General features: G+C 39.8%; 5 protein-coding genes and 2 long non-coding RNA genes across 7 annotated transcripts; 5 read left to right on the top strand and 2 right to left on the bottom strand.

The window, feature by feature from the left end:
* Nucleotides 1-44,291: 44,291 nt before the first annotated feature.
* On the top strand, nt 44,292-69,955 carry LOC104085787 (uncharacterized). The gene is made up of 13 exons (XM_009589910.4): nt 44,292-47,339; nt 48,119-48,243; nt 48,426-48,525; nt 48,691-48,823; nt 48,915-48,978; nt 49,570-50,329; nt 51,392-51,721; nt 54,442-54,948; nt 55,035-55,107; nt 55,206-55,291; nt 64,589-64,708; nt 65,784-65,854; nt 69,574-69,955. The coding sequence occupies exons 1-13, from the start codon at nt 44,751-44,753 to the stop codon at nt 69,632-69,634; spliced, it is 5,019 nt and encodes a 1,672-aa protein (XP_009588205.1). The 5' UTR covers nt 44,292-44,750; the 3' UTR covers nt 69,635-69,955.
* Nucleotides 55,298-61,126, top strand: LOC138907099 (uncharacterized). The gene is made up of 2 exons (XR_011414808.1): nt 55,298-56,567; nt 57,163-61,126. It is a non-coding gene; the product is annotated as an uncharacterized lncRNA (long non-coding RNA).
* A 979-nt stretch (nt 69,956-70,934) lies between the features above and the next one.
* On the top strand, nt 70,935-87,093 carry LOC104085786 (CLP protease regulatory subunit CLPX1, mitochondrial). The gene is made up of 15 exons (XM_009589909.4): nt 70,935-71,774; nt 71,969-72,030; nt 72,224-72,324; nt 72,902-72,981; nt 76,146-76,196; nt 76,726-76,800; nt 76,906-76,983; nt 77,899-77,955; nt 78,488-78,558; nt 78,652-78,751; nt 79,593-79,697; nt 79,908-79,970; nt 80,159-80,281; nt 85,838-85,993; nt 86,926-87,093. Exons 1-15 carry the CDS (start codon nt 71,247-71,249, stop codon nt 86,992-86,994), a joined length of 1,719 nt encoding a protein of 572 aa, XP_009588204.1. The 5' UTR covers nt 70,935-71,246; the 3' UTR covers nt 86,995-87,093.
* Nucleotides 80,290-85,723, top strand: LOC138907098 (uncharacterized). Its single transcript, XR_011414807.1, has 2 exons — nt 80,290-84,546; nt 84,690-85,723. It is a non-coding gene; the product is annotated as an uncharacterized lncRNA (long non-coding RNA).
* Nucleotides 87,094-90,924: 3,831 nt separating the features above from the next.
* On the top strand, nt 90,925-95,712 carry LOC104085785 (E3 ubiquitin-protein ligase SINAT3-like). The gene is made up of 3 exons (XM_009589908.4): nt 90,925-91,368; nt 94,035-94,421; nt 95,136-95,712. The coding sequence occupies exons 1-3, from the start codon at nt 91,186-91,188 to the stop codon at nt 95,496-95,498; spliced, it is 933 nt and encodes a 310-aa protein (XP_009588203.1). The 5' UTR covers nt 90,925-91,185; the 3' UTR covers nt 95,499-95,712.
* A 571-nt stretch (nt 95,713-96,283) lies between these two features.
* LOC104085784 (pentatricopeptide repeat-containing protein At3g49240, mitochondrial) lies at nt 96,284-98,662 on the bottom strand. Its single transcript, XM_009589907.4, has one exon. It carries the CDS (start codon nt 98,503-98,505, stop codon nt 96,532-96,534), a length of 1,974 nt encoding a protein of 657 aa, XP_009588202.1. The 5' UTR covers nt 98,506-98,662; the 3' UTR covers nt 96,284-96,531.
* A 1,477-nt stretch (nt 98,663-100,139) lies between these two features.
* On the bottom strand, nt 100,140-105,863 carry LOC138908157 (uncharacterized). Its single transcript, XM_070198803.1, has 9 exons — nt 105,545-105,863; nt 104,729-105,448; nt 104,395-104,680; nt 104,043-104,184; nt 103,666-103,737; nt 103,239-103,538; nt 102,012-102,380; nt 100,248-100,339; nt 100,140-100,173 (listed from the first exon to the last, which is right to left on the bottom strand). Exons 1-9 carry the CDS (start codon nt 105,861-105,863, stop codon nt 100,140-100,142), a joined length of 2,334 nt encoding a protein of 777 aa, XP_070054904.1.
* Between the last annotated feature and the right edge of the window lie 38,316 nt (nt 105,864-144,179).

Genomic DNA, 144,179 nt, shown 5'->3' with positions numbered 1-144,179 from the left:
TTATCTCTCCTATAGCCACATGTATCACTCTGCCCTGACAATATCAATAGCCACCCTTATCGCTCCTATGGCCACCCTCATCACTCCTATAATAGCCTCTATTATCGCTACGTATAATAGCCACCCTTATCTCTCCTCCCAGACAACATCCCAACACACATCACAACAGTGAAATGCCACCCTTATGTCCGTATATTATCGATAGTGGAATTCCATCCTTATGTCCGCATAATAATAACCCAAATCACACAACAATTCACACAGAATATTATCACAACATAATCAACCCATATTACAAATTGCCCATAGGCCACAACCTTTCCAAAGGAACAACGAAATCAAATAATTTCATAACAAATAGCCCAAGGTTTCACACAATATATATGAAATCTCAAAATAACAACAGGGATGGAAAGTAACTCAATATAGAACAACGTCTTCTTTAATCAAATTCTTTTAGGTAAATAGATTAATGCCTCCTTTTTAAATTTTTTTAATTCTTTGCAGATAAAAAATCCATAATGAATTATTCCCATGAAATGTCAACTCAACAAAACACAGAATTCACATAAAAATCAAAGTGGTAATCACACCAAATTATCATATAAAACAAATTCGACAAAGAAGGAATGAGGCATGACAAATAAAGGATATAATTAGTGCCAACAATTTCCAATTTAATACATAAAAATACCTAAAACTTAAAACCAATAGAATTTGTACATATAAGCACGAGTACATACTCATCACCTCGCGTACACGGCTTTCACATTACACAAATGGCACATACGATTCAATGCCTAAGGAATAATTCTTCCACTCAAGGTTAGGCAAGATACTTACCTTTACGAAGTTAGCCATATTCCAAAATAGCCTTGTTGTGTGAAATGACCCCCGTACGGCTCAAATCTAGCCAAATTAATTACATAACTTCACTAAAATTCATCAAAAATAATTCTGGATATGTCACGCCCCAACCTCGGGGAGCGCAACCGGCGCTCAACCGAATGAACCTGGTCGAGCGAGCCTATTAGACCTTCCCTACTCGACTCATTCATGATCCGAAAAGAGGACGCGTTACCATCTGCTAAATAGGGGAGAGATCAGATATACATGCGTAAACGTTGCTAGTCCATTTTTCATTATATATATTATGCCATAGTTAAGTTTTCAAAATACAACTTAGTCCAGTGACCACTCCGATACCCATACACGACCCACATAAACGTCTACGGAGCCTCTAATGATACAAAAGACCAACATGACAATGCCGGCAACAAGGCCCCGGCTATACCTCAAAATGTGAAAACTTCTACAAAAGAAGGACTACATGACCCCAGGAGGAAATGGGGCTCACCAAGACTGCTATGATGAGTGTGAGGGAGAGCACCACTATCTGCGATCGGCACTATCTGCGATGGAACCACCTACATCCATTCAAAGATGTAGCGCCACCGGCAAAAGGGATGTTAGTACTGTCGAATAGTACTAGTATGTAAGGCAAACACCAATCTTAGTAGAATGAACAGTGAAACAAAGAGAAGGCAGTCATAATAATCAATAAGTACTTCACAGAAATACAAAGAAACACCAAGTAAGGATCACATAGTTTCCAATTCAATTTTTCCATCTTTTTAGGTTAATAATCTTTAGTGCCGAAGCCACAACTCACAATGCCACCATGTTTTTTACACGGAGTCCGGTCTCGGCCCGACCGGCTAAGCCATCTCAAGTGAGACATATCCATATCCACAATGTAAATCAATAATTCCAACACAAATGCCACCATGTGTACAGCATGGCGTCCGATCTCGGCCCGATCGGCTAAGCCATCTCACTTGACACATAACCTCTTTCAATTGTTCACTCAATTCACATTTCTTTCCCATTTTTTGTTACATGGCACAAACAGCCTCAAGTCTTTCCCTTTTTATCCATTCAAATAACATCATCATTCATGTCGATAAGTACCATCACATAAGTATTGCACATATAAGGGAAGGAACTTAGAAAATCATAATAACGTTCTCAAGTAGCATGAGGACATGGTAAACATCTAAAACAATTAGGGAACATGAATCTTTCAACCCCACACACTAAGGCAAACAATTCTAGTATGATCAAGTCGGAACTTACACCAATTATTCGGACACCAGGAGTTCGATTCTAAGAAGAATAGAGTTAGCCATGCATACCTCAATTGCGCTTCTTTAGACTCTACAATTATCCGGAACCCTTAGCAACCACAATCTATTTTAGTAATATACAAATTGAACCCAGAATTAGGAAAATATTCATTGTTCTAGCTCACTTTTTCCCCACTCTTTATCACACATGCATGCAAGATAAACCACCCTCATACCCATGAAGTATCACACTAGTACCCCATTATAGGTATGTTTGAAATTAAAAGCTGGGGTGATGAAGTCTTACCTTTTTGGATGAAGAATTTGATGTTCTACTTGAATATTTCCAAAGCTTTAAGTGATGATTGAAGATCAATTTGATGAAAACTTAGGCCCTCCCTCTTGAACCCTATCTCTCTCACTCTAGAAATATCAGAAAATGAGCTCAAAATAGACTAAAGGGGTGTTTTAACGGAATGGGGGTCGGGTTTTAAATTAAGAAAAAGGGTTCCCCAATACAGGTCTGCGGTCGCATATGCAGGAATCTATCTTGGCACCACGAAACCCCGAGTTTTTGATTAAAATTTTTACGGGTCCTTATAGGATAATAAAATGTCAACTTTAAATTTAAGACTAAAAAGTCAACACAAAAGTCAACGCATGGCTCGCATCTCAGAACCCGACAGAATTTTCACGAAATACGAACACCCATTCTGATACGAGTTACCAAACCAAAATTATCCAATTCCGACAACAATTCGACCTCCAAATCTTTATTTTGTATTTTTAGAAGATTTCACATTTTTTTCTCAATTTCTTCAATTAAATTCGAAATTAATATAATCACTTTCGGATATAGAACACTTACCCAAGACAAACTTGTGAAAACTCCCACCAGAATCGCTCAAACCCGAGCTCCAAAAATCCAAAACGAAATGAAGAAATGGCCAAGTTCGATCCCTTATGTTTTTGTCCAGTTTCGTGCCTACGGTCTCACTTTTGCGAGAAAACACTCGCTCATGTGGAAGTCCACTGCCAGAGGCCCTCGCACCTGCGGACACTGGCTCCACTTCTGCACAAATGCAGGTGCGTCCAGTGTTGCGCTTTTGCGCCTTCCTTGTCCATTTTTGCGATCATGCAGGTGCAGAAAATTCTTCGCACATGCGACCATTGCCTAGACCTGCCCATTTCGCTTCTTCTCACTTTTGCCAAGTCGCTTATAGGACCAAGCTTCCGCATAAGAGATCGCACCAGCAGCAAAAAAATTTAGCAGCTTCAACAAGGCACCAAACAATCTGAACCCCATCCGAAACTCATCCGAGCCACTCGAGACCTTGTCCAAATATACAATAAGTCTCGTAACATAACACGGACCTACTCAAGGTCTCAAATTACATCAAACAACACTGAAATTACAAGTCGCGATGCCTCGAATCGAATTATGAGTTTTCAAACTTTCCAATTTACAAAACTTGTGCCGAAACGTATCAAATTAATCTGTACTGACTTCAAGTTTTGCACACAAGTCATAAATGAAGTAATGGAGCTATCCCAATTTCCGGAATCAAAATCTGAACCCATTATCAATTAAGTCAACCCTCGGTCAAACTTATAAATATTTCAAATTCAACTTTCCAATTTTCGCCAAAATGTACTGAATTATCCTACGGACTTCCAAATCAAAATTCGAACATACGCCTAAGTCCGAAATCACCATATGAAGCTATTGAGATCATCAAAACTCCATTCTAGAGTCGTTTGCACAAAAATCAAACTCCGGCCAATGCTTTTCGCTTAAGCTTCAAAAATAAGAATTGTTCTTCCAATTTAATCCCAAATCATCCGAAAACCAAACTCGGCCACACACGCAAGTCATAATACGCATTACGAAGCTTCTCGGGACCTTAAGTTACTGAATAGAACGTTAATTCTCAAAATGACAAGTCGGGTCGTTACATTCTCCCCCTCTTAAACATATGTTCGTCCTCGAACGTGCCATGAATCTTTCTGAGGATATCAAATTACAGAGTGTATTCTTCATACATATACTCGCGGGTGATTCTACGTCACCGCAAATTAACATAGCTCGACAACACTGACTCAATTTGGCGATTATTTCTCCTGTCTACATTTGTAAACCATAGAACCAAATTTCTTATACTCCCATCATTTTCAAAGACCTGATTTCCATATCAACACACGGTATCAACCTCAACCAGCTGTAACAACTCATGCCTATACTCGCACGGCACAATCACATAACGTAACACATCAAACATAGGCCCATAATAATAACTTTGTCCCCAATAGCTGCCCATAGTCAATTATAGCATCGATAATTAACCTCATATCAGTTTAAGCCTTGTTTCAAACCTTCACAATATTGACAACGATGTAAGAAACATAAAAACCTTGTAATTATTCACCCAAATCGTCGAGTCACATTTTTAACGCCACTTGGGCACATACCTCGTAAGCTAAATCACAATAAACACAACATAAATATGACTAACATGCACAGATAAACACACAAAAGAACTATCAAATAAGTCTAACAGACATAACTCCCTATCAGTACTATAGTAAAAATTAATTTCACAAGGGAGAATTAAAACACATGAATTTACCACAAGGATCTCATCCTGATATAACTTCCACCGTAGCAAGTAGACCGGTTTTAACATATTAAATCACACGGAACACGAGGATCCTATCCTCACCTCTAGATCACAAGTACTATGAACATTGTGCCAACTGAAACATTCCATTTCTTTTTCTTATTTTAATAAATTTTGATTAAAAAAAAATTCACAACACATAATGAACTCCTATACCGGTAGGGCATCAAATTCACAAATTTTAACAAACTATCCTAAATTTACATCAAAACCCACTGTAGTGAGAAACAAAGTCACTTTTAGCCTCATATATCTCAATAATGTATAAAACAGAAATGATAGACACAGGCTAACGCCATCGAATCTCCCAACAGGGATAAACACATGAGTGGAGTACAAAATCACAAACTCATCATATATGGAGCATGATAGGAGGTCGTCTCGATAATCGAAATTGAATAAAGATAAGAATAGTGCTCCTCTATTACAAATCAAATTCATACATTTAATGACACCATCTGGTGCAACGGCCTCAGCCATACCATAGAAATTTATCAACGAGCTGGGCCTCCCCCTCTAGGGCACCTCTACCCCCCTGTCCTCCACCCCTAACTGGTTGTGCCGGTGGAGTATTAACTGGAACGGAGCCTGTAGTCTGAGTGCTCTGATGAAATCAGCCTCTCCAAAGTCTGGGACAATCTCTCATGATGTTCCTCGTATCACGACACTCATAACAACCCCTCTGCGGGCGCAGTTGCTCATACTAAGTCTGTGCCGAATAACTGGAATAACCACTGTAAGAATCCTGGGCCGGTGGTGCACTAAAAGTACTAACTGGAGCATCACGAGTATTATGAATTACGGACCTAGTTGACCGACTGCTCGAGCCTCCGCCATAATGGTTCATAGATGAAGAATATAATCCACTAAATCCTCCAGAACTTCGAGACATTTTGACCTCCATAGACTCAATTTCCTCATCTCGAACACGTTCTAACATCCTGACGATCTCCACTACTAGCTGAAATGGAGTATCAGTCTGCAACTCTCGATCCATACATAGTTTAAGATCATAATCGAGACCCTCAATAAATTTGCGAACTCGTTCTCTAACTGTAGGAATCAAAATAGGTGCATGACGAGCTAACTCACTGAACCTGTTGGCATATTCTGACACTGTCATGTTACCCTGACGTAACCATTCAAACTATATGCGATACGCATCCCGGAGAGTCTGGGGAACAAACTCTTTCAAAAATATTTTCGAAAATTGAGCCCAAGTGGTCCCCCAATCCGTGAAATATTTGGTGCAACAGAGATCAAACCCGCCAAAGTTAATATACCAAACATGTTCAGGAACTGTACTGAAGTCTACTACAGTTCGGGAGTAACAACATGTGCCTCCAGTGCCTGTCCCCCAACCGGAGCTACTGACAGCTCCTCAATTGTTGCTCTGACATGTCCTCTAGCTGCGACATACGCCCTTCCTCGGCCTCTACCTCGGCCCCGTCCTCTCACGACTCTAGCATGGATCGTGAGTGTCTGCTCAGCTGACCCGGTAGCGCGTGTCCTCACCATCTGTGAGAGAATAGAGATACAAAGGCTCAAACTCCAAAAATGAACAAATTATGCACGACATGAATGAAAGAAGTGGAATTTTTCCTAATTATTCTGTAGCCTCTCGAAGATAAGTATATACATCTCTGTACCGAGACTCGTTCATGACTTGTAGAACCTATGAACCTAGAGCTTTGATACCAACTTATCACAACCCAAAATCCCACCACATGCGTCGTAATGGCACTTAGTCTCTAAGACTAGGTAAGATGATTACAATTATAATTCAAGCCATTTTTTTACTTTTTATTTTAAACAGTAATAATACAAGTGTCGAAACCAAAAGCGGAAACCATTTTAACAACCTCCCAAGATTGGTAATACTGAGTCACGAACTCTAACTGAATACATGGAATGATCTCAAGGATCGAAATACAGTATTGTTCGAATAATAACGGACACTATAATAAAATGAAAGACTCCAAGGGACTACGGCGATCAAGCAGCTCTACCTTGAATTCTTGCGATCAACAAGCTAACTGCGCTCGAGTCTGATATCTCTAATACCTGGCTCTGCACAAAAATATGCAAAAGTTTAGTATGAATACACCACAGTCAGTACCCAATACGTATAAAGACTAACCTCGGTGGAGTAGTGATGAGGTACAGTCAAGACAGACACTAGTCAAATAACTTGTGCAATATAGCAGTATACAATAATAATGGAAAACAAATACCTGTGATAGCAACAAGAATCAACCAGTGACATAAACAGCAAGACAATAAGGAAACCATAAATATTGTTCAACCAAATAAGGAACAGAAGTACAGCCAATTAAACAAGTCCTTAAAATACAATTCTTACAAATATAAATTTTTTAATATATGTCTTTCACAAAAATGTCACTCTATGGTACCTCATCTCAACATCACAAAATACGGATCTCAACTCACTTTCATATTTTCACGGCACCTCGTGCCCATATTTAATTTCACAATGCACGGACAGTTCACATGCTAATTTCACAAACCGTGTATATTCACGATGCCTTGTGCCCATATTTCATATCACATATGCACGTACAGTTCGCGTGCCAATATCACAATCATTATACATTCATGGCACCTCGTGTCCACATTTCATCTCACATCTACACGGACAGTTCACGTGCTAATAACGAATCATTATATCCCCACGACACCTCGTGCCCACAATTTCAACACAAATTAGATAATTATCAAGTTTAATGAAACAACAAGATAAGTTGCATAAAAATAAACATAAGGAAAATCACAACATCACATGAAAATCACCAACACAATAACCCCATGTCATTGCATATTATCCCTGATAATTTCCGCCCTTATCTCTCCTATAGCCACCTGCATCACTCCGCCCTGACAATATCAATAGCCACCCTTATCGCTCTTATAGCCACCCTTATCGCTCACATAGCCACCCTTATCACTCATATAATAGCCTCCCTTATCGCTCTGTATAATAGCCACCCTTATCTCTTCTACCAGACAATATCTTAACACACATAAAAATATTGAAATTCCACCCATATGTCTGCATATTATCGATAGTGGAATGCCTCCCTTATGCCTGTATTGTAACGATCCGACCGGTCGTTTTGAGATTTAGCACATGGTTCAGAGGTTTGAGGCCTTGAGTAGCTTCACTTCAGGTATTATGACTGGTACGTGTGGTTGGAATTAATTTCGGGAAAGTTCACAGTTGAATTGGAAAGAAAATTCTAAATTCGGAAGCTTTAAGTTGGAAATATTTACTAAGGTTTGACTTTTGAGTAAACAAACTCGAAATCGGGATTTGAAGGTTTCAATAGGTTCGTATGATGATTTTGGACTTGGGTGTATGTTCGGGTTGAGTATCGGATCACCTGGGAGCATTTCGGCTCTTATTATGCAATGTTGGAATTTTTAAGGTTTAAGAATTTCGTGGTTGTATAAGAATTTTTAAGGTTTAAGAATTTATTAGGCAACACAAGGTAAGTGACTCCCACGTATTACAAGTTAAATACATGGTTGTATAACGATTTAAACATGGAAAATTAGTATAAATTGTGGGGAGTTGGTAGAAAACCTAGAATTTGGTATTTTTAGATTTTGACCATGAAATTTGACGTGGAATTTAGAATAAATTATATATTTGAGTTCATAATGTTATGGGTAATATTTATCTTCGAAAATTTTCAGAATTCGGGCATGTGGGCTCGAGGGTTGATTTTGTAGACGACTCGAGCGAAGTTGGGAATTATTATGAATTGAATTATTATGAGCATTAAACTATATTTTGATTGGTTTGCACCTTGCTTGACTAGTTTTGGATCGACGGGCATCGATTTGAGGTGGTGGAGTGGCGTTGGATCTGATTAAGGAATTTCGGAGCGAGGTAAGTCTCTTGTCTAACTCTGTGAGGGGGAATTTACCCCTAGGTGATGTGTTTGTTATATGCTACTTGTTGTGGGGGCTACATACACACAAGGTGACAAGAGTTCGTACGTACCTAGATTCATGTTATGTCCGGGTAGATTTAGGTTTCCACCATGCTATAACTGTACTATTTGAATTGTCTTTTGCCTATTAAATTCCTTTATTTTACATTGAGACTTGATACTAGACTTGTGTAGAGTGATTGACTTGCTATTGTAGAGATTCGACAGGCTTCATGATTAGCCGCAAAATAATTGTACTTTGCGTTTGAATTTCTCCCGCGTTATGTGTTCTTATCTAAAGGTTTCCCTTAAATATTTATAACTCACACGTCTATTCGTGAGTGGGGTCAAGGAACCTTCAAAGCTTCTTATTCTAATGGGATCGGGTTGTTCGCCTCGGAAGGATAGATACATCTATGGTTCGTGCCGTTTGACCCTCGACAGTGCGCCCATTATGATGGATCGGGTCGTACGCCTCGACAGGATTATGTACCACACTCTCATTAGAGCGGGCCATTCGCCTAGACAATAAAATAGATGTATCTATGGTTCGGCAAATGTTACGATGGATCGGGATATATGCCTCGGCATTTCTATGAAATACTCTTAGGAAATCGTGCGCAATAATTGGCAAAGAAACAACATATCTGTGAGCTTCCCCTAATTGAATTGTGACGACCTATATGGTAAGGTCCATATTATATATACTCCAGTTGAGGAGGTAACTACTAGATGAGAACTTGAGATATCTTTGAGAAAAGATTGTACCACGTACTTACACCTGTTATTTTTATTTATTTACTCTGATTCACATATGTTTACTTCTACTGTATTTGTCTTATTGGACCACTAGTAAGTATTGATGTCGACCCCTCGTCACTACTTCTCTGGGTTAGGCTAGATATTTACCGAGTACGCGTTGATTTACGTACTCATGCTACACTTGCTGCACTTTTTGTGCAGGTACATATATGTATGATGGTCTTTTAGGGGCAACGGCACGGCTATTGCGAGGACTTTACCTTGAGTTGCATTCCATGTTACGCTTCACAACTTATAGAGTCTCCATCAGAGTTATTTATTTTTTTCGGTCTAATTTGCGTTCAAGACAGATGTTGTATTTTATTATATTTCCTAGTTGATGTTGATGCACTTGTGACACCGGGTTTTGGGGGTTCCTACTGTTGTTTGTCATTGTAGATCACGTAGTTATTAATATTTTCCCCCTGTATATTCCATTTTATACTATTTAAATAAAGGAAATTATGATTTCAAAGTAATAAAATGAGTAATTAAATTGATCAATCATTGTTGGCTTGCCTGGCGGTGACATGAGGCGCCATCACGGCCTACCGTGGATTTTGGGTTGTGACAGCTTGGTATCAGATTCCTAGGTTCACTTGGGTCTCACGAGTCATGAGCAAGTCTAGTAGAGTCTTGTGGATCGGTACGGAGACGTCTGTACTTATCTTCGAGAGGCTACAAGGTTGTTAGAAGCACTTCCCTTCTTGATTTCCTCATCGTGCGGTTTGATTCCATTGAGGCTTGTGCCTTTATTTCCTTCCTACTCAATCTTATGCGACGCGAAGCGCTTGTTATCAGTTGGGCATCGAGGAGTTATAGTGGTACTGCAGATGTGGTGTAGAATGTTTTTCCAAACGTGTTCGGGCAGGCTATTATCGTCTCCTTGTGGAAGGATGTTCTTTTGTTCCAGCTCAGTATCTGTATTTTCTACGGTTTTGAGAATGTGCACGGATTGCTATGATGTCTTTGCATTGTTATCACACAATGTTGGTGTAATGGTAAGGTGCTTGGTTATGTGTCGAGGTAATGAATGGCTTGAAAAGAGTATTTCTCAGCGCATGATTTAGAGGTTCATCATTTAATTCCACCAAAAGAAGGGCAATCGGACTATGGATGTTCAGGATTTGGTTGATGGAGTAACGAGGCTTGATATTTTTTAGCGTGGTGGAATTTTCATTGTGATGCGGTGTCATCGTCCTTGTTTGAATGCATTAAGGTTTGCCAGTGTTATAGTCTTCTTTGATTTTTTCCTTCGAAGCAGGGTGTTGTGAAATGGTGCCTAAGACGCGGTTGTCATAGATAGCAGTGTGTAGCTGTTCCGAATCAAATTGGTGATATAATATTGATGGATAGAGAAAGATGATCTTCCAGGAGGTTTAGAGTGGGTAGCAATTCATTAGTTCAGGTGCTACAGATAGGGATTTGATTTGAGCAACAGTTGGGCGGCAAAGTATGAGGGAGGACATGGCGGGAGGTGTTTCTTGGTAGTTGTAGTATTAGCAGGTAAAGTATAAAAAGCAGAGGTTGAGAAGTTGCTTAAAGGATATGGTTTAACCGAAGTAAGAGTGGCAGATTAGCATATGGATTATATGGTAGGATAGCCGCGTCACATGAGAAAGTTTTGGGAATCGTGATGGAAGGTGATTTGGTCTACATATTTTATTAGGAATGATGGTTATTATACGAAGAATACTACTTGCTACCCGGTAAGAGGTAGAATATGTGATTGTGACTGATGATTCAAAATTTTCATGAAAAGCTTAACAAGAGACTTCGAGAAATTTGGCGGGTTAATGGTACGGGATAATGGTAAATGAGAAGGAGGAATCGTTGTGGGCTCTACATTATTTGATGGTAGCTTAAAGCTAAGTGGGGGAGCCCCACCGTCTACGAGTGGATCGCGTGGTTATCTGCTTGTGCGGTTTCTGGTTATCGATGTGTTGATGGATTATTAATGACTAAAAAAAAAGAAAAAGGAACCATCAGGGGTAATTCATCAATGACTTGATGAAGGTGTGATATACTTTGCCTTATCTATTGAGGTGCAAGTTTCGAAAAGACCCAGAGTTTATGCTTCTTATGGATGTAATGTACAAGGAAAAGAATTCAGTTGGCTGCCACTTTGAGGGGGTGTTCATGTGCTAGCAGATCGTTGAAGTTTGGTTATATTCGGGATCAGGTCAGAGTGGGTGACTCTCAACAACGATCCTAGTGGGTTCCAGAATTAAATTCTAGTGCCTGAGTATTCCGAGCATGTTGTGTGGTTAAGGATCGAGTTTTCATAGTGGATTACAAATGGGACTTGGAATGTTCTACGTTACCATCGGGTATGCAGTGCCGTATTGAAGGAAGGGAAGATATAGCTTCGGATTTGTGGAAGGTCTTGCAGAATGGGTGTACCAGTTGAAGATGTTATTATGTGCGTAAGGAGGTATGGGATGATTCATGGATATTGAGATGATGTGGTCTCGCGATTCGGGTCACTTGGGATGAGTGCGGTTGAGTTCGTTATGTTGTGAATGGAGCTATTATAATTCTAAGTCAGGACAAGGGTAAATTTAAAGAAGTTGGGTCGATTAGTAATGGTTGAGTTGGCATGATTGCGGCAACGATCAGTTCCTTCGACGTGTGAAGTTATACATGTGGTGGTGGTTGTATGTGCGGGCTTGACAGCCACCATAACTTGGTTGAATTAGGAGGTAACTGATCCAAATGGCCTTGTTGTGTAAACGGATTCCAGAAGAGTCATGACGGTCTAGATCATGACTTGAGGTTTGTATTTTCTGCGGTTTGGGAATTCAGTTGTGTGTTGCATGGGCTCTTTGGAAATGAGCTAAGTGAAAGGTTTCTAGCCAATGAAGTGTTATTCTACTGGTAATTCAGGGGTTATGATGAATTTGAGTATTCTCGCGTAGCGGCATGATAAGTGCAGTGAGCAGCATAGGAATTTGAAGGTTGGGGAACTTCAGTGTTGACAAGAATATCATGAGCTCGGATGAGCCGGGAAGAATTTGATGTTCTGAGTAAGCTGACATTATCCTAGTGTCACCTGGGAATGGTATTATGTGGAAGGAGCATTGTGTATTGATTTGCGGATTCTTGATCTGCTTTACAGAATTTGTACAGTTGGTGGTACAGATGTGCGGACTTGGCTACCTGGGCAAAAGGTCATGGGAGCGTACACCACGAGGAAATTGTATGAGTGTGACATGCTAGTAACTTGATTGTTAAAGATCAAAAGCAAGTACGAAGATTTTTGGTACTATCGTTAATGTGAGAGCTTATGCCTGGAAGGCGCTCTATTCCTTTGGTTGTGAACTGTGAGGATTGTGCCAGATTGACATGGCTTGATTAATCGCACATGTATTGAGGTCACGTCATATGAGCATGATGGCTCTCGAGATACATGTCAATTATCGCACCTTAGTCGTGCTTCGGTTTCATGGCGTATTGCGCTATCCGTCTCTCTAGAGTTGTATTTGTTTGCACTTGGCATACTTGTAGCCGATATTCAGTATTCCATAGGTAGAAGAATTATGGCTTGATGGGTATGTCCTTATTTATTGTTATAAGTAGATCAGGTGGCACGCCTCCATGGGTACGTCATTTGGATCGGGTTGCACGCCGCAACGGTATCATATTTCGATCGGGTTGCACACCGCAATAGTGTTATGTTGAATATGGTTCCCTATATCTATTCATGTATATTTTGTTTCTCATCCTCTGAGAAAGGTTCATAACATCTGTTCGACCATTTTATTCGTTGCGTGGGCTGGGTAATTCTTTTCCAACGTTCGTTCCTCCTTATGTGTCATATTCTAGTTGTAGCTTGTCGGCGCATTCAATGGCGTCATATGAGATCTGATTCAGTGTTTGAGGTGGCTTATTATCTGGGAAGCTTGTACTAGGTGAGACGAGATTATTGGACCTGAAATTTGTGCAATCAGATTTATACAAGGTACATTAAAGTAAAAATAGATTATTCATTTCAGAATGACGTAATGGTTCTTTTCAGGAGGAGAGACTCCATGAATTATTGATTCGGCAAATGGTTATGAGTTTCTATGCATCTCTTTCGCCATGGCAGTATTGCGAGAATTGGAACAGGGCTTATAAGTGTTATGAGGTGTATTACGGGCATCCGATTCGTGAAATTGCAACTATTGTGGTTGGAGGATGTTATTATGGGCAAACAACTTATGTGGTGCATGGTGTGATTTCAGCATCGGTGCATGATCACATTTTGGTGCAGTGTGTAGGGATTGATGTGGTGTTCGTATGTTAGAATGAGTCCTCGTGGAGAATTTCGGATATTGGAATTTGGTTCTAAGTCTTGTTACAAAGGTTATAGGGAGGATCTTCAGTCTAGCTCGATCTAATGTGCTCACATGGTTTGTGGTGGCACGGGTAGGTGCACGAGGTGCTAAACAACGATTTTGGTCAGCTCCAGAATAGTTCTTAATGTTCGAGGACAAATGTATGTTTAAGTGGGGGAGAATGTAATGACCAGACAAGTCATTTTGAGATCTAGCGCGGCGTTAACAGTTTGAGGCCTTGAGTAGCTTCACTTCAGGTATAATGACTGGTACGTGTGGTCGAAATTAATTTCGAGAAAGTTCGAAGTTGAATTGGAAAGAAAACTCTAAATTCGGAAGCTTTAAGTTGGAAAAATTGACTAGGTTTGACTTTTGAGTAAACGACCTCGTAATCGGGAGTTGAAGGCTCCAATAGGTTTGTATAATGATTTTGGACTTGGGCGTATGTTCGTGTTGAGTACCGGATCACCCGGGAGCATTTCGGCGCTTATTATGCATTGTTGGCATTTTGAAGGTTTAAGAATTTCTTAAGTTTGGTTTGAGGTGGACTTTGGTGTTGGCGATGTCTGATTGGGATTCCGAGCCTTGGAATAGGTTCGCATTGTGATTTATGACTTGTCCGCAAATTTTGGCGTCATTCCAAAATATTATGATATAGTTCGGACGTGTTCGTTGATGTTTAAAGGTTTGGAAGCTTAAAGAAAGGATTTGATCGTCGAACTATAGTTTTGATGTTGTTTGGCATGATTTGAGGCCTTGACTAAGTTCTATGTGTTTTGGGACGCGTTGGTATAATTGGTTAAGGTCCCGAGGGCCTCGGGTGGATTCCGGATGGTTAACGGGTCGATTATTGGACTTACGAAAAAACTGGAAAACTTCTGTTGCTAGTACGATCACTTTTGCGGAAGCCTGGTCGCATAAGCGAGGTGGGATTCGCAGAAGCATCCAGGCGTGAGTGGGGTTGGGGTCGCAGAAGCGGGCAGGTGGACCGTAGAAGCGGAGTCGCCCTGCGGCGGATCGATCGCAGAAGCGAAAAATGTGAGGGAGGGCTGCTTCGCAGAAGAGAGTCTGCAAAAGTGGACCTTTTGTCCATAGAAGCGAGGGAAGCTACAGAAGTAAGGAGGAGCATCGCATCTGCGGAGCCGCAGAAGAGGTTAATGGACCGCAGATGCGAAAGGTCGTTGGGCAGTGAGGTTTTTATAAAACGGGATTTTGACAATTTCCTTTCATTTTCACTTGGTTGGGGCGATTTTGGAGAGCTTCAAGGGGGAGATTTTCATCAAGCAACACAAGGTAAGTGACTCCTACCTATTACAAGTTAAATACATGGTTGTATAAGGATTTAAACATGGAAAATTAGTATAAATTGTGGGGTTTTGATAAAAAACCTAGAATTTGGTATTTTTAGATTTTGAGCATGAAATTGGGCGTGGAATTGAGAATAAATTATATATTTGAGTTCGTAATGTTCTGGGTAATGCTTATCTTTGAAAATTTTCGGAATTCAGGCACATGGGCCCGAGGGTTGATTTTATAGACGACTTGAGTGGGGTTGAAAATTATTATGAATTGAATTATTATGAGCATTGAAGTATATTTTGATTGGTTTGCACCTTGTTTGACTAGTTTTGGATCGACGGGCATCGGTTTGAGGTGGTAGAGTGGCGCTGGAGCCAGTTATGAAATTTCGGAGAGAGGTAAGACTCCTCTCTAACTCTGTGAGAGGTCAACTACCCCTAGGTGATGTGTTTGTTATGTGCTACTTGTTGCTGGGGCTACGTACGCACAAGGTGACGAGAGTCCATACATAGCTAGATTCATGTTATGTCCGAGTAGACTTAGGTTCCCGCCATGCTATAACTGTACTATTTGAGTTGTCTTTTGCCTATTAAATTCCTTTATTTTACGTTGCGACTTGAGACTAGACTTGAGTAGAGTGATGGACTTGCTATTGTGGAGATTCAATTGGCTTAATGATTAACCGTGAAATAATTGTACTTCTCTTTCGAATTTCTCCTGCGTTATGCATTCTTATCGAAAGGTTTCCCTTAAAAAATTTATAACTCACACGTCTTTTCATCAATGGGGTCAGGGACCCGTCAAAGCTTCTTATTCATATGGGATCGGGTCGTTTGCCTTATAGTATAGATACATCTATGGTTTGTACCATTCGACCTCGGCAGGATTATGTACCACACTCTAATGAGAGCGGGTTGTTCGCCTCGGCAATAAAATGGATTTATCTATGGTTTGGAAAATGTTATGATGGATCGGGCCGTACACCTTGGTATTTCTATGAAATACTCTTATGAAATCGTGCGCAATAATTGGCAAGGAGCCAACATATCTGTGAGCTTCCCCTTATTGAACTGTGACGAGCTATATGGTAAGGTCCATATTATATATATACTCTGATTGAGAAGGTAACTACTAGATGAGAGCTTGAGATATCCTTGAGAAGAGAGTTGTTCCACGTATTTACACCTATTATTTCCGTTTATTTACTCTAATTCACATCTGTTTACTTCTACTGTATCTGTTTTATTGGACCACTAGTAAGTGTCGATGTCGACTACTTGTCACTACCTCTCTAGGGTTAGGCTAGATACTTACTGGGTACGTATTGATTTACGTACTCATGCTACACTTGTTGCACTTTTGTGCAGGTACATATATGTTTGATGGTCTTTTGGGCGTAACGGCACTATTGCGGGGACTTTACCGTGAGTTGCATTCCATGTTACGCTCCGCAGCCTACAGAGTCTCCATCAGAGTTATTTATATTCTAATTTGCATTATAGACGGATGTTGTATTTTATTATATTTCCTAGTTGATGCTCATGCACTTGTGACACTGGGTTTTGGGTTCCTACTATTATTTTTCATTGTAGATCACATAGATATTAACATTTTTCCCTGTATATTCCATTTTATATTATTTAAGTAATGGAAATTATGATTTCAAAGTAATAAAATGAGTAATTAAATTGATCAATCATTGTTGGCTTGCCTGGCGGCGATGTTAGGCGCTATCACGACCTACCGTGGATTTTGGGTCGTGACACGCATAATAATAACCCAAATCACACAACAATTCACACAGAATATTATCGCAACATAATCAACTCATATTACAAATTGCCCATAGGCCACAACCTTTGCAATGGAACAACAAAATCAAATAATTCCACAACAAATAGCCCAAGGCTCCACGCAACGTATATGAAATCTCAAAACAACAACAAGGATGAAAAAGTAACTCACCATAGAACAACGCCTTCTTTAATCAAATTCTTTTGGGTAAATAGACTAATGCCTCCTTTTTAAATTTTTAGTTAATTATTTGCAGGTGAAAAATCCATAATGAATTATTCCCATGAAATATCAACTCAACGAAACACAGAATTCACATAAATATCAAAGTGGCAATCACACCAAATTATCATATAAAATAAATTCAACAAACAAGGAATGAGGCATGACAAATAAAGGATTTAATAAATTCTAACAATTTCCAATTTAATACATAAAAATGACTAAGACTTTAAACCAATAGAATTTCTATATATAAACCCGAGTACGTACTCGTCACCTCGCGTACACGGCTTTCACATTACACAAATGGCACATACGACTCAATGCTTAAGTGATAATTCCCCCACTCAAGGTTAGGCAAGATACATAACTTTATGAAGTTAGACCATATTCCAAAATAGTCTTCTTGTGTGAAATGACCTCCGGACGGCTCAAATTCAAATGGCCTTCTAGCCAAATTAATTACATAACTTCACTAAAATTCATCGTAAACAATTACGAATAATAAAACATCGACTTTAAATTTAAGACTGAAAAGTTAACTCGAAAGTCAATGTGGGCCAGCATATCGGAACCCGGCATAATTTTCACGAAATCTGAACACCCATTTCGATACGAGTTACCATATCAAAATTATCAAATTCCGACAACAATTCGACCTCCAAATCTTCATTTTGTATTTTCGAAAGATTTCACAATTTCTCTCAATGTCTTCAATTAAATTCGAAATAAATGACGAATATAACCACGAATTTACAAAAATATAATCACTTTCGGATATAGAACACTTACCCAAGACAATCTTGTAAAATATCCCTCCAAAATCGCCCAAAATCAAGCTCGAAAAATCCATAACGAAATGAAGAAATGGCCAAGTTCGATCCCTTATGTTTCTATCTAGTTTCGCGCCTTCGGACATATTTTTTGCACTTGCGGTCTCACTTTTGAGAGACAAAACTCACTCATGTGGAATTCCATTGCCAGAGGACATTGGCTTCGCTTTTATGCAAGTGCAGGTGCGGCCAGTGTTGCGCTTTTGCGCTGCCTCTTCGCTTCTGCATCTTCCTTATCCGCTTTTGCGATCATGCAAGTGCGGGAATCCTTCCCACCTGTGACCACTGCCCAGACCTTCCCATTTCACTTCTGCAGAGTCACTTATGCGATTAAGGTTCCGTAGAAGCGATCGCACCAGCAACAAAAAATTCCAGCAGCTTCAACAAGGCGCCAAACGATCTGAACCTCGTCTGAAACTCATCCGAGCCACTCAAGACCTCGTCCGAATATACCAACAATTCCCGTAACATAACACGAACCTACTCGAGGTCTCAAATTACATCAAACAATGCTGAAATTACAAGTTGTGCCTCGAATCGAATTATGAGTTTTCAAACTTTCCAATTTACAAAACTCGTGTCGAAACGTATCAAATTAATCAGGACTGACTTCAAATTTTACACATAAGTCATAAATGACGTAATGGAGCTATCCCAATTTCCGGAATCGAAATCCGAACTCGTTATCGATAAAGTCAACCCTCAGTCAAACTTATAAATATTTCAAAACTTCAACTTTCCAATTTTCGCCAAAATGCACTGAATTGTCCTACAGACTTCCAAATCCAAATTCGGACATATTCCTAAGTGCGGAATCATCATACAAAGCTATTGAAATCATCAAAACTATATTCCGGAGTCGTTTGCACAAATAATCAAATTCCGATCAACTCTTTTTGCTTAAGCTTCAAAACTAAGAATTGGTCTTTTAATTTAATCATGAATCATCCGAAAACCAAACTTGACCACACACGCAAGTCATAATATACATGACAAAGTTGTTAGGGACCTTAAGTCACTGAACGGGACGTTAATTCTCAAAACAACAAGTCGGATCGTTACATGAAGTTCTACAACAATCAATGTATGTTGCTTTGTCTATTCCACAACAGATGATTGACCTGTCTTTCCCATTTTCTTTTTTATAACTCATTTCTTAAGGAATACTTGTATTTGGGAGGGTCAAGTAAAATAAAGTGTGTCAGTTACAAACAAATGAATAATTTTCAATAGTTGATGCATGTTGTTCCCTCCTACAAACATAAAAAATTCATAATGCAAGCAAAACCAGTTGCGCACATTATGGAGGCTATGCAAACAATATGATGCTAAAAATAAAGAGAAATCAAGAGCAACTGCCTTGGGGATATAAAATAATTAGGGAGTACAACCGAACGTTGAATCCAAGTGTAGGTTCTGGGTGGCAACAGGTACAGTTTTGGAAATTTTGATCTCTTAACAAAAAACCGACGCCAACCTTCATAAAATTAGTTAGTTCCATCTTGGAAATAGAACTGCCCTACACTACCAACGAAATTCAACATTAACATAGGGGAGAATTTCAGCAGTTCAGCAACTCTAAAGTGCATGCAGGTCATATAGTGCAATTTTTCTACAGTCTCATCAGTTCACAAGTTGCTTCAAAACTGCAGATTTTCACCTGCTCAGCTATTGGCTTAAGACTGCAGCTCCCAATAGATAACACAAGAACAAACAGATAGGAATCATTTGTAATAGCTATATAGATTTTCAAGACTGCAAATCAACAATAATTGGACGAAATCTGAAAAACTTCTGGACAATTTAGTCAAAGAGTGGTAGTTTCAAACTGTGCAAAACTGGACAGATCAGTAGTTAACACAAAGAACCAAATTGAACTAATGAAACTATCAATTATCAAGCTGCAAATTTCATTAAAACTGGGCAGAACATCTAAAACAATACTGGACAAAACTGCAATTGTGCACAACTGAGCTGTCGAGGCAAGTGCAGCTTTTAAACTCTTCAATTCAATCCACAAGTGTTATCTCAATATCTTTCTAGAAAACTAGAAATCAGTAACTACTTTGGAACCCTGCTAACAACCTGAAATTTTTGCTCAAATTCTCTTTAGAAAGAAAGTTAAACATAGCAGAATTATTGCTCAAAAGTGCAGAATTTTCAGTTGTGCAGAATTCCTCCCAAATACTACAAGTTCATCTCAAAAAGTCTCACAGGGTTCAGCTCAAAGATCAGAAATCAGTTGTCAAAAATGATGATCACAACATAAGCAGAAATCTAAGTAGACAGTAGTTACTCAACTGAGAAGATTTTGTTGTTAAGTTGTAATCTAGTATAACTGAAGTAAGCAAACACCTGATTTAGTTAGTTCCATCATGGAAATGGAACAGCCCTGCACTACCAACGAAGTTCAACAATAACATTAACATATAGAAGAATAATAGATCGCAATTGTATTCTTATGGAATCATCGACAGTAAAAGAACTCAATTCCAGTATATTAACAGGAAGATACACTTGTAATGAATTTACTGTAAAACAAAGAGGTATACACCTGTTTCATTGACCAGCAATTAAAAATTCAAAAGCTCACATTCATTAAAAGCTACAGATTTGGCTAAAGGTGTAGCCTTCATATTACTGCTGAAATTGTTATTTGTCAAATTTAAGACAAAAAATTTTGCTATGCAAACAAAATAAAGTGGATTATGAATAATTTACAGGACATTTCAGAAATATACTACTAGAAATTCCACTACAACTGACTTTCTATACTACTACACTACTGCTCATTCGGCCAAGAAGTTTCATTTTCACTATCATAGTCATCACCGACTTTTTTCTGGTGGCGTTTCATAACCAGCATTTCTTTTTCACTCTCCATGTGCCCAAAGATTTGCTGCAAGTTTTTTTCTGAAGTTTGATATGTCCTCAGCTTGGAATTTCTCCACATCTTTTCTCAACATCAACAACTCAACATACTTGATTAGGAATGCACCACAATCTATCCTAAATAATTTTTAAGACAAGGAGTCAATTAAATAATATATTCAATAAATAAATCTAAAGTACATATAAATTATATAGCAAATGACAACACTTATGATTCAGTTTGTTTCAATGATCTTTTCCACTGAATATCAAATTTATTGAATGCATTTCCAAAAGACTTATGTTTTTTCTCAAACTTTGAGAACTTTAGCAAGTGGGGGATCAAGCGCGCATACATTTCAACGTGTTTCAATCCATCCTCATATAGTTCACCATATATGGAATCGTACACATCAATCTTTTTCTCACTTAAGTTCAATACCCCCAAAACAAAATATGTCACGTCATCATTATCTTCTAAAGGTAGTCGACATGGAAAAAGGATTTCATCAACCTCTCTCCAAGCAATTCCACATCTGCGATTGTCACCCCACACATATGGTATGAGAAACAATTGATTATCACCACACCAAAACTCATTTGAAGCATCTTCATTGAAATTCATATACACAAGTAGCATATAGTTGTCAAAAACTATATCTATAGTTGTGCAACGAAATGGATGGACGCAAGGGTGGTAGTATTCCTTCTTCCTTAAATAATACAAGGCAATGTCAATATGCTTTGTAAAAAAGCAACAAAAAAAAAAAGAATTCCATCAGTCAAAAGTAATTAAAAAATAATAAATTAAGAAGAAAGAAAAGAAATGCCTTGTAAATTATCAAACCTTATCATCAAGTATATAGCTACTATCTGAAAGCCCAAGGAAGAACATTTTGCTACTGAGTTTTTGATGGTACAATTTATATGGATTCTTTCTCACACCATTATCCTCAACATAAATATCAGTTTGTCACCTGAACAATTAAAATATTATCAAAGTTAGAAATCTTATAAGTTAGCCCTCAACTCCTAATTAGCAGTGCAAAAGTTTAAAAATTAAGGACAGGTAGTCCTGACCTTAGAGTTACAAGTTCAAAAGTTAAGGACACTTAGTCCTAAACTTAGAGTTGGAAGCTCAAAACTTTAGGAAACTTAGCCCTTACTTTAGGACACTTAGTCCTGAACGTAGAGTTACAATCTGAGAAAGCAAGGACACTTAGTCCTAAATTTAGAGTTGTAAACTCAAAAGTTTAGGACACTTAGTCCTAAACTTAGAGTTGGAAGCTCAAAACTGTAGGATACTGAGTCCTGAACTTAGAGCTACAAGCTGAGAAACCAAGGACACTTAGTCCTGAACTTAGAGTTGAAAACTCAAAAATTTAGGAAACTTAGTCCTAAACTTAAAATTGGAAGTTCAAAAATTAAGGAAAGGTAGTCCTGACATTAGAGTTACAAATTCAAAAATTAAGGACACTTAGTCCTGAATTTAAAGTTGAAAACCCAAAAGTTTAGGACACTTAATCCAGAACTTAGAGTTGGAAGCTTAATATTTGAGACACTTAGTCCTGAATTTAAAATTAGAAGTTCAAGTGTCACGACCCAAATTCCATAATAGGTCGTGATGGCGCCCAACTTTGTTGCTGGGCAAGCCAACACGTGAAACTCCTCTAAATTATTTATTTTAAATTATTAAAATCAGGAGTTTTATTAAATAAATAAAAAAATCTAGAACTCATAGAAACTTGTGCTTTTATTTACCAAATTTTCGAATATAAATAAATCATAAAGTGAAGAGATCATAATAATGTGAACTACAATAATGAACATCTACTAGAAACCCCCAAAATTCGGTGTCACAAGTGCATGAACATCTACTATGAAGTACCATAACAATACAAAATATGTCTTAAATGTAAAATAGACAGGATAACAATAAGGAACATGAAGGAGACTCCATATGCTGTGTATCGTGACATGGGATGCAACTCACCATAAAGTCCCTGCAATAGTTGCGCCTTTGCGCCCAACGACCACCAGAAATATATACATGCACAATAAGTATATAAGTGTAGCATGAGTATGTAAATCAACACGTACCCAGTAAGTATCTAGCCTAACCCCGGAGAAGTAGTGACGAGGGGTCGACATCGACACTTACTAGTGGTCCAATAAATCAAGTACAGTAAAAGTAGACAAGTATAAAGTGTGATCATTAAACAGTAAAAACAAATATATGTACATGATACGGTCCTTATTTGAACAGTAAACACGAATTCCTCAAATGGAGTACATAATATGGTCCCAACCAGATAGATCATTATATATCAAGTAAGAAAAACTCACGAGTACGTTGGCTTCTTGTCAAATATTATGCATGATTCTGTCGTGGCGAGTGGCCTGATCCAATAAGAGTATTTCAGGAAATTGTCAAGGCGAACGGACCGATCTCATAAGAATATGTACATCATGTTACCGAGGCAAACGACCGGATCCCATAAGAGTGTGATACATGATACTGCCGAGGCGAACGATCTGATCCCATAAGAGTGTGTTACAATATACTGCCAAGGCGAATGGCCCGAACCCATAAGAGTGTGTTACAATATCCTGCCGAAGCGAACGACTCGATCCCATAAGAGTGTTGCTCAGGCGTTCAGCTCAATCCCATTAGAATGTGAAGCTTTTGCGGGTCTTTGACCCACTCATGAATATACGTGTGAGTTATGAGATTCAAGAAAACTTTCGATGAATATGCACAATGCAGGAGAAATCCGTAAGAGAAGTACAATTTCTACGGCCAAACAAGTAGCTCGTCAAATATCTAAAATAGTAAGTCCCATTACTCTACGCGAGTCTAGTCTCAGGTCATAATGCGAATTAAAGCAACTAAAAATGCAAGAATAACTCAAATAGTATAATTAAAGCATGTAGTGAGTCTAAGTCCACCCGAACGAAATCAAGAATTCTAGAATTCGCACCAACACTCGTTACCCCCTCATAATCACGAGACTTGCCTCACTCTGAAATCCGATAAACGGCTCCAACACCTTTCGAACACCTCAAACCGATGCCAAACAATCCGAAACTAATCAAACAACGTGCAAACCAATCAAAATATACTCCAATACTTGTAATTTAACAATTAGAAATAAATTCTCAACTCCTCAAGAAAAGTCAACAAAGTCAACCCCCACGCTTACGCGTCCAAATTCTAAAAATTATCAAAAATAATTATTACACATAACATAAATATTATATTCCGAATCAAGGATTTACCATGTCATAACTTTGGGGCTCAAAACCTCAATTTCTACAATCCTAATATGGATAAAAATGATAACCAACAAACATAATCATGGAAAGCTATCAAACTAAAGGTCATATATTTACCCCTTGTTGAGACGAGAACAATGCCGCAAAACTCACCTCAAACGGAGCTCTAGAACTCAAGATATGCTCAAAATACTAAATGCTCGGTCTGTCCATTTAAAATCTTGTGGGGGGGGCATAAAATCTGAAAAACCGAATTCCGAACCGAATTAATTTGGTATTTCGGTTTCGGTTTTTTCGGTATATTTCGGTACATAAATTGCGGTATTTCGATAGTTCGGTACGGTATACGGTATTGAATTTTCCATATTTCGGTATGCCAAAATATTTTAGTCCAAGCCCAACTTTATTTATATTTTTCAGCCCAATAAGCCTAAGCCCATACCCCAAAACCCCTAATTCCCTAATCCCTTAGAGGCTTAGAGGCAGACTTACGGGCAGTACATGCACTTAGCCTCCTACCCCCTTTTCCTTTCTATTTTCTAACCTAGACTTCTCTCAAAAATTTCAACTTTGCTTGGTTGCTGCGTAATCACGAGTCACGACTATACAATAGCTTCATGACCTCGGCGACAGCGACAACGACTCCTCTCCGCGGCGACTGCTTGTTTGCTCATTGTTGACCTTCATTCAAGTTCATAACCTCTTCATACCAGAGTTTATGTTTTTGTTGGTTCATCTTGGCTCTATTTCTTGTATCTTTGTACTGTCATACCAAAGTTTATGTTTTTGCTTGTTCATCTTGGCTCTATATGCATGTTGTGATCTTGATAAATCGAGAAGTATGGTTCATAGAATCAGAAAGGCTAAAAAGAACAACATTGCTTTTCTTGATTGAGAAAATGTTCTCTTGAGTTTTGTAAATGCATTGGAATGAAAAACAGCTCTAGAGGCAGGGACTGTCAACTTTTTGAACTGGAACTTGTGGCTTTTCTTTTACAATCCTAAGCTTAATAAAAGACAGGATGACTGATGCTTGATGCAACGGTTGGTTATATCAGGAAATCTTTTGGATAATAAACTTCCTATCTAGAATGGAACATTGCTTGATTTTTGTTTTGATTGAAGGAACTGTATTACTTGCAGTGGGCACTTCATTTTAAAGCCAACAATGGCTTTTCCTACTTACCCTTTGGTGACATGGTCTGAGGTTTAAGGTTCTTCGCCCTAACTATTCTGTTAATGTATCAAACTGAAACCATACCGAACCAAATTAAGAAATATTGAATCATACCAAACTACTTTGGTACGGTATTTGGTATACACAATTGATAAACCAAATACAAATATACTGAACTGAAGTTTATAAATACCGAACCGAAGTACCGAATGCCCATCTCTAAAATATTATCCAGGTGATTTTGTTCTTCACCTTTGGGACGAAGAGAAATTTTTCGTGCTAACCGGTCAACCCAGAAATCCTTCTTCGTGTTCGCGGAACCTTTCTTGCGTTCGCGAAACAAAAGTTCGCACAAGAAACCAACAATCTTTCCTGACACGGAAATGGGTATAAATCTCTCAAACGACATCGGAATTTGATGATTCTTGTTGCAATTACTCCGCAATTACGATACCGGTCTAATGGTTCAATCAAATCACAAATCAAAGATCGTTTACTTAATATCAAATAATAGCGCAACACACCCCAAACACATCTGAGGCCCTCAAGACCCTGTCCAATCACACAAAGCAGTCCCAAAACATAACACGAACCTACTCGAGGCCTCAAATCATACCAAACAACATCAAAACCATGAATTGCACATCAATTCAAGCTTTATGAACTAATGAACTTTTAAACTTCAAAAACCCATGCTGAACCCTATCAAATCAACCTGGAATGACCTAAAATTTTGCATGAAAGTCCCAAATGACACAACGGACCTATTCCAATTCCCAAAACCATAATTTGGATCCTATATCAACAAAGTCAACTCTCAGTCAAACCTATCAACCTTCTAATCCTCCAATCTTTCAACTTTTACTAAAAATCATCAAATCAAACTACGGACTTCTAAATCCAAATTAGGGCATACGCCTAAATCCAAAATCATCATCTGAACCTAACAGAACCGTCAAAACTCTGATCTGAGGTCGTTTACTCAAAATTCAAGCATTGGTCAACTCCTCCAACTTAAAGCTTCTAAATTGAGAATTATTCTTCCAAACCAACTCTAATCTTCCCGAAAAACTAATATGACTACACGTGCAAGTCATAATACATGAAGGAAAGCTACTCAAGGTCTCAAACCGCCGAACGACATGCTAGAGCTCAAAATGACCGATTGGGTCGTTACATTCTCTCTCACTTAAACATACGTTCGTCCTCGGACATGCCAAGAACCGTTCCAGAGTTGCCCAAAATTACTGTTTAACACTCTGTTCACCTAACCGTGGCACCACAACCCATATGAGCATATTAGGTCAACCTATAATGAAGTTCCTTCCTGCTACCTTAGCCCGCAAGCCTTAAAGCCAAATTCCAACATCCGAAATTTTCTACCAGGTCTGATTCTAACACACAAGCATTGTATCAATCTCGATATGCTGAACCCCAACACATGATCAGCCATCCATGATGTAATCACACATCGCACCGCATAATTTGCATGCTCAAAATAACATCCTCCAACCACGATAGCTGCAAATTTATGAATCTGATGCCCGTAATATATATCATAACACCTACAAACCATGTTCTAACCATCGCAATACTGCAACGGTGAAAGAGATGTGTAGAAACTCATAACCACCGCCAAATCAATAATTCATGGAGTCTCTCCGCTTGGCGAGAGCCATTGCTTCATTCTGAACTAATTAGTGACATTTTCCCTCTAATATACATTATATAAATTTGATTGCACTAATTCCAGATTCAACAATCTCGTTTCACCCAGTACAAGCTGCTTGAGCAATAAACTACCTCAAACACCGTCTAAAATCTCATATGACGACATCAATGCGCCAACCCAATCCAACATCTCACTGTTACGGCGTGCAACCCGATCCACACATGATATCGTTGTGGCATGTAACCCGATCCAAACATGACTAACAATAAGGAAGTACCGACCGAGCCAAACTACACATACCCACGAAATGCCTAAATATCGACCACAAGTACGTCGAGTGCATAAACACAACCTTGGGGAAACGGATAGCACCATGCTCTACAAAAGTCAAGCTCGACTAAGGTGTATCAAACAACCAACATCTCGAAAGCCATCTCACTCATATAATACCACAAGCTACGCCGGATCATGACACATACGCGAATAATCAAGTCATCTCACGACACATATGGCATTAAGAGTATCACCTGAAATAGACACGCTAGGAATATCATCCACTATGCCCGAAGAATCATTCTTAAGCAATGATATGCTGAATGAACATATCCAACCTGATGTAGAACATACATTCACATTAGATCTACCAATGGACCTCAAGCCGATTCCGATCTTCCTATACTGGGTAATAACCTTGCAAAGATCCATACTGACCCTATTCTTGACACATACAAGCAGGCGTTCAATCCAAAACAAACTTCCACAGTCCACAACTAAAGGAATAGAGCATCCCTCAGACATAAACTCTCCAATCAACGATAATACCAAAATCATCATACCTAATTTCCATCTTTACCACTTAAATGACCAACACGTCATACTTATACAATCATCCCGTGGAGGTCACTCCCATAACCTACAGCTCCAGGTAGCAAGGTCAACATATCCATGGCCACCAACCGTACTCTTTCTGTAGTGCTAATTAAGGATCCATAAACCAATGCACTATGCCTCTTCCACATAACAACGTCCTCATGAGATATTAAGTTAATGCCAACTTACTCTGAACATCTGAAATCTTCCCCCGCTTCTCCAAGCTCGTGATATTCTTATCCAATTAAACCGCAATCTTGATCCTCAACTTTCAGTTTCCATACCACTCACTGCACCTATCATGACGTTACACGAGAGTATAAGAATTTCATCATAACCCCTGAACCATCAGTAGAATAAACACTTCATCGTCTAGAACCTCTTTCACTCAACTCATTTCAGAAGAATAATCGCAACATGCAACGTAATTCCCATAATCGTAGAAAATGCAACCCTCAAGCCGAAGTCAAAATCGCTATAACTTTTCCGCGATCCATTTACACATAACAAGGCCATTAGAATCAAATACCTCCAAATTTACCAAATCACGATGGTTGTCAAGCCCGCACGTACAGCCACGAATCACATGCATAGCTTAACACACTGAAGGAACTGAGCATTTTCACAACCATGCTGATTCAAACCATTACTAACTGACCCAACTTCTCCCAAGATACTCTCGACTTGCCTTTGAAATAATAGTTCTATTCAAACATATAACGGACCTCAAACAACACTCATCCCGAGTGACCCATATCAACAGACCACATCGTCTCAATACCCATAAGCCATTTCATACCCTCATCATGCAGTCTATAGTAACTCCACCTGATACACCTGCACTAATTAGATCTTCTACGAATCTGAAGTTGTTTCTCCCATTTTTCTAACATTGCACCACACACCTGTTGATAACATAGAAATGCTCCAAGTACCCTTCATACTCTACTACAAAACCCAATCTTCAGCCATATAATGAACCTGAAAATCCTTAAGCACCACACCTAAAATCTTGAATCCATTAGAACCATTGTTTAGAGTCGCCCACTCTAGTCCAGTCCCAATTATTTAACGAAACCACTAGTGCTCCATTAGCATATGAGCACTCCAATGAAGCAACCAGATGAATACTTTCCCTTATACATCACGTCCGTCAAATCCCTGCTCAAATTACCCATGGTGTTTCCTTCCCTTAATAATAACTAATCCACCAATGTGCTAATAACCCAAAAATGCAAAGGCATATCATCATAGATGGTGAACTCCCCCACTTAGCTTTAAACCACAATTACATAATTACATTAGTCACAATGACTCATCCTCCTCAGTTACCATGATCTTGAACCATTGCTCAACCAAATTTCTCTTACGCTCTTGTTGCACTAATCATAACACATCCAGAATTATCAGCCACAATTAGGGTTGTGCATCGGTCGGATCGGATTTAGCACATTTCGGATTTCAGATTTTATAAAATGCAATTCGAATTAAATTAGATCGGATCGAATTTTAAAGTTTGGATCGGGTAAATATTTCGGATTTTTGGATCGGATTGTACGCTTGTTGATACCCAAATTTGCCCTCATATTTTCCCAAATAGTATATATACTTTCAAAATATCATTTTCTGCATCATTACTTAGTTTACATGCATTTTTTTTTATAATTTTCCATAATTTTAGAGCTTCAAAATTGATTTTCCTTACATTTAAATTACTTGAATATCTATTAATTACTCCTTCAAATTATTTTGTGATGACTTAATTACCTAAAATTATTATTTGCACCCATAATATATGTTTCAAATTTTTTTATTTTATTTTATATAATTACATTTGTATTTTTAAACTATTTGCACAATCTTGCAATAATAGTCTATATTTTACAATTTGCATTCGTCATTTTATTCAAAGTCGAAGTTGTATCTTACATTTTTATAATCTTCTACTATTGTTTTAAAATATTAATTTGCATAAAGGGCATTTTTATATTTTTTATTAAATTATTTTCCCTTAATTCCCTATTTTAAATCTGGCCCAAAATTAGAATTAATTTCGGACCATTAAGGTCCAAATAAAGCCCTAGCCCAACAACCTCATCAGCCCAAATGACCCAATTCCCCTAACCCAGTCCAAAAAACTAACCCTAACTTGTTTTAATCCCAGTCGTTGATCAAAATTGATCAACGGCTCACAACATTTCCCCCCACTTTCCTTATATACCCTCACCCAAACCCTAATCCCCATTCTCTCTTCAGCAGCCACCCTCAAACACTCCTCCCTCCCCCAGAAAAACCCTAGCCGCCCTCTCGTTCTTCTCTGAATCCCTCTCAATCATGGATTCCTTCCATGATTTTCTTGCCTTTTATGTATTATTTCAGTATTACCAGCAAGACCATGGTATCACTTAGTACTTGCCTAAACATGGCAAGTACTATCTCTTAGAATCTGGTCGTTCAACTTTAATCGCTTGAATCTGGACGATATCTCGTCCATGTGCATCATGGCCATGCTATATAGGTCCGATTAGCCAAGATCTCCGGCCAATTTCCGATTTCTGTCAATTAGGGTTTACCTAATTTTTCCCTAATCAGATTTTTTTTTATTAATTCTGCATGTTATTATTTCCTTATTTTAGATTTTACTTACTTTGTTTCCTTGTTTATTCATCCAATTTTGCTACTATATAAACCCCTCCCAATTCCTCTTTAGGACGGGACCGGAATCGATATACTTTCACTAAAATTGGAACTCTGTTCTGTGATTCCCTCATTCTATTGTTCTGTACTTTGTTCTTGGCCGGCTGAAATCCAAGGCCACTGAGATTCTATTGTTCAAACTTTCTCTTGGTGCGAGCATTGCCCAGGATTATTTTGAAGCTCTTGGGAACTTTGACACATTGAGAGTTTGGGTTCTTGTGGATCTTTTGTTCTTTATTGTTGTCAGTTTAACTTGTAATTCGCTTGACCTTTTGCAATTTCATTTTTATGTGTCTCTGATTTGCATGTGTTATAACTTTTGAAATCTATGGCTTAATGTGTCTCTGGGTTACTTTTATGCACAACTTTGTTAACGTTACACTCGTTTTAAGTCTCTTTAGCATTTAATTTCTCCTAATGCTGCTAGTTCTGAGATTGTCTATGTCTAACTTAGATAACCTGAACCTTCCTAAGCTCGTTTAGCTAGTGTATTTATGCATGGGTGTTCATGAATATGCTTACCTGCTTTGTCTTGAATCTCTATAGTGATTGCCTCACATTTGTAATAACCTGTTACTTGTTTCTCTGCTATTTTTGTCACTCAACATGCTCACTTGATCCCATACCCCTTTAGTGATTGTTTGAGGTTTTAGAACAGTCACCTCAACTTGTTTTCCCTACCATGTTTTGAATTGTTTCATGATATTAGGATGAATCCCTGACATAACTTGGACCTTCTTTAGTTAACTAGTCTATTGTGTCAATACCTGAATGCCTACATTTACTATTTGACATGAAGTTTACTCTGTTCTGAATCTTTGCAATGATAGTCTTGCATATGTAATGTGTTCTAATCTGTGCTAAGACCCTTTTTATCAACTATGATCTACTCCCTCACATCATGTTCCTATTTTGCTTAGTCTTATATCCTTAATGATTGTTTGAAAACTTTAGAATGGCCATATTAGCTTGTATTTCCATACCATGTTTGACATAATTAAGACCTTTAGGCTTCAAATCTCTAAGTCAATGCCTTATTTAAACTTGTTGGTATTATGCACCTGTGTATGATAATTTCTGTCAATCTCACAAACTTATTTCTCCCCTAACTCTTTCAATATGTGACTGTGTATCTGCTATTTCGCTAAGTGTTGAAATCCTGCTGAACTTGTTTCTAAGTCCTATGACATGTTTGATTAGCTGCTCTGTATGCCCAGCTTTGCTATGTCTACTTTAATCTATAAGTGCATTTCCTCAACTCCTGTCCCTCAACCATTGTCCACTCTCCCTCATATGTTACCTATGCTATTCTGAACCTCTTATTCTTAGCCGGTGGAAAGCTAAGGCTGCCAAGGCTTTTACTACTGACCTCCCTAGTGTGAGCACTGCTCGGGGTTCATTTGAGACCCTTGTGAACTCTCACACACTAGGACTTAGGGTCTTTTGGCCATTCTCTTTACTTTTGAAACCTGAGTTATCTCAGACACCCAATACTTTCCTCATTCTCTCTGTTGAGCATATAAGCTGTTTAAAATAATTTCTGGGTAATTCGATGTTTGGTCATGTAGTCAATTTGTAGCTGCCTTGTTTTGGTTTAGGTTTTCCCTTTGATCTCTGGTTTGCTGATGGATGTAATCCCTGTTAATCGGGGTGTGCTAATTTGGTGAAGGAGTTTTGTTGGAGGCCGAGGCAATGCTGGGTATTTCTTTTGGGCCTGTTATAGATCCACTGTTATTGTTTGTACAACTCCTTGTAATTCATTATTAGGCCTGTAATACCTTTGTATAAACAGTTGGGGTGTTAGTAAAAAATAGGGAATGGGTAGATTCTTAATATTTGCGTACAAAGGGTAGACAATATTCCTATAGGACTCAGTGATTTACTTGCTATATATGCTATTCAATCACTATGTGAACTGTTAGAAATCATGTCCTTAGGATAATCACACACACACACTACTCGTCTACCATTAAACATGAGTTTAAATGCTTCATCTACTTCTATGTCTACTGCTACGTGTTTCTAGACAGCGTGCCTATAGCAAGTAAACACTCATTCAATTTGCATAACTGCTTCAAATACGTTAGAAATCATGCCTGTAGGATTTTTAATTAGTTAATTGCCATTGCTATTATGATGCTCACCTAGAAAACATGTCTATAGGGACTAAATATAGGAAATCAGTTTCAATCATCAATTTTTAGAAATCCTGCATATAGGATATCAGTATATCACCACGCGTTTTAATACTAAACACTTCAAACGTTGTTTATCGTTTCACCATGTTACTATTAGAAAGCACGAGCAATTCTAAATACTTTCCAATCTATTCATTGTCCTCTACTGCGAAAATCACTTAGAAATCACGTCAATAGGTTTAATTATTTATTTCTTTAATAATCAGCATGCGATAACCGTAAATATTTAGGAATAAAGTCTATAAGCGGCGCCTTAAACTGCTTGCCTGTTTGAATCCATGGTCATCCAGAAATCATGTTTGTAGGGCTTAATGGTCTCTAATTCAGTCTCAGTCCTGAGACTGTCTAAACGCCTGATATAAGAAACTATTCTGCATGCATTTGCTGCCTAAATGTGGAGGCTAATTTGAGCCCTTAACTGCCCTTATATGAAGTCCTATGTGTGTTTTTTATGTCGCTTAGCTTTTAAACATTTTGAGCAGCCTAGGTAAAGTCTAGAAATACATAAATAGAGGTCCAAAACCTCCTGGACCATAGGTATGAGACAGGTAATGCACACATAGGGCTCGACTTAGAATTGAATTAGAGCGCTTTTAGGTAAATAACTCTAACATAGTAATCGGGTAGTAGGAGATGATAGTCTGTGCCCGCTGAATAATATGAGTAACTCCCTACCCCAAGGGAGTTGCAAAATATTATTTATGTTGCACTGGGTGACCCTTTAGGCTAAAAAACTTAGGACCCCCCATTTCCTTTCTATGTTTGCTATTAGAATTGGAATAGTTGTATCTCTATACTCGTATTAAGATTTTTGTAATAAACTTCTTTGACCTTTATATTCTCTTTGCTTATTTGATCACTTAGCCTAATCCACATAATTTTAAGTCCGGTTGTGACCCACAGTTGTGGATCCCGAAGAGTGCCTAACACCTTCTCTTTGAGGTAATTTGAGCCCTTACCCGATCTTTGGTGACGCTGACTAGCCAGACAGAGTTATCTGCAAAAATAGGTGCCCTAACGCACCTTAAAAATCGTTAGGTGGAGACTCTTCTTTTAGCACTCTATCTCCCACTCCAAAAAAAGTAGTTGTCACGACGTCGAAATCGGCTTTCGCGAGGAAAAGGGGCGCGACAATGCCTACTAACAATCTAATCGACTACTATACCTTTTAAGGCTATTGCTATTTACCATTCTATTAAATTGAAAGGCAACAAAGTGTCTTTCATAGAAATAGACAAAACAAAAGTTTCATAGCAAAATAAAATAAACTAAAATTTCAAACAAATGTCCAGTAAGGGAGAGGCGGCGGCGTCCGCCGATAGAAAGGCGAGACTGAGAATGAGAGAGACAAAGGTAAGACTTAAGAGAAGCGGACAAAGCAATCAGAAGAGAGATTATAGAGAGGGACTTCGATATAAACTAAGAAAAAAAGAGTCTAAAGAGAGGCGAATGAAATTATAAGTCGATATAAACTAAGAAAAGAAGAGTATAAAGAGAGGCGAATGAAATTAGAAGACTTAACACTAAAATGTAAGTCTAATATTTATACATGTCCATATAATTCAGATTTTAGATCTGATTGAATAAAAATTATACCAATCTGAATATCCAAACTTTTCAAAAAAACCTAACCCATATCCGATCAGAAAATCTAAAATTCAAAAATTCGAATAGAGTGGATCGGTTCGGATTCTCGGATATCCGATCCAAATACACCGCCCTAGCCACAATCGCATACTCGATCCTGACATCCATACCATCTTCTTCAAGAGATCCCTATCTCACATTGTAGTACATACTTCATGTTGGATAGAAAATAAAGTTCTTCACAGGGCCTTTATTAGAAATCACGCAACTCCTAACACCTCACAAGTGACATCCCACATGTGTAACCCCATATCGACATCTTCCAACGGCGTTGCCCTGATTACAACCACCACGAAATCAGTTAATCCTCCAGAGTCCACACTCACCCACCAGCCGAAAGCGCCCGCTCATTCCCATCAACACCAAATGAAGGTCTAGCGATGCATCCAGAACTTGAAGTCATATTACATCCCAAGAAAACTCTCTTCCGTAATACTCAAAATTCCCAGTACTGTATCCACCATCCCAAATGAGATTTATAAAGTTAGTATTTGTCCACCATGATCCCCAAATATCTCTAAACTTTCAAATCATATGGCTATCCTACCACAGGATCCATACGCTACTCTGCTACTCCCACTTTGGTTAAACCATTTCTTTAAACAACTTCTCTGCCTTTGTTGTTCGTACTTGACCTGTTAGCAATTCAACCTCCCCGAGACACCTCCTACCATGTCGTTCCTCATCCTTCACTGCCCAAATACTGCCTCAAATCAAAATATATCTCTGTAGCACCTAAACTAATAAATTGCTACCAACTCTAAGCCTCCTCGAAGATCATCTTTCTCGATCCATCAACACTAGAAACACTGATTCGACCTTGAACCTGCCTTACACTACCATGTCTAATAATTGCTGCTCAGGCACCATCCCGCAACACCCTGCTTTGAAGGCAATTCAAAGGATACCATAACATCGAGGAGCCTTAATGCGTTCCAACAAGGATGACTACACCACATCACAAATGAGAATTCCATCACGTCCAAAAAATATCAAGTCTCGCTACTCCGTCAACCAAGGCCTAAACACCCATAGTCCAAACACCCATGTCGAACCTCTAAACCATGCACCAAGAAATCCTCCTTTTGAGTCATTAACTACCTTGACACATAAATAAACACCCTACCATAACACCAACATTACGCGATAACAACGCATGAACATCATAATAATATGTGCATAGCCTCAAAACCATAGTTAATACTAACATTGGGATGAAACGATTGAACACCTTCAACAAGGCAATGATAATAGCCTACCTCAATACATAGGGAGAAACATCATGCACCATACCTAAAGTATTACTACAACTCCTCGATGCCCAATTGATAACAAGAGTGCAACATCGTATAAGAATGAGTATGAAAGAAATTAAGGCATAATCTTCAATGGAATCAAATTGCACGACGAGGAATCAAGAAGGGAAGTGCTCCTAACAACTATGTAGCATATCAAAGATAAGTAGAGATGTTTATGTACCGATCCACAAGACTGTACTAGACGCGCTCATGACTTGTGAGACCTAAGTAAACCTAGAGCTCTGATATCAAGTTGTCACGACCCAAATTCATAATAGGTCATGATGGAGCCCAACTGTGTTGCTGGGCAAGCCAACGCATGAACCTCCTCTAAATTATCTATTTTAAAATCAGGAATTTTATTAAATAAATTAAATAAAATAAAATCTAGAACTCATAGAAATCTGTGCTTTTGTTTACCAAATTTTCGAATATAATAAATCATAAAGTGAAACGATCATAATAGCGTGAACTACAATAATGAACATCCACTAAGAACCCTCAAAACCCGATGTCACAAGTACATGAGCATCTACTGGGAGGTACCATAACAATACAACATCAGTTTGAAATGTAAAATACACAGGATAATAATAACGAACATGAAAGAGACTCTGTGTGCTGCATATCGTGACATGGGATGCAGCTCATAGCAAAGTCCTTGCAATAGTTGTGCCTTGAGCCCAACGACCACCGGAAATATATACCTGCACAATAAGTGCAGGACTATAGCATGAATACATAAATCAACGTGTACCCAGTAAGTATCTAGCCTAACCCTAGAGAATTAGTGACGACGGGTCGACATCGACACTTACTAGTGGTCCAATTAGTCAAGTACAAAAAAATAGACAAGTACGAAGCATGGTAATTAAACAGTGAAAACAAATATATGTACATGATACGATCCGCATCTGAACACTAAACACGAAGTCCTCAAATGGAGTATATAATATGGTCCCCACCAGATAGATCGTTACATCTTAAGTCAGAAAAACTCACAAGTACGTTGGCTTATTGTCAAATATTACACATGATTCTGCCGAGGCGAGCAATCCAATCCCATAAGAGTGTTTCATGAAATTGCCGAGGCAGACGACCCGATCCCATAAGAATGTGTACATCATACTGGCGAATGGCCCGATCCCATAAGAGTCTGTTACAATATCTTGCCGAGGCGAACGATCTAATCCCATAAGAGTATGATACATGATATTGCCGAGGCAAACGACCTCATCCCATAGGAGTGTGTTATAATATCATGTCGAGGTGAACAGACCGATCCCATAAGAGTGTGTTACAATATCCTACCTAGGCGAACAATCCGATCCCATAAAAGTATCGTTGAGGCGTTCAACCCGATCCCATTAGAATGTGAAGCTTTTACGGGTCTTTGACCCCACTCACGAATATACGTATGAGTTATGAGATTCAAGAAAACTTTCGATGAATACACACAACACGGGATAAATTAGTAAGGGAAGTACAATTTCTACGGCTAAACAAGCAGCTCGTCAAGTATCTAAAATAGTGAGGCCATTACTCTATGCAAGTCTAGTCTCAGGTCATAATGCGAATTAAAGCAATTAAACATGCAAGAATAACTCAAATAGTACAATTAAAGCATGTCGTGAGTCTAAGTCTACCCGGACGTAATCAAGAATTTTAACATACGTACGGACACTCGTTACCTCATACGTGCGTAGCTCCCACAAAATGTAGAATGTAATAAATATAACACATGCATGGTAATTTCCCCCTCACAAGGTTAGACATGAGACTTACCTTGCTCCGAATCTGATAACCGGCTCCAATGACTTTCGAACACCTCAAGCCGATGCCAAATGATCCGAAACTAATCAAACAACTGCAAACCAATCAAAATATACTCCAATACTCGTAATTTAACAATTAGAAACAAATTCCCAACTCCACAAGAAAAGTCAACCCCCAAATCTACGCGTCTGGATTCTGAAAATTATCAAAAATAATTATTACTCATAACATATATATTATATATTCCGAACATTATCCAATTTCGTCCACAAATTGACTCTCAAATCAAGGATTTACCATCTCATAACTTTGGGGCTCAAAACCCCAATTTCTACAATCCCAATACGGATAAAAATGCTTATTAACAAAAATAATCATGGAAAACATCAAAATAAAGGTCATATATCTACCCCATTGTTGAGACGAGAACAACACCACAAAAATCATCTCAAATGAAACTCTAGAACTCAAGATATGCTCAAAATACAAAAATGCTCGGTATGTCCATTTAGAACATTGTCCAGGTGGTTTTTGTTCTTCGCCTTCACGGGACACCTTTGTGTTCACGAAGAGAAATTTTTTGTGTTGACTGGTCAACCCAGAAATCCTTCTTCGCGTTCGCGAAACAAAGGTTCGCACGAGAAACCAACAATTTTTCCAGACACGAAAATGGGCATAACTCTCTCATACGACATCAGAATTCGATGATTCTTGTTACTATGACTCCGTAGTTACGATACGGATCTAATGGTTCAATCAAATCACAAATCAAAGGTCGTTTTCATAATATAGTATGCTTTATACACAAGTAAATGACGCGGAAATATCAAATAAGAGCGTGACACAGCCCAAACACATCTGAGGCCCCCGAGACCATGTCCAATCACACAAACCAGTCCCAAAACATAACATGAACCTACTTGAGACCTCAAATCACACCAAAAAAAATTAAAACCATGAATCACACATCAATTCAAGCCTAATAAACTTTTAAACTTCTAAAACTCATACCGAACCATACCAAAATCAATCCGAAATGACCTCAAATTTTGCATGCAAGTCCCAAATGACACAACAGACCTATACCAATTCCCGAAATCATAATCAAGATCCAATATCAACAAAGTCAACTCTCAGTCAAACCTATCAAACCTTCTAAACATTCAATCTTCTAACTTTTGTTAAAAAGAATCAAATCAACCTACGGACTTCCAAATCCAAATCCTGACATAAACGCCTAAGTCCAAAATCATCATCCGGACCTAACAGAACCATCAAAACTCTTATCCGAGTTCGTTTACTCAAATTCAAACTTTGGTCAACTCTTCTAATTTAAAACTTATGAATTGGGATTTATTCTTCCAAACCAACTCTGATCTTCACGAAAATCTAATTCGACTACATGTGCAAGTCATAATACATGAAGTAAAGCTACTCAAGGTCTCAAATGCCCGAACGACATGCTAGAGCTCAAAGCGACCGATCGAGTCGTTACATCAAGACACAAATATAAGCAATTTAGAAATAATAAATACATTTAGGGACTTACACTTTTTTGCAACCTTTACTTTTCTCCTTGCCCAACCACCCAATGAATTTCTTCAATAACTTTTTATCATCTTTGGCATACCTAAAAATACATGTACGAGTATATTTTGATTTTATCCATCCCTATTCTCATTGTGCACCATCGATGTTCCTTTTTTGTTTATCTGTTCAAATGGATATAGTAATTGCCAACTAAGCTTCTTATTCCTTTTTCCTCGACCAAGCTCTTCTTCAATATTTCCTTCAACATCCATGGACAAACCCTCGTCAATGCTCGTTTGTGAAGTCGGATGAGTAGGATTAAGAATTGCAAATGATAGACCATTAAAACCAATACTATGTCTCTTCCTTTTCCTAGTATATTGGTTAGCGACTGCGTTTTTGTTTTGCTCTGCAAGCAACACTATGTATTCATTAGTTTGCTGCACGACCTTAATTCTAAGACAGATTGTCAAATGAAGAAACTAAAAATCAGGACATAATTTTTGAAATGTTCTGACAGTTTAAAGTATGAATCTAATATTAAGGATACAATTTTTCAAAATGTCCTTAACTTCTGAAATTTCACCTGAAGAAAAGAACTTAATACTTGTGTTGGTCACCCTGTCTTCTTGTATTTATTTAACAAACAATTGAACTGAGATATTGTTTATGCTTGTTCCATCCATTGCATCTTCTTTATCTTGCAACTATGCTCCTTGTTCTTCGCTTGCAAGTTCACAAGATTCTGTAAATATAAATAAGAGCTAACGCAATTAGTACTTGTTATTAATCTTTGACTAAAACTAACATGTATAAGATCAAACAAAACTCCGTCTAACCTTTTGCAACTATCAAGATCAAGCCAATTAAATCATTGTCTTGACCAGCATTATTTTAACTTCCAAAATTGTCTTTAAGAGAGAGAGGTGTAGAGATATCACATGTTCCTTCTACATATCTGCAAACAATCTCACGTATGCTTGTTCCTTGGGTATTTTCTATGTCTTGAGATTGTCCTCCACTTCTCTCGTTCGAAATTTCCTCATCTTGATATTCCACTCCATCTTCCTTTCTTTTAATTTGCTCTGGAAGCAAAATTACAATTATTAAGAATGGGAAAATTGGCAAATCATGCCAGAATGCGGCCTTGTTGAGAGTAAACTGGGTACAAAAGTACAATCAAAACAATAAGATATTCCTGGCAAAATTGATGCAGAACTTTTCTAACTCAAACAATGTAGAATAATTATGGCTTCTCTTAACTGTTGAACCACAAGTCAGCAGTAGAATTTTCCAACACTTAGTAGATTCTAGACTTGTCCAACACTTGCGCAGAATTTCTGACTCTAAATTCCACACACAAAAATCTCAATAGCAAGACGCCAATGGATCGGAAAACCGATTACCAAGTTTTACTAGTTAGGATTCAGTCATGGATCAAGGTTTCTAATGACTACAAATCAACTTCAGCATATCAACTCGAATACCAAATTTTCAGCTTCAATACATACAGAGAAATCAACTTAACTCAACAAGCCTTAAACCAAAAATCTCAGTCAGTCGAAACAAAGAAGATTTTCACCAGTCAACAGCACCAAGACAAAAATATATAAACACTCCCATAAAATCCAAACTAGCATCCAATGCAGCTGAAAGAACATAATTATACTCATGCCACCATTTCTTTCTGTATCATATGTTAAAAATAATCTATTTTTTTTTTTAAAAAAAAGAACTTAATATCTATATTGTCCACCCTATCTTCTTCTATTTCTTTAAGAACTGACGGAGTTGAGATATCGTATGTTCCTTCAGCATATTTATTTTGAGATTGCACTCCATCTTCTTTCCTTGCAGCTTTAAAAGATTCTGTAACATTTGCAAGAGCAAACACAATTAATACTTGTTACTAATAGTTTACTGAAACTAACATGCATCGGATCTTTAAAATTTTATCTAACCTTGATTATCATCATTTTGATTTCCAAATTTGTCTTTAAGGGAGAGAGGTGTAGATAGATCGTATGTTCCTTCTACACATTTACATACAATCTCACTTATACTTGTTCCCAATGGATTTTCTATATCCTGAGATTGCACTCTAGATTTACAAATTATTTCTGTTACACTTCTCTCTTTTGGATTTTCCTGATCTTGACATTCCACTCCATCTTGAAATTCCACGCCATCACAAGATTCCACACATATTTGTAAGCGCAAACTAGTTAATATTTATTACGTTGTTGAATTTAAATTTACAATGACAACAAAATCAAAAACTCTATCTAACCTTTCTCAATTCCGATGCCCATATTAATTTCATCTTTTAGATGCACATCTATATAAAAACTTTCATAACGATCTTCTAGATGCACATCTGTATCGTCACATTATTCATCAACTGCATATTTGATAATTGGAACACTAGATTCTCTCTCTTTGTTCCTTTCATGAGGTTTCTCAAGAAGCTTCAATAAAGTATCAACCTTTGAGGTTTTTCTTTAAAGTTGTGAGATAACATTTAAAATAAAAATCAGAATGTTAGTTGCTTATAAGTTAAGAACGCTTTATCCTGAACTTAGAGTTACAAGCACATAAATTAAGGTCATGTAGTCCTGAACTTAGAGTTACAAGTTCAAAAAACAAGGACACGTAGTCCTGAACTTAGAGTTACAAGATCAAAAAATAAGGATAGGTAGTCCTGAACTTAGAGTTACAAGCTCAAAAATTAAGGACAAGTAGTCCTGACCTTAGAGTTACAAGTTCAAAAATTCTGAACTTAGAGTTACAAGCACAGAAATTAAGGACATGTAGTCCTGAACTTAGAGTTACAAGTTCAAAAATTCAGGACACATAGTTCTAGACTTAGAGTTACAAGCTCGAAAATTAAGGACATGTAGTCCTGAATTTAAATTCAGAAGCTCAAAAGTTAAACACATGTTACCTTGATGTCCTTTTGAATCCTTTTTTCTGATAAAGTTATTTTTTGATGTATTCTAACACTTTCTGCCTCCAAATCCTTTTTCAACTTCTCCGAAAATCTTTGAATCAAAAACCATAAAAACAAAAAATTCTCTTAAGCAAAAATAAGCAAATAAAAAACTAATGGTATTCAAAGACAGAAAACTTACATTAACAAGTTTTTAAGCAATCCTTCATCAAATTGTATTGAAGGCATTGAACTTTGATCTTGACATAATTACACATGCACACTAGCGGGCTCCGCATCTTCTTCAGAAGAAACAAATGGTAACCATCTCGAGCAACTAAAACACCTATTATTTCAAAGATAAGAATATGAAGTCAAAATTAAATTTTTTGTAAAATAAAAAAAAAGGTATAGTAACATTAGCAAGAAGAAAAATAAGTCATATTTCTACAATTTTAAATAAATACAAAATCAAAATAGAATACTCAATTATAAGAAAAAAGGTACGTATTTAGAATCAAAACACACCGACAAAAATATAGCTAGTAATACTATTAACTTACTTTTTCATTATGAAAGTAGTGTTTCAGAAAGCAACACACAATGAATAAGTTTGCCACAGAATTTCACACCTTCCAAACAGAAAAAGTTACCGAAAACACCATCTCTCAACTTCTTCTATTGCGTGTTCGACAAGAAACTTTTTATTGTTTCCTTATACTGAAAATCTCCTTTTCAATAGCTCATCAAATTACGCCAATCATCAAACTCGAAAAAACGATCCTCTTCCATTAACACACTACAAAGAAGGAAATAAAAGGTAAACACGAGGACTGTTTTTCTGAAATATCCTGAATATTTAAACTAAAAAACTAAAATTCAAGACCTAATTAGATGCATCTTTCATAGAAACACAGCTAAGAACACAAGTATTTAGCAAATTCCTAAACACAATTAGCATACAAATTTATCTCTAGCAACTTCTTGGTCATACAAATTGTTTAATCAGCTGCACATTGGAATCAATCACGCAAGGTATCGTGTTTCTCTATCCAAGAGGCAAAACTAAGCATATAAAAATCAATCCACTAGGATACTACATTTCTCAACAATAATGCCTCCGCAAGGAAACAAAGCTAAAGCCACAAACAAAGTGGTTTCTAAATTAAAACTTGAATTTCAGAATTGGGCGAACGATGATAATAGTTTTCATAGTTAACATAGTGAACAAGCTTTCACTAGCATTTACTTTGATATATAGAGGAGAACCCAAAAGGAAGGCTGAAACAGAGAAAAACATAAGGATAGAAGGAATTCCAAAACCAGCTTGCCAACCAAAAACATCTTAAGTATACACAATTAAGATCGTCGTGACGAGTGTTGACATTCCAATAGTAGCATAGTACCAGTTAAAATAACTTTCCATAATCCTTTTATCCTTTTATAGTTGAAACCAACTCCCATAGCAATAATACCAAAACAAAACATTAACACAAGTACTTGAAAAAATCCACATCACAAATACAGAAGCAAAGCCACTTTTCACATTGAACAAGGTGTTACAAATTTTGTCACATTTTTTTTCACTTAAACACATATCCAAGTAAAGAAAATCACAAGGAGCATAAAAGCAAAATAGAAAACATACAATTCGATTCAAGAAAAACGTCGAGAAACTTGGAACTACAAATTCTGATTTCGATAATGAGAAGAAAAGGACGGCTCAATTATTGAAATAAGCAGGCAAATCTCGCAACAAAAATTCGAAGTCGCTGGAGAACCTAAGGACCGTCGAGAAAGTGGTGAGAACTTAGAAGTAAAGAGAGGAGTTTAGGAAATTTTGATCGGGAGAGAAACAAGGGTCTTGAAATTTTGATGAAGAGTTTGGGAAAGAAAAGAGATAGAAGAAAGGGTAAAACCGTCTTTTTATATTAATTCTAATAGAGTAGTGACTATTTTTGCCTAGCATTAAAAATGCTGGATAAAAACTAAATACCACATTAAAAAATAATTACCCCACGCCATTTCTACTATAATTACAACTCTCCAATTATACTCAATTCCATGCTGACCTAGTAATTATTTGATCACATAAATATGCCAAATTATATAATTAACCTAAATTCAATTCTTAGGTGGCTTTCCAAATTAGCTCTTGATGAAATAAGAAAGTTATTTGTTATCTTATTCTATTACTTATTTCTTATTCTACGTTTCTTAATAATGATATGTTTAAGGTTAGAAGTTTGAAAATATAATGTAGAACTATTTAGGATTATAAATTCTAAATCTATTTAGGATTAGACCGAAGAAATATTTTGAATTAATTTGACAACTTTTCCAAGTAGAACATGAAAATGGGGACGAACAGATCAACAGAACCAGGTTCCCGAATTATAAGTCAAAATGGCTTCACACTCAACTCTTTTATCAGAACCAACAAATCAATAAAACTCAGGTTCCCAAATTAAGATTACTATTTGATTCTTCACACTCCATATCAACGGCTGATAGAGAGAGAGAGAGAAACCCGAAATAGAAGAGGAGAGGCCGTGTCCTTCTTTTGTTTTGTTACACTGTAAACTACTGGTCCCATCATTCATTTGCCTTTAAACCCTGACAATTTTTTTTTTTGTGGGTTTTCCCTTTCTTGGGTTTGGTTGAGTTGTGTTGGTGATTTATTAGGGTTATGCTGTAAACTGAAACTTAACCAAGAAAAACATGAAAAGGGTGTCCTATGTGTAGGTTTGAGAGTTGAGAATATTAACGCAAGACGAGCAGATGCAGAGGAATTGGGATGGCCAGCAGCAAGTTGTGGTACCATTTGCAGAAAATGTTGTAGTTGCTAATGCTGCTGCTGCTGGTGTCATAGGTTCTAAAAAAAGAGGAAGACTACCCAAGGGTTTTAAAGAAAAAGGAAGACCAAAGGGTTCTTCTAAAAATAAGAGGGAAAATGTTGACGAAAATGTGGGAATTACAGTTAGTGGCATGATGGATGTGAGTGGACAAGGGGTAGTTATGAATAATAAGAAGAAACGAATAGGCAGACCAAAGGGTTCTACGAATAAGAAGAGAAAGGTTGGAGAAAATGGGGAAGAATTGCCAAGTGCAGTTGACTTAGTTAATGGCTGTGGGGACATTCTTATCAAGAAGAAGAATGTAGGGGGAAGGCCCAAGGGTTCTAATAACAGAAATAGAAATTTTGAACGAAACAAAGAAGGGATTGTCAAAAAAGGATGTCAGGGAAGGCCAAAGGGTTCAAAGAATAAGAAGGAAATTGTTACGAGTGATGAAATGGGAATAGTGTTACCAATAGGTGATACTTGTCTTGGAAAGAGTAATGCTGATATTATTGTTGGAAATGAAATGTCTAATACTGATATTGTTGCAGTTGGTGATTTTGGGATAAGTGTAAACCAAGTTGCTGGACACAATGAGACAGTCAAGAAGAAAGCTGGTCGGCCCAAGGGTTCCAAGAATAAGAAGAAAGTTGGTCGGCCCATGGGTTCTACGAACAAAAATAGAAATTGTGAACGAAACAAAGAAGGGATTGTCAAAAAGGGACGTCTGGGAAGGTCAAAGGGTTCAAAGAATAAGAAGAAAACTGTTACCAGTGATGAAATGGGAGTAGTGTTACCAATAGGTGATACTTGTCTTGCAAAGTGTAATGCTGATATTATTGTTGGAAATGAAATGTCTAAAACTGACATTATTGCAGTTGGTGATTTTGGGATAAGTGTAAACCAAGTTGCTGGTCACAATGAGATAGTCAAGAAGAAAGCTGGTCGGCCCAAGGGTTCCAAGAATAAGAAGAAAGTTGGTCGGCCCAAGGGTTCCAAGAACAAGAAGAAAGTCTTGATTGGTCTTCTGACTGTTGGCCATTGGAATGGAGGTGGAGGCGAAGAATGTATAGTCAAGCAAGGCCGGCGTAGGAGTTCAAAGACTAAGAAGGAAATCACGTTAGGCTGTTTAAGTAATGCTAATGCTACTACTGGAGATGAAGTAGATGTTATGTGCCAGGACGCGAGGAAGAAAAGAATCACTATGGCTGGTCAAAGTGGAGTAATTCTGAATGAGGAAGAAGGGATGATCAAGAAGAAGGATGGGCGCAGCAGACCCAAAAAGGGTTCAAAGACCAAGGACAAACTTATACTAGGCCGTTCAAGGGATACTAATACTAATAATGGATATGGATACATGGATGCAGTCAAGAAGGAAGATAATGAAAAGAAATGTTTTGTAGCTGTGGGTAATGGAGACAGGATATTCAAGAAGAAGAGGCGTGGTCGGCCCAAGGGCTCAAAAAATAAGAAGAGAAGTACTGGTGGTAATTTCATTGATGCTAATCTTAATAATGGAGGACAAGATGTGGGTACTATGAGGATAGATGTGGTTGAAAAGGGAATTCTTTTAACCGAAGAAAATAGGGTAGACCTGAATGAAGTTACTTTTGGTTCTGCAGTTAGAGTAGTCAGGAGGAAGGGTGTCCTTGGACGGCCAAAGGGTTCAAAGAATAAAAAGAAAACTATTATAAGCAACTCCAGTGATGTTTATTCTGGTAATGGAGTTGGAGCAATGAATATCAGGAAGGAACAAGAGGATAAAATGGCTAGACTGGCAACTGACCGCATGGTGAGGATTCTGAGTGAAGTTACCATAGCTAAGAAGGATAGCTGCAGCATGCCCCAAGGCTTACATAATGAGAATAAGATTGGTGAATCTGACAAAGCTAATACTGTCAACTTCATTCCTTGTGAAAATGGGGTTTCTGAGCGGAAGGGTAGGCGAGGGAGGCCAAAGGGCTTGAAAAATAAAAAGAAAGTTGTATTTGATGCTGTAGAAATTCAGGGAATAACAGGTGAAATTGCTGTTGATACGAATGGGGTAAATTTGAGCATCAAGCGAAAGAATAGACCTGGACGACCCAAAGGTTCAACAAATAAGAAATCAAAATATAAGAGTGAAGAAAGTAATAAAACTGCAGTAGCACTTATAATGCATGATAACAGAGGAGGTAGTCAAGCTGAGCAGAAAGTGAAATCTTGTGGCCTGCTTCCTGTTGCCACCAAAAATGGGGGAATATCAGGTGAACCTACTTTGTTGGATGCTGAGGGAGGCAGGGTCATTAAGAGGAGAGTTGAAAGAGGGAGACCAAAAGGTTCAAAGAACAAGAAAAAGTTAGGAGCTTTCGATATGGGATTGCCTTGTCAAGTTAGTTGTCAGAATGCTATTAGTAGGATGGTTAAGCGCAGAGGGAGGCCAAAGGGATTAAATGATAAGAAGAAAATGGCTATTGTCCCTGCATGCATGGGAGAGCAGGAACTTAGCACATATGCAGAAACAAATGGACTGACACCGCCAGGAGTATTGGTCAGGATCCCTTCTTGTCGAACATATCTGTCTTTTTGTTATGATTTGTATGGATTTTTATATGTAAAAAATAGAAGCTAAAAAGTCAAATATAGATGCAATTTAAGAGCTGCAAACTGAAATTATAGTTCATCAAAATTTGTTGATTGTATCATTGTAATTAGAGGCCTAGGAAAGTTTTTGGGGTACCATAGCCAACTATATACAACAAACTGCCTCCTGCCATTTATGAAAGTTGCTCTTGTCTTCCATCCAATTTTTTGTCATGGTTAGATTCATTCGGGGCAAGAGATAGATCAGAGGAAACAATTCTCATTATTGATGGTCCATGCTTGCATAGTGAAGCCGACAATGGCTACAGCTGGACATATCAAAACAGAGACCAACTTCCTTAGGAAAGTGGGGCTAATCTTTTTTCCTTTTGCATACTCATTAGCCTTCTGATACTGATATTTAGCATATAATTCTCAATCCAACTTTTGTTAATGTTTGATTTCTCAAATAAGTGATATCTCACACTGTTCAAGGAGTTAAAAAAGTTGGAACTATTGTATAGGTCCATTTGGCACAGATGGTCATTATAAAAATTTGAACCTGAATCTGAACAGGAAAGCTTCTTTTATACTTTTGAAGCATAAAATGAGTGTGCTCCTGGAAAGAGGATTGGAGTGCCACTAAGTTATTTTCATTGATTTTAGTAGGCAAATTTGGAATAGTATCGCAGGCATAGCATGTGGCTTATATTTGAAACTGTGTCCTAATGAGGTATTTATATGTAGGACACTATCAGTTGGAAGGATCAGCAGAATTTTAACTGTCATCAATGCAAACATTATAAAGCTTCTGTTGTCTTCTGTTCAAGATGCAAAAGAAAACGCTATTGCAACGATTGTATTGCGAAGTGGTAATGAAATTAGTCTCCTTTGTTCACTACCTAAAAGAGAAAGGATTCTAGGTTTGTTGGTCTGCAAGTTGTTTTTTTTCCCTCATTGGTGAATGGTAGAGGCTTTTTGTTGTTATAACAGTTTGAACTATGTTAATTCTGGTTGAGGTTGCTCTTTTCTAAGATGTCGTGATAATCAACAGGTATCCAGAGAGAACAAAAGATGAAGTAGAACATGCATGTCCTTTCTGTTGCAAGAATTGCAATTGTGGAGCTTGTCTCCAAACAGATGTCTTTTTAAAGGTCTGTGCACAAGTTATTTTTACTTCTTGTATGATCATGTATTTATAGTGCAGGTGCTGATATTATGAAATAACTTAGCTGTAGTTTCTTTTGATAAATCAAATGATTATCCTTCATGCAACACACCAAGTTGGTGTGAAAATAACTTGGTTGTTAGGATTACAGGACTGCTGCCAAGAAACTGATGAAAAGATGAGACTGGAGGGTTCACTTTATTTGCTATTCAACATTCTGCCCCTCCTCAGGCATATTCAAAGGGAGCAAAGATCTGAGCTGGATGTTGAAACAAACATCCGTGGTACTATTTAGTTCTCTTGGATAAATCAAGTTTGCTTGTGGTTGATGACACGGAATGTTCAATGATGTTTTTGGTCCTCCGTTGTTTTCAGGTGTTCAGCTGACAGAAGAAGACGTTACCAAATCACTCATTGATGATGATGATCGAGTATATTGGTATGGTTCCCCAACATAATAAATTTCTTGAAGCTCTTTCTATGCTCAGAAACCAAGTATAATGTTATATAAGGTATTAATAAATTCATCTATTGGGAAATTTCTTATGTTTAGCAGAGGGATGCAAGTTGTTTCCTCATGGGAATGAACAGTGGGATTTGATTGTTCAAATATTTTTCTGTTAAAAACTTAAAATAACATTTTGTTTCTGATCTTTTCTTTAACCCAGCAGCCTTTGCTTACATGATCCGTTTCTTGAAGCCATCCGTTTCTTGAAGCTGCCTTGTTCATGCCACATGATCATTTTACCTCCTACTTTGATACCAAGGGTTTCTCTGTCTTTTTGATTAAGAACAGTAATTGTCTGCGGTTAATTATATAAAGAAAAGTAGTTTGCCTGCGGTTGCTTAAAGTTTCAGCAATATGCTTTTATTAGTTTGAGATGTATTTTTTGTTGACCTTGTTCTTTGTCTTTGTTTATTTATTCTGGAAGACAGGATGTAAGCTTACACAGAAAATGTTTACTATTTCCAGAGCTCAGTTTTGTCATGATACAATAGCTGTAATGATGCATGGTTCCTTATTTGGCAGTGATAATTGCAACACATCCATTGTCAATTTCCATAGAAGCTGCCCAAATCCTGATTGCTCTTTTGAAATCTGTATCAATTGTTGCCGGGAACTCAGAGATGGTGCCCCATGTGGAGCTACTGAAGCCAGCTCATCTCTCAGCAAGTCTGTGGAAGCTAGTCATACTGCAGCTTTGAAGGGAAACGTTCCTTCAGATGATTGGAGAAGTCCAGAGGCCCTCCTTGCTAATGGTTGTCCAAATCACATGTCCTCTGATGTTGCTGAATGGAGAGCCAAATCTGATGGCAGTATACCTTGTCCTCCTAAAGAGCGTGGTGGTTGTGGCTCTTCATTAATGGCTCTAAGGCGTATCTTTGAAGCAAATTGGGTTGACCAACTAATTCAAAGTGCTGAGGCCCTAACATGCAACTACCACCTTCCAGATATAGATTTATCACATGGGTGTTCAATTTGTCTTGCTACCACTTCTGTCCAAAACGGTGATAACCACTGTCAAGTAAGACAAGCATCTTTTAGGAATAACAGCCACGATAATTTTCTGTACTGTCCTAGTGCTGTTCATATTGGTGGTAATGACTTTGAGCATTTTCAAATGCATTGGAGGGCTGGTGAACCTGTAATAGTTAGAAATGCACAAGCTAAGGCCTCTGGTCTTAGCTGGGAGCCAATGGTAATGTGGAGGGCCTTCAGAAACGCAAGGAAAAAGCTGAACGAGGAGACTTTCTCTGTCAAGTCCATTGATTGCTTGGATTGGTGTCAGGTATGCATTTGATTTGTGTAAATTACCCTTTAGGGAAAAAGGAGACAGAGTCTCATCATTTGAGTTCCAAGTTGTCTCATGCATCCTCAATTTTCGTCCTAAAGTCTACTGTATATAAGTAGCTAATTGTTTTTCTGTAATTTTATTGCCGTCAAATTTCATTGCACTGTGTATCATGGCTTCTTTTTAATATGAACTCCACAGACTGAATGCCATTGAACCTTTTTTCCATCTAAAATGAATTTTAATCTGGGAGATTATCTTTTGCATGATTTTGCCCCAACATCTCCTAGTTGATCTCCTGTGTTTTTACCGTAGCTGACAAAACTGCAGTTTCTATTACATGATTAGAGTTGGAAACTTATTCAAACATAAAAGAAGTCTAGAATTGGCAATTAAGTGTGCGTTTGGTATCTTGAAAATAGTTTCCTGAAAAATGAGTAGTTTTATCACTTATTTCCCCATGTTTGGTTAGTGAGTGGAAAACTCTTTCCGGAAAATATTTTTTAGTGTTTGGTTAGTGAGTAAATTTTGAAAAATATATAATTTAGGCAAACACTATGGGTTGGAGGTGGAGGTTGGGAGGGGGGGTTGGGAGGGGGGTTGGGGAGGGGAGGATGCGGGCGGGGGCTGGGCGAGAGGGGTGGTGGGTGGGCGGTGGCTAGGTTTGATGGGGTAGGGAATAGGGCAGAGAAGGGTGAAAAAGAATTTTGGAAATGTTATCCCTCCTTTTGGTGGGGAAAACATTTTACTCCAATTGGAGGAAAATGAGTTCATGGGAAAAATATTTTCCAAAACAACACCACCACCACCACAACAACAACAACAAACCCATGTTTAAGCCAACCAAACATGGAAGATTGAAAACATTTTCCAGAAAATACCAAACACGCCCTACATGCATTTCGTGGAAGATTGTTGCTTACCTACTATATTGGTTTGTCTGTTATTTGCACCTTACACGGATCATGATGTGCTGGTTAACCGAAAATGAATCTACTGTTGTTATTTTTGTGTTGTTATTACTATCATTATTATTGTCATTATTATTATATGATGCAGGTTGAGATAAATATTCATCAGTTCTTCAAGGGCTACTTAGAGGGTCGTAGGCATCGCAGTGGGTGGCCAGAAATATTAAAACTGAAGGATTGGCCTCCGACAAATTCTTTTGAAGAATGTTTGCCGAGGCATGGAGCTGACTTTTTTGCTATGCTTCCCTTCAGCGAATACACTCATCCTAGGCATGGTCTTCTAAATTTGGCCACTAAGCTTCCCGATACTGCCTTGAAGCCAGACTTGGGGCCTAAAACTTATATTGCTTATGGATATCCAGAAGAGCTTCGGAGAGGTGATTCTGTCACAAAATTGCATTGTGATATCTCTGATGCGGTATGCTCATTCCAATAACTCTTCGATTATTCTATTGCAGGTTCCTGTTTGAGATTTTATTTTGCTTTTATGGGGCATGCATCCCTTTCCCAAATTCTGTGCTGACATTCTAGTGCAAACTTCCGCTTGAGACCAGAAGTTGTCTGTGTTTGATTAGGCAAAGTGTATGGTCGGAGTTGTACTTTTTATGGGTACCTTATTCTGTCTTAAATGTTGTTGATATATCATATAAAATCTAGAAGTTGCTAAAGTAGTGACCATGAAAAATGTTGTGAAATACTGTACTTAAATTAACAGTAGTTGCGTATATGGAAACAAATCTTTTCCTTTAAACAATATACAAAAAAACACTCGATCTTTATGAAAAGAAAAAAAAATTTCAATCTTTAGAATGAGAAGACCTAAAATCTAGATTAATTTTTTTTGGAAAGTAATATGCGTACTGGTTAGGGCAGAACTTTTTTTTTGACAACCGTGGTGTCCGGGCCAACTTGCGATACCTCGACTAATTCCACGGGTTGCCTGCTATCTCCCATCAATACATGTATCGGGTAACTTTGTGAGAAAACCTAAAATCTAGATTAATTTTTTTTTGGATAACCGTGGTGTCCGGGCCAACTTGCGTATACCTCGACTAATTCCATGGGTTGCCTGCTACCTCCCACCATTACAGGTATCGGGTAACTCTGTTCACCAAAGTTTGGACAAATGGGAAGAAATCACCTAGTCTTTTTGTCTTTGCTGGGATTTGAACCTGAGACCTCATGGTTCTCAACCAACTTCATTGACCACTAAGCCACACCCTTGGGTGCATTAGGGTAGAATTTTTTTAGAAAGAAAATTTTGAGAAAGAGCTGGTTAGGGCAGAATTTGGAAGCTGTGGAAAACTATCCCTGCCTGTAATGCTGTATTTGCTGGGTAGCATGGATAGAAAGGAACCACAGGTGCTTTGAAGGGAGAGCTTCGACTGTACATATGCTAAACCTTAGATGCCTATTCTTCTTTCGCTCTCTGGTGTAGGATACAGAATGCATGGAGAAGAGGATATGATATATTTTATTAGCCCTTTACCAGCTTGTATCTTTTTGTACATGGAACCTCAACATTTGTACAGATCTGCACTTAGACGTGATCTAACTTTCGGTAATAAAACATCTTACTTACATTTAGCCAAAAAAGGGAAAAAGGAAACAAGAAAATTTGCACTGACTTATAAATTTTTGTGACATTCTTGAAATCCCTGTTACGGCTTTGGTTTCAGGGCAAGCCCTAATAATGCCTTTCATGGCATTGGTAGTTGCTAGTGTTGATTGGTTGAAGTGCGACATGATTTAATTGAAAAATGATGACTTGCTGTATAAACTATGTAGTCCAATTGACTGGCATTTGAGGCCCTCATGGCTAAAGGTGCTTCACCACTGTAGAGACTAAGTATAATGCTTCATGGGGTTTAAAGAAAAAAGAACGGACAGAAAAAGAGATTTTGGAAATGAATGATTTGATTGTCCCCTCTAACTCTATTGGGATTTTAATAGTTCTACAAATAGTCTTGGAAAAGGAAAATATGTAATTACAAGCTATAAATCTTAATTACAAAATTATAGGGTTTCTAGGTCTTTTCATGCTTACAAGTTGCGAGTTCTTGCCATATTGCAAATTCTTAACACTTTCTCGAGTTGGAGCTTACATACCGTATGCTCCTATTTATTTTTTAAATCTATTTATTTTTATTTTTAACAAAGTATGCATTTACTACTTTTGCATGTAATATGAATTACAGAAGCTGATAATGCTAGTACTTTTTGTCGGCTCCATTTATTGAAGCTTCATAGAGATAGAAGTCTGTAATTGTCTTTCATAATGCGGTTCAAGAAGTGATGGAAATTTAGGATAGAGTGAGATTAGGCATGAGGTATGATGTTGAATACTACGTTAACTTTACCAATCAAAAGAAAAAAAAGAAAAAAGAAAAAACTAAGTTAACTTTTAGATGGGCAATGAAGTTAGACCAACGTGTTTGGAGGAAAATCCCAGTATCTTGAGCCCTTTAAACTGTAGTTTCTCTTTTTGTGCCCTTTCCTTATTTTCTCTTCTCTTAGCTAATTGATTATGTTTGCAAAAAATAATTGTCTTCAACTCCTAGGCTTTAAGAGATGTCATAGAATTTTATTCCATTTTTGGGTGGTATTGTGACCTTCCCACGACCGTGGCAGACGTGTTCCTCTAAATAGCAAAAAGCGTAAAACTCTACAGAAGGGTGTCCAGTTTGCAGGCATTAGTGCATTTAGATACAAGCAACAACTGGATATTCGAATATCAGTTTTGCCTTTTTCTCCTTCTTTCTTTTCCCGAAGTGGAAAGAGCAGTCTTTTTTGACTTCTCTTCGGTGTGTAGAAATTCAAACTTCACTGGTCTGCCATCAGAATCTCGGAATGGAAAAATGCTCCACCTTTTCTTTTTCTGCTTCCATTAAATGAACTTTCTTTGTATAGAGAAATACCCAATCCATAATGATGGTATTATTTGTAACAGTCATTTAGGTCAGGTTCGTCGGTCTCCGTGTCAATAAAAATTGTGAATTAGCTTGTCTATTTTATTGGCATATTGGTGCACATTTTAACTTGTATATCGGCTCATCATAACACATTGCAATTTTCCTCCCATCGCTACTTTATATAATCAACCTAATGATCATTTCAAGTTTTATGTTTGTTCTTCAGGTCAACATATTGACTCATACAACCAGAGTAAATGTCGCTCACGGGCAACGTGAAATCATTGAGAAACTAAGGAAGCAACATGAGGTTGAAGATTCAAAGGAACTTTGTTCAGGCATAGCAGAGGCACTAGACTCTCAACAAAGATTTGACAAAACTGAAACAATTGATTTTGAATCACAGGGAAGCATCGACGATAACAAAAGTTGCTTGTTTGAAACAATGGACAAGGGGAAAGATTTTGATAAAGAAAAAGACATAATTTCCAATATGAAGTACACTGATATTTCTGGCAGAACTTCTCTATCCGATGAGATAAACCCAAGTACCAATACCTTGGCACTAGTAGAAGCAAGTGTGGCTCTCGAAATCAAGCAAGATTGTGCAGAAGTTGAATGTGGCGGTGCGGTATGGGATATATTTCGCAGACAAGATGTGCCCAAGTTAACAGAATACTTGCAGAAGCATTGGAGGGAATTTCGCCATATTAACAATGCTCCAGTGACTTCAGTAAGTATTCTTGCACTTTAAGTTTCAAGTTTGATGATATCACAAAGTGCTGAATCTTTGAACTCGCTCCTTGCTTTCACTCTTAGGTTATTCACCCTATCCATGACCAGACATTCTATTTGAATGAGAAGCACAAAAAACAGCTGAAGGAGGAGTTCAGTAAGAATCCTCTTTTCCTTAATTGATACTGAAAAATAGTAGGTAATGACTTTTGAAGGGTATTTAATCCCACCCCGTCTCTCTCTTGTGCTGTACAGATGTTGAGCCATGGACGTTTGAGCAGTACCTTGGTGAAGCTGTTTTTATTCCTGCAGGATGCCCACATCAAGTGAGAAATAGACAGGTGAAATTCCCGGCGTAACTATGAAGCATCAGACTTTTTATATTTCATCAGTAGCATGGTTGTTGTACCTAATTTCCTGTGTGTTTGCTATGTTATCCAATGGATTCATCTGGTTAATTCTCCTTGCTTTTAGGCGTACTGCTAGTTGTTTCTATAAATGAAAGGCTAAATACCTAGATACCCCCTCAAACTTAGCAAGATTTTTCAGCACCTTAATGTTTCTTGGGACCATTTAGACACCTCTACTTGGTAGAGATGTGTCTCGTGCATACCTCTGTTGGTAAGACCATGCACGTGAAACACGATTGCTGCTGATGTGTCAACTGAATGAATGACACCTGTATATGGAATAAAGAAAATGGACACATATATTTATCAAAAAAAACAAAAACAAATTACACCCTCCCTCTGTTTTCTTCTTCTACCCCCCTATTGTTTTCTTTTTTGTGGCTTCATCCAAATCCAGCCCCCCACCCCAGATTTTCTTTTTTCCATATTGCTATTTAGAATCTGTGAAACTTATATTACATAATCCTCGTATAGCTTTTTCCCCACAATCCATTTTGCTTTCTATTTTTAATTATCGAAGGTGGCCATGAAAAAGAAGGGAAGGAATTGATCCATTTTAATAGCCTGTTTGGCCAAGCTTTTTTCTTGGCCAAAAGTGTTTTTTTTGTCAAGAGTAATTTTCTTCAAAAAATTGAGGTGTTTGGCCAAGCTTTTTGAAGGAAAAAAAGTGCTTTTGAGTAAAAGCAGAAGCAGTTTCCGAGAAGCAGAAAAAAGTAGCTTCTCCCCAAAAGCACTTTTTTGAAAAGCACTTTTGAGAAAATACACTTACAAGTACTTTTTAAAAGCTTGGCCAAACACTAATTGCTGCTCAAAAGTGCTTTTCAAATTGATTAGCCACACACAAACTGATTTTCACCAAAAGTACTTTTTTGAAAAGCACTTTTGGAAAAAGCACTTATCAAAATAAGCAGATTTTAGAAGCTTTGCCAAACAGGCTATAAAATAGGTTAATTTTTTTTATGATTTGACGAAGACTTGATTGTAGGCGGTGACTGACTTTTCTAGGTGTGGTAGTGGTGCTAGGTGGTGATTGACTTTGTTGGTGTTTTGTTTTAACGGAAAATGGAGATGAGTTCTTTTCAGTAAATCAAAATGGAGTACTTGTGGAGGAAAAATGAAAAAGAACAAAGAAGAAAAGTGAGAGTTGGTGCTGGGTTTCTTTGTCATAGATATTGATGGAGGAAAATAACGTGGAATAAAGCCCATGGTGAAGGAAAATGAAAAAAAAGATGATTAAAATGGGCCTGGAGTTGTATGGTAATGGTGGTAGTTATGCTGGATAAGCTAGCAACTTTGGTGTGTAAAAATGAAGATCGAAGATGGATAAAGGTTTCTTTCTTACATGGTTGAAAGTGATCGAAGAAGATGAACGAAAAGGAGATGAGTTCTTTTCTGTAAATCAAAATGGAGTACTTGTGGAGGAAAAATGAAAAAGAACATAAAAGAAAAGTGAGTTGTTGCTGGGTTTCTTTGTCATAGATATTGATGGAGGAAAATAACGTGGAATAAAGCCCATGGTGAAGGAAAATGAAAGGAAGGGTGATTAAAATGGGTCTGGTGTTGTGTGGTAATGATGGTAGTTATGCTGGATAAGCTAGCAGCTTTGGTGTGTAAAAATGAAGAAAGGAGATGGATAAAGGTTTCTTTCTGAAAGCTATGTTGCTCGGACTCTTCGAAAATGTCGATGGACGATGGGTGCGTGCCGGGTCATCTAAAAGTAGTGCATTTTTGGAAGATACGACACGGGTGCGGCAACTGTTTTGGAGAGTCCGCACAACATAGGTTGAAAGTGATCGAAGAAGATGAACGAAAAGGAAAAAAAGAAGATAAAAACATAATTTAACTCAATTTCACGCACTCAAATTTGAGTGAAGAACACGTGATTTGCCATGTCGACGTGAGAGGTGCACAAGACGCATTTGCCTAGTTGAGGTGCTCAACTGGTCATTAGTAAAATTGACGTGTCTAACTGACAAATAATGGCAAGTTTAAGGGGCTATCTAGGTATTTAGCCTAAATGAAATGACTGAACGATAAGTTCCTTCATGGCATCTCTGATTGCCTCAAATTTTCTCACAAAAGCCGGTGCATGCCAGCACTTAGTGGTACTATCTATTCAAACTGAGCAGAGCTAAACCCAGAGATACCTCAGTCGAATTTTAGTGTTATATGAGACGCTCAAGTGTGATCTTCAGCATGAGTCTACTGTGGATTTTGATCAAAGCGTGCCTTTTGCTCTAGCTTGATTGCAGTTTATGGTTTGAAAAAAGCACATTACAATCTTGAATGATCATTCTTAATTATTATGAATTGCAACTAGATATTATAGACAAGTTAAATGTCCAGAAGTGAAATTTAAATCAAAGGATGGAAAAGTGTTTTTGGCCAAAATTATCCCTTATGTTTGAGGGTAGACACATTATTATCCTTTAAATATGACTCTCTGAGCACTATTTGTCCTCTAAGTTTGCAAAACTTGAGCACAAACAGTCCCAACTAACAGAATGCATCAAACACAGGCTGAAATAAACGGACATATACCATGTCACTTGCACGTGAGAGTTGAGACTTAAAAAAGCCACCCTCTTCTCTAGCTCTGTTTTGTCCCCACGAACTTTCCAGGAAAGCATACAAACAATGAAGGTGGGTGCCTACTGACTCATTGCAAATGGTGTCAAAGGCAAAACATCTCAACACATCACTCAACTGCTTTTAGCATAACTTGATTTCAACTGATTCCTCAAGCGTCAAGACCGCGAACTTGGTGCTGAACTCGTGGCTTTAACGATCACCAAAAATTGTCAGCAAATGGCTTACCCTTTTGTAGTTGGGGAAGTTTTTCTAGAAATAAGATCAAAGTTATCACCACTGGTCGAGTACATTTCATTGTGCAAGATTATATTAGATATGAAAGCATTTTAGTAGGATTAGAGAATGATTACAAACATCAGTTTTGAAATAACTGTAAAATATTTAGCTATCAAATTAATTTGGATATGTTTTTTTACATACAAGATATTTTGAGGAAGATTCTATAGATCAAAATTTCTTAAAGATTGTCAGAGAATGTTAAGAACAGTTGAGTATATTTCAAGGGCATCGGAAAAGTTCGTCAAATAGATCTCGAGATTGAAAATTTTGTTTTTATGTAGTTTCTTTATGTAGAATTTAATTTCTATTCCATAAACCACTCCTTTTGCAGCAAAAAAAAAATCAGTTTTCTTTTGGCGTCCCTACAACTGTCAGGAAAGGCATAAACTACTGTAAATACAATGGTGTTAATGGGGGAAGAAGGGTTTGTGGGGAAGAAAATAGAGCTTTGGGAGGGGGTGGCATTTTAGGTTGGAATAATTAATTGGAGAAGAAGGTTTTCTGGGGAAGTCAGACTAATTAGTACTATGACTTTTTTAAGAATGTCCGTTAGTTTCGGCCAGTGTTTGGTGCATTCCGTTAGTTGGGACTATTTGTGCTCAAGTTTTACATACTTGGAGGACAAATAGTGCTCAGGGTCATATTTAAAGGATAATAGTGTGTCTACCCTCAAACATAAGGGACAATTTTGGCCAAAAACTCGGATGAAAGATGGCTTATTGTGGAAGTTTGTCTGGCCTCATCTTAATGGTGGATATGGAAGAGGTTTTTTTTTTGTCCAGTAGGCTGTTTGGCCAACCTTCCAAAATTTGCTTATTTAAAAAGTGTAGCAGGGTGGTCTTAAATTCGACCCAGATAAGCACTTTCTCTCTCTCTTGGGATGTGTGCTGATTACATTTCTCTCTCTTCCTTTTCCGGTTAGCATTTTTCGGCGAGTCTTTGTTTTTTCTTTGATCTTCTTATAGATTATTTCCTTCTTTATCTCGTCTTCGTTACTTGCCACTAAGTCATCCTTCATTATCAACCTTTTTACAATCACTGAGTGACTTAAGCCTAGTTATATGGCGACGAGAAAGGTGATTGTAGAGAGTTGTCTAATCGAGATTAAGGATATTAGAGCTAATTGGTTCGAGATTATTGAGAGGAAAATGGGGTTTGTGAACAGATTAACCGTTGATAGGGCCAATTTACGGGAGATTTGCAAGTACCTTAAGATTGCTTCAACAAGTAAAGGAAGAATTGTTAGAAAATGGGGAATCGAGGATCAATTATATTCGTACTCTATTTTTCAAAACTTTAACGTGTATGGTAGATACATCAGAATAGTATCGCAGAAAGGCAAGAAGAAGTCCACCATAATCATTCCAAAGATTGAAGTTGACGCGAGATGGGTTGATATCGCTGAAAAGATGATCAAGTTGTTGGACAAAGTGGTGTGCCATAACATTAAATCTAGCCGCGGGCGATGCACAAAAATGGGAGTTATGCAGAGATTGCTGAAATCAAAAGTTGGCGTAAGGTTGAAGTTAAAGTTGTAAAAGGAGCCAGAGAAGAGCAGAATGTGTTAATGATTGATAAGAGCTCGTTGAAATCCAAAGTTGAGTACTTACAAAGGTGTCTGGTTGGGTATTTTGGAAATACAACTTCAATCATCCCCAGTAGGAGTGAAGTTTAGAGATGTGCCGACAAAACTTGGAGGATTTCGGCAGGGGTTAATATTAAAGAGCTGAATGGTGTCCTCTTTCTACTGAATTCCCTTCAAGAAAGGAAGCCGAAAGAATCAAAATGAGGGGTTGATCACTTAATAATTGCAAACTTTATTTGGTGGTGGTCGCCGATGAGTCTATGTCACCTGAAAAATTGGTGTCCGGACTACATTTGGGTTAAACTTCTGGGCTTTCCAACACATCTGTGGTCAGAAAATATCTTTCGTGAAATAGGAGAGAAGCTGGGTGGATTTAATGAAATGGATGAAGAAACCAGAGGTAGAAAGCATATGAGATGGGCGAGGATATGTATTCAATACTCTGGTATTAAATTACCAGCTAATGTGGAATTGATAGTTGATGATTTAGCGTTTATTGTTCCGGTGCTAGTAGATTCTAACACTTGGGTTGAAAAAATTGATCGGAAAATCGATCAGAAAATCGTTGATGATCGTTTGCAAAATCTGGAACCACAATAGGTAGAGTCATTATTGCAGAGAGAGAAATTGCAGGTTTCCAATGGGGGCTCATCATTAATGTATGACAAGCGTGATATCGGGAATAATGAACGAGATGTTGGGAATTTACAAGAAAGCTGGAGCATTAATGGAGAGACTCATGGAGTAAATCCCGTAAGAAGTATGGAGAAAGTTATGGGCAAGCAACCAATTAACAGTTATAGTGGTGGAAATTATTTTAGAGGAAGAGGCTCATACAGTGTTGTGAAGAGCGTGAAGCGAGGAAAAGCGACAACCCCCATTTTGCTTAAAGAGAGAAGCAAAGCGCTCACTTTTTTGAAGTGAATCGGAATTTTAAAAAATAAAATTAAAATAAATACTGCATAGACACCATTTGAAATCTTGTCACAAAAAAGACATCTAATTGTCATCTTGTTGGTCTCGCTAACTCTTGCAGAGTAAGCCCAAGCCAGGTCTTTTCCTATCTTCTTTTGGTGCCATTAAAGAACAACTACATAACACATAAGAAAGACAATAAGAACTAAGAATAAAGGATATAAAAATAAGAGGAAGGGCTGTATGGTTCTGTTAAAAACTGGACAACATAAAAATAATGAAAAAAAAATTGGGCAGCATTTCAACGAAGAGGAGAAGACTGAGAAAGAAGAACCGAAGGTAAAAAAAAAAAATTCGTCAGCATTTCGCTGCTATTTGGACGTTGAAACAGTGAAGAAGAAGAAGAAGAAGAAGGAGGAGGAGGAGGAGGAGGAGGAGGAGGAGGAGGAGGAGGAGGAGTTCAACTTGAAGTTGAATCTCTGTTGAAGACTTGAAGTTGAAGTTGAAGAACCCTAGTCGCCTCTTTAGTTGAATCTCTGCTGGTCGTGTTTAATAAAAGAAAACCGAAACCCTTCTTTTTTAATTAAAAAGCCTCGCTTGATCGCGTCGCTTCTCGCTTTTTAGTGGGAAGCAATCGTTTTTTTCTACCTGAGTCGCTTCACATGGCAGAAGCGGGTAAAGGGCCGCTTTGCTTCGCTTCTCGCTTTAAGCGAGGAAGCGAGCACTTTCTCTAACACCGGGCTCATATAAAGTAAACTCTCGGAAGCCCAAAAAAATAATCAGGCAAATTTACAGGAGAAATTCAAAAATAGCCAGATTTACAAGTGGTAATTGAAAAATAGCCACAGTTTCAAAAGTAATCGAAATTTAGCCATTTTTCATGTAAAGATAAATGTGAACGAAAACACTGTTCAAAATCCGGAAAATATTCCAGCATAATATACTGGACTGAATATACTGGAGTTCTAGTATAATATACCGGTCCAGCATAATATGCTGGAAGTTCATACACAAATGCTCCAATCTCCGGTATGTTATGCTGGAACGTTCCGCGTATTGGAGTTCCAGCATAATATGCTGGAAGTTCATACACATGTGCACCAATCTCCAGTATATTATGTTGGACCGGTCCGTATTGCCGCAAAATAGTGGCTATTTTTCAATAACTTTGCAAACGCTGGCTATTTTTGAATTACCAGTCCAAAAACTGGCTAGCCCGTGCTATTTTTACCAAATTTACAGGCCCATAAATAAGCCCAATCAGAATAATATAGTGGAATAGGAGAGATGGGTCAAGAGAAAAACCTGGCCAAACCAAGTGGTGAGTCCGACCCAGGTAAAATTACAAACTCCTCTATCCAGAATAAGAAACCAGAGGCCCAACCCATCTGCACTTATAAACTCAATATACCACTCCAGAAGCTCCCGCTCTTGCAAAACAACTTCTTCTCTCTTCTAAGCCCTAATCAGTTCGCGATTGACCCGGCAGAGGGCAGCAATCCTCGAGATATCATGGAAGAGTTTGAAGTGTCAAATGAGTCTTTAAAAGCAAACATAGCAGAAGAAGAAAATTTGAAAGATCGATATCTGGAGATGATTGTTAGCGGAAGGTCTGGTCCTTTCATGGAAATTGGGGAGGGAGCTAGTAGTGGTGAGATTCAGAGTAGTGTAGAGGAAAATGTACATGCAGTTGATTCTCCTTCTCAGATATTAATGCTCCCTTGGTATGAAAATGGCCCATGCAATATCCAGGAGAGGCTAAACTTTATCGATGCTTCTCGCTGGGTGAAATCCAATATGTTGAAAATATGTCGTCAATTGGGGGTCAAGGCAAATGATCAGGAGAATGATTTGCTGGGTCTTTTGCTGAGAATTGAGAGGAGTAGATTAGCAAGTCCAAGGCCACAAAATAAAAACCCATCTCCACATAAGAAAAATCAAAGAGAGTTCGAGGAGTTGAAGAATTTTGGGGTGAATTATGGGGATGAATCAGGGAGTAGAGGTAGAGGAAGGTAGGCCATTGCAAAGTGAATATGAAGATCAAAATTATGTCGGAATGTCAGAGGGTTGAATGATGTTGACAAAAGAAGGTTGGTGAAGTCTATGATTAAAAAATGGAATGCAGATATAATTTGTTTGAGCGAGACAAAATTGAAGCAATCTAGTTGTTCCCTGATCAGGCAGGTTGGAGGAAATAGATGGACAAATTGGTTAGAGCTCGATGCTATAGGAAACAGTGGTGGAATCATACTTATGTGGGATAAACGAAGCTGGAATTGCAGCGAAAAATTGGTGGGGGAATATTCAGCAAGTTGTTTGTTTGGAAGATAAAAATTGTAATTTCAAGTTTCTTTTTTCTGGGGTTTATGGACCCTGTGATAGAAAGAAGAGGAAAGATCTGTGGAATGCTATAGGAAACAGTGGTGGAATCATACTTATGTGGGTTAAACGAAGATGGAATTGCAGCGAAACATTGGTGGGGGAATATTCAGCAACTTGTTTTTTTGGAAGATAAAAATTGTAATTTCAAGTTTCTTTTTTCTGGGGTTTATGGACCCTGTGATAGAAAGAAGAGGAAAGATCTGTGGAAAGAGCTTGGGGCAGCTGCAGGTTTAGAAGATTGGCCTTGGGTGATTGGAGGTGATTTCAATATCACCAGATTTGAAGATGAAAGAACTGGAAGAGCAAAAAATACTAGGGCAATGAGGGATTTTTCAAGGTTCATTGATGATATGGAACTTATTGATCTTCCTTTACATGGAGGACAGTTCACATGGTTCAGAGGGAATAATGAAGAATCAGCATCGAGAATAGACAGATTTTTGGTATCAAGACAGTGGGATGATTCCTTCAAAGCCATCAAACAAAGGGTGCTACCTAGGGTAGAGTTGGATCATTGTCCAATATTGTTGGAGTGTGGGGAATGGGAAAGAAGAAAGGGGTACTTTAAGTTTGAAAACATGTGGTTTGAACATGCTAATTTCTTGTCCACGGTGGAGAGTTGGTGGAATTCTTATCAGTTCCAAGGTAGACCAGATGTGGTTCTAGCAAAAAAACTCAGAAAGTTAAAAGATGATTTAAAGAAGTGGAACAAAGAAATTTTTGGTCACCTGGGGAGAAAGAAAAGATCAGATTTTGCAACAATTGGACAGGAGGGGGCAAAGTGATAATCAGAATAGTAACTTAGAGGAAGAAGTTTCTGATGGAATAGCATTATCTAAGGAATTGCATGATATAGCCAAGGCAGAAGAGATACATTGGAGACAAAAGTCCATATCTCTATGGATTTTATGCGAAAGGGAACATGTTTCAGAATATCAAATCCTGTTATAGTTTGACAATGCACAATGATTTTTTTGTTTTGTTTTCGACAATGGACGATGATGTTGAGACAGTATTTTTTTGAAAATGGTATCATGATATTACAACTAGCACATTATTGCTATAATAATAGAATTTTGAGTTTGATCCATTACTTCGAGGCAAATGTCTGTTATTCTTTGTCTGAGCTTGATAATCTAAGAAGCCTTGTGATTGAAGCAAACTCAAGCTCTCTCCTTCTGGAATTTGATCTAAGCTGAATCTGACTTTGGCTAGAACAGTTTTTCAGGAGTGTCTTTGTACTGTAGCTCTTCGCAGGTCCTTGCAGTTTCTTTCTTTCTCCAACAGGTTCAGGAATTAATACTATCTGAAGTCACTTATACAAATATTAATGCTGTATGAGATATAATATCTGCAATATTTCATTTTCCTGATACTTTTATTGGTAAATTATTAATATTGCTGCTTCCATCTGTGTTCACATGCTAATGTAATGACCTTGGTATTGATTCTGTGGTTGATCTACTGCTATACAGTCATGTATCAAGGTTGCTGTTGACTTTGTATCCCCTGAAAATGTTCAAGAATGTATTCGCTTGACAGAGGAGTTTCGCTTGCTCCCCAAAACCCACCGATCTAAGCAAGATATATTGGAGGTATATTCATTATTGGCATATTACGGCAAAAATATTATTTGGTGGTCTGACTTCAACGATTTCCTTCTACCACTATGCATTATTAAATCACAGGAAGATACCTCTGTCTGCTAATGAAGATTATGACCGAGTATTTGTAGAATCAGAACCATTCAAATACCAGTGATGCTATGGGGATATTATCCTCAAGCTTTTCCGAAACGTATACTTTCCATTTTTACACTCTATCCTTTTCTTTTCCTTTAAAAATGGATTTGCAGAAGAGTTGTAAATATAAGAAGTATTTTCCCTGTATACGCTGACTTGCAATTCATGTGACTTTGTGAAGTGGACTTTATTTGAAAATTTTCAGTAGATGTCTTTAATACGTGTCCCATTATACGTTCGATATCATAATTTCTTCAAATTATTGGACAGTAAATTCCTTTGCTGAAGAAAATAGGGGACATTTGCTAGCAATTGTAAGAAGGATTATTCATCTCTTCAATTAATTAAGTGCTGGTGGTACATTGATCATCAGGGGTAGCTGTCTGATATTGAGAATCTTTTGCTAGCTAGGACTTGCTTTTCATGGTCAAGTGACGGACACTTAATATCGCGTGTGTATAGTCTAAAGCTTAAGCATTGCAGTTACAGCTGATGCCATGTTTTCTATTTTTATTTCGTTTTTCTCCCTTTTTTGGTTGGTACAATCTTCATCAGCTGGACCTTTACGTGTTCTGTGACTGTAAGTTTGACCTGGGTTGAGAATCAAATTTTGACATTTTGCACTTGATGATTCAAACTCAAGAGATGTCCATCCGTTATTCTTTTCCCTGTATTTATGGCGGCAAACATGGGCATTAATGATTGTGACATTTCTGTTAGTTCTTTCTGGTTTTCTAGATTCACATTTGGCACTTAGTAACTCAGAGTCAGTGATGGGTATCTCTTACTATTTTGCTGCTCCCTGGCACGAAACTCGAAAATAGAACGAAAATTACTTTTTGATCACTAACATAATCTTGAAAAATGTGATGAATCATGCTCTGTAGATGTCCTAATATTGTTAAATGATTGTTTGATATCTTTATAGGTGAAGAAGTTGGGGCTTTATGCTGCCAGTGTAGCTATTAATGAAGCCACAAATCTGATGTCGAAATTTAAGTAAGCTTTTTGTTACTTGGTCATGTTATTCATTGTTTTTGCATGTTTCTTGTGAAATGAAAAAATACCAGTGTGATCAATTACTGAATTATGACAAAATTGACTTAACTAGGTTTTATATTTACGAGGCTTTCACGAAAGAAAGATGTCATCCAGATTAATCTTTCAAAGATTTCCTCAAGATGGCGGATAATAAATGCAAACTTGATTTTTTTGTGATTGTTATGAGTATAAGCAATACTACCTGTAGTTGTTTTAGCATAGAAACAAGTCAAGAACAACCTTCTGATCCCAGGGTCGAATTTCAGCTACAAAACTAGGTGTGAGCTCATCTGCTCCAGCCTTAGTAAGCTGCATCACACTTGGCAATATGTACTTGTCGGCTTGACAAGCTGCCAGGTCTATTGGCTGAGGTGCATGCAAGCTGGTCCCCTACTACCGGATATTGTAAAAGGTCAACAATATAAACTGGTTTAAGCAATATAAACTTGATTTTCTTGTGATTGTTATGAGTATAAGCAATACTACCTGTAGTGGTTGTAGCATGTAGCATAGAAACAAGTCAACAATGACCTTCGGATCCCAGGGTCGAATTTCAGCTACAAAACTAGGTGTGATTTTCTTGTGATTTTACTAGTATAAGCAATACTACCTGTAGTGGTTGTAGCATAGAAACAAGTCAACAATGACCTTCGGATCCCAGGGTCGAATTTCAGCTACAAAACTAGGTGTGAAGCTCATCTGCTCCAGCCTTAGTAAGCTGCATCACACTTGGCAATATGTACTTGTCGGCTAGACAAGCTGCCAGGTCTCTTGGCTGAGCTGCATGCAAGCTGGTCCCCTACCACCGGATATTGTAAAAGGTCAACAATATAAACTGGTTTTAGCAATATAAACTTGATTTTCTTGTCATTGTTATGAGTATAAGCTATACTACCTGTAGTGGTTGTAGCATAGAAACAAGTCAACAACAACCTTCAGAACAGATCCCAGGGTCGAATTTCAGCTACTAAACTAGGTGTGATTTTCTTGTGATTGTTATGAGTATAAGCAATACTACCTGTAGTGGTTGTAGCATAGAAACAAGTCAACAACAACCTTCAGATCCCAGGGTCAAATTTCAGCTACAAGACTTGTGTGAAGCTCATCTGCTCCAGCCTTAGTAAGCTGCATCACACTTGGTGTCACGGGCGTGGTTTCTGTCCGTCGAAACCTGCCTGTGCGGCAGCCAAGTCCCTCACTTGACTTCAGCCTATCCAACTGTCGGCCAAAATTACATCAACTTTGGACTTAGAATATTTTCGGGCAGCTTCAACGTAGTAAGCCTTATTGAACTGATTTAGGCAACGAATTGAAAGTAAGGCAACGGTAAATTAACAAGAACACAAGGCACAATTTACATGAATTTCTTCCCAACTTTGTATTTAACTCGAGCATACAAAGAACTCAAACTCAAGGTACAACCGTGTACAAAAATGAAGATCACTCTTGACCCTCAGATTTTCTCTCAAAGACTACTCTTAGCCTTAGGTGTTTTCACTCTTGAAAACACACTTAGGAACTCTTTGCTAAGTTAAACATGCACTCTCACACGTTTTTCTTTCTTTCAAGACTACTCTTAGTTTTGGCTCTCATTCAAGACTACTCTTAGTCTTGATTTCTGGAAGGACTACATCTGAACTCCCTCTCTCAAGACTACTCTCAGTCTTGATGCTTGGAAGGATTACATCTGAACCCCTCACCCTCTCTCAAGACCACTCTTAGTCTTGATTCTCTCTTTCAAGACCACTCTTAGTCTTGATGCTCTTAATCACGAAATGCCCCCATATATATAGATATAGGGGCTGCCACTGGCAGATTTGAAGGGGCAACTTACAAAGGGGCAATTCCATTCTAGTGCTTTTCTCAGTCAAAACACTAAATAAGCACTTAGCCATTTAATGGGGCACTCACCCACGAAATGACCCTCTTCAGCACTCAGCTCTGTTTTGTGGAGCACTCAACCCTCTTTGTGGAGCACTTAGTACTCTTTGTGGAGCACTGGTCCCATCATCCACTGAAACAAGCCTGTCATACAGCATTGCTAAATCTGTCCTAACTTGTAGTTGACATCCCCCAACTACTTAGGCCTTTTCCCACACGAAATAATATTAGATACAAGCATTAAACAGACATGGGTACAAGTTATCACAAAAAGGTAAACGCCCTCTACTTTGGCATGTGCACGGCATGTGCCCGATTCACTTGGTCAGATGTTGCACGCCCTAAGGCTGGCATTGCGCCCGGCCTTGGCGTCTTTTGACATTGCTCCGCACCAATGCCTTGTCCGCAACATGCTGCCCATGATTTTGCCGCACACGCCCGACACTCTTGTCGCACGCACATTGCCTTAGCCGTGTTTCTGCCTTGTCTTTGTCAATACTTGTTTTACCCGTGCCATTGTTTGTCTTTTGCCTCACATAGCCTTGCCTTAGCTATTGAAACCCCTCGCTATCATTCCGCGCTATCTTGATTTAGCTTAGCCTGCACTTGGCGCTACCACAAACCGAATCGCCCTTACTTTTGTCTTTGGCGCGCATGCCGTGCCATGCCGCACCAATTTGCCCACACTGCCTTGTCAAGCCTTTGCCAAGTCTGTCTTGCCTGTCTCAAGACCTTGGTCATCGCTTGCCCATCTCTCTTTTGCCTTGGTGCTAGCTCGCGCAACTTAGCTTGGCAACACTCTTGCTGCCTTGACAATGCTCTCGTTGCCAACTCAATCCCAAAGAGGCGGAGGGCTAACACTTGGCAATATGTACTTGTCGTCTAGACAAGCTGCCAGGTCTATTGGCTGAGGTGCATGCAAGCTGGTCCCCTACCACCGAATATTGGTCAACAATATAAACTCGTATTTGTTTCTTAAATGTCAGCTGGAATCACACTACCAAAAGACAAAAGATGTAAGTCTATTCTGACGACTTGGACAAACCTATTTGCTGAAAATGATGCATATTCAAAGAAAAAATGAACTAAATTATCACTTTGAAAAGTAGTTCAGTGCTAATAAAAGTTAAAAAAAAATTACCCAGATTTCTTCCCAAAATTTCTGCTCCCTCTTTGTGGTACTTTCATCCTAGTTTCAGTCTAATGCTTACATTCCTCAACTGGTTTTGGCCAACTGTTACAGATTTAATCAGTCTAAGTCTAACTACTTTGACAACTCAGCTAGTTTAGGTGAAATTAGATGTTCACACTATAAGCCACGAGCATCTCCTAAATGATAATTGATAATGATGAACTTCCAATTGGAGCTCTAGGCGGACACCTTTAATAATAGTAATCCAAGGGTTCGTGGAACTACAATGTCTAGGGCGATAGGAATGTCAAGACAAGGTTTAAGTTTACAAAAAGGATGAATATAAATATCTAATCAAAATGGCGGCCAAATGTTGGCCTTGGTTTGACCTGATCATTGTGTTATTGATACTGAAATATGATGATCTCTTGGATTTTGCCCAAACATCAGTAAAATGATATTTGTTTTTCTTTAACATAGTGGCCAACCCTAAGAACTATTACCTTTTTCACAGCTGGTATGTGTCTTTAGCTTATGCTCACATTTGAAGACACCCCCTGCCCTGGCTTTTCTTGTGGCTAATTAGTTGATCTGAGTCATATTAAAATTTGACTCTTTGATATTCACACTCCTGAAATGAGCAACTTTGTATTTCATCTGGCAGTGCTCCTCAATCTTGTGATGAATTGCAACAGCAAGAACAAGCTGCCGAAAGAAAGAGTTGAGAAGGCCTAGGTGGGAGTCCCATCAGCTATAGTAACCAAGAGTTGAGGCTTATCTTATTTTAATATGATGGCTTGCAAGTTGTATAGTATATTGTATTTGATTCCAATCATTTGATTGCATTACAAGGCATGTCAATTTTTATATAGTACTACGTGTTTTTCGTGTTTGTAGAAGTAATGGCAGGCGTTTCTTTGAAATGTCTTCATGGCTCATTGAAGCTTGTAACGAATTCACTTTCACAGGAAATGCAGAGTAGGAAGAGTCTCACATTGATATTTAATCCAAGTGGAAAAATTACAATATGTGGATTACTTGGTCGATTACCTGATTGCATTGACTGCATTCTGTCTCCTCATTTACTCCAGCTATGAAAGAAAAGAATGGATGCGAACACTTTATTCTGTTCTATCGCTCTTTGTTTATTTTTGCCCCCTCAACTCCTACACGGGGGGGGGGGGGGGGGTCAGATCTTGGGGTAAGTTCTTTTCTGTATGTAGCCTATGGCGAAAAGACAAGAACAGAGGTAAGAGAGAATGAAGGAAGAAAGAGAGAGAATCAGAAGAGCAGAGGGAGAGAAGTTGAATATATGACAGATATAATTCAAGTGAAAAGTTGAATTTGTAGAATCTTGAATTCAAAACTACTCGAATTCTTAAATAAAGTGAGGTGAAAATTATGAGATACTACTACCATTTATATTCCAACAGAAAGAAAAATATTACTTCCTATTTATTAAGCTTTGATTTGATTAACAAAATTACTTAATATCTATGCTAGTAAAAGATTACAAGTATTCAATGAAATGAAACAATTGCAATGCTTCTAACACCATTATTATCGAGAAAAATTCCCAAAATCTCTACAAATTTGGTAAAAGAAGTGGAATCTGAATAAAGGTTAGGAATTTAGTACTCCGTGAAGTTATCAAAACCAAATCTTTTTTATTCAATATTAAGCTACCACCAATTTGTTTATGAGAAGCATCATTTCTATATTCTATTTGTGGAGATAATGTTTGCGTACCCTTCTCCTACTCTATTTGTGGAATTAGAGTGGTATGCTACCTTTGTTCTATACTAATTTACTATGATTACGTAAGAAAAGTCTATATACAAATACAAGTCCTGCACCTATTAATTTGTCTTAAAATCGGCTGTGATAATTTGTTTTTAATCCTTTTCCATTGTACCCCCACCCCCACCCCCACTCGTCACCTACCTAACTTAGAGAATCCGTACGACGTCGTTTCTTACTTGGTGTAGAATCATACAAGATGCGCCAAAAATAGATATTCCGGAAAGAATGATGTCCGTCATACCAAATTAAAACTTTCATTTTCTTTGCCTTCTTTCACTCCTTGTTCGGATATTTCTGTGCTGCTCCTCTACAAAATCCTCCTTCGTTCACTTCTCTACTAAAAACCTCAATCCCAAATTCCCACGAAATTATTTCTCAATTTCGGATCTTCTTTGTCTGATGGGTCATCTCCTAAATCCCACAAAAGTCTCCTCTTGTCCCACAAAGCTCCAATCTTGAAATTCTATTCTTCTTCAGACATATAAAAGAAAGAATCTTTCCTACTGAATTTTCACTTTTCTAAACTAAGCACATATGGCAGCTGCATTTAGATCGAAACACAGAGCCTCTATGGCTATAACTCACTTCAGATACTTCATCATCAATGATTTTCATACGGGTCGTTTTCCCAATTTCCATTTATGTACCCGAACCAGCAAGTGGGACAATTTGCTCGCAAACTCGTCTGCTCCTCATAATTCTTCTTTATTCAAGCCTGTTTCATTTCTTGGCGAATTCAAGAGTTCACAGAATTATTCAAATAGGAAGAATAATAAGAATAAACGCAAAATCAGCATGTCTTCTAGTAGTAACTATGGGGGGGACCCACCTGAAATTTGGCAGCCACCTGGTGGTGAGGGAATTGTGGTTCGTCCAGGTGTCAAGTTTGTTCAGGCTGGTGAAGGGGAGGGGGGTCCCGGGCCGGGTTCTGGAGGTGGGTTTGGTTCCGGGTCGAAAGATGGGTCTTGGGGTGGATCCAATTTAGGTTCCCATTTTCCTACACCCAAGCAACTGTGTAAAGGGCTTGATAAGTTTGTTATTGGACAGGAGAGAGCTAAAAAGGTAATCTTTTTGCAAGTTTTATCTTTTGGAATTGATAATTCTGAGTACCCTTTTGAGTGTAGATAAAAAGATAGTTTAGCTTGTGGTTTTTATGCTTTCTTTGTTGATTACAATACTAATACAGCAAAAAAGCACTATCTTGAGCTGCAAGAGTGACTTCCTTTATCATTTTGTAATTCAATTTGTGATTGCAGGTTCTGTCTGTAGCCGTATATAATCATTACAAGAGAATATATAATGACTCTTCACATAAGTGGTTAGTTTTGATCACTGCATAATTTCCACATTGTTTTCCTTCCTGTACTTTATGTTTTACCTTTGACGTGTGAGTTGTGAGATGCACTATAAAGTTATTTGGACCGTAGGAAGTCAGAAATGGAAATTCCTGGATCAGGCATTTGCCACCTTTGTTACTCTTCTAAAGCTATTCTTTAAATGTGATAACATAGGCCCGCAGGAAATGACAGTAGTGAAAAAGCAGATGGAGCAGAAAATGAATCCGTGGAGCTTGAGAAGAGTAACATCCTTTTAATGGGGCCGACAGGTTCAGGTAAACTTTATAATGATCCATTGTGCTTCTTGAAGTCTGAATTGTGGTAAAATCGCATTGTAGATTTATGCGCGTGTCGCGTAGTGGAACTCTAGATTCATCAGCAGAGAAATCTTTTTTCTCTTTCTCCTGCTTTCTTTTTCTTTTTAGTTGTGAATTTTTTTTGAAAGATAGTAAGAAGTGCTATTTACTTGTAGTGGTGGTATGAGTGATTCAAGCTAATGCTCATTGTCTGCTTCATAATGTCAAAGAGCAAACGTGTGCGCTGATAAATAGATACTTCAGATTTAACTGTGTATATTAAGGCTAAAACTGTGATGATGAGAGGGCCACGTGAATTTTGCGTTAAGACTAATGATCATGTAATTTAAAAGCGTCATTCTCCTTTTCTCTTTTTATCCTTTTAGCCCTCAACTTATCTTGGATTCCCTTTTTTTTCGTGGTAGACTGGGGGCGGGTGGGGTGGTGTGAATTGATAGAGCTTTACTTTTGCCATTATCACTGCTAAAATTATGATCCTTAATTGTTAAAAATATTACTTTTTCACTTGTGTATATTGGTGTCATATCAAGGACAGGGAAGACTTTACTTGCCAAGACCTTGGCTCGATTGGTGAACGTTCCATTTGTGATAGCAGATGCGACTACACTAACTCAGGTATGTTGTTATCCTGTCACCTTGGTAGAGATCTAAAACATCTATCCCAGCTTAATAATCTTTGCAAGAAATCAATCTTTGTCTAAATCTTGTTCCCTTCCACGCATTGTTGTTTTTGCGCATTATGTTAATTTGTTTGAACATTAGAGATCCCATAAGCCTGAGGAACCGTCTCCGAATAGTCTGTTTGAGGTCAGATTTAGGTTGTGGAGGGTGGGAAATCTGGATTAACTCAGGGCTGCAATTGAGCTGGTTGCAATTTGATTCATTGTAAATGAAGAAGACCTGTCTAATCTATTGAAGATGAGAATGTTTTTAAGTACTGGTGTTGTCAATTATTACCATTAGGACTAAAATAGGGAAAACCTTGTTTTGTCATTCCAAGAGATTGATACCTATGCAAATAGATAGAATGAGACTTGATATCCTAATTTTGGCTAACATGAACATACAAGATGCCCATGATCATCTATCTCTATCTTGAGTTTTTTGATAAGGTAAATTGTATTGATCAAAAGGGAGAAAACTCCCGTATACAAAGAAGTATACCAAAAAGTAGAGAATTTACATCAGAACATAATTCTCTACAAATGACGCTCAATCTTCGATACAAGTAGGGGCTATATGAGTGCACCAAAAAGCGATCAAAGATAAGAGACTATTCTTAAGATGTGAAAAAGGAGATTCAATCCCCTTAAAAGCTCTCCTGTTTCTCTCCCCCCAAACTATCCACATGAGAGCTAACGGGGCGAACTTCCACGCCTTTAGCTTTCTTTTTCTATGGAAACCCACCCAGCTATATAAGATTTCCTTTACAGTGCTTGGCATCACCCATTGAACACCAAAAAGATTCAGGATTGCCCTCAACAAACCCGAGGACACAGGGCAATGCAACAAAAGATGATCAACTTCTTCCCCTGAGCTTTTACACATGTAGCACCAACTAACAAGTGTAATTCCTCTCTTTCGCAGATTTTCAGCAGTCAAGATCACTCCCCTCGCCGCTAGCCATGCAAAAAAGCACACCTTCGTGGGCGCCTTAGGAATCCAGATCGAGGAGTATGGAAAAGTGGCCTCCTCTCTCACTAACATACTCTGGTAAAAGGACTTTACGGTGAACAAACCATCGCCACGCAACCCCCATCTCCAAGAATCACAGGATGGCTAGGGCCTGTCTTGCCCATATAGCAGTGCCAACAAATTTTGGAGCTCCACAATCTCCCAATCTTGAATGTTCCTTCTAAATGAGAGGTCCCATACTACCCCCATGCTCCTTGCGAATCTGTTGAACCATCAATTCTTTCTGGTTTGAAACTCTGAAGACGTGGGAAAAGTGACCCTCAGAGTATCCTCTCCACACCACCTATGATTCCAAAAGCTGATTCTCCTTCCATCTCCCACCTTGTAAGTGATGTTGCCATTGAATGCTTCCCAATTCTTCATGATGCTCCTCCACATACCACACCCGAAAGGTGCTGTGATCGCCTTGGTCCTCCAACCCCCTCCCGTGGAATCGTACTTTTCTACTATGACCTCCCTCCATAGAGCATGTTCTTCTACCCCGAATCTCCACAGCCACTTTCCCAACAAAGCTCTGTTGAATACCCTAAGATCTTTTACTCCAAGTCCACCTCACTTCTTTAGGGAAGTGACTGTCTGCCAGTTCACTAGATGAAACTTTCTAGTCCCATCCACCGCATCCCAAAGAAAATTCCTTTGAAGCCGCTCCAGTTTTTCCGCGATGCTCACAAGAGCTTGCAACAGGGACAAGTAATAGGTGGACATACTCGATAAAGTGCTTTTAATAAGCACTTCCTTACCGCCTTTTGGCAAGTACCGTTTCTGCCAGCCTGCTAATCTTTTTTCAACCCTTTCGATCACTGGATTCCAAACCGTAGTATCCTTATGCTAGGAGAATCTCACACTTGCCGAGGTTGATTTTGAGTCCTGATACTATCTGAAACCACTGCAGAACCTGCTTCAGGTAGGTCAATTGAACCATATCGGCATCATAGAAAGGGCACTGGGCGCCCCGATCGGTGCTGAGAATCCTCGCAAGAAGCCTCTGCCCGTCGCACGATCCAACATTTTACTCAGAGCATCCATCACTAGAATGAATAGCATGGGGGATAGGGGGTCACCTTGCCTGAGACCCCTGGAGCTGTCAAAGAAATCACACGGGCTACCATTAACCAGGATAGAGTATCTGACTGAAGAAATGCAGAACTTGATCCATCCCCTCCATCTTACCCCAAACTCCATCCGCATCATAATGAAATCCAGGAACTCCCAATTGACATGGCTGAAAGCCTTCTCAAGGTCCAGCTTGCATAGTAAGTCGGGTTCTCTATTTTTCCTTCTGGAGTCTACAAGTTCATTTGCCACGAAAGCAGCGTCCAGGATCTGCCTACCTTCCACAAACGCATTCCGGGAGGACAAAACAAACACGTCAAGAACCTTCTTGAGTCTAATGGATAGCACTTTAGAAATAATTTTGTAAATGCTCCCCACGAGACTAATAGGCATATAGTCTCTGATACAAGATGCACCTTCTTTCTTAGGCACAATGGTAATAAAAGAAGCATTGATACTTCTCTCGAAAACACCATTCACGTGGAAGTATTCAATGGCTTCCATCAACTCCCTCTTAATGGTGTCCCAACAGAGCTGGAAGAAGGCCAAGGAGAAACCATCGGGCCCGGGGCTTTTTCACCAGCACAATTCGGCACAGCCTCGTGCACCTCCTCCTCCTCGAAAGCCCTTTCTAGCCACTCACTGTCTCCCTCCCCTATGTGGTTGAACTCTATTCCCCCAAAGTAAGCCTCCAAGTAACTTCCTCTTTGTATAAGTTCTCATAAAAACCCACTATCGCCCCTTTTACCTCCTCCTCTCCCTCAATCCTCACCCCATCTACAACTAAGGACTATATGAGGTTTCTCCTTCGATTTGCAACCGCAACCCTGTGGAATTTTCGGAACTAAGATAATTTTCGGAGCATGTTTATTTAAATCCTTGCTTACCGTGTTCCCAAAACTTAATTCTTGATGGTCTTTTCTAGAAGTAGAATAGCAGAAACCATTCGATGTTACTATTAAAAATAATTGGCACCTTGATGGGAGTCCAGAGCTTTAGGTTCCTATTCATGACAATACTTTTGTCTGCAGGCAGGATATGTTGGGGAAGATGTTGAATCCATTCTATATAAGCTCCTTACTGTAAGTACTATACCTTTTCAGTCTTTAATCTCAGTTTATTGTTTTATTCCCATATCTCATTTGAGTATTTTACCAGGAAAAAAGAAGAAATATTATCTTATCATCCTTGCCAACTTAAGCATAGGTTTTAATTCTAGCTTTTTAGATGTGATGCAGAAAAGTGCTTATTTGATGATTTTGCTGAATATGATGAGTAGATATAGCCTATAGGATGTTTTGTTCCCAAACTATTTGGTGTCTAGAAGTCTATAGAACCAATTGCAGCCTTTTTCATTTCTGTATTTACAGTAATTTTCTGTTTTATGTGTCTAATTACCTCCATATCATTCAAATATGTTTATATCATCACCAGCAATCATTGCAATATCTAATTTAGGGTTTAGGAATGGAGGAGGAAAGAAAACTGCTTACTACTTGTGAGATGTTCTTGCTTTTTAGTCGGAACATAATATTGTTTTGCATCCTTTCCAGTGATTTCTAGCCTTGATATGTGTTATCATTTGATTATTCTGGTCTGACTTTATTTCAGGTTGCTGACTATAATGTAGCAGCTGCTCAGCAAGGCATAGTGTATATTGACGAAGTTGACAAGATCACGAAAAAGGTAGATGTTAGCTCATAGACTATACTTTCCTTTTTCAGATTAAACTTTCGCTGGCGACTTTTCATGTGTCAATTTAGCTGATTCCTATTATACTGACATTTCCAGGCTGAAAGCCTCAACATCAGTAGGGATGTCTCAGGAGAGGGCGTCCAGCAGGCATTGTTGAAGATGCTTGAAGGAACAGTAAGTGTTTACCTTAGTTTTTGCTTGTTAATCGTGAATTGATCTTCACAACTTTGATCAAATGTGGGTATTAATTGATGTCGCAAATGCAGAAGCGACTTTGACTGTTATTGCTCTGTTAAGATTAGAGCTAGACAAAAAGCTTTTGTATACGAAAATCACCGAGGTATGATAGACGGAGATGTTACTCATAGGATAAAAATAGATGGTTGAAATGGAGAGGACTACCGGGGTGTAATGTGATGGAAGGATACCCACCAAAGTGAAACGTAAGTTTTATAAAATAGTTGTAATAATATTATATGAGAGTGAATGTTGGTATAAGATGAACTTAAAGGAACAGTATGATAATTGAGGATTCGTATGGGCGACTTGCTTTGAAATGAGATGTAGCTGCATATGAAAGTTAACAGGCTGTTGGCTTAGTGTTGGCTGCTTTGTATTACTGAACTAGGTTAGCTGCTTTTTAGATCCCACTGACTGGCTGAATGTGGCTCATCAACAATGAACTAACGTTTATATTGCTGGTGGCCGTGATACCTGTTTCATCGCTTTTTGGTTTCACGCTACAGTCTGCACGTGCTAACAATTCTTTCCTCTTTCTTCTCTACTCTGATGATGCTTGTCAGAATTGATTGAATGTTGTGTCTCCAAAGCATTCGAAAAAGGATGGTATGGTTTCTAATGACCTTTAGATGTGCCATAGAATTTCTGTGATAATGGCCTGACTGTCTTAGTCGGTGGACTTACTATAACAGATCAATTTACAATCTATAGTTCAGTGATATGATTAGAAAAATGAATCGTTGCATCATTTGTTTGTTACTATAATGAGTTTTCTGTTATACTTATCCCAAAAGAAAAAATATTGAGCTTTTTGTACCCATCGTAAAAATAATGAGCTTTCCGGTGCAGATAGTCAATGTGCCGGAGAAGGGAGCTCGGAAACACCCTAGAGGGGATAATATTCAGGTAAGATGGTTATAAAAGCACTTCATTTTTGGGATTAAGGTGTTTCTTTCCTAATCAAGAGAAATTTGGAAGTCCTGCTGCAAGTAAAAATGTTGTTCTTAGTTCTTTAGTGTGAATTACTTTACTATCGATGAGCAATTGTGTATCATTTACTGTCTTTATAAGTAAGATATATTAACTGCTTTGTTCAGCCTTCTGGTGTGGGTAGAAGACATTTCTTACGCTTTTTCTATTTCTGTTTGTTGGACGCCCATTTGAGCCCCTTCTGCCATGCTAGGTTATATTGTTGGTTTGATGTTTTACAGATATGTATCTTTGAGCCAAAAAATTCCCAAACCTCTCTATAACAACCTCGTTTGTTCCGAATATTTTTGGATGTTCTAGCGAAGTGTTGTTATAGAGGACATATATTATAACTTAACATAAAAATTCGTTCCGAAAAAGCTTGGCTTTTATAGGGGAGTGTTGTTATATAGGGATACTGTTATAGAGAGGTCTGACTGTATTAGCCTTGTTATTTATGTCATTACAGATTGATACGAAAGATATTCTCTTTATATGCGGTGGTGCCTTCATTGACTTGGAGAAAACAATATCAGAGAGGTCTTACTACTTGCCCATTGTAGTTCTTATTTTCTTTCCATTTAGTCTGACATCTACCTAATTCCTGCAAGATATACTTGTTGATGTTTTCAGGCGCCAAGATTCTTCTATAGGGTTCGGTGCACCAGTTCGCGCAAACATGAGGACTGGTGGTGTTACAAGTGCTGCTGTGACATCATCTTTATTGGAGATAGTAAGTTCTTCAATCTTGCAGCTTGGCAGACCGACCAGAGCATATATACTAAAGAGTACTTTTAGCTTGATTGTGGTTGTATTTTGCATGATCATAGATGTAGCACCATATTATCTGAAGTAAGAAACTGATGACTATGGAAATGCTAAGACGCTTATCGTCCCAATAAATTTAGTTGCATATGCATCAGATGAAGTCAGATATTTGCAACAACATGAACTGAGATAGTAACTTACTAATGTGCCAAGTTGTGAAACTGTGTCTTTACCATTAGTTATCATTAGTCTCCTGCATGTCGAACGCCCTTTTACTGGAATTCGGTGTTCTGCTTGTTGTATTTTGAGCAGATGGAGTGCCTGTGTTTCATTTACTTCCTCTTACCTTAAATAGTTGACCTTTACGCTTCATGATAGTCTTCATTTTCCATGTTCCATTAGAAGTGATCTTTCACTTAGATTTTTAAATGTATGTCTCTTGTCACTTTGATATTGGAAAGGTTCCGACTTATAGTACTTTCATGTAGTTTCTACATATTTAAAAGTTGCTGCCATGTGACCAGGAGGTCACCGGTTCAAGCCGTGGAAACAGCCTCTTGCAAAAATGCAGACTAAGGCTGCGTACGATAGACCCTTGTGGTCTGGCCCTTCCCCGGACCCGCGCATAGCGGGAGCTTGGTGCACCGGGCTGCCCTTTAATCTTTTAAATAAAATGGATTATTTTATGGCCAATTTAGCTGCACCGATAATAAAAGGGCAAACAAGTTTGCTTATCTACTTCTTTTCTGATGGGTAAGTTTTTGAAGTATTTACTAATCCTATTTCATAATTCTCCTGTTATGCAGGTTGAAAGTAGTGATCTAATATCATATGGTCTGATACCTGAGTTTGTTGGTCGATTCCCCATCCTTGTAAATCTGTCAGCTTTAACTGAGAATCAACTTGTGCAGGTAATGCTTATGTTTTCTGTAACTTTGGTTCTTTGCTTTATGCACATAATTATGGTTTTATGGAAAGCCGTTCTTTGTTTGAATAAGGTGGACATGGTTGGACATTATTTATGCCTTTGGGTTACTCTTCTAGGATTTTCATTCAGAATATGAGACTATATGCCAAATCTAGATTGATTGTTCCCTTTTCACTGTTTTGATTCTTTGCAGGTTCTAACTGAGCCAAAAAATGCACTAGGGAAGCAGTACAAAAAGATGTTCCAAATGAATGGGGTGAGTATTTGCCTCTCTAAGAAACTTCTCTGGATATGCATAAAGATGCATTTGCATTCTTTTATCTCTTTCAGATCCTGCACACATTTTATTTCTTTGGGCAAGGAGCAGGAAGGAACTTTTCTGGTTTTCCTTTACTTTTATTACCAGGAAGTTACTTTTCTCATACTTGGAGACTTCTTTCTCAGGTAAAGCTGCATTTCACTGAAGATGCGTTGAGATTGATAGCTAAGAAAGCTATATCTAAAAATACTGGTGCTCGTGGATTGCGATCCATACTGGAGAGCATCCTGATGGATGCTATGTATGAGGTGTGTAATTCGTCTCTCTCTATTTCTGTCTTTGGTTGACATACAGCATATAGCGAGGACTGCTTGGAAGAAATGTTCCTTTAGGTAGTGTATGCTGATCTTGAAATGAATTTACTAATTGTGTAAACCACAGTTCTTGGCATTTTGATATTCACTGAAAAATTAGGATTCGTTGTATGGTATTTCTCTCTGACTGGGGATAATCTGCTGAACATAATGTATTAAAAAAAACTGTGAGGCCTTATCTCAAATTGTGCACATCTCTGTAATTGTACTTAAAATATGCAGGTTCGACTCTGTGCATTTCAATATTACAGAGTACTCTAAGTTGATGGCAAATACTTGTTGGTTATCACTGAATATATGTGAAAAGCTTTAGCTGAAAACAGTTGTAAACTTAATTAACAGAAAACAATTAATCAAAACCTTGAGGGAACCATCAAAACAAAATATAAAATAAATAAATATCCGGGAGGGATACTGTTAGTTTACAGATATGTATAGTGTAGTCTTGTAGTGTATAGCTATAAATAGGGACCTCGTGTATTGTATTCATTATCTAATATCAATAACATATTTTCTCCCGTGCTTTCTCACATGGTATCAGAGCAATTGTGAGAGATTTATCGCTGTACATAAATTCCAGCGATTCCGGGAAGAGAAATAAGTCAGCGGAAGTCTTTTTCCGGCGACTTTTCAAGGTTGTTTTGCATCTGCTTCATCTCCGTCAGTGTTGTGCAAAATTCAACACTACCACAAGAGTCGTCACTGTCCGGCGACCAAACCTCAGTGAAAATCTTCGGCAGCAGCCTCCTCATGCGCCTCCACGCGCCACCATAAGCTCACGCGCCGGCGCGTACGACCACTTCCGGCCATTTTTTAAAAAACTCTGCGAACACTGGTCCGTTATCCTTCCACTGCACAAAGCGGGAGCTGTTCGTTGCTCTGTGAAACTAGCCTCACGCGGTCCACCCCTCTTTAGGTGCTAACTAGCCCATGTCTTTACTTGGGTCACGTAGCCCAACTCTAAGTTTGGAGAGGGCAGGCCAGATGATAGCCCACAAAGTCTTACCTTCTGAGTCAGCCCAACATCCCACTATTTCAATGCCCCCACTCAGGTTACAAGCTCACGTTACCAGGCTCGGATGGTAATTCCGATCCTAACCCTACTGTTTTCATTTCATTCCGACCACTTTGAGTTTTTTCCGGCAGCTACAATACGATTCTGACAGCTACAGTAAGATTCCGGCAGCTACAATATTTCCTTATTCTGTTTCTGTGTTTCCTTACTCTGTTTCAGTGGATTACAGTTGATTCTTTCTCTTATTTGGTAATAATTTGCAACGATGTCTTTGGGATTTGATGTTTTTGGGTCTAGAAACATGTGTTCTGGAAGCTCCAGTGCTATTATTACCTCGGAACCTTTAATGGGAGGTTCAAACTACTTAGCTTGGGTTTCATCTGTCGAGTTGTGGTGTAGAGGACAAGGTGTTCAAGATCATCTAATCAAACAGTCTAGCGAAGGAGATGAAAAGGCAATAGCACTTTGGGCAAAGATCGATGCTCAGTTATGTAGCATCTTGTGGCGATCTATTGATTCCAAGTTGATGCCCTTGTTTAGTCCATTTCAGACATGTTATTTGGTTTGGGCAAAGGCATGCACCTTATACACTAATGACATATCTCGCTTTTATGATGTGATATCGCGGATGACAAACTTAAAGAAGCAGGAATTAGATATGTCTACTTACTTGGGTCAAGTACAAACAGTCATGGAGAATTTGAGAAGTTGATGCCAGTTTCTGCTAGTGTTGAAAAACAACAAGAGCAGCGACAGAAGATGTTTCTCGTTCTTACCCTCGCTGGACTTCCTAATGATCTTGATTCAGTACGCGACCAGTTTTTGGCTAGTTCGACTGTCCCGACAGTTGATGAATTATTCTCTCGATTACTCCGCCTTGCTGCAGCACCAAGTCACCCAGTGATCTCATCACAGATACTTGATTCCTCTGTTCAGGCATCCCAGACAGTGGATGTTCGGGCATCTAAAACTATGGAGCATAGACGAGGAAGAGGTCGTTTTGGAAGATCTAGACCCAAGTGTTCTTATTGTCACAAACTTGGACACACTCGTGAAATGTGTTATATCTTACATGGTCGTCCACCCAAAAATGCTTACATTGCTCATACCGAGACTACAGGTAACCAGGGATTTTCTTTATCTAAAGAAGAATATAATGAGCTCCTTCAGTATCGAGCAAGTAAGCAGACATCTCCACAAATAGCCTCAGTTGCTCAGACTGATACATTTGTTACTGGTAATTCTTTTGCTTGTGTTTCCCAGTCTAGTACTCTTGGCCCATGGGTCATGGACTCCGGCGCTTCTGATCACATCTCTGGTAATATATCACTTTTGTCAAATATTGTATATTCACAGTCTCTTCCCACTGTTACTTTAGCCAATGGATGTCAAACTAAGGCAAAAGGAGTTGGACAAGCTAATCCCTTGTCTTTTATCACCCTAGATTCCGTTCATTATGTCCCTGGTTGTCATTTTAGTCTTGCATCTGTTAGTCGTTTGACTCGTGCCCTCTATTGTGGTATATATTTTATTGACGATTCTTTTATTATGCAGGACCGCAGTACGAGACAAACAATTGGTATATGACGTGAATCAGAAGGCCTTTACTACCTTAACTCACTCAGTCCTTCCATAGCATGTCTAGTTACAGATCCTCCAGATCTAATCCACAAACGTTTAGGCATCAGTTCAACCTTGGGATTTCGTTATTTTGTTAGTTTTATTGATGATTATTCAAGATGTACTTGGCTTTTCTTAATGAAAGATCGTTCTGAGTTAGTTTCTATATTCCAGAGTTTCTGTGCTGAAATCAAAAACCAATTTGGTGTTTCTATTCGTATTTTTCGCAGTGATAATGCCTTAGAATATTTATCTTCTCAGTTTTAGCAGTTTATGACTTCTCAAGGAATTATTAATCAAACATCTTGTCCTTATACCCCTCAGCAAAATGGGGTTGCTGAGAGAAAGAATAGACATCTTATTGAGACTGCTCGCACACTTCTAATTGAATGTCGTGTTCCGTTGCTTTTTTGGGGCGATGCAGTTCTCACAACTTGTTATTTGATTAATCGGATGCCTTCATCTCTCATCAAGGATCAGATTCCACATTCAGTATTGTTTCCCCAATCACCCTTATACTCTCTTCCACCCGTGTTTTTGGGAGCACGTGTTTTGTTCATAACTTAGCCCGTGGGAAAGATAAGTTAGCTTCTCGTGCTCTCAAGTGTGTCTTCCTTGGTTATTCTCGTATTCAGAAGGGATATCGTTGTTATTCTCCAAATCTTCGTAGGTACCTTATGTCAGCTGACGTCACATTTTTTGAGCCTAAATCTTTTTTTTACCTCTGCTGACCACCATGATATATCTGAGGTCTTACCCATACCGGCCTTTGAGGAGTTTACTATAGCTCCTCCTCCACCTTCGACCACAGAAGTTTCACCCATACCAACCGTTGAGGAGTCTAGTGTTGTTCCTCCTAGATCACCAGCCACATGAACACCACTCTTGACTTATCATCGTCGTTTGCACCCTACATCAGGCCCAACTGGTTCTCGTCCTGCACTTGACCCTGCTCCTACTGCGGACTTGTCTCTTCCTAGTACACCGATTGCACTTCGGAAAGGTATACGGACAACACTTAAGCCTAATCCCCATTATGTCGGTTTAAGTTATCATCGTCTGTCATCTCCCCATTATGCTTTTATATCTTCTTTGTTCTCAATTTCCGTCCCTAAGTCTACAGGTGAAGCGTTGTCTCATCCAGGATGGCGACAGGCTATGTCTGCTTTACATACAAGTGGTACTTGGGAGCTTGTTCCTCTTCCTTCAGGTAAATCTACTATTGGTTGTCGTTGGGTTTATGCAGTCAAAGTTGGTCCCGATGGCCAGGTTGATCGACTTGAGGCCCGTCTTGTTGCCAAAGGATATACTCAGATATTTGGGCTCGATTACAGTTATACCTTCTCTCCCGTGGCTAAAGTCGCATTAGTCCGCATTTTTCTATCCATGGTTGCGGTTCTCTATCAGCTGGACATTAAGAATGCCTTTCTTCACGGTGATCTTGAGGATGAGGTTTATATGGAGCAACCACCTGGTTTTGTTGCTCAGGGGGAGTCTCGTAACCTTGTATGCCGCATGCATCGGTCACTTTATGGTCTAAAGCAGTCTCCTTGAGCTTGGTTTGGTAAGTTCAGCACGGTTATCCAGGAGTTTGACATAACTCGTAGTGAAGCTGATCACTCTGTGTTTTATCAGCACTTTGCTTCAAGTCTCTGTATTTATCTGGTAGTTTATGTTGATGATATTGTTATTACTGGCAATGATCAGGATGGTATTATCAATCTGAAGCAGCATCTCTTCCAACACTTCCAAACTAAGGATATAGGCAGATTGAACTACTTTTTAGGTATTGAGGTTGCTCAGTCTAGCTCAGGTATTGTTAATTTTCAAAGAAAATATGCTTTAGACATTCTTGAGGAGACAGGGATGATAGATTGCAAACCTGTTGACACTCCGATGGATCCGAATTCCAAACTTCTGCCAGGACAGGGGGAGCCGCTTAGCGATCCTGCAAGCTATAGGCGGTTGGTTGGTAAATTAAATTATCTTACAGTGACTAGACTCGACATTTTTTATCCTGTGAGTGTTGTAAGTCAGTTTATGAATTCTCCATGTGATAGTCATTGGGATGCAGTTGTTCGCATTATTCAGTATATAAAATCGGCTCCAGGCACAGGGTTACTGTTTGAGGATCGAGGTCATGAGCAGATCGTTGGATACTCAGATGTTGATTGGGCAGGATCACCTTCTGATAGACGTTCTACGTCTGGATATTGTGTTTTAGTAGGATGAAATTTGGTGTCTTGGAAGAGCAAGAAACAGAATGTAGTTGCTCGGTCTAGTGCAGATGCAGAATATCGAGCAATGGCTATGGCAACATGTGAGCTAGTCTGGACCAAATAATTGCTCAAGGAATTGAAATTTGGTGAAATCAGTCGGATGGAACTTGTGTGCGATAATCAAGCTGCCCTTCATATTGCATTAAATCCGGTGTTCCATGAGAGAACTAAACACATTGAGATTGATTGTCACTTCGTTAGAGAAAAGATACTTTCAGGAGAAATTGCTACAAAGTTTGTAAAGTCGAATGATAAGCTTGCAGATATTTTCACCAAGTCTCTCACTGGTCCTCGTATTGGTTATATATGTAACAAGCTCGGTACATATGATTTGTATGTACCGGCTTGAGGGGGAGTGTTAGTTTACAGGTATGTATAGTATAGTCTTACCCCACATTGGATGAGGAGTAATATATCCTTGTAGTGTATAGCTATAAATAGGGACATCTTGTATTGTATTCATTATCTTATGTTATTAATGTAGCGTGTTGCCTTATTCAACCAACACCACAATTTTCTCTTATTTCTTTTTTTCATTCTTTTCCACTAGAATATTTCTGATTTGTATGTTTGCAGATTCCTGATGTCAGAACAGGCGACGACGTAATAGATGCCGTTGTAGTTGATGAGGAGTCTGTCGGAGCTGAGGGGCGAGGATGTGGGGCTAAAATCCTTTATGGCAAGGGTGCATTTGATCGCCACTTTTCACAGAATAGACCAAAGGATTCTGAGGTTAGTTTAACCTTGCATGATCTAGGATATATGTGATACGATGGAAATCATTTCATGAAAATGTTTTCCATTAGGAAGTTCATTTTCTGGCGTTTCGTCTGGAGGAAGTCATTTTCCAAGAAAAATATTTTCCATCAAAACGGAGAAAATCCTTCCCTCACTTTTCGGCAGAAGTCATTTTCCTTACGAGTTACGACTATCTTTTCTATAATTAGTCAAAAAGTTTCATTGACAAACACCAAGTTGGTGTCGATTAATTTTCCTAACAACTATCTTAAACCTTTAACTTCATATTAGTTTCTTCAGCTAACACTTAAACATTATTATTAATCTTTATTACCTAAAATTTTCATTGAAATGCTCTCCGATTTGCTAATGTTATTATTAATCTTTAATAGGAGTGCTTTTCTATTTTCTATTCACCAACCAAATATTTGAAAAACATTTTCCATAAAAAATGACTTCCGTCATACCAAACATACTAGAATTTTCTGTTTTGTTGTAAATACAATGTCAAATCATACTATTAAGGGTCCTTTTCGTAACAAACAATTATACAGGGATTGTAATATAAGAATTAGTAATATATGGTTTACACTGCAAAGATTAGTAGTGCAAGGATTAGTAATATATGAATTAAAATGCAACGATTATTAGAGGGTGTTAATGATGGGTTTGAGGAAAAGACAAAGGATAATTTTGTCTTCTGTGTTTAATCCATGGAGTATTACTTAATTCATGCACTGTTGTCCCATGCTATATTACGTAATAAACATCAATTGGTGTATTAAATTATATTAGGATTAACTATGCAAGATTCAAAATACAAACCAAACACTGGATAAGAAATTCCAAATTTTATACCATGCATATTTCATCTTATACCTCAAGCAAAACAAATCCTTAACGTTTTTCCTGTTGTACTACTACAGACAAACCTGGAGGGGTCTGACGGAGACCACGAGACGGAACAAGAGCTTCCTTCCATTGTTGCTTTGTAAATGTTCTGTGAGGTGTATTTCTGGTCTCGATTATGTACAGTAATCTAAATTCAAATAAACAGTGTTAATTTAATAAGCTCAATGTGCTTTCATACTGCATTTTTGTTGTGTTTTACTGTTATCTTGCTATTTATTCTTTGATCTACTCCAGCTATAATTCTGAAGTTAGAACCATCCTCCTCAACTTTCCTCTTGGCCATTATTTGAACAGACCATGCTCTTATGTGCTAGTCATCATTTAGAAAGGGTTGAGGGACTGTTAATTCTTTTCGCTCGTCCCTTTTATATCATAGTGTTTGGAAGACGGTTTCTCCAAATGGCCATCTTTAATATTCGCTTGAATGGCCCCCGGGGCTTTGGCCTAGTGGTAAGAGTGCAACACATGATATGTGGAGGTATGTTATTGGTGGATTAGGCGTGTGTGTGTCACTAGTTCGAACCTTAACGCATACAAAAGCTTGATATTTAAGTATTACCCTATATGTTCCAATTGGCTAAGACACAGAAGAGCTGTAATCGTTTTGAATATTGCACGTAGAATGATAGTGATAGCAATTTGGGTGGGACCTTAATTGGACAGAGTAATGAGGTGTATAAAATGATATGTTTTGGTACATTCTGGCAGTTATTTGAACCATAAGATTTCTTTTTGTATTATTATAAGTTTGGGAAAATCGGCACGCAAAGGTGAGAGTGGCCTAGTGTAGAAAGTAAAAGGTGTAAGCAGTTCCATAATTTTGTTGTGACTACTATTCACCAAACTCGTGCACCAATTATTGTCTCTTTTCTGTTTCCTTTTTGCCAGTAACTTACGTTTCTACCCCACCATTGCCTTTCTAGACATCTTTTAATGGGAATTATCATTAAAATACGTACCAATGAAAGTTTGGTTACTAAAAATATTTGTCTCAAAAGTTCAAGATAAAATATATTATATTTTTTCTTTTTTACCCTTAATAATTAATTATCTTAGAAGACTACAAACACATTACTTGTGGATAATTTTATTCAAATACCAAGAAGTATACCTTGTAATCTTAAACACTTTAATCATGTTTACACTAATGCAATCAATGTTTTAAATACCAAAGTTCTTTATAAAGTATATTCAAACTTTTGAAGTTCTGCTAGAGTACACGTAATGAAAGAATATATGAAAATTCAATACATTGTGAAGTTGAAGCCAATGTTAAGAATACTCGCCTCTGTATTTAAATTCAAAAACAATTGATTCACAAAAGACGTTCTAACTCTTTGATAGGTAAATTCAATATTTTTGTCAGGAATAGTTTCTGTAGTAATATTTAAATCAGGAATTTGTGGTCTAACACCATTAGCAATATGAAGTTCAGCAGGCATATTTAGATCTATTTGGATCAATGAAAATTGATGACTTTGTGTTAGATCCATGTTCATTTCAACAATTTAGTGAAGCATTCTTTTTTATATAAAATTTTAGGTGGGGAATGTTAAATTTTCAAATGGGACTAAAGTAACTTTCGTTGAATTTTTTGGCTCCACAATAGTTTTAGTTGGAATTTTTACAAAACATGTTTGAAATTTTGTTTGAAGGAAAGATGAATGCCATTTAGCTGTTAGAAGAGTTTGCATTACTGATTTGTTAATTATCCTAGGTGTCTCTTCATATATTCTATAAAGCAAATCAATTGCATTCACATTTAGTAAAAATATGGATAATGTCATTGATGGAGATAACACATAAATTGAGTAAATATTAAATAAGGGTAATAGTCAAAAACTATTATTTCTTAAAGGGTGTGCACAAGAGAATCACGACACATATTATGAGACAGAAGGAGTAATAATTGATGGTGCATATCTTGCGGTTCAAACTTCAAAGTTGGGCATAAAAATTCGAACCCGCGCCTAGTTTCATACTCCCTCCGTCCCACACTATTTGGCATTCTTCCTTTTTTAATCGGTCCAAAAGTATATCATCTTTTTATATTTAGTAATAATTTAACTTTAAAATATACATTGTATTCTTAACTAGATAATTTGCAGTCATACAAATATCTATAGCTTATTCGAGACTATAAATTTTAAAAGTTATTTTTTTATTTCTTAAATTATGTGTCCAATTAAACTCGTCACATAGATTGGGAAGGAAGGAGTAATTTGAACTATCTATGCATTATCCAAGATTATCCTCTTTAGATAAACTTCGTAGAAAATCCAAAGAAAGTTAGTGACACAACACTCGAAAAAATTATTTTTAGTCGTTATTTTACTCGTAAGAGCACAATGTATAAGTGGATTAGATACATGTCACGAATTCGAATCTTTCGGCAAATAAAAGCAAAGAAGGATAAATAGGCGGGTCTTTTATCCATTGAGTTTTGAGTTTTTTGTAGTTAGCTCATTTTTCGGTTATTAAAAAAAAAATATGAATATTGTTCAAGAGGAGATCTAGTTGGCGATTATTGGTAATCATAGAAAATCAGTAAAAGAATAAGTTCTGCATTTCAGAGCTATTTCTGTTTTTGCGCAACTGAAAAAGCGATATATCATTGACTCAAGATAAGTAAATAAATTGGCAAATAACACTGGCACTCACAGGCCGACAGTGGCAATGGTTCTATTTCTACCCGCAAAATTTCTGTTTTTGGTTCCAAAGAATATGTTATGCCAAATAGTAGTAAGGTTAAGATTGCGTGGAAACTGTGGCAAAAACGATATATACTCTAGTGCAAATTATATTTATTCCCTAAAGGAAACTACTCTCTAATTTTGTACATTTAAATTCTTAGTCTATACTCGATAACAATTAAACTCTCATACATATGTATAGGAAAACTCGCAGACCTGTTTGTCTATGCAAATTTTTTCCTTTTTTGGTTATATATTTCATTGAGTTTTTGATGATGAGTTTCAACTTAACTTTAAAAATTACCTTTTTTTTTCATATCTCACATTTTATTATGTTCAAACACCTAGTGTTTCTAGATATCTTTTATATTTAAAGGACTTATTAGTCTTAACATATCCCTTCCACTTTGTTTTTGTGGTGCGTCATATACTTTTAAATTCCAGTCGAATTTTACCGACATTTTTTGGATGAAATTTTAAATAAGAACGGTGAGAAATAATTTTTTTAACATCATGGCGTTCACCTGCAGTCCACCGTCCATAAAGAAGTCGGCTCTTTTAAAATTATTTGTTGCTGGATTTTTAAATATGTTGCTTAAATAAAATGGGTAATAATAACATAATTAGTTGTACCGAAGTATGACTTAATTCCTAATTAATCCATAAATGCATGTATATCATGCTGTTATTAAACTTTTAATAGTTTTTAATGGATCCACCGCAAAATACCCATATTTAATGATAAGAAAATTAATAGCAAGTGTGGCTCCGCCCTTAGCTATAGCAGGGACCTAGAAGTTTTTCCTTTTTAAAGCCTGCGAAAACGATTTTCATATTCCCATATTCAATGGCTACACCAGAAAAATATTACGTAATTTATTATAATGAAGTAAAAATCGAGTATGCATATATGTATATATATTATAATTATATATATATATATATATATATATATATATATATATATATATATATATTATAATTATAAGTGTATGCAATAACTTATATCAAGTATCCATTAGATTGATATAAATATCAAATGTAAGTAATTGTTCTTCTAGAGTTAATTTTTATTTTTCTATCTGCAGTTAAATAAAATACGGATAATATACCATTTTCAAAAGACCAAAAAGGAAAACAATAAGCGCCAAATAGCTGTATTGGGAATTTCAGATTGGCATATTGAACCCAAAAAATCACATCAAACAGGTTATGCAATAATTTTTTTTAATATTCGTCAAAAGCAACAATTAGGAAAAATCATTGGCCGTCAGATAAAGATCTAACAACAATTTATGTCGGGAATATGACGGTGATCCTCATTTCTCTCACACAAAATTCAGGTGCGCAGAGAGAGAAGAAAAGAACCTCTTTTTCAGGGCTTGTTTGGTTTGGTTCTTCCTCAGAATCCATCAAAAAACCCGATCTTTCCTTTCCTTTCTCTTCTCCTTTTTTTCCAGTTTTTTTCTTTCAAATTCTATTGTTAAGAAATGTGAATTTTGCAACATGCGATTTGTGACTTGTAATTTATTGGGTGGGGAGAAAAAGATTGAATCTTTTCTCTGAATTTGATAAGAAGGAATGGAAATGGAGAGCATAGAGTGTGTGTCGTTATCTGATGGCATAGAAGATGAAGAGATCCAGTCTTCTTTTTCTTCTGCAAAAACTCACAACATTATTCCTTCCGGAATTGCCCCTACTAGTGTCCATGAATTGCTTGAATGCCCCGTTTGCACCAATTCTATGTACCCTCCTATTCATCAGGTCTTCTCTTTTTTATTTTTTCTCTTGACTTTTCAAATTACCTATTGGTAGTATTTTTGTCCCTTTTATGAACGTCTGTTTTTTAGGTCTTTGAGTTTTTTGATTATTAATTTTTACTGTTCTATTGATGGATAATGATGCAAATATGTTGGAAACTGTATGTTGATCTTTGTGCTATTGGTTTTACCTTAAAGATGACTTCTTTTGAATTTCAAGTGCTTTTTTTACTGTCTTTAGGAATATTGTGAAAACTTTAGGTAGATGTAAAGCAGATAGTTTGACTGTGGTATGCTGAGGATTATGTTCCTTGAGAATTTGATTAGGTTTTTATCAACTTCATAAAGATTGAAGAATTTATAATCAACTTGCCGCAGCTTGAGTTCTTGAAAATGAGTGCAGATTATATGATATGCGATATACTTTTGGCTTTTTGCCAAATGGCGGCAACTGAGTTTGGCTATTCTGCAAATGGTTTAGTTACTCTATCTTTTGAGTTTTAGGAGGGATGATTTGCTGCCTCAAGCCTGTCCAATAAACAAATCAGCCTTATGACCTCTGTACTTTGATTTGAATCCTTCTATGAGTAGGTAAATGAGAAAGATTAGTCAGCTCCTTGCATCCAAGGGTGTGTCCCAGTAGTCAATAAAGTGGATGAAAACTATGTGAGACTATAGATCAAATTTTAGCATAGATAAAAAAGAAATGTCAAGAATCGTGAGACTTTGAATGCCAAAACCTTGAAAGCAAATAAGGGCCTCTTTCCATCCATAGAATCTCTTCCTTATGCTAGCACTTTCAGCTATCTTTCTTTACTTGCTTCTATCAAAGCAGCTTGTAAACTCGGACCATCATCTCAGTGAAGTAGCCCATGGGTATGGGATACGAATGATTAAGAGTTCTTGCTTAAAAAAAGGTATGTATTAACTAAGAGTGGAATCTATCTTGACTTTCAAGTAGTGCTTGATTGAGGGTGATTCTTTTCATTTGTCAAAACGTTGATGGCAGTGTTACCTAACACCTGATGCCAAGTATCTTAGAGCCAAAGTAAATTTTGTCGATTTGTAAGACCTAAATTAGGCATGTGCAAATTATTTGAGTGGTGGGTAAGTATTCTTGAAGCCAAAGTAAATTTTGTGGAGTCAGAGTATTTTTGGAACCCAAGAATAAAAGTTTTTTCTTTTAATTTTTTTTACTGGAGACCAAGAACATGGTTTTCCCCCTTCATTTCTATCCTTCCCATTCTACTTTGTATGTGAGAATGGGATGGATAGAAATGAAGGGAGAATACTGAATACCTACTTATAAGGGAATATTCTTGGTCTCCAATATTTTTCAAATTAATTAGTCAAACACAAACCGCTTCTCACCAAAAGTACTTTTGAGAAAAAGCACTTCTCAAAATAAGCTGATTTTTGCAGCTTGGCCAAACGGGCTATTAATATAGCAGCTCTATGGGGGAGTTACATTGGTGTCACATCTACCGGCTGTGTCGATTGGTTAGTCATATTTTGCTTATTATTGCTCTTTGAAGCTCATTGTCTTTGATTGAGATTTGTGCAGCCTTATTAGGCTCGTACAATTGGAGCATTGTATAGGGTCAAACTAGTGTAGTCTTAGAAGGTCGGATGAATTTGGTCCCATAGATGCTCACATTTATGGGATAGGATTCCTGATTTTAAAAAAAGACATACATGGGATGGGATTGTCAGGAAAATGAGGTCTCTGACAGGAAGGCACTTAATCTATGGCAGACCCCATAAACCCTACCGCCCCCACTCCATCCAAAGATAAATAAATAAAAACATGAAATTCCTCCTTGCTCGGCAAGAAGTGAGACTTCAGAAGATGGACAAGCAACTGTGTGAGATAAGTTTGATGTGTCTGTAATGACACATCAAACTTTCTTGGGCAAGCTGTATGAGATAAGTTTGACTTCCCTCTCTGTAATCATATCCAAATTTTCTTCGACAAGTTATAAATTGTGTACTCTCGCTGTGAGTAATTCAACTATGGCCTTCCAGGACATACCGAATACCACTAGGAATTCTATAAGCTGAAAGTAGAAACTCATCAGCATATATAGTTATTGCCTTTCTATTTCAGTTATAGTAAGCCTGTCGGTTGGTACAATCTTAGAGTATATTTCAGGCGACATGATTTTATATAGTTATTTCAGGTGACTTGATTGACATTCGACATTACTTAATACTGAATGCCACTAGGAATTCTATATGCAGAAGTGGAAACTCCTCGACATATATAGGCGCTGTCTTTTTGTTTCATTTATATTAAGCCTGTAGAAACCAAGCTGGAAACTTGTCACTGATACTTTGCCTACCAAATTATTGTCAATTAGTAAAAGAAGGCTTTGCTGGCTAAATCTTATAGCAGCCTGCTTTCCTACATCAGATAGCGGAAATGCATGTGCTTAGAGAACGTTGAGCTTGTACAACCACTAATGAATTGCCTTCTCCTTTCCCTAGAGTTTTTCTTGTTTATTAACATTTGTTCCTTAAGATTCTCGCTGCTGTGAGTAAACTATTTTTTGTATGATAGGTTGGTTCATAAACTGAGTGACCAATGATAATCTTCGATGCTTTTGTTCGTTTAGTCTTTAAATTAGAGTACATAGAGTGGTGAAGACTTAAAAGTTGTTTATTTTGCAGTGTCCCAATGGACACACGCTTTGTTCTACCTGCAAAACAAGGGTGCATAATCGTTGTCCTACATGCAGACAAGAACTTGGTGATATAAGGTGCTTAGCACTTGAGAAGGTTGCAGAATCACTTGAACTCCCTTGCAAATATTATTCTTTGGGGTGCCCAGAAATATTCCCATATTACAGTAAGCTCAAGCATGAGGCACTGTGCAATTTTAGACCATACAATTGCCCATATGCTGGATCAGAGTGCTCAGTGACTGGTGACATCCCTTATTTGGTTGCACATTTAAGAGATGATCATAAAGTGGATATGCACACGGGATGCACATTCAACCACCGTTACGTGAAGTCAAATCCTCGAGAAGTAGAAAATGCCACATGGATGCTGACGGTAAGTCCAGCTATTTTTTGAACTTTTTGGAGTTCAACGATAAGGGTGACTGATGAGCATCATGTGTCATCTTTTTCATTGCTTTTCTTGGATGATGAAGATTTTAAGTTTCCTTTTTATTCATCCAACTAGCTGACTAATAGACATGTAAAAGTTCTGTGGATGAATTATTCAAATTTGGAAAATTTGGATAACCAAATTAATCTATGACATTTCTGTAGCTTTTGCTGTAATGCCCTGTATTATCTTCTTGTTCTTTTTTTTCTGTGCTCATGTTCTATTTTATAGGGTCTTGATTGGTTCCTGGAGATTCTATCTTAAGGAATGTGTTGGACAATATTATATCATTTTATTGAAAGGTTCTTATTAGTTGGGTATTGAGTTTGTGAAAACAATGAATGAACAAGTGCACCTTATTACCTAAAACAAAAGTGCTCCTTATGATTGACTCAAGTAAAAGAAAAACTGGCCTTTTATGAGTTAAAGGGTGTACATTTTACTTTGATATATTCAAATACAACATAGCTAGGGAAGAGTTCTGAGGCATGATGTGTTTTAATTTTTCTCTAGACATCTTATGGTGGTACACATTCTGAATAACTCTACTTTCGCCTCTTAAGACAGTGGAACCAGAACAATTCTCCTCTCATATATTATCTACTGATTTATCATAAGTACATTCTCATTGACCAAACCTTATTGCTCCTTTCTCAGGTCTTCCATTGTTTTGGACAGTATTTTTGTCTCCACTTTGAGGCTTTTCAGCTTGGTATGGCCCCTGTTTATATGGCCTTTCTACGATTTATGGGCGACGAGACTGAGGCACGCAATTACAGCTATAGTCTCGAAGTAGGTGCAAACGGTAGAAAGCTCATATGGGAGGGAACACCAAGAAGTATTCGAGATAGCCACCGCAAGGTCAGGGACAGTCATGATGGTCTTATAATCCAACGTAACATGGCGCTTTTCTTTTCTGGTGGGGATCGGAAGGAGCTAAAACTTCGAGTTACTGGAAGGATATGGAAGGAACAGCAAAATCCAGAGGGTGGAGTGTGCATACCAAATCTCTGTAGCTAATTTATCTTTCGGAGTGATTGTTTTTTCCTTTTACTTTTTTCCCTCCCCTATTTTTTCCTGTGGATGTATGTGCATGTGACAGTGGGTGTTAGAGACAGACAGCAATCTGTTTGTACCGTCGTAAATTCATGCTCTGCCCAGCTACATATCATTGTCCCTGAAGATTTAGTTATATCAATTGTTAATAACCATGTTACAGTTTCTTGTGTTTGTAGCTTCATCTCGAATGATTAATGATAGTCAAAGACAATCTAGATCAGGGTTCATTGGAATGATTATTCTATCGCCTATGGCTGTAATAAAAGATAATAAGAATAAGCAAAATGCTCAAAACAATAGTGTCCACTACAACAGTTTCCATTTGCTCTCCATTAAAACAAAGGCCATCGATAATTCCTTACTTCTCAAGTTTTGAATTTTGTAATCCCTTCGATTGTATTCCATAATAAAATCTCTATGATAAATCTAATATTGGCAATAATAGTTCATGCCACCAAATAATTCAAAGTAAACCTAGTGCAAGCTCCTTGAAAAGAGGCTAACCCCAGAACAGATCTACATTTTTTTTAAATGAAGAGCAGATTACAATATAGAGCCTGCAGTTTGTTCACATTATGGAAGGTGCTCTCTGCTTGAATACTGTTATAGACACGAATATTTACACAACCAGAATTAATGTCAAAGACTAAGATGTAAGCCTAGATTGGTGCCCTCATAACATTTAACTGTCAATAACACTACCTTGTAGGTCAACCTACAATCACAATATAACTTATGTATTAGTGTAACAAGAAATAATAATAATTAGATTCCACCATACATTGTTGCATTACAACTTGTCGCCCACCATTTACTTTAAAGATGATATAGAAAATCATTCATTTCATTTTCATCTAAATTACACAATTTACCAACAGCAATTTATCACAAGAAGATTTTATTTCATGCTTGCAACTGTAACAGCATGAAAAGAAACCTGCAATTTTTCTCATAAGTTGTCACCAACATATTGCAACTTCATGCTGCTATCCGATCAAACTGCACCATCACTTCTAGCTTCTGTAGCGACCAGGTTCTCAGCTTCTGCACCCTCACCAGCAGAACTAGCGTCAGCAGCAATTTCTTGAGCACTCACCTCTTGTTCAGGGACCGCTTGTTTGACATCATCATTGCTGTTGGCAGCCTCACCAGCAGTTGTTGACTGCTCTTCGGGCTCCTTATTTCCAAACAATTTAGGACTATTTATCAAGGAAGAGACAGCAGCTCTTGCACTCGCCTTTGCTCTTTCAGCTGCTTCAGCTTCCGCGGCTGCAGCTTCTTTCTTCTCTCTTTCAATGTCATCCATAAGCTTGGTCAACTCCTCATCTCTACCTTCCTTCCTCAAGGCTTCTCGAATAAACTCTTGCAACTCATCAGTGAAATCGGCTGGATCCTCCCTTAACATTCTATCCACAACCTTAAGCACCTCATCATGCTTTCCAATCTCGAATAATGCATTCATCATAAACTTGTAGCTATCATCATTCATCCTCAGCTTTCCCATCATCAAATCAAAAAATGATTTTGCTTCATCAACTTTACCAACTTTAACCAACCCATCAACCAACCTATTATAAACCACAAGATTAGGCCTCAATTTAGCATCAACCATAGTCTTAAAATACGCAGCAGCATCATCAGGCCTATTTTCTTTAAAGCAAGTATCCATCAACAAAACGAACGTGAACTCATCAGGGCTGACCCCCTTCTCTCCCATATCCTTATAAAGCTCCTCAGCCTCACCCAACAAGTCGTTTTTGCACAACTGCTCAATCAGATTGTTGTAAGACAATGTGTCCGGCCTACACCTCTTCTCACCCATGCTGTTAAAAACATCAATTGCATCTTTAAACCTTCCCAATGCACAATAACCATCCACCATCACATTAAAGCTACCCAAATTCACAGTCAATCTTTTCGGAGGATCATGCTCATTCAGCATCCTATCAAATAACTTCAAAGCCTCATCAAACTTCCCATTCTTGCTTAAAGCATCTAGAACATAGTTAAACGCCACTGCACTCATCTTAATCTTAGAATTCTCACCCACAGCTTCCTCATAAGACTCCATTGCCTCCTTCTCCATTCCCTTCAAGAAATAACCTTTCATTAAGCTCCCATAAACCACTCCATCCGAAACGTACCCTCCCAATTTCTCCTTTAACTCCTCGTAAAGCTCAAAAACCCCATCCGGCTTCGAACCCTTAGCTTGTCCTGACATCAAATAGCTATACACAATTGGGTCAGCACTAAAACCCTTAGATAACATTTCCTCCTTCAATTCCAATGCCCTATCAATCTTGTTATTATCAACAAGTCCTTTAATAAGTATCCGATAAGTAGTCGGTGAAGGGTTAAATGGTGCATTATTAATAAGCTGTTTGTAATGTTCCATAGCCATATCAGTTTTACGGCAATCCATATAAGCCGTGAGGAGCAGATTATGTGTGACGATGTTCGCGGCCACGCCAGCCTGCGTGATGAACCGGTGAAGTGAGAGCAGGTCGGAGTAACGGGACTGACGGAGCTGTGCAGCCATAACGGCGTTACACGTAAAGATAGTTGGGCGGCAATTGGAGTAAACAGAGTGGCGCGTGTACAACGCGGCTTCTTCTAGATCATTCTCGCGAATCAGTTTAAGAATCTTATTATGGAGATTGAGTCTATTGCCGGAGAGTACGGAAACAGTTTCGGGGATTTTTGGGGCGTTAGGATTATTGGCGGAGCTAGGGTTTTGAGGGGTTGTAGGACGAGGTTGGTGTTGTTGGCGGAGAGAGGACAGAGGAGGTTCAATACGGAGGCGGCGCTTGCGTTTACGGCGTTCGGCGGCAGCTTCTTCTGGGGTGGCGAAGGAGAGGAGACGGAGGGATATGAACGAAGGTGGCGGTGGTTGCGGGCGGCGGAGATAATGGGGTTTAGCTAGGGTTTTGAGGTGATGGGTGAAAAAGGTGTGTTTGGAGAGAGCCATTTGGAAATGGTGCTTGTTTGAAAATGGAGGGGATTAGGGTTCTGTCAGGGTTTAGCAGTAGCAGAGGATTGGAGAAGACGATAGAAAAATGTAACAGGCCGGATTCTTCATCCAAAAGCCCAGAGTAAACTCGGTATCTTTTCACAAATAGCCTGCCGGATTCACAATTCACTTTTTTTAGCCAGTATATATATATTATATATGATTGTACTTATATTACACATGAATTATAACTATTATATTCGTCAAAATGGCATGGCGTAGCCATTTTTACGGTTGGCTATCCAAAAATAGCCACCATCGCTAATGTAATCGATTTTTAGACATTTTAACTTAAAATATATTAATAAATGACATAATTGCCCTTGAACTTTTTAACATCCTGTTTAGTTACTTTTTATTTTTTATCGTTTTTCTCTTTCTTTTTACAACAGTGTACGAATTTCGCTTTCTTGAGAGTACTTTCTTCGAATTTAGTCTGGGTTAGGTCCAATTTTCTTCAAAATTGTCTGGGTGAGTGTTGTTTTAAGAATAATGTGTTTGAATTTTCGTTGTTATTGTTGTTTCGTTAGTTTTAAGTTTGATTTTCGTACTGTTAGCATTTATATCACGACCCAATTCCATTACAGGCTGTGATGGCGCCCAACACCGTTGTTAGGCAAGTCAACACTAATCAATTAGTGATTCCCGTTTTAAATAAATTACTAAGTAGTTAAGAAAATCCCGAAGGTTATAATTTTTTTAACATAAATAAGTGGAAGCAACGATTACAAATCGAAATCATGTAAGCCAGAACCAAAGTCACAAGTCTACTAGTGTGTGCCAAGAACTGGTGTTATAAGTATGTGGGCAATCTAGTAGAATATACAAAACAAATGCTAGCCTACTGTCTGAAAGGAAATAGACGGAAAATAAAGCATAAGAGAGACTCAAGCTGCTGCAGAACGACTCAAAAGGGCAACTCACTGGGAAATCTCGAGCTGGGAAATCAATGTACGCGCCGGACTAGTGGCCAGATGCGCCTGCCTCAAATCCTGTACAATCAAGTACAGAAGTGTAGCGTGAGTACATAAAAATAAGTATCCAGTAAGTATCTAGTCTAATCTCGAATAAGTAGTGACGAGGGGTCGACTTCGACACCTACTAGGGCCAACAATATAGTAATGTGTGATTCTAAATAAGCATGATGTACGTAAATAACAATAAACTCGGAAAAAGAAATAACTGAACAGTTCTTCCGTCATATTCAAGAACCCAAACCACTTCCTTCATTTAAAACAAATGATCTCTAAAACAATAGATTTATACCAAGTATACAAAGGCTTCCAGTCCTATTATCACACACAAATTCCACCGAGGACGTTCAGCCCGATTCAACATAAAATGTAAACTGTGCACTGCCGAGGGTCAAACAACGCGAACCATAGATGCATCTATTAACCTGCCGAGGTGAACGACCCGCTCCCATGAGAGTAGTGGAAATAGTCACCCCGCTCGCGGAATATACTTGCGACGCGGTTACATATAAATATAACATAGTTTTCCTCAATTTTTTTCAAAATAATAATTTACTTGAAACCTTTGAAATTCTTAAAATCTTCACTTTAGTTATCCAATACAATCAACATATATGATCAGTTAACGGTGTTCACAAAGCATGGTGTAAGCCTAAATAATCACATATTAATTAAGTTCAACTATAGGGAAAATTTTCCTCTTACAAGGTTAGAAAAGAGACTTACCTCGCTTCAAGACCTACTTTCCGGTCCAAGCTTATGCCCCAAACCCTCAATTTGGTGCCGAACAATCCAAAACTATCCAAATAGTGTAAAGACTAATCAATATAGACTTAAACGTTCATATCCCAACTATTAAAGTAATTTCCCAACTCAAATTGCAAGATTCCTAAAATTTCTTCCCCGGGCCCACGTACCCGGATTCCGGAAATTTTTGAAGAAAGTTGTTATCCATAACCTTAGGAACATAAATATGTGATTTTCTTTAAGTTCCATAACCATTTTCGTGGTAAAACTCCATTTTTATCAAAAATCTATGTTTTCCTCTAAACCCATAATTTTTCACTAATTTATATGTTGTAATCTACCCATAAACTATGTATTAAACTCACATTAGGTAGAAATTACTTATCTCACAAAGCTAGGTCAAAATCTCCTCCTTAAGAGCCCTCAAGTCGCCCAAGAGTGTAATAAATGACCCCAAAATGCCTCAGTCCCGATTTTTAAACTCACTGCCTAGCTGCCTCCTTTTTCGCGAACGCGAAAGAGTCCTCGCGTTCGTGAAGGCAAATGACTCAGGCCCCTTGAAGACCCTTCATCGCGAACGCGATCTATGTTTCGCGAACGCGGAGGCTGGCTTGGCCTACACTACGCGAACACGAGGGTTGCTTCGCGAACGCGAAGAACAAAGTGGCCCCAGCCCAGCCCAGTTACTCTACGCGAACGCGAGTCGCCTCACGCGAACGTGAAGGTCACCGGACCTAGACCTTTGCGAACGCAGACTAGCTATCGCGAACGCGTAGCACATCCCCCCCATCCCCAACTCCTTCTACGCGAACGCGATGGTCCCTTCGCGATCGCGAAGAAGGAAATCAGAACTGGGCATTTCTGGTTTCTCACACTTTGCTCCGAGGGGTCCGAAACTCACCCGAGCCACTCGGGATCCCGTCCAAAGGCACTATCAGGTCTGTAATCAAAATACGGACTTGCTCAAACTCTCGAAATGCAAAAAATAACAACGAAACGAAGAATCATACCCCAAAACCAAATTGAATCAAACTTTGAACTTCAAGTTTTCCAAATCCTCCGAATACGCTGAATCATGCTTAGACTACTCAGAATGACACCAAATTTTGCGTGCAAGTCTTAAATGATATTACGAAACTATTCTCAGTCTCGGAATTCAATTCGAAACTCGATAACACCAAAAACCGCTCCAAATCAAATTTAAAGAACTTCAAAGTTCTTCAAGAACCAACTTTCACTATTGGGCGCCAAAACGCTCCTGGGTCATCCAAAACTCGATCCGAACATACGCCCAAGTCCGAAACCATCATACGAACCTATTGGAACCGTCAAATCCCGATTTCAAGGTCATTTACTAAAATTTTTGACCGAAGTCAAAGTTGGCCTTTTAAGCCAACCTTAAGGAACCAAGTGTTCCGATTTCAATCCAAACTCTTCCAAATCCCGAATCAACAATCCCCGCAAGTCATAAATCAGTAAAAGCAAGTACAAAAAGTCTTATTTAGGGGAATGAGGTTCTAGAAAGCAAAACGACTGGTCGGGTTGTTACATTCTCCACCTCTTAAGCAAACGCTCGTCCTCGAACGGGTTTAGATTCATACCTGAAGTGCTGAATAAGTGTGGATATCTGCTCCGCATGTCCTCCTCGGACTCCCAGGTCGCCTCCTCAACTGGTTGTCCTCTCCACTGAACCTTTACCATGGAAATCCTCTTGGACCTCAACTCGTGATCCTGTCTAGCAACAATAGCAACTGGCTCCTCCTCATAACCCAAGCTCTCATCTAGCTGAATAGTACTGAAGTCTAACATATGAGACAAGTCAGCGTGATATCTCCGGAGCATCGACATGTGAAAAACTGGATGAATCCCTGATAGACTGGGAGGTAAAGCAAGATCATAAGCAACCTCCCCAACTCGCCTCAACACCTCAAATGGGCTTATAAACCTTCGGCTCAACTTGCCCTTCTTTTCGAATCTCATAATACCCTTCATCGGCGAGAATTTCAGGAGAACCTTCTTGCCGACCATAAATGATACATTGTGTGCTTTTTGATCCGCGTAACTCTTCTGTCTGGACTGTGCAGTGCGAAGTCGCTCCTGGATCAACTTTACCTTTTCCAAGGCATCCTTCACCAGATCAGTACCATATAACCTGGCCCCACCGGGCTCAAACCACCCGATGGGAGAACGATATCGCAGACCATATAAAGCCTCAAATGGGGCCATCTCGATGCTGGACTGATAACTGTTGTTGTAAGCAAACTCGGCCAATGGCAAGAACTGATCCCATTGTCCCCCATAGTCAATCACACATGCTCTTAGCATGTCCTCCAATATCTGAACTGTCCGCTCTGATTGCCCGTCGGTCTGTGGATGGAATGTTGTGCTGAACTCTCCACGGGTCCCCAACTTACTATGTACGGCCCTCCAGAAATGTGAGGTGAACTGAGGGCCTCTATCTGATATGATGGAAACAGGCACACCATGCAACTGAACTATCTCCCGAATATAAATCTGGGCCAACTTCTCTGAAGTATATGTAGTCACAACCGGAATGAAGTGTGCCGACTTGGTCAACCTGTCGACAATGACCCAAACTGCATCAAACTTCCGCAAGGTCCGTGGCAACCCAACTACGAAGTCCATAGTAATGCGCTCCCATTTCCACTCAGGTATAGTCATCTGCTGAAGTAGGTCACCTGGCCTCTGGTGCTCATACTTGACCTGCTGGCAATTTAGGCACCTAGCCACGTACTCAACTATGTCTTTCTTCATCCACCGCCACCAATAATGTTGTCTCATGTCACGATATATCTTCGTAGCACTTGGATGAATAGAATACCGAGAACTGTGTGCCTCCTCTAGGATCCTCTCCCTCAAGCCATCGACATTAGGAACACATAGACGGCCCTGGAGTCGCAGAACACCATCCTCGCCCATGGAAACCTCTTTGGAACCGCCCTGAAGTACCGTCTCTCTGAGGACTGCCAAGTGCGGATCATCAAACTGTCGAGCCTTGATCTGCTCCAATAGTGAAGACAGGGCAACAACACATGCAAGAACTCGGCTAGGCTCTGAAATATCCAACCTTACCAGTCTGTTAGTGAAGGACTGAATGTCCAAAGCTAGCGGTCTTTCCTCAGCTGAAATGAATGCCAAACTACCCATACTCTCTGCTTTCCTGCTCAAGGCATCCGCGACTACATTTGCCTTACCCGGATGATAAAGAATAGTGATGTCATAGTCCTTTAGTAACTCAAGCCATCTACGCTGCCTCAGATTGAGTTCCCTTTACTTGAACAAGTGCTGCAAGCTGCGGTGGTCAGTATAAACCTCACAAGGCACCCCATATAAATAATGCCTCTAAATCTTAAGAGCATGAACAATCGCGGCCAACTCCAAATCGTGCAGGATAATTCTTCTCATGGGGCTTCAGCTGACGTGAAGCGTATGCAATAGCTCGCCCCTCCTGCATCAATACACAACCCAAGCTAATGCGTGAAGCATTGCAATACATAGTATACACCCCCGAACTGAAAGGCAATACTAAAACTGGTGTTGTAGTCAAGGCTGTCTTGAGCTTCTGAAAGCTCGCCTCACAATCATCGGACCAACGAAAAGGGGTACCCTTCTGGGTCAATCTAGTCAATGGTGCTGCAATGGATGAAAAGCCCTCCACAAATAATAGCCTGCTAACCCCAAGAAACTCCTTATCTCAGTCGCCGAAGTGGGACGAGGCCAACTCTGAACTGCCTCAATCTTTCTAGGATCCACCTTAGTATCCTCTACTGATATCACATGCCCCAAGAATGCCACAGACTCTAGCCAAAACTCACACTTGGAGAAATTAGCATATAGCTTCTGCTCTCGCAATGTCCGAAGCACCACTCTCAAATGATGCTTGTGCTCCCCCAGGCTACGTGAGTAAATCAAGATGTTATCAATGAAAATAATAACAAAGGAATCAATATAAGGCTTGAACACCCGGTTCATCAAATCCATTAATGCCACTGGGGCATTAGTCAAGCCGAAAGACATCACTAAAAACTCATAATGACCATATCTAGTACGGAAGGCAGTCTTCGGAACATCTGAGTCCCGAATCTTCAACTGATGGTACCCCGACCTCATGTCGATCTTAGAAAACGCCCTAGCACCATGTAACTGGTCAAAAAAATCATCGATACATGGCAACGGGTACTTGTTCTTGATGGTAACTTTGTTCAACTGGCGGTAATCAATGCACATCCGCATAGTTCCATCTTTCTTCTTCACAAATAACACTGGTGCACCCGAAGGTGATACACTCGGTCTGGCAAACCCCTTTGCTAATAACTCCTCAAGATTCTCCTTCAGCTCCTTCAACTCTTTCGGAGCCATACGGTACGGTGGGATAGATATAGGCTGGGTACCTGGAGCCAAATCAATACAGAAATCAATATCACGATCTGGCGGCATGCCTGGAAGGTTAGAAGGAAACACATCGGCGAACTCCCAAACTACTGGCACTGAATCAATCGTCTGAGACTCTGCGGTGGCGTCCCGAACATAATCTAGATAAGCCAGACAACCCTTCTCGACCATATGTCGAGACTTTAGAAAAGAGATGACCCGACTAGATGTACTAACAGAGGAAACCCTCCACTCCAACCTCGGTAACTCTGGCATCGCTAAAGTAACAGTCTTGGCATGGCAATCAAGGATGGCGTGATACAGAGATAACCAGTCCATGCCCAAGATGACCTCAAAGTCGATGATATCAAGTAGCAGAAGGTCCGCCCTAGTCTCGTAACCACAGAATGTGACCACACAGGACCGATAGATCCAATCCACAACCACAAAATCACCCACAGGAGTGGACACATAAACAGGAGTACCCAAGGACTCACGAGGAATATCCAGGAAATGAGCAAACAGAGATGACACATATGAATAGGTAGACCTTGGATCAAACAATACCGAATCATCCCTACTGCAGACATAAATAATACCTGTGATCACGGCATCTAAGGCCATTACATCTGGTCTGGCCAGAAAAGCATAAAATCTAGCTGGAGCACCGGCTGGCTGGCCTCTACCTGACTGAACAATGGCTGCCTGACCTCCCCCTGCCTGGCCTCCACCTCTAGGATGGCCCCTACCCACCTGTCCCACATCTCTAGGCAGTCGGACGGTTGGTGCTGCAATCATGGGCTGATAACCCTGTTATACTGCCTTGCCCCGAAGTCTGGGACAAACTATCTTCATGTGACTCGGATCTCCACACTCGTAACAACCTCTCGGTACCATAGACTGTTGCCCTGAAGCCTGACCCTGATGGCCTGAATACCCACTAGAAGAACCTTGAATGGTTGGTGGGTGGTGTGAACTCTCTGGCATGGCGCTGAAATAGGCACTGGAAGAACCCTGATGAACTGGTGGGCGATAAGAACTCTCTAGCATAGCACTAAAATAGGGTCGCGCTGGAACACCCTGAGGAGGTGGTGGTGCTGGATATGTGGGCATGCTGGGCTGATCCCTCCCAAACTGACCCCTGCCCCTAGCCGAGGCACCTCTAAACTCTCCAGAGAAACGGGTCCTCTTATCTTGCTGCATCTACTCTCTACCTCTCTGGCGGTAGCTCTCAATCCTCCGAGTAATCTCCACTACTAGCTGATAGCCAGTATCCATCTCAACCTCCCGGGCCATACTAGCCCGAATACTGGGGTGCAACCCCGCAACAAATCTCCGCACTCTCTCTGCGTCGGTAGGAAGTATCATAAGTGCATGGCGAGACAACTCAGAGAATCTCGCCTTATAATCAGTCACTGACATCTGACCTTACTCGAGCTGCTCGAACTGACCTCGCAACTCTTCCCTCTGAGAGGGTGGAATATACCTATCCAAGAAAAGCTGTGTGAACTGGTCCTAAGTCATGGGAGGGGAACCCGCTGGTCTGCCAAGAAGATAAGGCTGCCACCATCTACGAGCCCTGCCCTCCAGCTGGAAAGTAGTGAAGTCTACCCCATGGACTCCAATATCCTCATGTTGTGCAGTTTGTTCCTGCACCGGTCAATGAAATCTGGGGGATCCTCATACCGCTCGCCCCCGAAGATAGGAGGGTGTAGCCTAGTCCATCTGTCCAATAGCTTTTGCGGATCGCCGTCCTCAGCTGGTCTAGGCTCAGGTGCAGCCGCCATAATTGGCTGGGCTCCGCCCACGGGTAGTGCACCCGGACTCTGATATACTGCAGCTGCGTGCCCAGGAGCCTGAGTAGTAGGGGTCTGTGCTCCCCCTCCTGCCTGGGATGTGGCTGGGTACGCTGGAAATAAACCAGCCCGAGTCATGGTGTCCATGAACCGTATCATACGGCCCATGACCTCCTAAAAGCCTGGTGCTGTCATGAAATCTACCGCGGCTGGCTCTATGGCAGGCACCTCGCCCTGCTCCTCAATATTGGGATTCTCCACTGGATCCGCTGGTGGTGCTACTGGGGCAGCCTTGGGACGCCCTCGTCCCCTACCTCGGGTCGGTGCCCTCCCCCGGCCTCTTCCTCGGCCTTTAGCAATGAGGGGAGCAGCTCCTCCCGGGTCTGGAACGTCCGTCGTACGCGTCCTCACCATCTGTGAGAGAATATAATGGAGAAACTTAGTGTACCATCAATTGCACGATAAGAGATGAATAAAGAGTAGTTTCCTAAAATCCTATAGCCTCTTGAAGATAAGTACGGACATCTCTGTACCGATCCGCAAGACTCTATTAGACCTGCCCATAACTTGTGAGACCTACGTGAACCTAAAGCTCTGATACCATGTTATCACGACCCAATTCCATTACAGGCCATGATGGCGCCCAACACCATTGTTAGGAAAGCCAATACTAATCAATTAGTGATTCCCGTTTTAAATAGATTAATAAGTAGTTAAGAAAATCTAGAAGGTTACAATTTTTTAAACATAAATACGTGGAAGCAACGATTACAAATCGAAATTATGTAAGCCAGAACCAAAGTCACAAGTCTACTAGTGTGTGCCAAGACTTGGTGTCACAAGTATGTGGGCAATCTAGTAGAATATACAAAACAAATGCTAGCCTACTGTCTGAAAGGAAATAGACAAAAAATAAAGCATAAGAGAGACTCCAGCTGCTGCAGAACGACTCAAAAGGGTAGCTCACCGGGAAATCTCGAGCTGGGAAATCAATCTACGTGCCGGACCGGTGGCCAAATGCGCCTACCTCAAATCATGTACAATCAAGTACAGAAGTGTAGCGTGAGTACATAAAAATATGTACCCAGTAAGTATCTACTCTAACCTCGAAGAAGTAGTGACGAGGGGTCGATTTCAACACCTACTAGGGCCAACAATATAGTAATGTGTGATTCTAAATAAGCATGATGTACGCAACTAACAATAAACTCAGAAAAAGAAATAACTGAACAGTTCTTCCGTCATATTCAAGAACCCAAACCACTTCCTTCATTTAAAACAAATGACCTCTAAAACAATATATTTATACCAAGTATACAAAGGCTTCCGGTCCTATTATCACACATAAATTCCATCGAGGACGTTCAGCCCGATCCAACATAAAATGTAAACTGTGCACTGCCGAGGGTCGAACAACGCGAACCATAGATGCATCTATTAACCTGCCGAGGCGAACGACCCGCTCCCATGAGAGTAGTGGAAATAGTCACCCCGCTCGCGGAATATACTTGCGACGCGGTTACATATAAATATAACATAGTTTTCCTCAATTCTTTTCCAAATAATAATTTACTTGAAACCTTTGAAATTCTTAAAATCTTCACTTTAGTTATCCAATACAATCAACATATATGATCAGTTAACGGTGTTCACAAAGCATGGTGTAAGCCTAAAACTACCCGGACATAACAGGACTAGTAGCCACGTACGGACTCTCATCATTTCGTGCGTACGTAGCCCCCACAAATAATCACATATTAATTAAGTTCACCTATAGGGAAAATTTCCCTTTTACAAGGTTAGAAAAGAGACTTACCTCGCTTCAAGGCCTACTTTCCGATCCAAGCTTATGCCCCAAACCCTCAATTTGGTGCCGAACAATCTAAAATTATCCAAATAGTGTAAAGACTAATCAATATAGGCTTAAAAGTTCATATCCCAACTATTAAAGTAATTTCCCAACTCAAATTGCAAGATTCCTAAAAATGCTTCCCGGGCCCACATGCTCGGATTCCGGAAATTTTCGAAGAAAGTTGTTACTCATAACCTTAGGAACATAAATATGTGATTTTCTCTAAGTTCCATAACCATTTTTATGGTAAAACTCCATTTTTATCAAAAACCTAGGTTTTCCTCTAAACCCATAATTTTTCACTAATTTACATGTTATAATCTATCCATAAACTATGTATTAAACTTACATTAGGTAGAAATTACTTACCTCACAAAGCTAGGTCAAAATCTTCTCCTTAAGAGCCCTCAAATAGCCCAAGAGTGTAATAAATGACCCAAAAAATGCCTAAGTCCCGATTTTAAAACTCACTGCCGAGCTGCCTCTTTCTTTGCGAACGCGAAAGAGACCTCGCATTCGTGAAGGAAAATGACTCAGGCCCCCTGAAAGACCCTTCATCGCGAACACGATCAATGTTTCGCGAACGCGGAGGCTGGCTTGGCCTACACTACGCGAACACGAGGGTTTCTTCGCGAACGCGAAGAACAAAGCGGCCCCAGCCCAGTCCAGTTACTCTACGCGAACGCGAAGGTCACTGGCCCCAGACCTTCACGAATGCAGACTAGTTATCGCGAATGCGTAGCACATCCCCCCTGGATGGTCCCTTCGCGATCATGAGGAAGGAAACCAGAACTGGGCATTTCTGGTTTCTCACACTTTGCTCTAAGGGGTCCGAAACTCACCCGAGCCACTCGGGACCCCGTCCAAAGGCACTAACAGGTCTGTAATCAAAATACGGACTTGTTCAAACTCTCAAAACGTGAAAAACAACAACGAAACCAAAAATCATACCCCAAAACCAAATTGAATCAAACTTTGAACTTCAAGTTTTCCAAATCCTCCGAATACGCTGAATCATGCTTAGACTACTCGGAATGACACCAAATTTTGCGTGCAAATCTTAAATGACATTACGGAACTATTCCCGATATCTAAATTCAATTCGGACCTCGATAACACCAAAGCCTGCTCCAAACTAAATTTAAAGAACTTCAAAGTTCTTCAAGAACCAACTTTCACTATTGGGCGCCAAAAACGCTCCCGGGTCATCCAAAACCCGATCCGAACATACGACCAAGTCCAAAACCATCATACGAACCTATTGGAACCATCAAATCCCGATTCCAAGGTCATTTACTAAAAATATTGACCGAAGTCAAACTTGGCCTTTTAAGCCAACCTTAAGGAACCAAGTGTTCCGATTTCAATCCAAACTCTTTCAAATCCCGAACCAACCATCCCCGCAAGTCATAAATTAGTAAAAGCAAGTACGAGAAGTCTTATTTAGGGGAATGGGGTTCTAGAAAGCAAAACGACCGGTTGGATCGTTACAGTTTAAATATTTGTGGTATTTTAACATTTACGATTTTTTCTCTGTTCAATAGTTCGTCTTATTTCTGATAATTTTGTCACTCTGTTATTAGTTTTATGTTGTAATGTTGTAATTGTTGCGTAATTTATTTTGATAAGTTGTTCAAATATTTTTCTAGTCTCTGTATATTAGGGTTAATTTTCAAGTATTGTTTTCTTCAACTGTATTATAGATTTCTCGAGTTCTTGTTAAAACTTGAAATCCAGAACAATGTGCTGGACTTAATATTTAAAATTTTGATTTTTTTTGTAATAAATATGGTTCCAGTTTATTATGTTTTTTTAATTCTAGACCATTATTTGTTTATGGAGTTTTATTTTTGTAATAAATTTGGTGTAGTATATTATACGGAAAATCTGTCTTCTGAAGGCTTGTTTCCCAGTATTTTATACTGGATAGTTTTTTATTATATTTTTTGTTTATGGAGTTTTGTAATAAATTTTGTCCAGTATATTATACGGGAAGTCTGTCATCTGAATGTTTGTCCTCCAGTATGTTATACTGGATGATTATGATAATGATAATATACTTGAGTTTTGTTTGATTCCGGTATATTTTACGGGAAGTCTGCCGTCTATAAGCTTGTTGTCCAGTATGTTATACTGGATGAGTTCTGTTTAGGCTAGAGTTTTATTTTATTTGTGATTATTTTTTTTGAATGATTATTTTTCTTTTTTCTTTTATTATGTTCTTTGATTATGTTTCTTCTTTATACCCCAGTATTTATTTCTGGAGTTTCATTGCTTCTAATTAATTTGATCCAGTATATTATACTGGAAGACCGCCATCTGTAGGCTTTGTTGTCCAGTACTTTATACTTTAGTTCTGTTTTATATACTGGATTCTGATCGTGTTTACTAATCTAATTTGTAATATTCTTTGTTTTCATGATTTTATAGAAATGAAATCTTCAAGTAGTATATTGAAGGTACGTATTCCTCAAATGTTCAAGTTTTTATCTTAAAATTATATGAAATGTTGCTTATATGTTTTGTATTTTAATTTTAGGAGGGAGATAGATTTTATGACTTTAAGGAGTGATTTCCTGTTGATTGTTATTGGAAAGGCGATCGAAATTTTAAGAAAATTATTTCATTCTTTTTGTCCGGAACTCAAATGGATGTGTTGAAGAACAGTGTATTTAGGAAGTTTTTAGAGTTGAATGAAGTGAGTCACTCTGGGAAGTTGACTCATTGTATGTTGCTATCTCAACTTTTCTACAAGGATAAAAGCAAAATAATTTTTAAAGTTTTTGGGCATGATGTAGCATTTATAGAAGATGATATCCACACTATTACTGGACTTAAGATTGAGGCATCCAATTATAGTTTCGTTGACGCTAGAGTGAACCGTTTGAAGGAACGATATTTCTCTGACGTGAAAAAGGGTTTGAAGGTAGAGACTTTGTATAAATTTATGCAAAAGCGGTCTCGATTGTCTGATGGTACAACAGATGATGTATGTGTTGATGTCGAGGTCTGCGATGAAGATGCAGTAAAGCTTGCTCAGATTTATCTATTAGAAGCCGTTCTATTGGGTAAATTTGAAGGTCGAAACATAAGTGATCATTCTATGAAAATCATAGACGACGAAGAGCTCTGTGTTTCTTTTCCATGGGGCAGTTTCTGTTTTGATGAGTTTATTGATAATTTGTCTCATCTTCTAACAACTGAGTCAGTAAAAAAGAAACCAATTGGTAGGATCCCATCTTATACGGCGCTTGGATTCCCATTTTTGTTCAATGTATGGATAATGGAAGTATTTAATGATTTCCGTCAATTTTTAAAATATGAGGATCGGGGGCCAATTAGGATGTTGTCTTACTCAAGCATTGGATGTCCAAAATATGGCACACTTTATAATAATTTCTTTACAAATGCAAATGTAAGTTAATAGTATTTGACTTTTTATCATATTTTTTTGCTCATATATTTTGTTTTAATCTAATTGTTTATCTTTTTATTTATTTAATAAAAGTTTAAGGTTTTCAAGGTGAACTTCTTCAACATTCATCAAAAGTTAATGTTAGCAACATTGTGAATGTAAGTTGTTGTTTCTCTGATTTTAATTATTCTTGCTTTTAATTAATTTCTACTATCGTATACTAGATTTTGGTTCTGATAACTTGCATTTCAAATTTTGGTTGCTATATATTATTCTGGGAGTCTGTTCTCAGAAGCAAGTTTTTTCAGTTTTTTCTACTGGAAAGTGAAATATACTCGATCAGTATAATTTACTAGATTAGTATTATACTCTATGAGAGATAAATTGTATGAGTATAATATACTAGATTAGTATAGTATACTGGATGAGCATAATATAGTAGATTAGTATAATATATATACTACATAGTATAATATACTCGATCAGTGTAAGTATAATATACTCGATCAGTGTATTATACAGGTTGAGTTTAATATGCTTTTTTAGTATATATTATACTAGATTAGTATACTGGATGATTATAATACTCAATCATTTTAATATACCTTATGAGTTTAATATATTCATATAGTATACCTCATTAGTATAATATAATGGATTACTATAATATACTCAATCTGTATAATATACTGGATTAGTATAATATACTCTATCAGTATAATATACTAGATCAGTATAATATACTAGATTAGTATAATATACTAGATAACCATAATATACTCTATCAATATAATATACTAGCCTTCTTGAATTGTTTTTACACTCGATAAGAATGTTCCTGTGTTATGACGCTGAAATTCTTAGCAGAGAAACTAAAACTTTCATTTTTCTTTTCTTTTCAGAGGGTATCAGCCAAAGTTGAAAACATTATACATGCAGATCAGGTTAATTTTCAGAAAAAGATGAAGAAAAATATTAAAGCTACTCGAAAAAAGATGAAGACACATGTTGATAAGTATGTTAAGGTAATTAACTAGTTTGGTGCTTTTTTTAATGTTGATTTTGTTGGTATAATAATATATTGTATGTTAATATTATTTATTCATTGTTACAGGTTATTAGTGAGAAGCTTGATATAGTTTTACAATTCATTCGAAATTTTAATGAAGGAAGTAAACAGAAATATCATCATGGCTTGTTGAATGATGAAGATGAAAGGAATGAATTAAGAGATTGTTCCAGATTTTCAAAGGAAAAACATGATTTGTTGATGCTATTCTATTATAATTAGCTGGATTTCTTATTTTGTTTTGTTCCTGTATATTATACTGGAAATGCTACTTATGAAGTGCTATAAACCAGTATATTTTAATGGACAAGTGTAAAAGAATGGAGAAGTTATATCCAGAATAATTTGCTGGACTTAAAGACTTTAAAATTTTTCTTCCTGTACATTATCTTGGAGATATATCACCTGAAAGTATTTGCTCCAGTATTTTATCCTGGATGTGTACAATCCAATTTTTTTTTGCTGGATTTGAAGCGATTAACTGATTAAAATAAAGATTAACGGATTGGAGTTTATATTTTTTTATGGTGTATTTTTATGGATAATAAGTTGGATTTTATAATTTTTGTTGATGCTATTCTATTATAATTAGCTGGATTTATTATTTTGTTTTGTTCCTGTATATTATCTTGGAAATGCTACTTATGAAATGCTATAAACCCGTATATTATAATGGACAAGTGTAAAAGAATGGAGAAGTTATATCAAGAATAATTTACTGGACTTAAAGTGTCACGACCCAACTCCATGTTAGGTCGTGATGGCGTCCAACACCGTTGCTGGACGAGCCAACAGTGAACAATTTAATGATTTTCCATTTTATTTTTGTTTATTAAGCAATTCCAACATTCAGTTTTTACTTACATTTAAAGCATTTGATAAATAAGAGATTTTTAAGGTAAACAAACGGAAACATCTGAAAGCAGTTATAACTATTGAATTACAACCCAAAAATTAAAGTCGACTAATACATGCCAAGATCTGGTATCACAAGTGTGTGGGCAACTAGTAGAATATACAAAAGATGACTATCCTACTGTCTGAAACAGAATAGACAGATAAAAATAAAAGAGAAACTCCGGCATGCTGCTGAACGGCTCAGAAGGGGCAGCTCACCGTGAAGTCTCGTTCCAAGATCAGGTATGCGCGCCGGGCGGGTAACTAGATGCACCAACCTCAGATCCTGTACAACTAAGTACAGAAGTGTAGTATGAGTACATAAATAATATGTACCCAGTAAGTATCCCACCTAACCTCGCAGAAGTAGTGACGAGAGGTCGACTTGACACTTACCAGGCCAATAATAATATAATAAAAGTATTATTCTAAGCATGGATATCATGAATGATACTGTCAGTTCAACAACAGGAGAGATAAGTCATTCGTTCATAATTATAACTTAAATTTCAGTGATACCATTTAGCAACTTTCATTTCAAGGCATTTAAGGAGAATAAATCATTGAGAGTTTCCAAATAATTAGCATGGGCAATTATGCCGAGGTCGTATGACCTGTTCCAACATAATATTAAATTGTGCACTGCCGGAGGGTCGAACGACGCGAACCATAGATGCATCTATTTACTACCGAGGTGCTCGGCCCGATCCACAAATAATAATTATTTTCAAGAAAACACAAGTTTCGCATTTACAGTCAAGTATCTCATACAAACCTTCAAGTAAGCGAATTTAACCTTATACAATTCTTTTATAAATTTCTATCATGACTAAGTGATTATATTAGCAAGTAAGGGTGCAAACATTCCAAGTATAGCATGACACGAGTCCTAGATTACCCGGACAATAGCATAATAGTAGCTGCGTACAGACTCTCGTCACCTCGTACGTACGTAGCCCCCACAATTAGGTACAAACATTTATTTAATTCACCTATGGGATTAATTCCTTCTTACAAGGTTAGAAAGGAGACTTACCTCGTCTCAAAGCCTACTTCCCAATTCAAGAACGCGCTCAAACCTCCAAACTTGATGCCAAACGACTCGAAACTAGTCAAACATTACATAAACTAATAAATCTATGCTCAAAAGTTCATAATTCCACCATTTAAGTGATTACCCAACCTAAATTGCAAGATTCCTAAAATTCACCCCCGGGCCCACATGCCCGGATTCCGAAAGTTTTTAAAGAAAGTTGTTACCCATAACTTTAGGAACATAAATATATGATTTTTACTAAATTCCATAACGAATTTCGTGGTTAAATCTCATTTTTATCAAAAACCTAGGTTTTCACCTAAACCCATAATTTTTTCTAATTTACATGTTATAATCTACCCATAAACTATGCATTTAACTCACATTAAGTATAAATTACTTACCTCACAAAGCTAGGTCAAAATACCCTCCTTCAAAGTTCTCAAATCGCCCAAGAGTGAGAGAAAATGTGATAAAAATGGCCTAAGTCCGTATTAAATGAGCCCTCACTGCCCAGCGACTTTCGCACCTACGGTGCTTTGGGCCGCACCTACGGTCCTGCACCTGTGTCAAATGCCTTGCAGGTGCGCTTTTCCCTCATCTGGTCAGGCTCCGCATCTGCGGACAAGAAGGGCCACTTCTACGAGCCTAGACGCACCTGCGACCATGTCTCTCGCACCTGCACTCATGCAGGTGCGCCCAATCTTCCGCATCTGCAGATTCTGGGCTGCCCTCTATTTCTCGCTTCTGCGGCTCTTGGCTTGCACCTGCGAGCCTGCACCTACTGCTGACCAAGTGCATGTGCGATTATGACAGATCTGGGAGCTTCAGCTATTGCTCCAAACTCCCAACTTGGTCTGAACCTCGTCCGATTGACACTCGGGGCCCCCGAGGCCCTGCCCGAACATACTAACAAGTTTAGAATCATAAAACGGACTCGCTCGAACTCACAGAATGACCGAAACGACATTAAAACTAAGAATCACACCCTAAAACCAATGGAATCAAACTTAAGAACTTCAAGTTCTTCAATTTACTTCCAATGCGCCGAAACGTACTTATACTACTCGGAATGACACCAAATTTTGCGTGCAAGTCTTAAATGACACTGGGAACTATTCCCGATCTCAGAATTCCATTTGGACCTCGATATTACCAAAACTCGCTCCAAACCAAATTTTAAGGAACTTCTAAAACCTTCAAGAACCAACTTTCACTATTAGGTGCCAAAACGCTCCCGGGTCATCCATAGCACGATCCGAACATAGGCCCAAGTCCGAAATCATCATACGAACCTATTGAAACTATCAAACCCCGATTCTGAGGTCGTTTACTCAAAATGTTGACCGAAGTCAAAATTGGCCTTTCAAGCCAACCTTAAGGAACCAAATGTTCCGATTTTAACCCAAATACCGAACCAACCGTCCCCGCAAGTCATAAATCAGTAAAAGCAAGTACGGGAAGTCTTGTTTAGGGAAACGGGGTTCTAGAAAGCAAAACGACCGGTCAGGACGTTACATTCTCCACCTCTTAAACAAACGTTCGCCCTCAAACGGGTTTAGATTCATACCTGATGTGTTGAATAAGTGTGGATATCTGCTCTGCATGTCCTCCTCGGAATCCCAGGTTGCCTCCTCGACTAGTTGACCCCTCCACTGAACCTTTGCCGTGGAAATCCTCTTGGATATCAACTGGCGATCCTGTCTAGCAACAATGGCAACTGGCTCTTCCTCATAACCCAAGCTCTCATCAAGATGAATAGTGCTGAAGTCTAACACATGTGATAGGTCGGCATGATACCTCCGGAGCATAGACACGTGAAAAGCTAGATGAACCCCTGATAGGCTGGGAGGTAAAGCAAGCTCATAAGAAACCTCCCCAACTCGCCTCAACACCTCAAATGGGCCTATAAACCTTGGGATCAACTTGCCCTTCTTTCCGAATCTCATAATACCCTTCATCGGCGAGACTTTCAAGAGAACCTTCTCGCCTACCATAAATGGTACATCACGCGCCTTCTGATTCGCGTAACTCTTCTGCCTGGACTATGCTGTGCGAAGTCGCTCCTGGATCAACTTTACCTTTTCCAAGGCATCCTTCACCAGATCAGTACCATATAACCTGGCCTCGCCGGGCTCAAACCACCCGATGGGAGAATGACATAGTGGACCATATAAAGCTTCAAATGGGGCTATATCGATGCTGGACTGATAACTGTTATTGTAAGCAAACTCGGCCAATGGCAAGAACTGATCCCACTATCCCCCAAAGTCAATCACACATGCTCTCAGCATGTCCTCTAATTCTGAACTATCCGCTCTGACTGCCCGTCGGTCTATGGATGAAACGTTGTGCTGAGCTTTATACGGGTCCCCAACTCACTTTGTACGGCTCTCCAAAAATATGAAGTGAACTGAGGGCCTCTATCTGATATGATGGAAACAGGCACACTGTGCAACCGAACTATCTCCGTAATATAAATCTGGGCCAATTTCTCTGAAGTATAGGTAGTAATAACCAGAATGAAGTGTGCCGACTTGGTCAATCTGTTGACAATGACCCAAACTGCATCAAACTTCCGCAAGGTCCACGACAATCCAACTACGAAGTCCATAGTGATGCGCTCCCATTTCCACTCAGGTATAGTCATCTGCTGAAGTAGGCCACCTGGCCTTTCGTGCTCATACTTGACCTGCTGGCAATTTAGATATCTAGATACGTACTCTACTATGTCTTTCTTCATCCGCCGCCGCCACCAATAATGCTGTCTCAGGTCACGATACATCTTCGTAGCATCTCAGGTCACGATACATCTCCCTCAAGCCATCAATATTAGGAACACATAGACGACCATGGAGTCTCAGAACACCATCCTCGCCAATAGAAAATTCTTTAGCACCACCCTGTAGTACCGCCTCTCTAAGAACTGCCAAGTGCGGATCATCAAACTGTCGGGCCTTGATCTGCCCCAATAATGAAGACTGAGCAACAACATATGCAAGAACTCGATTGGGCTCTGAAATATCCAACCTCACAAGTCTGTTAGCTAAGGACTGAATATCCAAAGCTAGTGGCCTCTCCTTCGCTGAAATAAATGCCAAGCTACTCATACTCTCTGCCTTCATGCTTAAGGCATCCGCGACCATATTTGCCTTACCCGGATAATAAAGAATGGTGATGTCATAATCCTTTAGTAGCTCGAGCCATCTACGCTGCCTCAAATTGAGATCCCTTTGCTTGAATAAATGCTGTAAGCTGCGATGATCAGTATAAACCTCACATGACACCCCATACAGATAATGCCTCCATATCTTAAGAGCATGAACAATCGCGGTTAACTCCTAATCGTGTACATGATAATTCTTCTCATGAATCTTCAGCTGACGCAAAGCATATGCAATAACTCGCCCCTCCTGCATCAATACACAAGCCAAGCCAACGCGTGAAGCGTCGCAATATACCGTATACATCCCCGAGCCAGAAGGCAACACTAGAACTGGTGTTGTAGTGAAAGCTGTCTTGAGCTTCTGGAAGCTCGCCTTACAATCCTCGGACCAACATGTCACAACCCAAACTACCAAGTCGTGATGGCGCCTATCGTTGTACTAGGCTAACCGACTCATTACCCAAATTAAGCAATATTCCATTTCTGAAATTTATCTTTCAAACCATTCATTCATAATTCTTTCAAAAGAAACCCAAAACAAGGAAAAATATGCGGAAATACAGCCCGACATCGGGTGTCACTAGTCATGAGCATCTACGATACAAGTCTGTAAGTACTAAGTCCAATACAGTATAAAAAGACAATAGGAGAAGTCTAATAGAAATGACAATAGAGGATAGGAGGGAGAAAACAAGGTTGCGATCGCCATGCAGCTACCTTGCTGAGGATAAATCAACACTCACTCGGACGTCCCGTGACACCTGGATCTGCACACAAGGTGCAGGGAGTAACGTGAGTACACCAACTCAGTAAGTAACAGTCATAAATAAAGGCCGAGTGCAGTGACGAGCAGTAAAATCACATCAAGTTCACAATATAAAGTCTCAGTGGAAACAACAATTTCCAAACCAGTATTCAAGTCAAAATATCTCATAGAAACTCCAGTTTCAATGGAAAACACATAGAAACATTTTTAACAATTTCAATAGAGGCTCAACATAAAAAATAGAGTGAAATAGTGATTTCATAACCAAGCCCCTCGGGCAAAACATATCACTCATGAACAGCCCCTCGGGCAAGCCTCTCAGCCACTCAGGCCTCCCAATCACTCATCACTCGGCACTCGCACTCAGTAGGTACCTGCGCTCACTGGGGGTGTGTATAGACTCCGGAGGGGCTCCTACAGCCCAAGCACTATATCGCTACGGCATGCAGCCTGACCCAATACCGCTGCGGCATGCAGCCCGATCCATATATTGTTGCGGCGTGCAGCCCGATCCATATATTGCTGCGGCGTGCAGCCCGATCCATATATTGTTGCGGCGTGCAGCCCGATCCCATATCATATCCTCACAAATCAGGCCCTCATCCTCACTCAGTCATAAACCTCACAAGCCACTCGGGCATTTCAGTAAAAAAATCAGAGGACTCAGCCCAAGGCAACTTTCATATACTTTAAAATAGAGTGCTAAAATTGAGTTAAATAGTAAACAGGTAAAAATCATGACTGAGGATATGCTTTCAAATCAAAACAGTGTGAGGATAGTAACAAAATACCCCTGAGGGTCCAAGCAGTACAGGCACAAGGCCCCAAACATGGCATTTAGCCCAAGGTATAAGAATTCTTTCTAAAACATATAGCTATTATACAGCTTTAATCAAAATATCCAACTCTATAGTTGCTACGGGACGGACCAAGTCACAATCCCTAACGGTGCATGCCCACACGTCCATTACCTAGCATGTGCGTCACCTCAATATAGTGAAACAATACGAAATTCCGGGTTTTCATACCCTCAGGTCTAGATTTACAATCGTTACTTACCTCAAACCGGACACAACTCTAGTCCGCGATGCTCTTGCCCCTTGATTCGACCTCCAAATGCTCCAAATCTATCCAAAATCAATATATATTCATCAATACACGCTAAAGGAATGAATCCCATATGAAATCTATCAATTTAGATCAAAATCCCAAAATTGGCCAAACCCGCCCCCCGAGCCCACGTTTCGAAATCCGATAAAATTCAAAAATCCAAGAAACCCATTCATCCCCAAGTCCAATCATACCAAATTTATCAGAATCCGACCTCGAATCAATGTTTAACTCTCAAAAATCCATTTATAAAGTTTCTACAATTTTCCCCAATTTTCATCCAATTCTCTAATCAAATGATGGATTCAATGTTATAATCATGTATTTTAGCCAAAACTAAGTTAGAATCACTTACCTCGATGGTTTTCTTGAAAATCCCTCAAAACATCACCAAAACCCGAGCTCTCTAGATCAAAGTATGAAAATAAAACCATGAATCTCGTATTTATAGTGCACCCCTCGGATTCAAATTTTGCTGACTGCGAAAAACTACCGCCGCCGCGAACCTCACTCCGCGGTCTGTGGAATTCCCACCACGGCCGCAAAAGGCCTCCAGCCCCTGGGGTCGCGTCCCTAATATGTTGTCCGCACGAACTTCCACCGCTGACCGCAAAATTCCACCGCGGTCCGCATTCCCAACTTCAGAGAACAACCCCTGAAACACCAGCTACTCACCACGGCAACACCAACACTTGTCTTTCAACAACTAATTCGCCTGCTAACCATCCGAAACACACCCGAGGCCCTCGGGACCTCAACCAACCACACCAACACATCCCATAACATCATTCAAACTTAATCAACCCTACAAATCACTTGAAATAACATCAAACATCAAATCGAATCTCGGATTCAAGCCTAAGAACTCCAACTCCTAAATTCCATAAAGGACTCTGAAACCAATCAAACCTTGTCCGAATATTCTCAAATTTTGCACACAAGTCAAGCATGGCACTACGAATCTATTCCAACTTCTGGAATTCCATTCCAACCCCGATATCAAATTTTCCCTTACTAACCAGAAATCACCAAATTACTAATTTCACCAATTCAAGCCTAACTCTAACCCGGACTCCCAAGTCATATCCCAAACCCAAACCAACCAATCTGATACCATACATTACATATGAACATCACCTAAAAAAGTAGAAATGGGATAAAGCTCTCGGAATGACCGGCCGGGTCGTTACATCCTCCCCCTCTTAAACAAACGTTCGTCCTCGAACGAGTCTAGAAACATACCTGGAGTCTCAAATAGGCGTGGATATCTGCTCCGCATCTCCTGCTCAGTCTCCCAGGTGGCCTCCTCTATGGGCTGGCCTCTCCACTGCACTTTCACTGACGTTATATCCTTAAACCTCAACTTCTGAATCTGCCGATCCAAAATAGCCACTGTCTCCACATCATAAGTCATATCACCCTCCAACTGAACCGTGCTGAAATCACGAACATGGGACGGGTCCCCAATATATTTCAAAGCATGGAAACATGAAACACCGGATGCACACTCGACAAGCTGGGTGGCAAAGCGAGCTCATATGCCACCTCCCCAATCCTCCTAAGTATCTCAAAAGGCCCAATGAACCGGGGGCTCAACTTTCCCCTCTTCCCAAACCGCATAACGCCCTTCATGGGTGATACCTTTAACAAAACCTTCTCTCCAACCATGAAAGATACATCCCGGACCTTCCTATCCGCATAACTCTTCTGCCTAGACTGCGCCGTGTGAAGCCGCTCCTGAATCAATTTCACCTTATCTAAAGCATCCTGCACTAAATCTGTACCTAAGAGTCTAGCCTCACCCGGCTCAAACTAACCAACCGGAGATCTACACCTTCTCCCATATAAAGCTTCGTACGGAGCCATCTGAATACTCGACTGATAACTATTAATATATGCAAATTTCGCGAGTGGTAGAAACTGGGCCCATGAACCCCCAAAGTCAATAATATAGGCACGCCACATGTCCTCCAGTATCTGAATAGTGCGCTCGGACTACCCGTCCGTCTGAGGGTGAAAAGCTGTGCTCAACTCAACCTGAGTACCTAACTCCCGCTACACGACGCTCCAAAACTACGATGTGAATTGATTGCCCCTATCATAAATGATGGAAACCGGGACACTATGCAGACGAATGATCTCTCGGATATAAATTTCAGCTAACCGCTTTGAAGTGTAAGTAGTACTAATAGGAATGAAGTGCACGGATTTGGTCAGCCAATCCACTATAACCCAAATAGCATCGAACTTTCTCGAAGTCGATGGAAGCCCGTCTGCAAATTCCATGGTGATCTGCTCCCACTTCCACTCTGGAATGTCTAACCTGTGAAGCAAGCCACCCGATCTCTGATGCTCATACTTAACCTGCTGACAGATGAGACACCGAGCTACAAATCCAATGATATCCTTCTTCATCTGCCTCCACCAATAGTGTTGTCTCAAATCCTGGTACATCTTCGCGGTACCCGGATGGATGGAATACCACGAGCTGTGGGCCTCCTCAAGAATCAACTCCCGAAGCCCATCCATATTAGGCACACATATTCGGCCCTGCATCCTCATCACACCGTCATCACCAATGGTCACATCCCTAGCATCACCTCACTGGACCCTATCCTGAAGAACGAGCAAGTGCGGGTCATCATACTGACGCTCCCGAATACGGTCATAAAGAGAAGACCTGGAGGCTACGCAAGCCAATACCTGGCTAGGCTCCGAAAGATCCAATCTCACAAACTGGCCTGCTAAGGCCTGAACATCCAACACTAGAGGTCTCTCTGCTGCCGGAAGATATGCTAAGCTCCCCAAACTCTCTGCTCGGCGACTCAAGGCATCGACCACCACATTGGCCTTTCTCGGATGGTATAGAATAGTGATATCGTAGTCCTTGAGAAGCTTCAACCATCTCTACTGATGTAAATTAAGATCCTTATGCTTAAACAGATGCTGCAGACTCTGGTGATCAGTATAAATCTCACAATGGACCCCATACAAATAATGATGCCAAATCTTTAAGGCGTGAACAATGGCTGCTAACTCAAGATCATGCACCGGATAATTCTTCTCATGGTTCTTCAACTGGCGCAAGGCGTAGGCAATCACCCTACCCTCATGCATCAAAACACAACCAATGCCTATCCTCGAGGCATCACAATACACGGTATAAAAACCTGAAGCTGATGACAGAACTAACACTGGAGCTGTGGTCAAAGCTGTCTTGAGCTTCTGGAAGCTCTCCTCACACTCGTCCGACCACCTGAATGGAGCACCCTTCTGAGTCAATTTGGTCAAGGGTGATGCAATCGATGAAAATCCCTCCACAAAGCGATGGTAATATCCCGCCAAACCAAGGAAGCTCCTAATCTCCGTAGCTCAGGATGGTCTAGGTCAACTCTGCACCGCCTCTATCTTCTTCGGATCCACCTGAATACCCTTACTGGACACCACGTGTCCCAAGAAAGCTATCGAGCCAAGCCAAAACTCACACTTGGAGAACTTTGCATAAAGCTTCTCCTCCCCCAATCTCTGTAATACCACCCTCAAATGCTGAGCATGCTCCTCCTGGCTACGAGAGTATACCAGAATATCATCAATGAACACAATAATGAAGGAGTCCAAATATGGCTGGAATACACTGCTCATCAAATGCATGAACGCCGATGGGACATTGGTCAGCCCAAAAGACATCACCATGAACTCATAATGGCCATAACGGGTCCTGAAAGCTGTCTTAGGGATATCCGAATCCAGAATCTTCAGCTGGTGATATCCGGACCTCAAGTCAATCTTAGAGAACACCCTCGCTCCCTGAAGTTGGTCAAACAAGTCATCAATACGAAGTAGAGGATACTTATTCTTGACTGTGACCTTGTTCAACTACCTGTAGTCAATATACATTCTCATGGAACCATCTTTCTTTTTCACAAATAGAACCGGCGCACCCCAAGGCGACACACTAGGCTGAATGAACCCCTTATCTAGGAGCTCCTGAAGCTGCTCTTTCAACTCCTTCAACTCCGCCGGTGCCATACGATACGATGGAATAGAAATAGGCTGAGTGCCTGGCACCAAATCAATACCAAAGTCAATGTCCCTATCAGGCGGCATGCCCGGCAGGTCTGCAGGAAATACATCCAGAAAATCACGGACCACAAGAACAGAATCAATAGTGGGAGTCTCTACACTGACATCCCTCACACATGCCAAATACGATAGGCAACCTTTCTCAACCATGCGCTGAGCCTTAAGGTACAAAATAACCCTACTAGGCACATAATCTATGGAACCACTCCACTCCACTCTCGGGAATCCCGGCATCGCTAAGGTCATGGTCTTTGCGTGACAATCAAGAACAGCATAACATGGAGATAACCAATCCATGCCCAATATCACATCGAAGTCAACCATACTGAGCAATAACAAATCCACTCGGGTCTCCAGACCCCTAATAGACACCACACATGACCGATACACACGGTCCACAATAATAGTATCGCCCACCGGGGTGGACATATGAATAGATGTAACTAAAGACTCACGGGGCATATCCAGAAAATGGGCAAAATATGATGAAACATATGAATATGTGTAACCGGGATCGAATAAAACTTAGGCATCTTGGTGACAGACTGAAACAATACTTGTAATCATGACATCTGAAGCCATAACATCTGGTCTGGCTGGAAGTGCATAAAAATGGGCCTGACCTTTACCTGATATACCTCCCCCTCTAGGGCGGCCTCTAACTGCCTGACCCCCACCTTTAGCTGCCTGGGCCGTTGGTGAAGTAACTGGAGCTGAAGTCGTGGGCTGACTCCTCTGCTGAGATGGACCGACAAGAAGATGAGTACACTACCTCCTCATATGCCCAAACTCTCCACACTCGTAACAACTCCCTGGTGCGGCAGACGGGGACTGAAGGGAACCCCTAGCACCGGGATAACTGGTAGAAGGACTGGCATGGAGGAGCCCTGAACTGATGGTGCATGAGGTGAACTCTGGGCTGGAAGGGCACTAAATGATGAGTGACCCTAATAAGAACCATGACCAGATAATCCACCACGGTGACTTGGGCGGACTGACTGAGCATGCCTGAATGGACAGCCTCTGCCGTGCTGAAACTGCCCTCCTGAAGGAGCACTACCAAAACTAGCAGATCCTCGAGGCTTCTTGGCCTCCCTCTCAACTCGCTCCTGGTGACGAACTGACTCAATCTCACGGGCGATGTCAACCACCTCCTCAAAAGTTGCACCAGACACCCTCTCTCTGGTCATGAGAATCCGAAGCTGATATGAGAGGCCATCCACGAACCTCCTGATCCTCTCCCTATCTGTAGGGACCAACCAAATAGCATGACGGGCTAGCTCTGAAAATCTTATCTCACACTGCGTCACAGTCATATCATCCTGACGTAGCTGCTTGAACTGCCTGCGAGACTGTGGCACATACTTCTCCAGAAAGAGAGCGGAGAAATACTGCCAGGTAAGGGGCGTTGCACCAACAAGCCTACGGCTCTCATGAGCCTCCCACCAAGTAAAGGCAGCTCCTGAGAACTGGAAAGTAGTGAACGAGACCCCACTGGTCTCCAAAATACCCGTTGTGCGAAGAATCCTCTGAAACTTATCTAAGAAACCCTGGGCATCCTCGCCCTCTGTACCACTTAAAGTCGGAGGCTGAAGTCTACCAAATCTCTCCAATCTATGCTGCTCGTCATCAGGCATGACTGGAACCACATGATCCTGAGCAGGGGCAACCGGCTGGGCTGGAGGTGCCCCCAGTGTCTGAAGTCCCTGCACAACCTGCTCAGGTGTGCGAGCGACAGGAGTCTGAGTGCTTCCTCCGACCTAAGAAGTAGTTGTTGTAGTAGAAACAGTGACCGCCTGAGCAAGACTGGTGCATGCAGTCAAAATTTGAGCCAAGGTCTCCTGAAGACCTAGAATAACAATAGGCACAGTCGGTGCCTGAGCTGGTCCCACTGGAATATTTGCGGCTGGGACCTGATCTGGAATAACTGGAGGGTCCATAGGTTCTGCCCCGGCAGCTACGCGGGCTGCACCCCTCTTTCTACCATGGCCTCGACCGCGGCCTCGGCCTCTCACGGGCCCAACTGATGTCTAGTCACCTTATCCGGTAGCACGTGTCCTCACCATCTGTGAGAGAATGAAACAATAGAAGTTTAGTCACCAGAAGAAATGGGTTCGCACGACAAGAATTCAAGAATGTGAGATTTTTCCTAAGGGTTCTGCAGCTTCTCGAAGATAAGTACAGACGTCTCCGTATCGATTCGCAAGACTTTACTAAACCTGCTCATGACTTGTGAGACCTATGTAACCTAGGCTCTAATACCAACTTGTCACGACCCAAACTACCAAGTCGTGATGGCACCTATTGTGGTACTAGGCTAACCGACTCATTACCCAAACTAAGCAATATTCCATTTCAGAAATTTATCTTTCAAAGCATTCATTCATAATTCTTTCAAAAGAAACCCAAAACAATGAAAAAAAAAGCAGAAATACAGCCCGACATCGGGTGTCACTAGTCATGAGCATCTATGATACAAGTCTAAAAGTACTAAGTCCAATACAGTATAAAAAGACAACATGAGATAATAGAAATGACAATAGAGGATATGAGGGAGAAAACAAGGCTGCGGTCGCCATGCAGCTACCTTGCTAACTCCGGAACCAACTGAGGATAAATCAACACTCACTCGGACGTCCCGTGACACATGGATCTTCACACAAGGTGCAGGGAGTAATGTGAGTACGCCAATTCAGTAAGTAACAGTCATAAATAAAGGCTGAGCGCAGTGACAAGCAGTAAAATCACATAAAGTTCACAATATAAAGTTTCAGTGGAAACAACAATTGCCAAACCAGTATTCAAGTCAAAATATCTCATAGAAACTCTAGTTTCAATGGAAAACACAAAGAAACATTTTTAACAATTTCAATAGAGGCTCAGCATAAAAATAGAGTGAAATAGTGATTTCATAACCAAGCCCCTCGGGCAAAACATATCACTTATGAACAACCCCTCGGGCAAGCCTCTCAGCCACTCAAGACTCCCAATCACTCGTCACTCAGCACTCGGCACTCGCACTCGCACTCAGTAGGTACCTGCGCTCACTGGGGGTGTGTAAAGACTCTGGAGGGGCTCCTACAGCCCAAACTCTATATCGTTGCGACGTACAGCCCAACCGAATACCGCTGCGTCGTGCAACCCGATCCATATATTGTTGCGGCGTACAACCCGATCCCATATCATATCCTCAAAAATCAGGCCCTCATCCTCACTCAGTCATAAACCTCACAAGCCACTCGGGCATTTCAGTAAAAAAATCAGGGGACTCAGCCCAAGGCAACTTTCATATACTTTAAAATAGAGTGCTGAAATTGAGTTAAACAGTAAACAGGTAAAAATCATGACTGGGGATATGCTTTCAAATCAAAACAGTGTGAGGATAGTAACAAAATACCCCTGAGGGTCCAAGCAGTATAGACACAAGGCCCCAAACATGGCATTCAACCCAAGCTATAAGAATTCTTTCTAAAACATATTGCTATTATACAGCTTTAATCAAAATATGCAACTCTATAGTTGCTACGGGACGGACCAAGTCACAATCCCTAGTGGTGCACGCCCACACGTCCGTCACCTAGCATGTGTGTCACCTCAATGTAGTGAAACCGTACGAAATTCTGGGGTTTCATACCCTCAGGTCTAGATTTACAATCGTTACTTACTTCAAACTGGACACAACTCTAGTCCGCGATGCTCTTGCCCCTTGATTCGACCTCCAAATGCTCTGAATCTATCCAAAATCAATATATATTCATCAATACATGCTAAAGGAATGAATCCCATATTAAATCTATCAATTTAGATCAAAATCCCAAAATTGGCCAAACCCGGCCCCCAGGCCCACGTCTCGAAATCCGATAAAATTCACAAACCCAAGAAACCCATTCATCCCCGAGTCCAATCATACCAAATTTATCAGAATCCGACCTCGAATCGATGTTCACTTCTCAAAAATCCATTTATGAAGTTTCTACAATTTCCCCCCATTTTTCATCCCAATTCTCTAATCAAATGATGGATTCAATGTTATAATTATGTATTTTAGCCAAAACTGAGTTAGAATCACTTACCCCGATGGTTTTCTTGAAAATCCCTCAAAAAATTGCCAAAACCCGAGCTCTCTAGGTCAAAGTTTGAAAATAAAACCGTGAATCCCATATTTATAGTGCACCCCTCGGATTCAAATTTTGCTGATCGCAAAAAACTACCGCCGCCGCGAACCTCACTCCGCGGTCCGCGAAATTCCCACAGCAGCCGCGAAAGGCCTCCAGCCCCTGGGGTCACGTCCCTAATCCACTGTCTGCGCGAACTTCCACCGCTGACTGTGAAATTCCACCTCGGTCCACGTTCCCAACTTTAGAGAACAACCCCTGAAACACCAGCAACTCACCTCGGCAACACCAGCACCTGTCTTTCAACAGCTAATTCACCAGCTAACCATCCGAAACACACCCGAGGCCCTCGGGACCTCAACCAACCACACCAACACGTCCCATAACATCATTCAAACTTAATCAACCCTACAAATCATTTGAAATAACATCAAACATCAAATCGAATCTCGGATTCAAGCCTAAGAAGTCCAACTCCTAAATTCCACAAAGGAATCCGAAACTAATCAAACCTTGTCCGAATATTCTCTAATTTTACACACAAGTCAAGCATGGCACTACAAATCTATTCCAACTTCCGGAATTCCTTTCCGACCCCGATATCAAAATTTCCCCTACTGACCGGAAATCACCAAATTACTAATTTCGCCAATTCAAGCCTAACTCTAACCCGGACTCCCAAATCACATCCCAAACCCAAACCAACCAATCCGATACCATACATTACAGATGAATATCACCTAAAGAAGTAGAAATGGGCTAAAGCTCTCGGAACGACCGGTCGGGTCATTACACAACAGAACGGAGCACCCTTCTGGGTCAGTCTAGACAAAGGTGCTGTAATGGATGAAAAGCCCTCCACAAACCGGCGATAATAGCCCGCTAACCCCAAGAAACTCCTGATCTCAGTCGCCAAAGTGGGACGAGACCAACTCTGAACTGCCTCAATCTTCTCGGGATCTACTTTAATACCCTCTCCTGATACAACATGCCCCAAGAATGCCACTGACTCTAGCCAAAACTCACATTTGGAGAACTTAGCATATAGCTCCTGTTCTCGCAATGTCTGAAGTACCACCCTCAAGTGCTGCTCGTGCTCCCCTGGTCTACGTGAGTAAATCAAGATGTGATCAATGAAGACAATAACAAAGGAATCAATACAGGGCCTGAACACCCAATTCATCAAATCCATAAACGCTGCTGGAGCATTAGTCAAACCGAAGGACATCACTAGAAACTCACAATGATCATATCTGGTACAGAAGGCAGTCTTCGGAACATCTGAGTCCCGAATCTTCAACTGATAGTACCCTGATCTCAAGTCGATCTTAGAAATCACCCTAGCACCCTGCAACTCGTCAAACAAATCATCGATATGCGGCAACGGGTACTTGTTCTTGATGGTAACCTTGTTCAACTGGCGGTAATCAATGCACATCCGCATAGTCCCATATTTCTTCTTCACAAATAACACTGGTGCATCCCAAGGTGATACATTGGGTCTCACTAACCCCTTTGCCAACAACTCTTCAAGTTGCTCCTTCAACTCTTTCAATTCTTTTGGAGCCATATGGTATGGTGGGATAGATATAGGCTGGGTGCCTGTAGCCAAATCAATACGGAAATCAATATCACGATCTGGCAGCATGCCTGGAAGGTCAGAAGGAAATACATCGGTGAACTCCCGGACTACTGGCATTGAAACAATTGTCGGAGACTCTGCGGTGGTGTCCCGAACATAAGATACATAAGCCAAACAACCCTTCTCGACCATATGCCGAGCCTTTAGAAAAGAGATGACCCGACTAACTGTACTAACCGAGGAACCCTTCCACTCCAATCTCGAAAATTCTGGCATCGCTAAGGTAATAGTCTTGGCATGGCAATCAAGAATGGCGTGATATGGAGATAACCAGTCCATGCCTAGGATGACCTCAAAGTCAATCATATCAAGCAACAGAAGGTCCGCTCTAGTCTCGTAACCACAGAACGTGACCACACAGGACCGGTAAATCCGATCCACAACCACAGAATCACCCACATGAGTGGACACATAAACAGGAGTACCTAAGGAGTCACGAGGAATATCCATAAATTGAGCAAACAGGGATGACACATATGAATAGGTAGACCCTAGATAAAATAATACCGAAGCATACTTACCGCATATATAAATAGTACCTGTGATCACGGCATCTGAGGCCAATGCATCTGGTCCGGCCAGAAAAGCATAGAATCTGGCTGGAGCACCGGCGGGCTAGCCCCCGCCTGACTGAACAGTAGCTGACTGGCCTCCCCCCGCCTGGCCTCCACCTCTATGACAACCCCTACCAGCCTTCCCTTCGCCTCTGGGTGACCGGACAGCCGATGTTGAAATTATGGGCTGCTGGCCCTGCTGCACTACCTTGCCCCGAAGCCTGGGCAGAATCTCCTCATGTGACCGAGATCTCCGCACTCGAAATAGCCCCTCGGTGCGGCGATCTACTGACCTGATGTCTGACCCTGATGGCCTGTCGACCCATTGGAAGAAGCATGAATAGCCCGTGGGCGGTATGAACTCTCCGGCATGGCACTGAAATAAGAGCTGGAAGAACCCTGGTGACCTGAGTACCCACTGGAAGAACCCTGGATGGATGGTGGGCGGTGAGAACTCTCTGGCATGGCGCTGAAATAGGGGCGCGCTGGAGCACCTCGAGGAGGTGGTGGTGATGAATATGGGGGCCTGCTAGGATAACCCCCCCCCCCCCAAACTGTCCTCTGTCCCTAGCCGGGGCACCTCTAAACTCTCCAGAGAAATGGGCCCTCTTGTCCTGCTGCATCTGCTCTCTCCTCCTCTGATGGTAGCCCTCAATCCTCCGAGCAATCTCTACTACCAGCTGATAAGAAGTCCCCATCTCAACCTCTCGGGCCATATTGGTTCTAATACCAGAGTGCAGCCCCGCAACAAACCTCCGCACTCTCTCTGCGTCCGTAGGGATTATCATAAGTGCATGGTGAGACAACTCAGAAAACCTCGCCTCATAGTCGGTCACTGGCATCTGACCCTGCTCAAACTGATACCGCAACTCTTCCCTCTTGGAGGGTGGAATATACCTATCCAAGAAAAGCTTTTTGAACTGGCTCCACGTGATGGGAGGAGAACCTGCTGGTCTGCCAAAAAGATAAGACTGCCACCATCTACGGGCCCGACCCTCAAACTGGAAAGTAGTGAAGTCAACCCCATGAGACTCCAATATCCTCATGTTGTGCAGTCTGTCCCTGCACCTATCAATGAAATCATGCTCATCCTCATGACGCTCTCCTTCGAAGACAGGAGGGTGTAACCTAGTCCATCTGTCCAATAACTTCTGCGGATCACCGTCCGCAGTCAGTCTAGGCTCAGGTGCAGCTGCTGCAACAGGCTGGGCTCCGCCCACGGGTAGTGCACCCGGAGTCTGATATACCGCAACTACGTGCCCAGGGGCCTGAGTAGTAGGGGTCTGTGCTCCCCCTCCTGCCTGAGATATGACTAGGTCCACTGGAAATAAACCAGCCTGAGTCATGGTGTCCATGAACCGCATCATACGGCCCATGACCTCCTGAAAGCCCGGTGCTGTCATGAAATTTACCGTGGCTGGCTCTGCGGCAGGCACCTCGACCTGCTCCTCAATAATAGGATCCTCCACTAGATCCACTGGTGGTGCTACTGGGGCAGCTCTAGGTCACCCTTGTCCCCTACCTCAGGCTGGTGCCCTCCCCCGGCCTCTGCCTTGGCCTCTGGCAATGGTGGGAGCAGCTCCTCCCGGGTCTGGAACGTCCGTCGCGCGCGTCCTCACCATCTGTGAGAGATTAGAAGAAGGAAATTTAGTATACCATCAATTGCGCGATAGGAGATGAATAATGAGTAGTTTCCTAACACCCCATAGCCTCTCGAAGATAAGTACGGACGTCTCCGCACCAATCCGCAAGACTCTACTAGGCCTGCCCATAACTTGTGAGACCTACATGAACCTAGTGCTCTGATACCATGTTGTCACGACCCAACTCCATGTCAGGCCATGATGGCGTCCAACACCATTGCTGGACAAGCCAACAGTGAACCGCTTAATGATTTCCCATTTTATTTTTGTTTATTAAGCAATTCCAACATTCAGTTTTTACTTACATTTAAAGCATTTGATAAATAAGGGATTTTTAAGGCAAACAAATGGAAACATCTGGAAGCAGTTATAACTATTGAATTACAACCCAAAAATAAAGTCTACTAATACGTGCCAAGATCTGGTGTCACAAGTGTGTGGGCAACTAGTAAAATATACAAAAGATGACTATCCTACTGTCTGAAACAAAATAGACAGATAAAAACAAAAGAGAAACTCCGGCATGCTGCTGAATGGTTCAGAAGGGGCAGCTCACCGTGAAGTCTCGGTCCAAGATCAGGTATGCGCGCTGGCAGGTAACTAGATGCACCAGCCTCAGATGCTGTACAATTAAGTACAGAAGCATAGTATGAGTATATAAACAATATGTACCCAGTAAGTATCCCGCCTAACCTAGCAGAAGTAGTGACGAGGGGTCGACTTGACACTTACCAGGACAATAATAATGTAATAAAAGTATCATGCTAAGCATGAATATCATGAATGATACTGCCAGTTCAACAACAGGAAGAGATAAGTCCTTCGTTCATAATTATAACTTAAATTTCAGTAATACCTTTTAGCAACTTTCATTTCAAGGCATTTAAGAAGAATAAATCACGGAGAGTTTCCAAATAATTAGCATGCGCAATTATGCCGAGGTCGTACGGCCCGGTCTAACATAATATTAAATTGTGTACTGCTGGAGGGTCGAACGACGCGAACCATAGATGCATATATTTACTACCGAGGCGCTCGGCCCGATCTACAAATAACAATTATTTTCAAGAAAACACAAGTTTCACATTTACAGTCAAGTATCTCATACAAACCTTCAAGTAAGATAATTTAACCTTATACAATTCTTTTATCAATTTCTATCATGACTAAGTGATTATATTAGCAAGTAAGGGCGCAAACATTCCAAGTATAGCATGATACAAGTCCTAGATTACCCGAAAAATAGCATAATAGTAGTTGCGTACGGACTCTCGTCCCCTCGTACATACGTAGCCCCCACAATTAGGTACAAACATTTATTTAATTCACCTATGGGATTAATTCCCTCTTACAAGGTTAGAAAGGAGACTTACCTTGTCTCAAAGCCTACTTCCCAATTCAAGAACGCACTCAAACCTTCAAACTTGACGCCAAACGACTCGAAGCTAGTCAAACATTACATAAACTTATAAATCTATGCTCAAAAGTTCATAATTCCACCATTTAAGTGATTACCCAACCTAAATTGCAAGATTCCTAAAATTCACCCCGGGGACCACGTGCCTGGATTCCGGAAAATTTTAAAGAAAGTTGTTACCCATAACCTTAGGAACATAAATATATGATTTTTACTAAATTCCATAACGAATTTCGTGGTTAAATCTCATTTTTATCTAAAACCTAGGTTTTCACCTAAACCCATGATTTTTTCTAATTTACATGTTATAATCTACCCATAAACTATGTATTTAACTCACATTAAATATAAATTACTTACCTCACAAAGCTAGGTCGAAATCCTGTAACCACCCGGCCGGTCGTTTAGAGAGTCATAGCCCTGTTTCCCCCAATTATGTTTATTTATGTGTTATTTAGCCGTATTGTGTTGTATTGGGTTGGTTGGTTCAGGTCTGGAGTGGTTTCGGAGTGGGATGAGACACGTAGTCTCTTCTTTAGAACCTTAAGTTGGAAAAGTCAACTGGATGTTGACTTATACGTGAACGATCTCAAATTTGAATTCTGATGGTTCCGTTAGCTCCGTTAGGTATTTTGGACTTAAGAGTGCATTCAGAATGTGATTTGGAGGTTCGTGGTAGAATTAGGCTTGAATTGGCAAAATTGGAAATTTGGCGATTTTTGGTCGGCATTGAAAAATTTGATATCGAGGTCGGAATGGAATTATGGAATTTGGTTTCGGCATCGGTTGCCGAATTTGGAAATTTAGAAGTTCTTAGGCTTGAATCCGAGGGTAATTTGGTGTTTGGATGTTGTTTTGAGTGATTCTAAGGTTCGACTAAGTTTGTATGTTGATATATGACTTGTTGGTATTTTTGGTTGAGGTCCCGAGGGCCTCAGGGTGAATTCGGGTGATTAACGGAACAAGTTTAGATATCGGAGGATTGCCGAAGTTGGAACTCAGCTGTCATAATCGCACCTGCGGATGTCTCATCACAAGTGCGACCCCGCAGAAGCGAGCGGGATGTCCCAGATGCGAGGTTGGAGGAGCTGGGCAGAAGGTGCAGGTGTGATGAAGTTCCCGCACCTGCGAGGCCGCAGAAGCGCACAAGAGGTCACAGGTGCGGACAATGTCGAGGGAGGATGGGTCCACAAGTGCGTAGGATAGGTCGCATATGCGAGTCTGCAGATGCGGATAGGTGACGCAGAAGCGGAAGTGAGGAAGTCAGGCAGTGGCCGCAGGTGCGAGGTATTTTCCGCACCTGCGTGGTCGCAGATGCGGAAATGGAGCGCATGTGCGGAGTCTGGGCATTTAAGTGACTTACGCAGGTGCGGTTATTTGGACCGCAGGTGCGGTGGCACATAAGCGAGAAATTGTCCGCAGGTGCGAAAAGCCTGGGCAGAAACCATAAATAGAACCCTTCGCGAATTTAGTTCATTTCCACCATTTTCAAGTCGATTTTTGGAGCTTTTGGAGTGATATTTGAAGAGTGATTCAAGGGATATCAGTGAGTTAAGTTGCTTGAGCCCTAATACTCATATGTATGGACTCGTGAGTGGATGAGCTTCCCAGTTTTGTAAATTTTGTCTGATTTTGAGACGTGGGCCCGAGGGCCGGGTTGAGCCAATTTTGGGTTTTGGGCTAATTTGATAGGTTTTCTTGTGAAATTCATTCCATTAGTGTATATTGATGGTATTGTACTGATTGTGAATAGATTCAGAGAATTTGGAGGCCGAGTCGAGAGGCAAGAGCATTGCTGGGTAGAGATTTGACAGGTTTGAGGTAAGTAACGATTGTAAATCTAGTCCTGAGGGTATGAAACTCCAGATTTTTGTATCATTCTACTATTTTGAGGTGACGCACATGCTAGGTGACGGGCGTGTGGGCGTGCACTATTGGGGATTATGACTTGGTCCGTCCCGTAGCAACTGTAAAGTTGCATATTTTGTTGAAATTATATGATACTTATATGTTTTAGAAAGAGTTTCTGTAAATTGGGCTGAATGCCATTTTTGGGCCTTGTGCCAGTGCTGTTTGGACCCTTAGGGGCCTTTTCTTACTATCCTCTCACTGTTTTCGATTGGAAAATCTATACTCAGTCATGATTATACTTGTTTACTACATAACTCAGTTTTATGACTTTATTTTGATGCATATAAATGTTGTTTTGGGCGGAATACCCTGTTTTTACTGAAATACCCGAGTGGCTTGAGAGGTTTATGACTGAGTGAGGCCGAAGTCCTGATTTGTGAGGATATTTATGGGATTAGGCTGCACGCCGCAACATGTTTGATATAGGCCGAGGGCCTGAGTGATTTATGCCATGATTTGGCTTGATATAGCGCTTGGGCTGAAGGAGCCCCTCCGGAGTCTGTACACACCCCCAGTGAGTGCAGATACCTAGTGAGAGCGAGTGCCGAGTGCTGAGTAACTGTAAGGCATGAGTGACTGTCATGTATGCATGTGTGGCAAGAGTGATTGTGAGGTATGCCCTATGCTCGAGTGGCACGAGTGACTATGAGGTTTGCCGGAGGGAAAGTATATGAGTGATGCTTTGCCCGAGGGGCTGTTTATGATTTCATCATTTTTGCTCACCTATGCATTTTTCCTCTGTTTGAAAACTGTTGAAAAATATCTTTAAATGATTTTTTACTGGAACTGGGTTTAAACGAGATGGTTTGATTCAAATCCTGATTTTTAAAGCATGTGGTATTTTACTGAGATTTCATGATATGAACGTTATATGCTTTATTGCTCGTCACTAGTGCTCAGTCTTTATTTATTTTTGTTACTTACTGAGTTAGCGTACTCACGTACTCCCTTCACCTTGTGTGCAGATCCAGGTGTAGCTGGACACGACAGCCGTTGTTGATTATTCTGGTTGCAGATCTTTCTCGGGGATAGAAAGGTAGTTGCCTGGCGATCGCAACCCTGCTCTTCTCCCTCTTATCTTTCTTTAGTTGTATTTAGCTATTTTCCAGGCTGAGTTAGCCTTGATATTGTTAGACAGATTGTAGTAGATACTCATGACTAGTGACACCCCGATGTCGGGCTTTTCTTTTCCGCACTTTTGTTTTGATCTAAACTCCTTTACGAAGGTTTTATGTTAAACAACCTTGAAAATTTATCTTTGAAATGAAAATATCAGTTGGTTTTGGAATGATTCGGCTTGCCTAGTACCACGATAGGCGCCATCACAACATGTTAGGTATTTGGGTCATGGTAGGCGCCATCACAACATGTTAGGTATTTGGGTCATGATATATTGGTATCAGAGCCTAGGTTACATAGGTCTCACAAGTCATGAGCAGGTTTAGTAGAGTCTTGCGGATCAGTACAGAGACGTCTGTACTTATCTTCGAGAGGCTGTAGAACCTTTATAAAGATTCCACATTCTTGAATTCTTGTCGTGAAAATCTTTTGTTTCTAGTAACTAAACATCTATTGTTTCATTCTCTCATAGATGGTGAGGACTCGTACTACCGGTCAGGAGGGCCAGTCACCAGTACCACTAGCCAGGGCCGCGAGAGGCCGAGGCCGCGGTCGAGGCCGTGGTAGGGGCAGAGGTGTAGCCCGTACAACATCTGGGGCAATACCTGCAGATCCACCAGTTGTCCCAGATCAGGACCAGGTTCCAGTTGTTGATACACCAGCTAAGGCACCACCTATGCCTATTGTGATTCCAGGCCTTCAGGAGGCCCTAGCTCAGATTCTGACAGCGTGTACCAACGTTGCTCAGGTGGTCTCTATCTCGACGGCCGCAACCACTTCTCAGGCCGGGGGAGGCACTCAGACTCCTGTTGCTCACACACCCGAGCAGGTTGTTCAGGGACTTCGGACACCGGGGGCACCACCAGCCCAGCCGGTTGCAGCTGCATAGGATTATGTGGTTCCTTCTATGCCTGAGGATGATCAACGTAGGTTGGAGAGGTTTGGGAGACTCCAACCACCACCTTTCAGTGGCACAGAGAGAGAGGATGCCCAGGACTTCTTGGACAGATGTTAGAGGATACTCCATACTGTTGGTATCTTGGAGACTTGTGGGGTCTCATTCACTACCTTTCAGTTTTTTGGGGGTGCACTCTGATGGTGGGAGACTTACGAGAGGCGTAGGCCTATTGGCAAAGCACCCCTTACTTGGCAGCAGTTCTCCGTGGTCTTTTTGGAGAAGTTCGTGCCTCGATCCCGCAGAGAGAAGCTGCGCAGACAGTTTGAGCGGCTTCGCCAGGGTGATATGTCAGTGACATAGTATGAGATGCGGTTCTCTGAGTTGGCCCATCATGCGATCTGGTTGGTTCCCACAGACAGGGAGAGGATCATGAGGTTTATTGATGGTCTCACTTTTCAGCTACAGTTGCTTATGACCAGAGAGAGTGTGTCTGGTGCTACCTTTGATGAGGTTGTCGACATTGCTCGACAGATTGAGATGGTTCGTGGTCAGGAGAGGGTTGAGAGGGAGGCCAAGAGGCTTCGTGGACAGGGTGGATTCAGCGGTGCTCCTTTTGGGGGTCAGTTTCAGCATGGTAGAGGTCGTCATTTCAGACAAGCTCAGTCAGCTCGGCCATTTCACTGTGGTGCATTATCTGGCCATGGTTCTCACAATTCTCATCAGGGCCACTCATCACTTAGTGCCCTTCCAGCTCATAGTTCATCCCGTGCTCCACCAGTTTAGGGATCCTATATGCCAGGTTCTTCTACTGGTTATCCTGGTGCTAGGGGTTCCCTTCAGTTCCCGCCACCAGCACCAAGAAGTTATTTTGAGTGTAGGGAGTTTGGGCATATGTGGAGGCATTGTCCTCGTCATTATGTAGGTCTATCTCAGCAGAGGAGTCAGCCTTCGACTTCGGCACCAGTTACTTCACCACCCGCCCAGTCAGCTCGGGGTGGAGGTCAGTCAGCTAGGGGTCGCCCTAAAGGGGGAGGCAGATCAAGGGGTGGCCAGGCCCATTTCTATGCCCTTCCTGCCAGACCAGATGCTATTGCTTCAGATGCTGTGATTACAGGTATTGTCTCATTTTGTCACAGAGATGCCTCAGTATTATTTGACCTTGGTTCTAAGTATTCATATGTTTTCTCGTATTTCGCCCATTTTTTGGATTTTCCTTGTGAGTCTTTAGTTTCATTTGTTCATGTGTCTACTCCTATGGGCGATACTATTATTGTGGACCGCGTATATCGGTCATGTGTGGTGACTATTGGGGGTCTGGAGACCCAAGTGGACCTTTTGTTGCTCCTTATGGTTGACTTTGATGTGATATTGGGTATGGATTGGTTATCTCCATGTCATGCTGTTCTAGATTGTCACGCTAAGACGATGACGTTGGCTATGCCAGGAATTTCGAGGGTCGAGTGGAGCGGTTCTGTAGATTATGTACCAAGTAGGATGATTTCATATTTGAAGGCTCAGCGCATGGTTGAGAAGGGTTGCCTATCTTATTTGGCTTTTGCGAGGGATGTTAGTGCAGAGACTCCTGTCATTGATTCTGTTCCGGTGGTACGTGATTTTTCGGATGTATTTCCTGCAGACCTGCCGGGCATGCCGCCTGACAGGGATATCGACTTCGGTATTGATTTGGTGCCGGGCACACAGCCTATTTCTATTCCACCGTATCGTATGGCACCAGCGGAGTTGAAGGAATTGAAAGAACAGCTTCAAGAACTCCTTGATAAGGGGTTTATTCGGCCTAGTGTGTCCCCTTGGGGTGCACCGGTTCTATTTGTGAAGAAGAAGGATGGTTCCATGAGGATGTGCATTGATTACAGGCAGTTGAACAAGGTCACAGCCAAGAACAAGTATCCTTTGCCTCGTATTGATGATTTATTTGACCAGCTTCAGGGAGCGAGGGTATTCTCCAGGATTGATTTGAGGTCCGGTTATCACCAGCTGAAGATTCGGGATTCGGATATTCTTAAGACAACTTTCAGGAACCGATATGGCCATTATGAGTTCTTATGATGTCATTTGGGCTGACCAATTGTTACACCCTATATTTTCGTACGTAAAAATGCATCGTAAGAAAACTAATGTAGGACCAAAAATAAGATAATATTTAAAAGTATATAAAGTAATTTAATCATGTTACCTCTGAGGTTATAAATATTGAAGATCATGAACAACAAGTACAAAGAGGGTTGCACGGTTCAGAAGCTAAAGCAATTGAAGAAAATAATGTTTCGTCGAAAGTCGACAAGTTGGGAATGTTATAACATATACCTTTGGGGTGAGACTAGGGTGCTTAACATGATAAGGAGATTATGTTATGATTTATATTAGTCGTATGACATCCGTGTGTTATGTTTTGAAGTCAAGCGAGTTGTGGAACAAAAGTCGATGAAAGTCATCACAAGTTACATTCATAAGTTTTACTGAAACTTTGGGTCAAATGTAACTGCGATTTTCTCCCAATATACTTAGAGTTATGGGGTGTTCCACCCATAAAATTAAAGATCTATGAGTCTATTTTCCAACGCATTAAACCATTTGTCAATACGACATTGGAGTAGAAAGATATGGGCATTTGTGCGATACTGCGCAAGCTTGCTAGGTGACAAGTAGGTGTGTCACCTACTTGCTTAAATGTGAGCCCAAAAAAATGGGCCATTTCGGGTCGTCCAAAGAGGCCTTTTAAGGGCCTATTTTCTTCATATATTAGACTTAAAATAGAGCATAATAACCAGACATAAGCTCTACAAAGAATCCTCCCAAATATTTCCCACAAACCCTAATTGATTTTCTCTCCCTTTCAAGTTCTAATTGGAGGTAAAACCTAGAGTTTGAAGAACCAAGATAGGAGCTGAGTTATCCAACAAATAAGGTGAGTTTACTGCTCTCTTTCATCCAGTTTTTCTTCTATAAATTCATGGTAAGTCGTTCTATACTTGTGAGAACTCACGGGACGGTGATCGGAAGCCGTGAGTTCGAGTTATTCACTTGTAGCGGACTGTTTTGTGGACTGTTTTGTGTTGCTGTTGAGCTGCGTGTTTTACTACTGTTTTGTGGAGTTTTGGAGGAGGAAGGGGGTGTAGAAACACCATATAAATATAGGGTGGTTGGCTGGTCGTTCGTCATAACATTTTCGGGTCGTTTGACACTACTACGGTGGTCGTTTTGTGTATGAAGAGATTGGGGTGTGTTGGGCTGTTTTTTAGTATTTGATGGTGTATATAGGGCTGGAAAATGATGTATATATGTTGTTATTGTTATGTTCTTGTATTGTTGGTGTTATCTTGAATTTGGAGGAAGTAAGGATTATAGGGGAGATGCTGCCCGTTTTAATACAAAATAAGTTTGTCGTTCGTTGTGCGATAGTTGTACCTTTCGTAACTTAACGATAGTATTATTATCATTCTTGTAGATTAAGGTGCGAAGAGGTGAGTTCAACTTGGTGATTGGAAAGATTGTGATAAGGTATGTTAAGGCTAAGCCTTCCTTCATTTTGGCATGATCTCGTAGCTACATGTGTTAGTAATGAGACAAAAAGAGAAGTTCATATTCATGAATTTATTCACACTATTCTAGTCTCATAAGTTACAATATTATTCCTTATCGAGACTCTATATTCAATTTTAGTATTGTCTTCTTCCAGTCAAGAGAGAAGCAAGCCTATATATACAGTATTACAGTATTTTCATTACCATCGAGCTATAATCGATGGGCAGGCCCCTATTGGGCAACCTCTGATCAGATGGAAAGTTATATACCGAGCCTACTGTGGCCGAGCGCCTATGAGCGAGCCCAGCATGGTCGAGATACATAGCCTAGTATGGCCGAGCGCCTATGAGCGAGCCTACTACGGCAGAGCAGTTATATATACCGAGCCTTATAAGGCCGTACAATTATTTTACTTACTATATTGAAGGAGTTGAGTCAGTATCAACAGGTAAGTATATCTCCAGATCATCTTTGACTCCCAATTATTTTCAGTTATTATATTATCAGTTCAGTTTCAACTTTCAGTTATGTTATCGCCTTATATACTCGGTACATTATTTCGTACTGACGTCCCTTTTTCGGGGATGCTGCATTTCATGCATGCAGGTTCAGATAGACAGACGAGTAGACCTCCTCAGTAGGTGTTTCCAGAGTTTATCCTGATCGGTAAGCTCCATATCCTTCGGAGTTATCGGGTCTAAGTTTTTGTGTGCATCTTATGTATGTATTTATATATATAATATGGGTAGGTCGGGGCCCTATTCCGATCACAATATATCTATCAGTAGAGGCTTGTAGACATATCCTGTTGGTTAGTGCAGTATGTTGGGTTTGTAGGCCTGGTATGTATATTTGATGGTTTATCAGCTGTAGTAGCTATGACGACCTTGTCGGCCTAGCTTTATATTGATGTTTAGTTAGTGCTAGTTTCCATTCAGTTTTATATTTTGCTTCGCAAATTGTCTTGCAAGGTGGCCCCATGGCCAAAGTATGACATTATATGTTCAGAGTCCCGTAGTCGCAATTTGGTATGCCAGGTTAGGTGAGGCACCGGGTGCTTGTCTCGCTCCTAGGTTTGGGGCATGACACCAATGCCCCAACAACGTTCATGCATTTGATGAACAGTGTATTCCAGCCCTATTTGGACTTATTCATTGTTGTATTCATTGATGACATCCTGGTGTACTCTCATAGCCAGGAGGAGCATGCTCAGCATTTGAGGATTGTATTATAGAGATTGAGGGAGGAGAAGCTTTATGCAAAGTTCTCCAAGTGTGAGTTTTGGCTAAGTGCAGTAGCATTCTTGGGACACATGGTGTCCATTAAGGGTATTCGGGTGGACCCGAAGAAGATAGAGGCGGTGCAGAGTTGGCCCAGACCGTCCTCAGCCATAGAGATTAGGAGCTTTCTTAGTTTGGCGGGTTACTACCGTCACTTTATGGAGGGATTGTCATCTATTGCTTCGCCCTTGACCAGATTGACCCATAAGAGTGCTCCATTCAGGTGGTCGGATGAGTGTGAGGAGAGCTTTAAGAAGCTCAAGACTGCTTTGACCACAACTCCAGTGTTAGTTCTGCCATCAGCTTCAAGTTCTTACATCGTGTATTATGATGCCTCGAGGATATGCATTGGTTGTGTTTTGATGCAGGAGGGTAGGGTGATCGCCTATGCCTCACGCCAGTTAAAGACCCATGAGAAGAACTATCCTGTCCATGATCTTGAGTTAGAAGCCATTGTTCACGCCTTAAAGATATGGCGTCATTATTTGTATGGGGTTCATTGTGAGATCTATACTAATCACCGGAGTCTGCATCATCTGTTCAAGCAAAAAGATCTTAATTTGCGTCAGCGGAGATGGTTGGAGCTTCTTAAGGACTATGATAGCACTATCCTGTACCATCCGGGGAAGGCCAATGTGGTGGCCGATGCTTTGAGTCGCCGGGCAGAGAGTTTGGGGAGTTTAGCATATCTTCCAGCAACAGAGAGACCTTTTGCATTGGATGTTCAGGCTTTAGCGGGCCAGCTTGTCAGATTGGATATTTTGGAGCCTAGTCGGGTATTGGCTTGTGTGGTCTGCAGGTCTTCTCTTTATGACCGTATCAGGGAGCGTCAGTATGATGACCCCCACTTGCTCGTTCTTCAGGACAGGGTTCGGAGAGGTGATGCTAGGGATGGGACTATTGGTGATGACGGCGTGTTGAGAATACAGGGCTGGATATGTGTGCCTAATGTAGATGGGCTTCGAGAGTTGATTCTTGAGGAGGCCCACAGCTCGCGGTATTCCATCCATCCGGGTGCCGCGAACATGTACCAGGATTTGAGACAACACTATTGGTGGAGGCGGATGAAGAAGGATATAGTTGGGTTTGTGGCTCGGTGTCTCAACTGTCACCAAGTTAAGTATGAACATCAGAGACCTGGAGGCTTGCTTCAGATATTAGACATTCCGGAGTGGAAGTGGGAGCGGATCACCATGGACTTTATAGTTGGGCTCCCACAGACTTCGAGGAAGTTCGATGCTATTTGGGTTATTCTGGATCAGCTGACCAAGTCCGCGCACTTCATTCCAGTTGGTACTACTTACACTTTAGAGCGGTTGGCTGAGATTTACATCCAAGAGATTGTTCGCCTGCATGGTGTCCCAGTTTCCATCATTTCAAATAGGGGTACTCAGTTCACATCACAGTTTTGGAGGGCCGTGCAACGAGAGTTGGGTACTCAGGTTGAGTTGAGCATAACTTTTCACCCTCAGATGGATGGGCTGTCTGAGCGCACTATTCAAATATTGGGAGGACATGTTGCGCGCTTGTGTCATTGACTTTAGGGGTTCATGGGACCAGTTTCTGCCACTCGCGGAGTTTGCATATAACAACAGTTATCAGTCGAGTATTTAGATGGCTCCGTACAAGGCTTTGTATGGGAGAAGGTGTAGATCTCCGGTTGGGTGGTTTGAGCCGGGTGAGGCTAGGCTCTTGGGTACAGACTTGGTCCAGGATGCATTAGATAAGGTGAAATTGATTCAGGAGCAGCTTCGCATGGCACAGTCTAGGTAGAAGAGCTATGCGGACACGAAGGTCCGCGATGTATCTTTCATGGTTGGGGAGAAGGTTTTGCTGAAAGTATCACCCATGAAGGGTGTTATGAGGTTTGGGAAGAGGGGCAAGTTGAGCCCCGGTTCATTGGGCCTTCTGAGGTGCTTCAAAGGATTGGGGAGGTGGCTTATAAGCTTGCCTTGCCACCCAGCTTGTCGAGTGTGCACCCAGTGTTTCATGTTTCCATGCTCCGGAAGTATATTGGAGATCCGTCCCATGTTTTGGATTTCAGCACGGTTCAGTTAAAGGGTGATATGACTTATGATGTGGAGCCGGTGACTATTTTGGATCGGCAGGTTCGAAGGTTGAGATCAAAGGATATAGCTTCAGTGAAGGTGCAGTGGAGAGGTCAGCTTGTGGAGGAGGCCACCTGGGAGACCGAGCGGGAGATGCGG

Source organism: Nicotiana tomentosiformis, chromosome 3 (assembly GCF_000390325.3).
Source record: "Nicotiana tomentosiformis chromosome 3, ASM39032v3, whole genome shotgun sequence".
In the NCBI taxonomy this organism is placed as follows: Eukaryota; Viridiplantae; Streptophyta; class Magnoliopsida; order Solanales; family Solanaceae; genus Nicotiana; species Nicotiana tomentosiformis.
The sequence above is the reverse complement of the archived record's forward strand: the minus strand, read 5'-3'. Positions and strand labels throughout refer to the sequence as shown.

Excerpts from the sequence above, each read along its gene's own strand:
- LOC104085784 (XM_009589907.4), bottom strand. The coding sequence starts at position 98,505 with ATGGCTCTCTCCAAACACACCTTTTTCACCCATCACCTCAAAACCCTA.
- LOC104085786 (XM_009589909.4), top strand. The coding sequence starts at position 71,247 with ATGGCAGCTGCATTTAGATCGAAACACAGAGCCTCTATGGCTATAACT. Across the intron at positions 76,801-76,905 it reads TTGACAAGATCACGAAAAAG|GCTGAAAGCCTCAACATCAG; the intron begins GTAGATGTTAGC and ends TGACATTTCCAG. Across the intron at positions 79,971-80,158 it reads AGATGTTCCAAATGAATGGG|GTAAAGCTGCATTTCACTGA; the intron begins GTGAGTATTTGC and ends CTTCTTTCTCAG.
- LOC104085785 (XM_009589908.4), top strand. The coding sequence starts at position 91,186 with ATGGAAATGGAGAGCATAGAGTGTGTGTCGTTATCTGATGGCATAGAA. Across the intron at positions 91,369-94,034 it reads TGTACCCTCCTATTCATCAG|TGTCCCAATGGACACACGCT; the intron begins GTCTTCTCTTTT and ends TTTATTTTGCAG. Across the intron at positions 94,422-95,135 it reads ATGCCACATGGATGCTGACG|GTCTTCCATTGTTTTGGACA; the intron begins GTAAGTCCAGCT and ends CTCCTTTCTCAG.
- LOC104085787 (XM_009589910.4), top strand. The coding sequence starts at position 44,751 with ATGCAGAGGAATTGGGATGGCCAGCAGCAAGTTGTGGTACCATTTGCA. Across the intron at positions 48,526-48,690 it reads AAACAGATGTCTTTTTAAAG|GACTGCTGCCAAGAAACTGA; the intron begins GTCTGTGCACAA and ends TTAGGATTACAG. Across the intron at positions 50,330-51,391 it reads ATTGCTTGGATTGGTGTCAG|GTTGAGATAAATATTCATCA; the intron begins GTATGCATTTGA and ends TATATGATGCAG.
- LOC138908157 (XM_070198803.1), bottom strand. The coding sequence starts at position 105,863 with ATGCAGCAAGATAAGAGGACCCGTTTCTCTGGAGAGTTTAGAGGTGCC. Across the intron at positions 104,681-104,728 it reads GTTTCCTTCTAACCTTCCAG|GTACCCAGCCTATATCTATC; the intron begins GCATGCCGCCAG and ends ATTTGGCTCCAG. Across the intron at positions 100,174-100,247 it reads AAAGTAGGTCTTGAAGCGAG|GCTTACACCATGCTTTGTGA; the intron begins GTAAGTCTCTTT and ends GTGATTATTTAG.